The following is a 144,179-nucleotide window of genomic DNA, read 5'->3' on the forward strand; positions in this document are numbered from 1 at the left end:
CTACTCTAGGCACAAGTATTATAGAAACAATCTAAGTATCAACTGGAAATGATTACACACCCACCAAAAATACTAAGATAAAAAAGACAAACACAAATGTTGGAGAAAATGTGGAGTAACGGTAAGTCCCCATTGTTGAAGGAACGTAAAATGGTACAATCCTTTGGAAGAAAGGTCTGGCAGTTTTTTATGAAACTAAACATACACCTACCTTAGGACCCAATGATTCCACCCTTAGATGTTTACTCAAGAGGAATAAAGACATGTGTTCATAAAAAAAATTGTATAAGAATGTTCATAGCAGCTTTATTTATAACAGCAAAAAAAAAAAAGAAAGAAAAGTGGAAACAGCCCATGTGTCCATCAACAGGAAAATGGAAAAAAACAAACTGACATATTCATACAAGAGAATATTCAGCAATAAAAAGGAATGAACCACTGATACAGGCAACATGAATTAATCTCAATAACATGCTGAGTGAAAGAGGCATTATGCTTTGCATGATTTCATTTATATGAAGTTTTAGAATAGAAAAATTTAATCTGTGAGGCAAAATAATCAGAACAGTAGTTACATCTGAGAGTTGGGGTAGGGAATGACTGGGAAGGGACATGAGGAAACTTTCTGGCATAATTGCAATGTTCTAAATTTTGAAAAGGGTTTGGGTTACACAGGTGTATGGATTTGGGAAAAATTAGCAAATTTATACTTAACATTTGTGCATTACACTGCATGTGAATGTACCTTAAAAATGAAAAAAATGAAACCATACTAAACCCTACTTAATGATATGCCTTTTGAAGTATTAGGAGGATATATACTGATGTCTGCAATTTATTTTGAAAAGCATCATAAAAATAACATGGATGGATAAGTAATAAAACATGTAGAATAAAATGTAGAATCCATGTGGTTGGTATTTGGGTATTTACTGTAAAATTCTCTCAATTCTGCTGTATGTTTGAAAATTTTTATAATAAAACGATTAGGAAAAGCCAGTTGGTCTTATCTTTCTATTATCTATCCTTGGCCTGAAATAAATTATTCTTTCTATAGGATAGAGACTCTATAGAAACACAGGGACCGGAAATTAGCCCTGCATAATCCCTGGGATTCTAAAAGGTAAGTCATACATGTAAACATTGTAAGAAAGGTAAGAAAACATATTAATTATTGAAAAGAAAATCAAGTTACATTAAGAGTAATTACTAATACTGGTGTTTATTATCACCACAAACAAGATCAGAGTACCATTTTTTTGTATCTTTTTAAAAACTGACTTTTTTCAGCCATTGCATGAAGAGCCATCTTTTTTTTTTTTTTTTTTGCGGTACGCGGGCCTCTCACTGCTGTGGCCTCTCCCGCCGCGGAGAACAGGCTCTGGACGCGCAGGCTCAGCGGCCATGGCCCACGGGCCCAGCCACTCCGCGGCACGTGGGATCCTCCCGGACAGGGGCACAAACCCGTGTCCCCTGCACTGGCAGGCGGACTCTCAACCACTGCGCCACCAGGGAAGCCCAAGAGCCATCTTTTATATCAAGTTATATACATGAATAGGCCAATTGTGTCTCATCCAAAATTTGTCCAAAATTCGGATATCTAATCATTTTTTAAAAAGACTTTTAAGCATTTTCGTATATACCCAATGTTATCATTGTTAATATGCTACATATGGGATAAAATAACATCCTTTGCCTTTTGAGAGCTTTAGAGGAAATCTGGCATAAGTTTGTGTCAAACAAATCTGAATGTGTTTCCCATCTCTGCACTTATTAGTTGTAGGCCCTTGGGCAAATTAACTTCTGTAAGCCTCACTTTCCTCATTTTACAAATGAGGAAGAAAAATGGTAGTTCATACCTCATACGGTTATTTTGAATGTTAAGTGAGACAATTCATTTTACATGTATCACAGATAGATTGGCAGATAGAAAGCACTCAATAAATATGCTATCATTAAGAAAAAAGTGTGTACAAGAAACAAAACATTCAATTGATGGAAAAATGTGGAACAAAACCTTAGTTTATTTAAATAGAACAGTATCATCTCCTCACAAGGTAGTTCAAATAGCAACTACAATAGGATTTGTTTTGTTTTCTCTCTGAGTTGCGAGAAATGTTTTAGAAAGTCAAAGAACAATAATCTTGCTGCACTGATACTGTGAGAATTCAGACCCTTAGATCAAAGAGAGAAATGCAGAAATATACCTCTCATCAGCTTAATATCTGGACCATCTAAAAGAAGCTACCCTGTTTCACCCAATCTTGCATTAAACATTCAGAAATGTCACCCATATTGTTTTATGCCTGCCCCTAGCACCTGTTAAGTAGGCTGGCACATAGTTGAAGCCTCTAAAATAGTCAGATAGAGAGGAGGGTTAAGGAGGGGCAGGAGGATATTAACTACCACTTCCCTCTGCCCTCAGGAGAACAGCAGTCTCATGTCTGGCAGGCGGCGGAATGAGCAGCTGCTGCCACTGTAGGGAGCTGGGAAGCCAATAATTTTGGGGGAATCATGCTCTATTGTTTCCTGCTATGTCTGTTACCTGTGCATTTACCACATTCTTTGCTATCTTCTTTATCTTTTGGCACCCTTTTTATTAACCTTCTTGTTAACAATCATGCAGTCCACATTCCCACATGGTGTTACAACTGGCTGAAACTAAGCAGTAGCAGCTTAATTAAATTAAGCAGTAGCAGCTTGTCCCTTTAGTTGGGGCATAGCTCTCCTATGTTACACTGTCCACAACTCCCTATTGTCTTTCACACTAGGTGCATTTCCTGCCTGGCCCATATGGCATGTGGATCCAGGTCTAGTTTGATTTGGGCAGCAGTGAGACAATAGGCGTTTCTTAGTGCTCAGTTCCTGTCTTGACTGGAAGTATTCCACCCAACCCTGCCCCCACCAAAAAAGCAGCCAAGAATCTCAGATAGTTCTCAGATGCCTTTCTGAACAGATGAGTTCCTTCATAAAAAGAAGGCAATGACTTAGAGAAAGGTAAACTCAACAAGCCTGCTTTTTAAAAAAAAATCTGACAGAATTGAAGTCTTAAGACATCCTTTTCTGAAACACTTTTGGAAATGGAGAGCAGGCTTTCTGCCTTTACATAGCACTGCATTTGCTTTGAAACCCACCATACTGGTTTCTTTTCTTTTCTCTGATATTTATCTATTTCCTCTTATCGAACCTGTTTCAAGGTATAAATTCACTGGGCAGGACTATTTAGATATAGCTCATGTCTAGTTGGAAGTCTGGGGCAATATCTAGCACATCATAACTATTCAGCTATTCATAACTGTGCTTTGCAATCACAATCATGTCTCCAAAATACTCTGACTTCAAATATTATATTAAATAGTACTATTAAATATGCATAAAACGAGAATGGATTTTTCAACTTGTAGATATAAAAGTATTAGAATTTAATATATGAAGATAGTTTTATCATCTTGCTCATGAGGTAATCAATCACTTTTACTTTCCCAAGTGGTTATTATACATAAGTGCAGATTCAGAAAGATTTATTTTTAGCCAACATATAAATATTTTCCCTTATTCTAAAATGTTAGCAATCTTCTTTTCTATTGCACAAAAGACAGTTTTAGGCTTTATTTTTTTTTAATTTATGGACTCTGCTACTAATTTCTAGACTTTTGGAATAGCTAACGCCTTTCTCTCACCAGCCCTGTTGATCATAATTAGCCTGAAATTTATCTGCAAACTTCAAGGGCAGAACAGGGCAGAATTCACATTGTTCTTAACATGGCATAAGGCCAAAACTGAAGGAAAAACTGGAGGATTTTGATGTAAATCATCCAAGCTAATATCCCATATTTTAATTTTAAATTTGAATCAGCAATGATTTTTACTGCTGTCTCCTCCCCTTCTATTTTTACTAGTTATTCTTTTGAGCCTGAATCAGAGAAATGTGCTAAACATATGTATTGCAAGCAACTGGATTTTTCAAACAGGAACCACAAAGAAACATTTTCCTCCCTTTACTTGGGTTGCTTTTATTTAACATTCTGAAGAATGATTATCTGAGTTCAAGGATCATATTTTGATCAGTTCTAACAAAGAAGAAAAAATACTCATCTCACAGCTAAGATAGAGCCAAAACCTTTTTCTAGTTGCCAGTCAGTTTCCAAACTAGTAAGAACTCCTGGGACTTTATCTACTCTTCTACAGGGAGCAGAGCTGGTACAACCCAGGATACCTTTATCTTATTGCCTAGGTATGAAAATATTGCCTAAGCAGAACTGGAAGACTCACCAAATAAATAGAAGAGTGAAATGAATACAACATTCTTAGATGTATTAACAGCTAAACAGCCTACATATGAGAAAAAAAATTTCACTTACAGTTTGCTTGAAATCTTTTACATTAGCCTAATAGAAACACAAAAAACCAATGGGAACATCAAACCAAGAGAATAAAACCATGGAAGAAAAGATATTGGGGAACTACAGCCAATTCCTGATACTATATACAAACACAAAACATATATACATATACATTTTTTTTAAACTGTGATGACACATTTTTGGCTCAAAGTATTCTTTCATATTATAGATCTCATTTTCCATCCTTAAACAAAGTTTGGGTGAGAGGATACAGAATTTCTTGATTTCTTTCTGTATCTTTTGTATCTTTCTTTTTATCTCTCACCCTTAGTTTTACTAATCAAAATCCCAGGCCATCCTTTAACAACCACGTTAAACACCTACTCATCGATGACCCTCTCCCAATAATTAGAATTAACCTCTTTCTCTGCTCTTCAGTGTTTTATATTTGCATCACCACCCGCCTAAAAACTGCAAAATGTTAGACTTCTTGGGATGTCATTGTAAAAAATCTCTACATAAAATGAAGTACTCACCACCTTGTATGGCAAGAGTTTAAAAAAGAAGTCACAGTCATCTGAAGTCAACACAAGACCTTCTCTGGAAAATACTGGAGAATATGCTATGCAGATAATAAAAAGGAGGACTGGACATGGCTGCTGGGGTGTTTGGCTAGAAGTCTCAGAAGTTACATCTCAAAATTTAAAATTATTGCAATCTTTTTTACAACTTCTGTTTGTGGTTTCTTCTTCTTCCCCAGGGTCACATACCATCTGGTAAACATAGCAGCTGAAGACCCTGCTGGGTTTCTGTTCTATGTGTAGTACCAAGTCTCTGTCAAAGTAAACTTCGTGGCTATATGTCTGTAACGAAAACAAAGGCAAATGGAATCTCCTCTTCACATAATCATATTCACTGCTGAGTCATTAAAATGTCACAGCGTCTATGCTAGGGATGTTCAAATATATACTTGGAGGCAAAATAGCTGCCAGAAATAGTTTATTTTTCATTATTTGTGGATATGCAGACGACTTATGAGAAAAGCATTACACAAAATGTTGAGAATGAAAAGAACCCTGGACTTAGGAGTCTGAACACCCAGATTCTATTGCCAACATTGCCACTATTTCACTTGTGACCGTGGGCAAGTTGCTAAATCTTTCAGGTTCTCCATTGATAAAACAATGATTGGGTAAAGTAACATCTACTGTTCTTTATAACTTTTATATTCTATAATACTTAGAAGAGCAGACAAACGCTTCTAAGAGTGCTTGAAAACCCTACACGCTTAGATTTGTCTCTATTAAATAACTGTGGGGATTTGATACAGTATATTTTTATTTTTTAAAACATTACCAAACTTATAAAATAGGAGAAAACTAGACTATGGTAAGGAAATAGACAGCATGTCTCATGAAAAAAGCATAAAACTTTATCTTTAAAGCCATTGGTAAGGAGAAATTCTCATCCCTAGAGGAGAAAGTCTAAAGAAGTACTCATTTTGTCCTGCATGTAGGATGATAACCTCTTCCATGTGGTCACTGGTATAGGTGAACTTGGACTGACGTGAACACAGTAACATCTGTTCCAATAAATGTCACCTATAAAGGAAACTCTTACAACTTTGTATTCCATGGACTCTACTCACCACATCCCATGACTCCACGAGTGGAATGCTTTTAAGTAAAGTTCCATATTCATTACAGTGGAAATCCAGGTGAGCTTTTCCTTCAGCATCTATTTGAGTAACAGCTACCACAGAAAGCAAATCTAACTCATCTTCATAGTCCACAATTTTGAAAGTCTTGGGGAATAGATAAGGCAAAAGAAAAGAGGGGCAAAATCCAGTTAGGATTATTTCTACATTTGTGGCTTAACTACTATTTATAAAAATATGTAGAAAGAAAAATGAATCGGTGGGAGCATAGATAGAAATGTGTTTCCACTTATCTGCCTAGTAAAATATCAGTCTCAAGATTTTTAGGACTCAAGAAGTATCCTACAGATTTTGATGAACACAACCAAGTCTATGTAGATCTCAGCCAAAGTATAACTGAAATCCTCTATTATGACAGCAAGCCAGAGTGTCTCCAAATTTGAAAGAGGTATTCAACTGCTGACACTGATAGGTGTATTCACTGGTTTCCAGATAGGACTAAATATATAAAACTCAGTTCTGAAACTTGAAGACTTCCCCCTGTGCTCGGAAGGTTCTCATACCAGAAAAACACAAGTCATTTCAAGAAGAACTGATAGCCCATCATATACTATTTATGACCCTATTTGCCATCCTTTTTTAAAAAAAACCCTTTCTTAGGGAATTCCCTGGTGTTCCAGTGGTTAGGACTACAAGCTTTCCATCCCTGGTTGGGGAATTAAGATCCTGCAAGCAAAAATGGCTGCTTATACTTGAGGGAGAATATTAGGAACAGAAATCCAACCCACAGAACAGGACTGGGATAAGAGACGTTAGTTAGAAATGATTAATGATGGTAAAGACATTAAGAGAGAAAAATCTAACCCCAGAACTCTGTCTCAAGGACGAAAACTTGGGACTCCAACAGTCTCATGGGGAAGCAGATCTATGCTCACCCATCCAGGGATGGCACATCTTGACAGGCACAGCAAGTTTCTCTTAATCACCAAATACTAAACCTTCACTCACATTTGGTCAAACTGATTTTTAACCCATTTACATTTTCTGCCTTTACCACCTATGACATAAAAATTTACGTAGATTTATTACCAGTGATTCCTTTTAATTTACTTTTTTGCCGTAATCTTACCTTGGGCAAACTTCAAAAGGTGACTTCTTGCCTGAGTGTCAGTAATTTTATAGATTTTAGTCACAACCCCTTTCAACTTTTCCTTTACAGGTGAAAAGTTTTTGTTTTCTAATCTCACAATGCAGAGTATCTTTCTCTTTGCTACTACCTTCTCCCTTCTTAAGTATTCTTGCCACTTTTTGGTAACTTTGGCATGTTTTTTTTTGGTATTTTTTTTTGAATATAGTTTTACCTACAGGGTAGGAAGCTTTCTGCTTTGTTCTCGATGGTTCAAAAGAATAAATATATATTTGGTTCAAAAGAATATATATTTTTTCTTTTTTGAGAGTAGCCACATACTGTGCCACCTCCAACCTATTTTAAAAGATTTTCAAAAACTATCCTTAAAAAAAAAAAAAAAAAAAAAAAAACTATCCTTAGGGCTTCCCTGGTGGCGCAGTGGTTGAGAGTCCACCTGCCGATGCAGGGGACACGGGTTTGTGCCCCAGTCCAGGAAGATCCCACATGCTGCAGAGCGGCTAGGCCTGTGAGCCATAGCCACTGAGTCTGCACGTCCGGAGCCTGTGCTCCACAATGGGAGAAGCCACAACAGTGAGAAGCCCGCGTATTGCCAAAAAAAAAAAAAAAAAAAACTATCCTTAGAGATCTACTCAATATTTCTACCTAGAAATGGTCATATGAACTATATAGTTATAGAGTCTAAAGGGATTCAGTATTTACGCAAAGGCTATATATTTGAAGTATGAACACTTTCAGTTGATTCCAGTGCTTTTTTTTTTTTAAGAAAAGGATAAAAATGTATTAGCTTAGTGACTGGCAATGTCAAGTTGAGGCCAAAGGCTGAACTGATTTACCACACCCTTACACCCTCCTCCTCTGGCTCATGAATATTAACAAATACATCTATGTCTAGTAAGTGAAAAACAAGGCAAAAGCCATAGTCATCAAGATGTAACTCAATAATTTTCTATTAAGAGATTTCCCTAGGAAGTGTGCATATCAACAAAACAATAAGCTAATAATAGTGTTTTCAAATTATTTCGGTCCTATGAAATCTTCTGCAAACAAAATCTTAAGAATAATTCCAATATTAAAAGAGAGGAGACAGAGACACATCGGTTCAAATAGCACACACAATCCTACAGACTAAGGTTGCATGGAGCTCCCCAACCTCTACCCCAGGGCAAGTTCATACAAGCTTAGTTTATTATTTCTGGCTAAAGTAATACCTCTTGTTCTGGGTCATCATCCAGAAGGTTAAAGCTTTTTTTTACCACCCGTCCAGAAGCTGTAACAGTGGGTAAGTTTTCATTCTATCATATGGAGAGAAATAAAAATATATGACAAGTCCTATTATGTAGTCAATGGCAAAACTGTATTAACGAATTTGTTAACTAACCAACCCTTCTCTAACATCCACAATTCTTTCCTCAACTGAGAAAATTCTGAACCAGATTTTGGATCCTCCAATTAATAAAAATACTTTATTAAAGTTTTTAATGGATAAAATACCAAACTAGAAATACAAAGGTTACAGATTTGTTACTTCACCTGCCCTTCTGATTTTTGCCTTAGTATAGTACAGCAAATAAAGAGTCGATCTGCTTTTGGAAATTTCCCTCTGCATGATTTTCTTCAGGCTCTTAATTTATATGCTAAAGACAAAGAACCATTTGGAGTCAAAGAATGGTGTGTAATTTTTTAAAGTTTATATCTAACCTTTCTTACCCTAAGTGTGCACAATTAATTAAACCCAAAGGTTGATAATTCATCAATAAAAACTTAAAGAGAAACCCAGAAAGGAAACAGAAATAAGCAAAAGATAAAGTCAATATAATCAGCTCTCTTCAAATCTCATAGATATTATACATGGGGCTAAGACTAGCTACCCATGTAGACAAAATGAACAGACTTTTATAGAACTGTGCTTTTCTTTTCTGCCACACTAAAAGAGAAATACATTTGCATATTATATTCTTATATAGAAAGACAGTGATATACAAAGGATTTTAAAGTACTTCTGACTTACTTTATTCTTCTCCCTGTTGGCCAAAATGACAAAATCTTCAGAGATCTGATGCTGGGCACTATTATTTTCTACTTCACTTAGCTTTAAAACTCTGAAAAGGTAAAAAGGATTCTAAGAACCTAAGATCTTAACACACCATCAAAATGTCAAAGTTGAACTAATGAAAAGAAACTTAACAAATGAAAATTATGGTAACAACACTGAGTTTGTTCTCTTCTCCTCCTGATTAGTCCAAAATATTAATGTCTGATAACTTAAGTGTCCATAAATTTCTTCAAATTTAGAGATTCTGTTAAACAGAAAAACAGGATATGTGACAACAGGTGCTACTGAAGTAGGTAATGCAGCAGCTTGCTGAGGCTTACACTATCTTCCAAACTGGCTTAATGAAAGTTACTCTAAAGAACCTCCTCTCTACCATCCTGCAGCAGGTCTTCAACATTTCAGCTTTAACAATGGCATTATAGTAGATATTTACATTTTTATTTCTGAAGATAGAATGAGGTATCAATGAACAACACTCAGAGTTAAATATAATATAGACTGGATTGGCAACTAAGTTCTAAACCGAGAGTTTTCATAGTAGAGTAGTATTTTAAAACTGCAAATGACTTAATTCTTTTCTTTTTTCTTAAGGTTATATTTAAAGGTTTGAGTTTTCTGAGTGCAAATGACCTCACGATTCGAGCTTATTAAGCAAGTGAAAGTAAAAGAATATTCTCACCACCTACACAAATCTGTTCACAGCATTAACAAGCATCAAAAGCACAATGTCCTCAAAGCTTAAAGTCTCAAATGCAGGCAAAGAGAACAGCAGGGAGAAGCAGCCACTGTGGCCAGAGAGAGCTGGAGGCCTTAGAGTTTGCCAGAGACAAAGAAATCAGATTACATTTTAAATTCCTTAATTAGTTATCTTAATTAGTGCCAACATTTAAGAGTGCCTATCTTTTAAAACCTAGCAAAAGGGCACACACTCTTTGTGGACCTTATTTTCTTAAACTCAAACTAATATAAAAGATGTGTGGTAACAAACATTAAGAGTAAGGTTTATTGGGCTTCCCTGATGGCGCAGTGGTTGAGAGTCTGCCTGACGATGCAGGGGACACGGGTTCATGCCCCGATCCGGGAGGATCCTACATGCCACGGAGTGGCTGGGCCCATGAGCCATGGTCGCTGAGCCTGTGCGTCCGGAGCCTGTGCTCCGCAACAGGAGAGGCCCGCGTACCGCAAAAAAAAAAAAAAAGAGTAAGGTTTATTAAAGCTGACCATACTTTTAATGACTTTTTATAAAAGTTCATAATCTTTTTTCATTAAGTCCCTTCATCCTCCTTATAACTGATTCAGAGTAGACGAATTATCATGAAGCATACAAAATAAAGAATGCAGACACTACTCCTCTTATTCAACAAATACTTACTGAGCACCTACTCTGTATTAAGACCTATGCTCAGTGCCAGGGTTACAGGTGTCAACAAGATAGACTCTTTCCCTATCATGGAGCTCATGATTCCCAACCTAGATATTCAAACAGATAATCATACAAATAATTAATTTAAATTGCTGTAGGTGCTACAGAAGATTATATAGTGGGTAGAGTGAAAATATGATGGGGCAGCTAATCTAATGAAGGGTGCCAGGGAAGCACTCTTTGAAAAAGGGACATTTAAGGGGGCATAAAATATGAATAGAAATTAGGCAAAACAGGTAGGGGAAACAGACTTCAAATAGAGGGAACAGGTCCTTAGCTTTGTGAAAAGACAGCATGACTGAAGTAAACTGAGTGGGAAGAATCTTTTAGACCAGCTAAGTATGTTGGTCTTTATCTTAAGCGCAATAGGAGGTCATAAAAAGGTTAAAACAGAATTCACTTGGTTAGGTTTTTGTGTTTGTTAATGTTTCTAAAAATCACTCTAGCTGCTGAGAAGAAAACAGACTTAAAGAGTAAAAAGTAGATCCTTGGGAGTCCTGTAAGAAGGCAAATATTATAGTCTAGGCTAGTGATGACAATGATCTGACCAAGGTGGTGACAGTGGCCAAGGGCAGAAAGAGGCAGATTTAAGAAATGTTTAGTAGCAAAATAAACTGGATTGATGGGATATATGGTGCGTGTGTGTGTGTGTGTGTGTGTGTGTGTGTGTGTGTGTGTGTGTGTGAGAGAGAGAGAGAGAGAGAAAATGCAAGTGAGTGTTTAAGTACACGTATACTGATGAAAGACAAGAAGGTAAGAAAGTGTCAAGAATGATTCCAGACTTATGACATAAACTTAGATGAGAGGTTTGTGCTAAGAGAAATTTTGGAGTTTTGGTGTATACAGGATCTTTAAAGCCAAGGGAATAAACAGGAGTATCAAGCAGAAAGGGAACAAAGAGTGAGAAAAGAGGGTCTAAGTCCTGAGGACTTAAAGTCTGAGTAGAAGATAAAGAACGTGGGCTTCCCTGGTGGCGCAGTGGTTGAGAGTCCGCCTGCCGATGCAGGGGACGCAGGTTCGTGCCCCAGTCCGGGAAGATCCCACATGCCGCAGAGTGGCTGGGCCCGTGAGCCATGGCTGCTGAGCCTGCACGTCCGGAGCCTGTGCTCCACAACGGGAGAGGCCACAACAGTGAGAGGCCCGCGTACAGCAAAAAAAAAAAAAAAAAAAAAAAAAAAAAAAAAAAAGAAGATAAAGAACGTGAATGGATACTAAGAAAGACAGATCAGAGAGGGAAGAAAATATTCAGGAGCACTGTGGTGTCAGGGAAGCCAAATGAAGAGTGTTTCAAGGAAGGAGAGGTCAACTGTGTGGAAGATGTGGGTAAACTAAATACAACAAGATTTACTTCAAACAACCTGCTGCTTCTCCAGCAGTAAGGCTGTCTTTTAGAACAAAGATAAATCATCTCTCTCATTAATCCTGGAGAATGAATTAAGACCTGATGAGGATGAACCAATATGTAATCTTTTCCTCACACGTCATCTATCATCCAACAAAGAACTTACTCAAATGTAATATTTACAAACAGTAATGATGAGGTTGAAAGAATAAAGTCAGGTTTTCTAGATGCCATTCTCTGAGGAAGCACCCTACAAAAAGTTAATTATTTCCAAAATTTGCTCAGTAGTTAGCTGGCAAAAATAAAGATGCCAATAAATACTACCAAAGGCTACTTTTAACTTTAAAGTAACTAAGGAAAATACTCACTTGACCTGATTTGGGCCAACATGTATTATTCTACCAGAAGCATCAGGATGGAAATAGATCCAGTCAGATTCTAGAGAACAACACTCCATTTCTTGGACCCCGTTTTTTGCCTGAAATTGGAACAAAATATTGAAAATAAAAATTAAGGAAAAATAAAATAATTTTTCCAATCCAGCATCAGTGATAGATCAGTAAGTCAAAAGTAAAGGAAGAGAAAACATTAACCAGCTGAACTGGGATGTGTATTAGGGCTGAATTAGGACACTCAAACTTGAGAAATCCAGAACATTTAAATTCAGAAATTTCATAGATGCACCACGCACTATATATTATAGCTCACAAATAATAAGTTACCATATCTCAAGCACCTAATGTATGTCTGGCACTGCATTAGATGTTTTATACTCATTATTTCTTTTGATCTCAGCAATACTTGAAGCATATATTGCTATCCCCATTTTATGGATGAGGAAACTGATGCACAAAGAGGATAAATCATTTGCTTAGTATTCAGCACCTACTAAACAGCAGATTAGACTCCAAAGTCCATGGATTTTCCATTATTTAACTCTGCCATAATTATGTACATACAGTCCCCCACAACATCCTTCTCCCTTCCCTATCCTCAACAAACTGTCAATCAGAAGAGTAGATAGCACAAAAATAAACATGCAATCAAACAGGTCATACAATCTCCTTGCAAAAGTCAGATGTTAAACTCTAATGCTAAGGAAACAGTCTAATACTGCTTAGCACTTAAGGTAAGTAGAGAGATTGATTTCACAGTAGTATATTTAGACATTAAAATAAAGAAAAAGATACCTCCATATGTGATCACATATGTAATAAATGTTTTACCTTACACACAGGAGCACTGGGGACTAATACCAGCATGGATATATTAACTTCACTGGCTTTATCCAAGTCACTTAACTTAATTTTTCCAATGTAAAATGAAATGATGTCATCTTTCCTATTAGATACTCATAAAAGTTTCTGATATATAAAATTATTAATTCCATTAGCATATACTGACAGGACACAATGTTTAAGGTATCACACTAGGCACTAAACATAATCCTTGTCATCAAGAAGCTCATATTCAAGAAGGGAGATAGAAACAGAAATAGAATAAGGCGGTGTAGAAAACGAAGTGGTCAAGCTATGCACGGGATATTATCAAGCATCCAACCCAAGTAAGCAGAATTTCAGGAGCCTGAACTCTGCCTTGAAATGAGAATAAAGTGGCTAGAAAGAAGAGACAGCAAAATCAAAAGCACAGAAGTGTTGATCCATTTAGCATGTATATGCACAAACATGAGTAGCAGATAAAATTAAATTGAGAAGTAGAGTGTCCAGCCATGAGACTGGAGAGGTAGGCTGAGGTTACATCACAAGTGCTTTGTATGCCATGCTTTTTTAAAAACTGGAATTTAACACATTTAGGTATCAAATTAGCACATGCATTTTAATTTTTTAAGAATTTTTATAAGTATCCTAACGATTTCTAATAGAAATGGTGGTATTACTGCATTTTACATATAAGAAAATCAATACAATTAAACATCTTTGTTGCAACCACTAAAACAATGTACATTTTGGCATTAGCTCCAAATGCTCCTTTGTTTAATATGAAACTTTTTTTTTTTTTTTTTTTTGCAGTATGTGGGCCTCTCACTGTTGTGGCCTCTCCCGTTGCGGAGCACAGGCTCCGGACGCGCAGGCCCAGCGGCCATGGTTCACGGGCCTAGCCGCTCTGCGGCATGTGGAATATTCCCAGACTGGGGCATGAACCCGTGTCCCCTGCATTGGCAGGCAGACTCTCAACTACTGCGCCACCAGGGAAGCCCAATATAAAACTTTTTTATGCTGTGTGTGTATGTATGTGTGTGTGTGTATATATATATATATATATATATATATATATACACACACACACAAAAAAAAAACCCATATCTTTCTTTTTTTAGGAGACTATTCTCTTTATTATAATATCTAAATACAACATGCAAAAGAAACATTATCTCTGTGTTAAATACTAGGCAGCATTATTATCATCTTCTGTAGTTTTTATTATTTGCTCAAATGCTAGTTTAAAGCTCAGTTTAATAGAAAGCTATGAATCATTTTCTGAATTCTTCAGTTTGCCTACATGTATGCTTTTGGGTTATGTATTTTTCTGACTGACAGGTGGGGAGGTAATGCACATATGCATCATTAAGGTAATATCACCTCAACAAAGTTGTCCAGCAAAAGGACTGAAAACTCCCCTGGATTTAGCAATTATTTATGAATATGTTGAAATAAGATCTGACTAAATGTTATAATCAGTAATCATACAAGGAGAATACTTGACAGGCATGCTTGATGTAGATGTTGAAGGCCATTTTGTACACACACATAAAAGAATATGTATTATCAGTTCTTATATAAGAAGAATATGTACTAAATGTCTAGAATGTGAACTGTGCAGGGTTTGACTAGATAGAAAAGTTCAGCAAAAAAGAGATGTGACAGGTCCTGGTGGCTGAAGGATGTCCACTGCTGGGAGGTGAATAATCAAACCACAGACTTGTGGGAAACAGTCCGCATTTGTAAAAGAGGATGTCACCGGGCTGGGCCAAACAAGAGCTCTCACATGTGATAGGTTAATGAGAAAATGGAAGGGAAGAGTGCTCCTGCAAAAAGACAAACAAACAAACAAAAAACGAGAACACACTATACACCATGTTCCCTGGTGGCCATGACACCAAAGGAAATAGATAAATGGACCCAAGACTGTGTACGTCTTCGGTGTGGTGAAAGGTGACCTGTGACTCTCAAAGCCACTGGGTCCAACAGTGACTGATGGAAAAAGATTCTGGAAAAGAAGCATGTGGAATAAGCTGAGTCTGCCTCATAAAAAGTTCATTTGATGTATCAAGAGGCTCCAGAAATAAACTAAACTAAATCAGCAATATAAAACAAAGATAGAACCCCCCTCCTCTGTGCACTCACTCTTGTACTTATCTCAATCACTGTACTTAACGGACTGCATCTTATTTCCCTACACATTTGCTTTCTTTTGAGAGTGTAAGCAACTTGTGGGAAGAGAATGTGTCCCCAGCCAAGTCTGGCACACAGTAGGCCCTCAATAATGTTTATTAAATGATAAATCAATGCCTAAGTCATTTTTAAAAAGAAAAATTAACTCAAGGGGTAATTTTTTGTCTTGTCTTGCCATATACCCTTTCTTTCTATTCTGCCATATATAACTTTAAAATATCCTTGAAAACTCAAAGTGTTTCAGTGTTTATACCGTGACCAACGGAGTTCTATCTGGTTCTGCTCTAGAGAGCCAAGAACAACAAACCATGAAGAAGCAGAACCAACTACACATTCCACCAGTAATTTCAGAGGCAGCCTGAATACATTCCATCAACGATTCCCACTATGCAGCTTCAGAGATGTTTAAATGGGATCAAGGAGATGGTAAGGACAAAAAACCTAATAAATCTTTGGTGTCCTGAGAATTTTCAAATGTTAATGTTTCAAATTCTGGGTAGCACATACAAGTGTTTGCTATATTCTTTGTACTCTCCTGTACTTTACGTTGTTTACAAATTATTAATACAAACAAAAAAGTAATTCTTAGGATTGTGGACCTATTAGAGAAGTAGAGAATAAAGAATTTCTGATATAAATTTACTACTGAAGTCTGACCACCTTGATTTACCAAGGAATTGTCCTTTAGGGCACAAATATGGAAAACTCCTTTTTGTTTCTTCTTATTAGGTGTGATGATGTAGTGCCAAGGATGGCCTCCAATCTGAAAAGCATTCTCCAGGGAGGACACCTCAAAGAGCAGTGGTGGTGTATCTGCAGAGATAGACAAAAGGAATGTATTAGCTCCTTTATTCTGGTAGCCTTGGAACATTCATTAACTGAACTCAACCTCTGCACGCATCATCTATGAACTTCCACTAATGAAAAATTACTATGTTCAAGGAAAGAAAATACAATCAGGAAAGAGGCTTATTGCTTATTTCCATAGTCTTAAGAAAAGAAAAATCTGATAGGAAACAACTGTTAGGTTATGAGTCAACTTTCTAGACATCCGTTTTCAGGATATGTGTGACATGCAGCTGGATGGAGATAAAAAATGGGCTGAAGGTGCTTATGATGGCAAAAATGACAAAGTATACCTAACAAAAGCAGCTGCCATTTAATAAGCACCAGCTATCTACAAGGCTTGGTTAGATACTATTTCCATCTCTCGTAACAATCCAACAAGGTATTAGGTCTAATACTTCCTTCAAATGTGAGGAAGAGAACCTTCATATTCTAGACTAACAGGTTATATTTAGCAAACTTTACAAAAGAAGTGTTGCTTAAGATTTCCACTTCTGAAATAATGAAAAGTAACCACTTAGGATGGGTCCTGTTACCGTGGAAGCTTTATCAAAGGATAGCCACTACTACTAGTATAATCATTAGACAAGTTAATTTTAAGGTAGTTTAGATACATCCAGTCAGTCACTGTCTATTGGAGACTGACAACACAAAAGAACTATCTGTTAGTGCTTCCTAGTCTTCTTCTTTGATGACAATTAATTTTATATAGAGCATAACAGACTTACTTTTGGAGACATGTATAAATGGAAGGTAGTGCTGCTTATGAAGACCAGAATTCCTTTGGGGCAGCCCTACTGAAATACCACATGGTCTGTTTGTGAAGGTGACTAATCAGAGTCCTTTGTTTATGCCTCTAACTTGAGAGTTTAATCTTTGGCTTATGAGGCCACCACTGTCAGTAAAGGGACTTGTCTTAGGGAGACCATTCACTCAAAAAATCACATGTTACATATAGAAGTGTGTGCCTTATTAGGTTTCTTCATAAGGGCAATTTACTACTTAAAAGCTATACAAAGAGAAAAACAAATAATGAAAAGTGAGCTTACAAACTGACAATCTTAAGGAGAAAGAAGAGATAAGTATAAACATATCAACTATATTTAAAGTACCTTTTTTTTAAAACCTTTTAAGAGAAGGGTAATATTCTTAATATATAAAGAAATCTTTTTTAAGTAATAAGAAAATGATGGACACCCCAATAGAAAAATGGGCAAAGGACATCAGTCGGTAAATTGTGAAAGGTACATAAACATCATGTGTGATAATATGGTGGCTACCAAATGACGGTGGATGAGGAAAAGAAGAATTATAAAGAGAAAAAAATACAATTAGAGTTTGAATTTGGGGTTAAAAATTTAAGTAGGTATGTTGTAGAGAATATAAGGTAGGAATTCAAAATAGGAAAAAAAAAATCAATGCAAAAAGATGTATTTAAAAAGAAATACTTTTCCCAGCAGTTGCTAAAATTAGCCCAAAAGCACAGCAAGACTCTGCTCACCACAACCCTGGTGGGTCCCCATTAGCCCCAAGAGCCCCAATTTTGATCTCTAATACTATTCTCAATTGAAAGGGCCTAGGAGTTCTCAGAGAATGGCTGATTCCATGTCTTGTGATGAGGAAATTTTAGGATCATTAATAATTACAGGAACATTCTTATACTATTTATAATCACAGAAAATTAAAAACAACCTAAATGTCCATTGTAAACTGGTTAAATAAATTTACAGTTCATGCATTTAATGGTACATAAGTTGAGATCTTAAAACCTTGAGGAGCTTAGCGTGTGCACATATATACACAGGACCACTCTTTGGCAAAGGTAATATAAGTACTGCATTCAAAAAGCATCAGAAGAAATATAATGAAAACTAAGTTTTCCTTCCATCTGTATCCCTCAAAGATAACTACTATTTATCAGTTTTCTGTGTGCCCTTCCAGATATTTCAAGCAATCCTAAAGGCATATACTCATATATCTATACTTTTAATATATGCATATGAATACTTAACACAAATGAGGTTTTTTATATACATAGTTTTGCACTCCTTTTTTTACTTACTAATATATATTGGAAACTTCTCTATACCAGTGCAAAAAGAATTCCTGTTTCTTTTTAACAATTAAGTTTATGACATAGCCAAACAATCATAGAATACTAATGTCACCTATCAATGTATCAATATACATTGTTTCCAATCTTTTGCTGTTAGAAACAATGTTGTAACTGTACATTTGTCATTTTGTACACATGTGAATGTATCTGGGATAAATTCCTAAAAATGGAATTGCTCAAAGAATATATGCATTTAAAATTTTGAAACATACTGACAAATTGTCCTCCCCAAGGGACTCCAACAATAAATGAAAGTGCCTCTTCTATACTCTCACCAACCCTGTTACCTAACTTTTTGATATTTGAGAATCTGAAAAGAAGTATCTTATGATAGTGTTAACTTGCGCTTCTCTTATCAGTGACGTTGGGCTTTGTCCTCCCCAAATTAAAAGTCATTTATATTTCCTCTTCTTCTGAACAATATCCTTTGCTCATTTTGTTGTTGTAGTCACTTCTTCTTACTGGTCTGTAGAACTCATATATAAGGAGGAAATTACCCCTTTACAGTGTATGTTGCAAATATTTCCCGTTCGTTGTTTGATTTTTGAGTTGGTTTATGTGTGTGCTTTTGTTTTTTACCTTGCAGCACTTTATTTTTGTGTAGCCAAATTTATCAATCCCTTCTTTAATGGCTCTGCATTTGCGTCAGAAAGCTCTTCTCAACTCTGAGATAAAGATTCTCTAAGTTTTCTTATAGAACTTTAAATCTTTGATCCATCTATTATTTCTTTTGATGTAAAGAGATAGAACTCCGACTTTGTTTTCATAAGACCATCTATTAAATAATCTAGATGGAAATTAATATTTGTAATATATTAACATTTAAAAGTGGGTTAGGCTACAGATATATGCAATAATATGCAATGAATCTCAAAAATAATATGGTGAGTGAAAGAAGCCAGACAAAAAAGTACATATCATATGCTTCCATTTATATGAAACTCCAGAAAACTAGAGTGAAAGAAAGCAGGTTCATTGGTTGCCTAAGGCTGGGGATAGGGAGGGAATTGACTGGAAAGGGCACAGGGGAACATTTTGGAGTGATGAAAAGATTTTAAATCTTGATTGTAGTAGTGGTTTCATGGATATAAACATTTGGCAAAACTCAAATTGTACAGTTAAAATGAGGGCATTTAAGTGCATGTAAATTATACTTTGAGTTGTTTTTTTAAATTATTTTATTTTATTTTAATCATTTTATTATTTCTTTTCTTTTCTCTGTTTTTGGCTGCACCGTGTGGCTTGTGGGATTTTAGTTCCCTGACCAGGGATAGAACCTGGGAGCCCAGCAGTGGAAGCACGGAGTCCTAACCACTGGACCACCAAGGAATTGCCATTATTTAATTAATTAATTAATTATTTTTTTAAAAAGCAAGTTATGAAGGAGTATTCACAGTATGATTCTTTTTTGGTTTCAGACATATATACATTACAAGATTACCAAAAAAACACACTGAGGTGATAACAGTTAATTCCATGCAGGAGGACTATGAGTATTTTAAACTTTCTCTGTTTATCATTATTTCCTAATTCTTCTGTAATGAAAATGAATTGCTTTGCATTTTTAAAAAAAAGTTATTTACAGTTAAAAGGAATAATTTTGTACAGAGCTTAATGATCCTGAAAAACAAATCTGTAGAAATGAATAGGATTTCAGTCAATATAGTCTGAAAAAATACTCAAAGTTTCCAACATAGTATGCTACTTTTCTAAGCTAAATGTCCAACAATCGCTGTATTGTTTTACAATGGCATGTGATTTCACAGATATTTTCAAATGTTATTATTTTAAAGTTGATAAAAGTGAGGCCCAGAGAGGTTAAGTAATTTGCTCACTATCATAACCACCAGTTAGTAGTGGAATTTCACTCTTACTAGTAGCAGAACAAGATTGTGATCCCAAATCTAGTCTTCTCTCTACAAACAGGGACCAAAATCACAGCACAATCAAAGGTTCTATGAGCTTTCTTTATCACCCTGTTCTTTGCTTTATTTGCTTACTATCTGCATTTCAATGAGAACAATGTACCATTTGGGGAAACTCTCTTCAAAATAATACATTGTAGTTACTACTGGAGCCTGTAGTTTTAAAATTCTTAATAGATTCCTGCTAGCATATTTGTATCAAATATAGGAGGTATTGCTGAGGCTGAGTTATCACAGAACTGCCTAATTCAGCTTGTCCAAGACATCTAAAACCCCGAGTAATTTTTAGAATATTTATTTTGAGTTTCTTGAATAATGGCTATACTGGACTCTGTTTTTATAGTCTGTCATTTACTAATAAAAAGAACATCTCCTTTCTCACAATTAAATCTTTCATTTGTTTCTTGATCTGTTGATGATGTAATGTTAAATAGTAATAATAGAAAAAAATTACTGTCTTATTTTGACCCATGTTAGAAAAACCTTTGGAGTTTCACCTAAATATGTGATGTTTATTGGTTAGAAGTAAAAGGAAATATCCTCAATATGACAAAGAATGATTCTTTTTTAAAAAAATATTTATTTATTTAAATTTATTTGGTTGCCCCAGGTCTTAATTGCGGCAGGCGGGCTCCTTAGTTGTGGCATGTGGGCTCCTTAGTTGTGGTATGCAAACTCTTAGTTTCAGCATGCATGTGGGATCTAGTTCCCTGACCAGGGATCAAACCTGGGCTCCCTGCATTGGGAGCCTGGGGTCTTAACCACTGTGCCACCAGGGAAGTCCCAAGAATGATTCTTAATGAACCAAGACTAAAGATAAACAAATATTAGGATAACAAAATATATTATCTTTTTAAATTTATTCATATCAGTTTTATATCTGTCTGCATTAAATAATTCTTGTATTGCTGAGATGAACTCTGGTCAGTCATGGTTTATCTAACACACATTGCTCAATTTGAGTAGCAGTTCATTTCCTTTTAATAAACTGCTGAATTTGATAAGCTAATTAAATATAGAACATTTTTATTATATTTATAAAATTATGTATAATTTTTTTGTGCTTTGTTGATCTTTAAGTTGGGTAAATTTCACAGAATTGTAAAATTTTAAGTTATAAAGGAACTAAGATGGTATCATTTGCTACAACTTATTATTCTGCAGATAAGGAAATCACGACCAGAAAGGTAAAAGTAACTTGCCAAAGGCAACAGATCTCTGGCTAAGCAAGGTCCAGCATCCCCAGGCCTTTATCTAAATGAATAACAGATTTTTGTGAATGCCTATTCAAAAGCAAAGAATACTCTGCATAGGAATAAAATGAATTAATTTATAATTAAATCATGCAAAAAACATTTGGATGATTACAATTAATAACTATTAATATGACCACTTAATTTTTAAGGTGAAGAAAGTACTATATAGTAGCCATACCTGTGATTTTAATATTACAAGGAATGCCAAAAGGAGCCTCTCCTACAGTTCCAGTAGTCCCACCCCATCTGCATGCACACCCTAAGTCAAGTTTCTGTTGCATGAACTAAAAACAAAACAAAACAAAAATGGTGGCTTTAGCACCTACTTATTTGCTGTCTGGAGAGAGAAAAAAATCAAATTCACATGTATATGACAGAGGAAATGTCTTTATTTATTCAAGGGCCTTTCTGTTTATCTTCCCACCCCTCTTTTAAAGGTTACTTTGTCTTTCTGCATTTGTACAGTTTTGTAGAGTTGAAATCTACACAGTGCCTTATTTTAAAAACATCTCATTAAAAAATTCATACCTCAGTCCTATCAAGGGGGAAAAGTGGCGAGGGGGGTGGGGGTGGTGGTGTGATGAACTGGGAGATTGGGATTGACATGAATACACTAATATGTATTAAATGGATAACTAATAAGAACCTGCTGTATAAAAAAATAAATAAAATAAAATTCAAAAAAAAAAATTCATACCTCAGTCCAAATCTCAAGTTAATTTCAATATGGCAAATTTCAGTTTTCTCTACCTGTTCAGTGATGGCTTGGAAGCTATAAAGTCTGACCAGTCCCGAGCTGTACATCACAATCAGTATTCCATGAGACAAGGTGGCATCTGTTACGCTCCCGAAAATCTGAGGGGAAAGGCAGATATCACCTGAGAAAAGACCAGAAGGCCAATCCTCTGAGTTTCAGAGTGGTTTGTGCATCTGTTTAATATTCAGGCCACCACTACAACACTGTTGCCTAACATTATAACTTAATTATAATTTAGAAACTGGAAGCTAAGGTGTTATTAGGGCAGAGTGGTAAGCCACTGGGGTCTCAAACTGAAGCACTAATGGGAGTGTAAGACATACCCCTCAAAATGATGCAGCAGCATACATTTGCTTCACAGTCTTGTCAATATCTTTTAATAACAAATCCTCTTCCTCATGGACATAGGTGTAAACTGAGTCCATTTAATTCTACCATGCAGAATATGCACAGCAGAATAAATACAGGGACCTATTCTTCATAAAATGTTATTTATAAAGGGACATTTTTTAGCTGGAGGTGAAAAGATTGGGTCTAAGAAAGTAATTCTAGTAAAAAATAGCCTACTCGAGAATTTTATCATTACCTTGTTCTTTAAATATCTAATACTGTTAAAACCGAACATGTTAAAAACCAAATACATCCAGAAACATTTAGCCTAGCTGACCTTGAGGAGCTTTGGCTCATTGTTCCCTTTCTGTCTCTGTTCTATGTATTGGATCCTGTCATGATGTTCCATAGAGCTCTAAAAAGAACTTGATTCTGTGCCTATTTTAATATTTAACAAAAGCCAACTAACATAAACAAATATTCATAGCAATGAAAGAACAAGTACCCCTGCTCGCCACAACTAGAGAAAGCCTGCATGCAGCAACAAAGACTCAATGCAGCCAAAAATAAATAAATAAAAAAGAAAGAACAAGTAGAAATTCAGTGAAAATCTGTTTCTGTTTCTACTCAAGACAAATCATTTAGTAAAGATTTACTACCCCAACAAACAGCTTAAAGTACATTCTGAGCCTGGCCCATAGGTAGTCTTATTATGCATGGTAAGTGAAAGATATACGTCAATTTCAAATAACTGTAATCAAAATCAAATCCCTCAAATGATTATCTCGAACATGTAAGAATAAGTAGAAACAATTTATGACTTTGCTAAGTGTTCACTCCTATTGTAGACTGTAATAAGTATACACAATTACTTAATCCACAAGCACAAAGAGAACAATTACACTTAGGAGCTGTGTTTTTTGTCATCTCTTAAAAGGATAATCATGGTTTACTTTGCTCTTGACTAGCCTATGACTTTTTATTCCCTGATCCTCATTCCCCAATTTGAAAGGAGGATTTGTTTAATTCAAATGTATTTTCAAATGATGAGTGCTATAATAAAGTAGCCACTCTTATTTTAAAATTTGGTTTAAACTCTGGAGTCAAATCTAAGTTCAAATTCCAGCTTCTCCATTTACTACCTTTAGAATTTTGGTAGCTGCTTAACCTCCTAGTTGAATACTTTATATGTTACACTATTATTGTATGTCGTAAAATATTCAAAGTGCCTGATACAAAATGAACAATTAATAAATAATTAATTCTTTAGTCTTTATGCAGTTTAGTATATTATGCTTATATAAAACTTTTAAAATACATTCATCTTGTTTGCTTATAAGTATTAGTGGACCCTCAAGACCTGGCCTCAATAATGCTTCAGGTGCTTAATTAAAGACTAGTAGAATAGACCAATAAATAACTATTCACCCAAACTAAGTAACAATTTTTTTAAAGGAAACTAGCAAACTATTGATTCTTTTACTCAGAGGAAATATGTCCTTTCTTTCTTCCCAAATAACCACCCCACAAATCAAGAACAATGGCAACAACAATAAAACCCAACACTGGGCTTCCCTGGTGGCGCAGTGGTTGAGAGACCGCCTGCCGATGCAGGGGACATGGGTTCGTGCCCCGGTCCGCAAAGATCCCACATGCCACGGAGCGGCTAGGCCTGTGAGCCGTGGCCGCTGAGCCTGCGCGTCTGGAGCCTGTGCTCCGCAATGGGAGAGGCCACAACAGTGAGAGGCCCATGTACCGCAAAAAATAAAAACAAAACCCAACACTGAATGAGTTGAAGAACTTACATATTTAATTATAAGACTTGTTTATATACCATAAAACAAGTTTTAGATCTATACTTTGCAATTAAAATGAGGCACTTTGTTGCAGCTTTTTACCTTTATGATCATTTTTAACAAGCTTTGGAACATTCCCAATGAAAAAAATATTTTACTCATTTCATAATTTTATAGAACAGTGGTTTGTTAATGACTGGTACTCAACACTATCCACTTGAGAAGCATAAAAACATGCAGAAAGGGACTTCCTTGGTGGCGCAGTGGTTAAGAATCCTCCTGCCAATGCAGTGGACACAGGTTCGATCCTTGGTCCGGGAAGATCCCACGTGCCGTGAAGCAACTAAGCCCGTGCGCCACAGCTACTGAGCCTATGCTCTAGAGCCCACGTGCCAAAACAACTGAGCCCATGTGCCACAACTACTGAAGCCCACGTGCCTAGGCCCGTGCTCCACAACAAGATAAGCCACCGCAATGAGAAGCCCACACACTGCAATGAAGAGTAGCCCCCAACACAACTAGAGAAAGCCCATGCGCAGCGACGAAGACCCAAAGCAGCCAAGAATAACTAACTAAATAAATAAATAAACATGTAGAAAGATGAAGGGACTATTAGACTCTCGTCCCACATCGAATGTTCTCATGTATTTTGATATGAAATAAACTAAATCAGCAAGCTTTGTACAGTCAAGGGAACATTTCCAATCCAAACACCTAATAAACAAATAATTAAACAAAAAATTAGTATTACAATTAAATCAGAAATGAGTTCCTACCTTTTTGTTGATCTCCAGAATCCCTATGAGTGAAAAAGGTAGCACATGGAACACTGCAAGGTACAGCAAAACAGGTTGTTGAATGCCTGCCTAAAAGGAAAGACTAAAATCATAGGCAGCTCTCAAGAGTATTTTAAAACTGCTGTTTTCCTAGTGGTTACCAGTGGGGAAAGGGAAGTGGGGGAGGGGCAATATAGGGGTAGGGGATTACGAGGTACAAACTATTATGTATAAAACAAACTACAAGGATATATTGTACAACATGGGGAATAAAGCCAATATGTTATAAGAACTATAAATGGAGTATAACCTTTACAAATCATGAACCACTATATTGTACATCTATAACATATATCATACATCAACTATACTTCTATAAAAAGTTTTTTTAATTAAAAAAATAAAAACACTGTTTTCATGAATTAAAAACATTCCTCTATCTATATTGCAAAGTTACTTAAACAGGAAGGGCTGCATGTTCAAAATATGTCTACTAAGCCTTTAGCCCTTCAGATACTACAAACTGCATATACACACAAAAATCTATAGAAGTAAGTATAACAGTAAACGTTTCTTAACAACAAAATATATTTTACAAAAACATACTTTATATACTGTATAACAAAATATATTTATATACTATATAATAGATTATAATATAAATTAATATATTGTATTGTATTATTATACAACATAATTTATATTGTGAATTGGAATTCTAATAATCAAGGGCCTAATCAAAAGACACAGAGTTATCATGGTCATATCATTTAGCATTACAAAACAGTATTACACTAACATGAGAAAATAGAAATAGAAAAAAGTATCAACAATTAAAACTCGAGTGATTTCTCTGCTTGAAGAAGATATCTCCTTTACTCTGAAGAACAAGGTTCAAATTTCTTTCCGTTATGGAATATAAAATAATCTGTGGTATTTCCCCAGAGTGGCTTGAAGGGAATTGCCTAAATTTGTGGTAAACAACTTTTATAGCATGCTTCAGAAATCAAAGATAATTAGTTCTTTCATAACAAATTTTCAGACAAATTCCTCTGGAAACAAATTCTTTATTTTATTGAATGTTTAAAGATGTCTACCTGCTGGGCCAATGCTGAGCCTTTGCTCTGAGCTGACTTGACTGCAATGACTTCTTGAGGAGTGTCCCAGCTCAAGTATCTTTTAAAAGAATAAAAAGAAATTTATTCATTTGGGTCAATTTCCTTATACTTAAAATAAAAATATAATAGATATTTTAAAAGTGAACAGTTTTTCAGTTACTTAAATTATAAAAGCAAAGCAGTTTATTTTAAAAACAAGTAACTAACTAAAAGAATTCCCTTGGATCCTTATACGTATTTATTCCTATTTTTAAATATATATATAATTTTAATCCTTCTAGAGTCTCAGTGAATAAAAATTATATTTGATCTGTCAGTATTCAAAACTTAGAAAACAAAAAACCATTTCTGATTTAAAATGGAAGTTACAAAAAGCATTGAAAATGTTACATTCACATTTTGCATGCACATATTCATTCCAAAAATTTATATCTAATTTATAAAATTGCTAGTTAAAAATTAACAGTTCTTAGATTATATTATGTAGGTAATTTAACTGCAACAGACCAGCCTTCAGAAAAATCTACCATAAAATACATCCTACATATAAAATACTATTCGTAAAAAGTAAATTTTTTTAAGAAAGGGTATCTGCCAACTACTAGAGGTTAGTTACTTATGAGGAATACAAAGATAAATGATAAAGGGTCTCCATCCTCAGATCTTCAAAAGTAGTCATGAGGAGAGAAAAATAGAATAGGTTTTTAAACTGAGATCTATGTATACAATGGAAAACTTAAAAAAAAAAAATCTTGAAATATCCCAGGCCACAAGTCTCAATTTTTCATAATAAAATTTTAAATAACAAAGTCACACTTAATACCTGAATTTGCAATATGAAGCAAGATATATTTTCTCAAGGACTTTTCCTGTAGTTGCTGATACACGAAGTAGCCAGTTATGAGCAGTCAGTGCTATGAGTGAGGATTTATAATCTGATGTATTGGGAAGCATTTCTCCCTTAAAAAAAAATGAGGTATAAAACTGAAACTCCACGGTCATAAACAATCTGCAGTAATCCATATCCAAAGAAAACAGCTAAACACTTAAAGAAGTAGTCAAATAAGTAAATTAAAAAAGAACTATTAATGCACAAATAAAGAATTAAGACAAGGAAAGATTAAAATCGTTTATAATTATTTTCATCATTAATTTATTAAGTGAGTTTGTTCACATGGAGTGCTTCAACAGTACCTGAAATAACTGATTACTTATTAAGTATTAATCATTAAGTATTCAACAAATGTTAGCCAATCATTATCATCATAACAACAGTAATAGGAGTACTACTGATGCTGCTGTGATAACAATAGCAACAATAACAGTTCTTTTTTTTTTTTTTTTTTTTTTTTGCCGTACGCGAGCCTCTCACTGTTGCGGCCTCTCCCATTGCGGAGCACAGGCTCCGGACGCGCAGGCTCAGTGGCCATGGCTCACGGGCCTAGCCGCTCCGCAGCATGTGGGATCTTCCCGGACCAGGGCACGAACCCATGCCCCCCGCATCGGCAGGCGGACTCTCAACCACTGTGCCACCAGGGAAGCCCCAATAACAGTTCTTAAAACCATGTATAATACCATAAGCAATTAAGAGTCATCTGCTAGAATAGATGTTTCTTTATTCCAAGACTTGTTTTCCTTTTGATAAAAGTTAAAATGGCAAAAGAGCAAATTATCCCATTAGTCACTGTGGCTCTACTCTAACCTCAAATGAAAAGCTAAAATCCAGAAATCAAGGCAGCCAAAGAAGAAAAGAATCAGACCTAATTTTAAAGAGAACCTCTGTCTCCAATGGATTACCCCCAACAAAGGGAGAGGACAGCTGCTTGGGCGTACCTGCCACTGAGGAGTTGCCATAAGGTGGAAGACTAAGGCAGAAAGAGAAAGAGAAGCCAAGGGTTCTACTTTGATTTATAGAATAAAAAGGATGTTCTAAGGGGAAAGTTAAGAATAAGGAAGTTGAAATTACTCTTATATTGCTTGGGCTGAAGAGTGAATAGAAAAGAATGTAAGTGTAGTTATTTTATTTATACTCCTAAGGTTTGTCTCCCCTTTCAAATGTCAGGGAAAGAAACAAGGTTTTTTTGTTTGTTTCTTGGGGGGGTGTGTGTGTGTTTAAGCTTATTAGCTACTGAAGTCTTACACTAAAATCACAGGCAATGATGTAAATATTTTTATTCTTTGGTGTCTTACATAAGTATCACCTCATGGAGTTTTTAAAAATGTACCATTTATACCTTGCCTACTTAAAAAAACAAGGATTAAGTAGCATACATAATAGGTTCAAGCTATTTTCCTAAACTAAAAGTTGTATTTCACACATTATCTCAGAGAAGAAGGGTGCTAGTTTAAATGTAGTTTCACATCAGTATGTTAATACAATATGATTTGTAGTTTTTCTTAGTGGAAAATCTTGCTCCACTTCAAATAAGAATGAAATGTTTAAAGAGAATTGAGATTAGGAATTTGGTTACTAGAAACTTTATTTTTGCAGGATTGCTCTAAATTTTTGGTGTTCTGCACTGGTGTCTTCAAAATGTTTCTCAGTTAGGAAATCTGTCATCCTCTTCCCCTCACCAATGAGACTGGATTAAAAGGCTTTAGATGTGGGGACACAATAGTTATTTTTAACTTTCAATAAGGAGTTGGGGAAGAGAACGTAGATTTAAAGCTTCCTGATTTTTAAAAAGGAGACTTCTATGAAAAGCAAGCAACTGTCCAGGGAAAAAGAAAGCAGCAGCTCTGGAAAACTACAATTTTATGTAAAAACAACCGTTTAAAAAAAAAAAGGAATTTTAATAATAAATGCAAAGCATAGTCTCTTAACCTTTAAATATTATTTTTGGTCACATATTCTATTTTTCCTAAAAAACAAACAGCCAGATTCAGAGACCTGATTAGTTTGTTGTAGTACTTTTTTTCTTTCTTCTTTTTTTTTTTTTTGGCCACACTACACATCATGTGGTATCTTAGTTCCCTGACCAGGGGTCGAACCCGTGCCCCCTGCAGTAGAAGCGAGGAGTCTTAACCACTGGACCACCAGGGGAGCCCCTGTTGCAGTACTTTTTTTTTTTTTTAAACATCTTTATTGCAGTATAATTGCTTTACAATGGTGTGTTAGTTGCTGCTGTATAACCAAGTGAATCAGCTATATGTATACATATATCCCCATATCTCCTCCCTCTTGCGTCTCCCTCCCCACCCCTCTAGGTGGACACAAAGCACCGAGTTGATCTCCCTGTGCTATGCAGCTGCTTCCCGCTAGCTATCTGTTTTACATTTGGTAGTGTATATATGTCCATGCCACTCTCTCACTTCGTCCAGCTTACCCTTCCCCCTCCCCGTGTCCTCAAGTCCATTCTCTATGTCTGTGTCTTTATTCCTGTCCTGCCCCTAGGTTCATGAGAACCTTTTTTTTTTTTTTAAGATTCCATATATATGCATTAGCATACGGTATTTGTTTTTCTCTTTCTGATTTACTTCACCCTGTATGACAGTCTCTAGGTCCATCTACCTCACTACAAATAACTCAGTTTCGTTTCTTTTTATGGCTGAGTAATATTCCATTGTATATATGTGTTGCAGCACTTCTTAAGTGTTTCTTAGAACACTGATCCTATGGAAAATTAATATTTAAAAATATATCTCAAAATAGGAAGTTCTATGATCAAAAAAGCTGGGAAAACGGTTTGACAATCACCATGAACAGTAGTATTATTGTAAGTATTAATAGTATTAAAGGCTCTGAGAAGTAATTCTATAAATAAACTTGTTTAACCCTTTAAACAACCTAATTCTCCCAACTCCTCTAGCAATTATAAGATGTTAACATCTTATGAAAACGGTGTTCTGAAAAAATACACACTGGGGCAATGCTGATCTGATGGAATGAGCTTATCTATTATTTTATTATTTTTATTTTTATCTTATTATTTTCCTAAAAAGATTCATAGAGGAAACCCGTAAGAATCCACTTTCAAAGAGTCACATGGGCTTCCCTGGTGGCGCAGTGATTGAGGGTCCGCCTGCCGATGTAAGGGACACGGGTTCGTGCCCCGGTCCGGGAAGATCCCACATGCCGCGGAGCGGCTGGGCCCGTGAGCCATGGCTGCTGAGCCTGCACGTCCGGAGCCTGTGCTCCGCAATGGGAGAGGCCACAACAGTGAGAGGCCCGCGTACCGCAAAAAAAAAAGTCACATAACGTAACTGTTGCCCTAAATAAATATTTTATTGTCTCAATATATTAAGTAGAATAATCTCTTAAACGCTAAGAATAACTATAAACTAGCTTATATTGCTTATAAAACTTTTAATCAGTTCATAACTTTTTCTAGTTTTCAAGATTTACAAATGGTATTAAAAGTTAAAAATATATTCATAGTATTAATATATAATTTTTTAGGACAGGAATTACTTTGTGAGGAAAAATGATAATCAAAAGATATGCTCTCTTCTTGATTCCTTTCAAAGTTTAAGAATCACTATGATGCCTAAGTTTTATTTCTTTATGCAGTATATTAACAATAATCTGTTCTTCTAGGCTAAAAATGCTTTAGAAATAAGTGCTCTAAAAACAAATCTTACCACTGGGCATTCCCATAATAAAGCATCCTCTATTTTTTCTGATTTGGAACATTTTGGCATTTCATAAAGTTTTCTTGGCTCTGATGCAACACTGGGGAAAAAAAAAAGATTATTCTTCTTCATAAATGAGGTAGTGTTTGCTCAGATTTGAGGGTTTTGTTTTTTTTTTAATTCAGAGATTCGGAATACCAAAAATACAACTTGCTACTTTGTTTTCCTCTTCTTGATTAAATGTTAACATTTTTTTTTCTGATCACAAAATTCATAATACACATTCATAGAAAAAAAAATCTAAAATATATAATAAATTAAAATAAATTATAATAGTACAAAACTACCCAATATTAACATTTTGGCTCAGTATTAATATCTTGGTTCATTTCCCTCTAGCTTTTCTTTATATACACATACCCACCTGCTGATCACTTTCCAAAATTGGAGCATACTGAATTCTTTCTTTATCCTTTAACATTTAATATGAATATCTCTGTTGAATTCCACATTCATAAACTGTTATTCCAACATCATAAAATGAAAATTAATTAGATAAAGAGTTCCTTTATTTGCGATGCAAATTAGTATATAATAAAGGAAATACCCTTTAAGGCTTTTTTTTTACTCCCAAGTTGTGTTTCAGAAAGGTTGAATAAGCTTATACTTCTGCCAATATTGAACACTATATTTTTGATATGAAAAATAGTCTCTTACCTTTAATATATACTTCCCTGATTACTACTAAGAGGTGTACATAGATGTTTTCATTTTTTTTAAACTCATGAACTTTAAAATTAAACTACTATTTAGAAACAATTTTTAGGGTGACAATTTTATTCAACTTTGATGTACTCTCACTGACTCAAAGGTTTAAACCAAACAGAATTTCACAGGAATGAAAGCAACCTCATATATGATTCTAACCTATGGGTAAAACACCCCTGAATGGAATATTAAAGAACTCCAATGGTATTTACCACTGGATCACCAATCAATGCCACTTACCCTGATTTTTTAAAAATTTTCAATTAAAGCAGCTAACTCTAAATTGGAAAAGTTACAATACGGGCATTAAATGATACCAAAGAATTACTGTTAATTTTGCTGGGCATGATAATGACATTATGATGATATAAGAAGATGTCCAGATTTCCACTTCTAGCATGAGAGTATGAGGAGCTCTATGGACATGCTCCCCAGTAAAATGGTGAGAATTATAAAAGGACAACTAATTAAAGTCTCTGGAAGTGGTCCTAGAGGCATATAACAAATGAAAAAACATTTACTCAAAAAAATCTACTAGAACTCAGTAAGAACAGTAAGAGTCTATGGTGTTTGAAATAATATGTGCTCCCTCTCCACCATTCTTAGCTCAGCAAGATGAAAACTCTACTCCAGACTGGTACAGCCAAGAGCACAGGGCTCCCTCAACCCCCGGCTCCTAGAGGGTTACCTTCCCTCGAAGGGTAGAATGACAGCATTTTCCATCCAGCCTCCACCTCCTCGTTGCTGGGCCTGGGTCCTAGGTTAGTGCGGTCAAGAGGTGGGACTCCCTTCTGCCTAGCCCCTACTCATGGGACGGAGGCTCTACCTTGGCCCTGCCATGCCTAAGAATACTGGAGTTCTGATTACCCTTGTCCCACCTCATAAAGCAGTGGTTCCACATTGAGAGTGGCAAGAAAATCCGAGGCTAATGTCTGCCCCAACCCCATGTGCTCAGCTAGAGTAAGGGAGTCATTCAGAGGCAAAAGTGCCACTGACCCTCTCCCCCCACCAGCTTGAGAGCCTTGGCTTGAAGATTTTGCCTGGCGGAGAAGCAGGACATAAAGCAGATAGCTCCAAGTCTCTTCCCAGAGAAACTGACTTCATTTGTAACAGAGTGAGAAGTTCTAGCCTAAGAGCACTCTCACAACCAGTGGAGGCTGTGATGAAAGGCAAATGAGTAGAGATCTGTAGATTCACTGGCCATATAGGCTAAACTGTAGGCTGGTTAATTTGCTGGAGAGAACCAGAAAAAGATTGCTGGGAGGAGCCCTCCAGGGTCAGAACAAATCTCAAACACTACCTAAAAAACCATTGTCTCTAACTTCTGGTTTCTGGTCCATCAGTCATGTCCTCACAACAAGAAAATAGCTAAGCAAACCGAAAATCAACAACTCTTATTAGTTACATCAGATAATTGAGGTCAGAGGGCAAATTGCTGCCCCCAAAACTGGAGAGAGAGGTGGATACAAAGAATCACAGCTTACTAGAAGCAAAAACCCAGGAGCAAGCCGCTGGAGTCAGTACTGGGGAGACAAAAACAAGAACACCAGAGAAAATTTTAGGCTCTGACACCTACAGCGACAGCAAACAACAAACACAGCCTAACTCCTAGCCAGATAAATATTAATCTCACTCTAAAGACCTATTTACTACAATTCCTTTTACCCAATACATCATGTACAACTTTCAACAAAAAATTGCAAGGCATGCTAAAACGCAAAATACTAAGTTTAAAGAGACAAAGCAAGTGTGAGGACCAGACAAGTTATGGTGGAGGTTTCGGAATTATCAGATTGGGAACTTGAAATAAATATGATTAATATGCTAAGGACTCTAATGGAAAAAGTGGAGACATGGAGGAACAGATGGGTAATTAATCACAGAGAAAAAAATCCTAAGAAAAATCAAAAGGAAATGCTAGAAATCAAAAACACCATAATACAAATGAAGAATGTCTTTGATGGGCTTATCAGGAGACTGGACACAGTTGAGGAAAGAATCAGTGACCTTGAACATACGTCAACAGAAACTTCCCAAACTAGAAAGAAAAAAGAATGAAAAAAGCAGAACAGAACATCTAAGAACTGTGGGAAATTGGAAAATGTGTAATGTACACAAAATGGGAATACCAGAAGGAGAAGAAAGAGAACAAAACAGAAGAAATACTGAAATAATAATGGCTGAAAATTTTCCAAAATTAATGACAGACACCAAACCACATACATAGGAAGCTTACAGAACACCAAGCATGATAAGTACCAAAAAATCTATACCTAGGCATACCATATTCCAACTGTAGAAAATCAAAAACAAAGAGAACATCTTGAAAGACAGTAGAGGGAAAAAAATCACCTTACCTACAGATGAACAGGTTAAGAATTACACTGGACTTCTCTTCAGAAACCATGCAAGCAAGTAGAAAGTGGAGTGAAATATTTAAAGTGATGAAACAAAACAAACTCCCACCAACCTAGAATTCTGTATCCTGAGAGGTTATCCTTCAAAAGTTGAGGAGAAATAAGACTTTTTCAGACAAACAAAAATTGAGGGAATGTGTTGTCAGTGAACCTGCCTTATAAGAAAGTTCTGCCTTAAGAACTCAAAGAAGTTCTTCAGAGAGAAGAAAAATGATATAGGTCAGAAACTCAGATTTACATAAAGAAAAGAAGAATGTTAAAGAAGGAATAAATAAAGATAAAATAAAATCCATTGTTTTTCTTATACTTAATTGATTTAACTGATAAAAATGTGTTTATAATAATGTATTCAGCAACAAGGTATTCAATGATTATAGCTTATGGATAAGTAAAATGTATGACAGCAATATTATAAAAGACAGGAGGGAGGAATTAGAAACACTCTGTTATAAGGTAGCTGCACTACTCATGAAGAGAGTAGGAGAAAGTGACTTGAAAGTGACTTAGATTAGTTGTAAATGTATACTGCAAGTTCCAAGGCAACCACTAAAAAGTTTAAAGAAGAAATATAATTGATATGTTAAAGTGGAGAGAAAATGTAATCATACAGGATGCTCAGTTAAAACCAGAGAAGGCAGAAAAAGAATAAAAGACAAAGAAACAAAGAAAGCTGGAGTAGCCATATTAATTTCAGACACAGCAGACTTTGACAAGGAAGATTATCAGGGATAAAGAGTGGCATTAATGTGTATGCATCTAACAACAGAATGTCAAAATATGTGAGACGAAAACTTACAGAACACAAGGAGAAATAGACAAATCCACTAATATAGTTAGAGACTTCAAAATAACCTCTCAGTAACTGACAGATCCAACAAGCAGAGTCCATAAAGATATAGTTGAACTGAACAGTACCATCAATCAGCTGGGTCCAACTGACATCTTTAGAGTACTTCATCCAACAACAAGGGAATACACATTCTTCTCAAGCCCACGTGAAACATTCACCAAGATAGACCACACTCTGGGCCATAAAGTACACTTCAACAAATTAAAACAACTAGAAATAATACAAAATATGCTCTCAGAACACAGTGGAATTAGATTAGAGATCAATAACAGAAAGATAGCTGGAAAATCTCAAAATATTTGGAGATTAAATGACACATTTATAATTAACACAAGGATCAAAGAAGCTCTCAAATTTTAAAATGAATATACAGTGTATCAACATTTGTGGGATGCAGCAAAAACAGTCCTTAGAGGGAAATGTATGGCATTAAATATATATATTAGAAAAGGAGAGGTGTTTTTGGGTTGGTGAACACATGGAGATTCAGGAAGAGTGGCAGGCTCAGAGAGCATAGAAGCTCTGCGCTCCTTCCCATATACACTGCCCTATGCATCTCTTCCATCTGGCTGTTCCTGAGTTATAAACTTTTATAATAAACTGGTAATCTACTAAGAAGCCAGTCACACACAAAAACCCATATTATGTGATTCAATTTTTTGAAATGTCCAAAACAGATGAATCTATAGAGACAGAAAGTAGACTAGCAGGTGCATAGGGCTGAGGGTGATGAAGGTATCCTGGTGATAGCTAAAGGGTACAGTGTTTCTTTTTGAGGTAATGAAAATGTTCTAAAATTAACTGTAGTGATGTCTATATGAACCATCAGTGGTTCATCAAATTCATTTTCATTGAATTTCAAGGAAGTAAAAATCATTGCATCGTACACTTTAAAATGGTGAATTCTTTCTTAAAAAAGAAAAAGAAAATAGCCATATTTTTTTAGAGAAGCAAACTTAAGTATGGCATGATGTTTGGAATATGCTTTAAAATATTTAGCAAAGGAATAAAGGAAAAGGGGGTGGGAAAAGATAAGCAAATGGCAAAATCTTGATCCTTTTTGAATCTAGGTAATGAATATATGGGGTTCACTATGCTATTCTCTACTTGAGCAAGTTTGAAAATTTCCTTCTAAAACAAAGGCAAGTAGTTTCAAAACAAAACACAGAAAGTCTTCTCTAAAACATCATCTAATTAGTAGGTACCTGGATCTCTTGACTCTGGTATCTTTTAAGCAGAATAAAATACTACATTGTACTCAGCAAACTGTCATTTTGCCTGCAATATAAATTTGCTTTAAGTTGGTGTTTACAAGGATAAAACCTCAAACTTTAGATTTAACAAGATTTTAAAATTACATGCATTTTACCCCCTACCCTTATTTTGGACCGATTTCTCCATTCTCCTATTTCACTAAGCACTAATGTAGGCATGTGTTTCTATAAAAATTAGAGTTAAGATCAACAGTCAAATGAATTACAGCAAAAACTTTCACCAAAAAGATACCTGCTGACACATAACCGATAGTTGTCAAAATATATTCTTCCTCTCTCATAGGCTATAGGTGACTTAGAATGAGTTGTCCAAACATTCTTAAACTTAGTACTTTCCTGAAAGACACAAGGAATTTCGATTTAGCAAATAACTCCTAAGTTTCTACTGTGCACCAATTTTAAGTTGGATAGTTACATTTACAGTTTTCAAAGTAATTTCATTTACGTTCTTAAAAAAACATTATGTTCAATTCTTCCTCACTCTGCCTTCACGTTTTGGCTTAAGTGGGGTGACCAATTTTTAGGGAAAAAAACTGTCTGCAATAAGACATAAGAAAGTTAAAAGTAAAAGCATGTGCCGGTTCTACTAAAGGCTATTTACTAATCCTCCAGGTTCAAGGCCTGGATCACCCTGCCCATCAAGGGTGATCTTAAAACGGGGCTGTATTGCGTGAAAACTGCACCCCTGCCGGAAGCTTGACTCCCACCCCTAGCCCCACCCTCCGCCAATCGCCCCGCTGCCCTTGGTTCGGCTCCCGGCCGGCGGGCGGTCACCTGGCACACCAGCGCCCGCAGGATACCCAGGTTCGTCCTCTGCACCACGCCCGCGTCCCGACAGAAGAAGCCCAGCGCCCGGCGACTCAGCCTGCGGCACACGTTGGGCTTCTGGCTTGGGCCCATGGAGGTGCGGGCCGGTGGCGGAGTTGGCAGGGCCCAAGAGGGGTGCGCCCCTCACTCCGACGCCGGGCAGCAGCCGCTACCTCCGAACCTCCAGGCCCCAACTCCCCGAGGGGCCCAGGAAAAGCTGACACCCGGAGCCGGGCCGGGGGCGCACGGCAGTGACGCGAGGTGAGGCAGAGCCGGCGCCGCCCGAGACCGGGCAATTGGGAAGGAAAAGAAACTCCCTTCCTGGCTGGCCCCTCAAACGCTCTCCGGTTCCGGACCCGGCGGCCGGCACTGCGACGACCGTAACGCGCGGTCCGCCGGAGCCGTTCCCTCACTGGGAAATGTAGTTCCCAGTGCCCTCGGAGGCATCTTGACTTCTGTCCAGAACTACAACCCCCACAAGGCAGCGGGGAGCGAGCGCTTGCCCCGGCCCCGCCTCCAACCGGCCGCGGCCCCGCCCGGCCTTGCCTCCTCTGGCCCCGGCGGAGGCTGCGCCGTAGGGCTGGCGCGCCTTTCCGGCTCAGCACGCGGCGCCAAGGGAGAACCCTGGGGGCGCTGTGCTGCAGCCTCTTGGTCCCCGTTACCTGTTCAAGCCCTGCGTTCAGGGGTGCGTCCCTTGCCGCCCCGGTACCCTTACGTCTCTCAGCCCCCGACTTTTGCTCTGAGAGGCCCTGACCGGGCGCCGAGAGGGTGGCGGTGTCGTGTGCTACCGCCCCTCTCCCCCGAAGGCAGCGTCCAGTGCTAAAGAAAGGTACGCCCTCGGCTTTCCCTTCAGTCACGCGTTGGACATTGTGGATGAGGTGTACGGTTAAACCTTTTGGGTCCGTAAACACTATGCTTTTGTTATTATGAGTTAGTGGTGAAGGTGCTGGCGTTCCCACCAAACTAGAGTTGAATTATTTTCCCGGAGGCCCGCCCTTTTGTGGTCCGCAGAGACGCAGGCTGGTTTTGCGATAATTGCTGCATTGTCCTTACTCGCCTTTTTTTCCCCTCCTTATCGGGAATGAAATATGAAATATTTACATTGTTATTGAACTGCCTAGGGTACTCCACGTTGATTCCTCTAAGTAAAAGATAACTTTGTGACTAGCCCTGCCTGTAGGGTCAAGGTTCCTGTCATATCCTCAAGGGCTGGGTCATTGAGGATATGACATTCCTACCACACTAAGGTTTCAGTAATCATGCACCAGACGAGGGCCCTTGCTTTGCTTTTAAGTGCCTTGAGGGTGGTGTCTTTGCATCTCCCACGTGGCCTCTTGTTCAGACGTGGGCTAGGGAGTGATTGCATTTGACTGACAGAGCAAAAAGTACAATACTGGGTGAGTGCATTGGTTTTAAGTGTTTAGGAAAAATTTGTCATATCTCTTTTTAACTCTGCTGAATTTCCTTTAGGGCCTGGGCTTTTGCTGATTTTTTCATGACTTATTTACAGCATACTGTGGAGTGCTTTGTATATTTTTAGAGAGCGCTATAATAGTTAATTTGGTAATTCATGAATGCAGCTGTCACTGAGAAAACGAACCCAGAAAAGATAACTGGGTTTTCTTTGGCGAAAATGAAATTCAAATCATTGCTGAATTGAATTGATCACCTCTTTTTTTCTCCTTCCCCTTCACCCCAACTTGTTTGTCTTCCCGTGGTCTGTATCTCACCACCAAGTCACCCAAGGGACAGTCATCCTAGATGCCCTCTTTTCTGTCACCCTCAACCAAGTGCTTTTGATTCTGTTATCCATCTCCTCTTCATATCCCCCCCGGAGTAATTTAGGGCCTCACCATTTTATCACATTATTATGTTAAGTAGCCTCCTTTCTGCCTTACTTAAATACTTTCAATTCCAATCCTCCTCACTGCTGCCAGAGTGATTTTTCTAAAGCACAAATCTGTCATTTCCCTATTTAATCTTTCAGTGGCTCCCCGTCACCCAGAGCAGAATTTCTCAAACCTAAGTAGATACCTAGGATTCTCTATGGTGAGCTTAAAATATGTTCGGTATAAATGGTTGTACATTAAATGAAGCAAAACTATAAAACAAATAAATTCTGATGAATGCTTATTTATTGTTAACAATGAGACTGTTTTTGCTGGACCTATCATGCTCTAAAAAGTAAACCTTCACTGTCCTCCAGGGCATAAATTCCTTACAGAAAGGCCTGTCCGCATTGTCCTTGTGTTGACTCAGTGACTTCACCTCTTTTCTTTATTTAAACCAGTGTAAAAATCTTCCTTTGTTCATTGTGTCATGATTTCATTTGACCTTCACTTGACAAATATCATTTACGTAAAAGTCTCCGTGTCTCTCATTAAACCTGTGCCAATGATAAACCACTTGTTTGCCAGTGCAGTCCTAAACACAAACGTGTGAACTGAAATCTTGTGACAGTACTGTAATCAATTAAAAGGTAGTCATCCAGGTGATCCAGAGTATCCTTTTGTTCAAAAAATTTTCTTTATTTAGATTTTTAACAAATTAAAAATAAAACGTTTCTCTAGAGAAATCTCATAACCTCGAGGCTACATAATACGAATTTCTGGAGGTCAGTATAGGTGCCTTATAGGACAAAATCTGAATGCCTTAGTATAGTATACAGGGCACTTTACTATCTGCATCTTGCCCACATTTTCAGCTTCACCTTTGCCCGTCCTTCACATTTGCTGCTTTTTTTTTTTTTAGAGTCTGTACTTCTTAAAAAAAATTTATTAACTTATTTATTATTTTTGGCTGCATTGGGTCTTCATTGCTGCCTGCGGGATTTCTCTAGTTGCGGTGAGCGGGGACTTCTCTTCGTTGTGGTGCGTGGACTTCTCATTGTGATGTCTTCTCTTGTTGTGGAGCACGGGCTCTAGGTGTGTGGGCTTCATTAGTTGCAGCATGCAGGCTCAGTAGTTGTAGCGCACGGGCTTATTGCTCTGTGGCATGTGGGATCTTCCCGGACCAGGGCTCCAACCCGTGTCCCCTGCAATGGCAGATGGATTCTTAACCACTGCGCCACCAGGGAAGCCCCACATTTGTTCTTGTGCTTCTGACATGTTGCCTACTTGCTCAAGCCAGGGTGCCTTTACATTTAAAATTTTCTTTGTCTGGAGCACACTTCCTTTCCTCTTATCTGTTTATCTCAAGACTCATCCCAGGTATCACAGCTCCACTCACACACTTTTCCCGACCCCTCCATCTTCTAACATGTTAGAAGAGACAAGGCAAGTTATAGCCTTGCCTCTTCTATCACGTTACTCTGCATACACTGGTTGTGGCACTATATTAGAATTGTTGTTTGCCTGTCTTCCCAACGTTTGTGTTTAGAGAGGTCCATTCATTCATTCAACATACATATGCAGTAACCACATTTTAGGCAGTGTGCTAAGGATGCATATGTATGTTGAATGAATGGGCTATTCTAAAAACAATGTTGTACAGATTCTGTTGTCAGCAACTAAGTACTTTTAACATAGAATCAGATTTAGTCTTTATTCTTTAAATAAGTAGGAAACCACAATATTCATAAAAAGAAATAACTTTTTAAAAACTTTAATCCCTTGTTATAAAGCAGAAACTAACCATTGTAAAGCAATTATACTCCAATAAAGATGTTAAAAAATAAAATAAAAAATAAACCTATGGGAATCAATCAATCAATAAATAAAGATTCTTTTATTCACAAACAAACAACAAAAACTTTAATCCCTAACAGTTCTACCTATAAAGTAGATATTTTCTTGTTGAAGGTAAAATGTCATGAATCGATATCCCTAGGTTAAGATTTGGAAATGACTTCTCTTAATTTGGGGCATAAAACAAACATTAGTTCTTTTTTTTTTTTTTCATTCTGTGTCTGTGTGATGTTTAGAGAATACTTAACCATCCTTGCCATGATACTTTAAAGACAGAAAAGAGGACATGTGAGTTCAGAAGTTAATAAAATGCTTTTTGTTCACATACGTCATTTAAAGAGGCATAACAGAATAAATGTATAAAACACTCTGGTTATTAAACCTGAACATTTGTTCAGAGACAAAGAAATTTGAACCAAGGCCACAAGAGGTCATTCATTCAACATGTAATTATTTTCATCTACAATGTTCTGGCAGCTATTTCGGCATAGGGTATAACAATGAACAGGGAACAAGGTCCTCACGTGTTGGGAGAGATAGACAATACATAGATTTTAAAAATAAGATTTTCAGGTAGTGATAAAGTGCTGGGAAGAAGAGAAAACAGAGTGATGTGCTCGACAGTGAGTGGTTGAGAGCCCTACTGTACCCAGATGGTCAGGAAAGGCCTCTCTGAAGAGTGGAGTTTGAACTGAGCCCTGAATGATGAGGATGAGCCAATCTGCATGAACTAAGATTAGAGTAGTCTAGGCAGAGGGATGCTCCAATTCAGGGTCCCTAAGGCAATCACAACGTTGGATTATTCTAAAATTATGAGAAGGCTAGTGTGATTCTTTAGTGTGCATGAGGGAAGTGAACTTGCCAAGGTAGGCTGGGACCAAGTCACATCGGGTATAAGGAATTTTGGATTTTATTCTGTTGTGATGGGAAGCCATAGGACACTTTGAAGAAGGAGTGTAATGTGATCTAATTTGTTATAATAAGGTCATTGTGGCTATAGTGTACTGCAGTGGCACAAGAATGGAAACGAGGAGATGGTGGCTGTTGCATTGGTCCAGATAAGAGATGATAGATGGGGGCTTCCCTAGTGACGCAGTGGTTGAGAGTCCGCCTGCCAATGCAGGGGACGCGGATTTGTGCCCCGGTCCGTTAGGATCCCACATGCCGCGGAGCGTCTGGGCCCGTGAGCCATGGCCGCTGAGCCTGCGCGTCTGGAGCCTGTGCTCCGCAACGGGAGAGGCCACAACAGTAAGAGGCCCGCGTACCGCAAAAAAAAAAAAAAAAAAAAAGAGAGAGATGATAGATGGACTAGAGTGGTGGCAGGAGAGATGGAAAGAAGGGAACAGATTCAGGATATATTTATTTTGAAAGTAGAACTGACAGGACTTCTGATGTAGTAGATATTAAAGATGAAGGAAAGGGTCAAGTGAAATCATGATAAAGCAGAACCACAAATCAACATCCCCAAATTCCCCAGAACAAATGGAAAGCTGGGAAATACTCACGATGTGCTGTCAATGAAAGATGCCAAGATTTCATTAAATGTACACATTAGCATTATAGACATTAATGCTGGAGAATGTTAGGATTTGTTCTATGGCTGGGGCATGTGGGAAGAGAGGAATAAAATCAGGTCCCAGAAGTAGGCAGAGGTCAGAGCATGTGAGTCCATGGCAATGTGATGGGAAAAATCTCTGGAGTGATATTACATTCCCTTAAAGAGATAGTTAGGTACAGCATCAGGACAAGAGTGAAGTAGAGAGACCAGTTAGCAGGTAATTGTAGTAGTTCAGGTGAGAGTGAGTCACTTTTGGAAATTTATTTTGAAATTATTGAGGCTTTTAACCATAAATTTGGTTCTTTTATTTTTTCTCTGTATATTTTGATGATATATATCTGAACATGTAGTAGATTCATTCATATACAAAGTCCAGAAAGATTTAGGTTTAAAGGATTGATAGTAAAGTTTACAAACTATTCCTCTTATTTAAAAAAATATTTTATTTATTCAAAAGAATATGTATAGGTAACATAGCATAATATGTAAATAATAATTATAAAATGAATACCCAGATAGCTATCATCAACTTTAAAAAAACAGAACATTACCTAAAACTTTGACATCTCCTATGTGTCCATCGTTGTTCCTGGATCCCTCTTTCTTCTTTATATAAATAAAACATTAAGTTTTGAATGTTTTTGAACATCATATAAATTGAATCATACTGCATATATGTACTCGTCTACAAGTTGTCTATTTTTGCTTCAGCATTACACTTGACAGAGTACCTGTAGTTCATTTCATTTATTTTTACCAATATATAGTATTTCATTGTGTGAATTTACTACAATTTATTTATCCATTTTCTACTGGCTGGGCTTTTGTTTCTTTTGGGCTTTTTATTCCTAGAAAAGTGCTTCTATAGACCTTAAACCTGTGTTTTGGTACACACATTAAAAAAGGTGTTCTTTTTCTATTGCTGTGTAACAAATTACCCCAAACTAAGCACCTTAAACTAACACCCATTTATTGTCTCTCTTTTTTTTGTACACCGATGACTACTTGTCCCAGAGCCATTTATTGGAGGGGCCCTCATTTCTCCACAGATCTGTAGTGCTAACTCTGTTATATATTGAGTTTACATTCATAGTGTATTTCTAGGCTCTGTTTTCTGGTCTCTTCTATTTTTCTCTCCCTGGGTTAATGAATACCTGACCACTTTTATAATAAGCCTTTCCAGCTGGTACAGCAAGTCCTCTACCTTATTCCTTTTCTTCAGGAGGATCTTATTTCTTTTTTGCAATTGCACTTTCATATACATTTTTAAATCTGCTTAAGTTCTACAAAAACCTTACTGGAATTTTGATTGGGATGACATTAAATGTACCTATCAATTTGAAGAGAACTGACATCTTTACCATATCAAATTATCCTATCTCTGAAGACAGTATGTCTCTCCATTTATTTAGATCTTTTTAGTGTCTTTTAATGAAATTTTATAATCTTTTTATTAATGGATTGCATATTTTGCAACTTTCTAAGTACATTATATTTTTGGTCAGTGTTGTACATGGTATATGTATTTTTTTAATTAATTTTTTTGTGAGGGCTGCATTGGGTCTTCGTTGTGTGAATGGTATATTTTCAAATTAGGTCTTCTCACTATATTTTTGCTAGTATGCAAACATGCAGTTGTCTTTTTGTATATTGATCTTATGTTTAGCAACATTGTTTTTGTATATTGATCTTTTGTTTGCCAACATTTATCTTTAATAGCAATAATTGTCATTTGTAAGGTTTGGGGGATTTTTCTACATGGATAATCATGTCCTCTGGAAACTGTGACAGTTTTGTTACTTCCCTCTCAATTCTTTTACTTTTTTTCCTCTTTCTTTTCTTACTATGTTGGCCAGGATCAGTGCAGTGTTGAATAGAACCAGTGATAATGGACATCCTTGTCTTATTCATGTTTATAAATGGAATACTTCTAATATTTCACCATTAAGGATGACATTGTAGGTTTTTGGTAGCTACCTTTTATCAGGTTAATGAACTTCTCATCCATTCCATATTTGCTAAAAGTCTTGTTCATTTTATTTTTAGTCATGAATGGGTGTTGAATTTTATCAAAGACTTTGTCTGTAACTGCTGAGGTGATAATATAATTTTTTTCCTATAATCTGATAATGTGGTAATTACATAAATATATTTTCTAATGTTAAACCAAACTTGAGTTTAGATAAGTTTTGGTGATATGTTTTGTTTTTTAAACACTGTGGAATTTGGGCAACTGCTGGCTTCATTGCTCTCTCAGCTCTTTGGATCTTTGCTAGCTTTTGGTCTCTGAGGGTTTCTCTTTCTTTCTTGCTGGCTCACTGATGTATTGATATTTAACAAGATATATTTTTTAATGTATTTGTCCAGGCTTTTGGGAATATTTTATAGCAGAAAGGTTTTGGGGGTATCAGGCTCACCAAATTACCAGAACAAGAATTCTACTTTCTCATATTTTTAGTGTAAAAGCTTCCATTAATGTAAGATACGATCACTTAGCACCATTTCTGTCTTCTCTTCTTCTTGTCTGTGTGCACAACCATGCCTCTCCCTGCTGAAATCAAGGAAGTGGAGTTGTATGGTAGAAAGAGCATCACATCAGGAGTCACAAGGCACAAGTTGTAGCAGCATCACATAGTGAAATTTTGACTAAGCCATTTACTCTGTTTCCTTCAATCATCTGCTAAGTGGAAACGGGATTGAAGTGAATCACATGAATTTATAAACATGAACACACTGTTGTAGAGAGTTTGGGGAAGAGAGAAGGTTGATTAAGTAGCACAGAGCATTGTTTTTTTTTAGGGTAGAGAAATTTCGTATGATACTGTAATGGATACATAACACTGTGCATTTCTTTTCTTTTTTTTTTTTTTTTTTCTTTTCCTGTAGTGCCATGCACGGCATGCAGGATCTTAGATCCCCAACCAGGGATCAAACCCATGCCCCCTGCATTGGAAGCGTGGAGTCTTAATCATTGGAGTGCCAGGAAAGTCCCAGACTATGCATTTATTAAAACCCATATAGCTTTACAGCACAAAGAGTAAAACTTAATGTATGCAAAATTTAAAAAAGAAGGGGAAGGGGGGTTCCAGGATATAATGCAGACGGTGACAAAAGAATCTAACTGTATTACAAATGTATGCGGTGATCTCACTGAAAGGGGCAAGAGAAAAGGTGCTGACCTAAGTAACTTTGAAAATGAGACTGTAAGACTAAAAGCAGTAGGAACTATACATAAGCACTGTCCTCTAGTTGATAAAAGTTTCCCACAGAGGTATGGGTTAATAATTCTGAAACTACTACACATGAGTACTGGAATTAAACAATTAATAGCTGCATGGTGGATGATGGCAACCAGATTTCTTACTGTTGGAGTGGGAGGTTATAGACAACCAAGTGGGGAAGGCTAGAATGATCCATGTGGTAATGGATTAGAGTTGGAGACATTAGTATAAACTCTAGTTAGCGTACTATAGATACAGATGGATACATATGAAACATTTATAGATAAAGATATGTGTATATACATGGTTTAGTATACACACATATGTTTCCTTGCTTTGTCAGTTGAGAGGGCCTAGAAGCAAGGACAGCATAGTAGCAAAGAGCACACCCAGCACCCAGACCATTCTCCAATAAAAGGAACAAACACTCTATTTATTTAATAAATTATTTTATTTTATTTATTTTTGGCTGTGTTGGGTCTTCATTGCTGCACACGGGCTTTCTCTAGTTGCGGTGAGCGGGGGCTACTCTTCGTTGTGGTGCACGGCCTTCTCATTGCGGTGGCTTCTCTTTGTTGCAGAGCATGGGCTCTAGGTGTGCAGGCTTCCATAGTTGTAGCACGCAGGCTCAGTGGTTGTGGCTCGCGGGCTCTAGAGTGCAGGCTCAGTAGTTGTGGCGCACAGGTTTAGTTGCCCCGCGGCATGTGGGATCTTCCCAGACCAGGCATTGAACCCATGTCCACTGCATTGGCAGGCAGATTCTTAACCACTGCGCCACCAGGGAAGTCCCAACACTCTTTAGAGGAAATGGCTGATTCTAGGACTGGGTCAAGGAATATACAAGAGTCTGCAACATCTTGTAGTGCCAGGAAGTAAAGAAGTGCTCAAAAATACAATGATGGGAATGTGTCAAAAGGATATAGGAAACAACGGAAAGAGCTCTTTCTTTTTTTTTGCGGTACGCGGGCCTCTCACTGCAGTGGCCTCTCCCGTTGCGGAGCACAGGCTCTGGACACGCAGGCCCAGTGGCCATGGCTCACGGGCCCAGCTGCTCTGCGGCATGTGGGATCTTCCCAAACCGGGGCACGAACCCGTGTCCCCTGCATCGGCAGGCGGACTCTCAACCACTGCGCCACCAGGGAAGCCCCAGAAAGAGCTCTTAATTGGCAAAGCAGGAATAGTTTGAACAACAAAATAAAGTAGTATTGGGTTATAACCCAAAGTTTAAAATAAATATCTATGAGACTGTACTGATATAAACAAGTGATTGAACAAATAAATGGGGGAGAAGAAACAAATCTCCCTTGCAAAAACATTCCAAATAATTTATGTAGACACTTCACCCTTAAAAAGGTGGAGCATAACTCCCCTCTCCTTAAGTGTTGGCTGTGCATAGTGACTTCCTGCCAAAGCATATGGTATGGAAAAGAGGGGGGTTGGTAACTTTACAGTAGAAACCTGTCAGTCACTACCTCAGCCAATTTATCAAGGTTAACATCAACAGTGGTGAGTCATGTTCATACCACATACCCTTGATATGATGTGATAAGAATGGCACTTTACCTCTGTGGTTTTCCTCCCTAAAGCTCATAACCCCAGTCTAATCATGAGAAAAACATCTGATGAATATTTACTGAGAGGTATTCTAAAGATAACTGATCAGTACTCCTCAAAACTGTCAAGATCTTCAAAAACAAAGAAAGTTTGAGAAACTGTTAGAGCCAAAGAGGAGCCTAGGGAGACTTGATGGCGAAATGTAATGTGGTGTCCTGGAAGGAAGATGAGCTCAGGTACCAGCCTGCCTGGGTTCAGATCTCAGCCTCACTACTTATTAGTGTGTGAACCTGGTTACCCTAACTAGGATTACTTAACCTCTATGTGCCTCAATTTACTTATCTGTTAAATGGGTTCTTGGGGGGACTAAATGACTTAATATGTGTAAAGCACTTAGAGTAATGCCTGGCACATAGCCAGCACTATATAATTGTTTTTTTTTTTTTTAAACATCTTTATTGGAGTATAATTGCTTTACAATGGTATGTTACTTTCAGCTTCACAACAAATAATTGTTTGAGTCTATTATTTTTGCTTTGCTCTTTAGCTTTGGGGATCTCTGTGATTATAGCTGAATTTCAATGACTCTCCTTCAGCATACTGAGTTTTAGCTTGGCACTCTGACAAAACAGTATTCATAATGTTTTGCTTATAAGGGAAAAATTATCAAGATGGTAAACATTCAAGAGAAAGTAGGACCAGAACTTGAGGATTCCCAACCCCAGTTTCCTGCTACATATATATAGTATTGACTGAGTGAATGCAGAAGCCATGAAACCTGACAGGATACTTTTTATGGGCCTAGACATGCCAACATAGAGATTCTGAAGTTAACTTTGGTTTTCAGTAGATTCCTTATTAAAATATCCACTTCCCTTGTTAAACTGATGTTCTTTTAGGACAAAGCACTGCCTGCAGTGCAAACCCCTCAGATTTAGGGTTCAGCACCTAAAATTTTGGTGATATTTGAAACAAAATGGAATGAATGTATTATAGAAACATATGTTTTAGGCCTTTTACTTCTCTGCGTAGAATACATACCAACTCTTCAGAAAACCCCTTACAGATCAGCAGCTCAGGTAGAATAGAGCTCTGAGAAGAACGTAGAATTTGGAGTCAGGAGACCTGCTTGGAGTGTGGGTTCTTGTAGCTGTGTGATCAAGGCCACTCATTAACCCCTTTGAGCCTCAGCTCCCATCTGTAAAATGGTGATAACAGAAATGCTTGCCCTGCCTTCCTCCCTTGCTTATAGAGTTGTTGTAAGGATTAGGTGTGAAAATGAATGTGAGAGCTCTTTGTAAGTTGTAAAACCTGTACAAGTATTATTTGTTATGATAATCTCAGGTTTTCAACCAGAGTAAAATTCTCATGGAGCTTTATAGTCATATTAAGTGTTGCAGTCATCTGCACACCTTTACTTACTTATTATGTAATAAAATGAAGTCATTCGAATTTAAGATGCTTTAGATGGTATATCTTCTCATAGGACTTTAGTTGTTACGATGTTTTTCTTTGGTGTAACAAAGGAAGGCATTGTTTTAATCTGGAATTGTCTCTTTGAGGCGGCAGTTTCAGGAAATGTTTTCCAAACTCTTCACTGAAATTGGCTGTATAGAGAACACAAAAGTGTATTCCTGTCATTTAGAAGTTGTCTCCTACAGACACAGACCCTCTTGTCCTGGTGTGGAGCTGACCAGCAGAGGGTGCACAAGCTTTCCCAGCAGCTAGGCTGGGCAGACCTGACTGGTGCCATCTGTGTGTGCTGCCTGATGATTAACAAGTACTATAAATGAAAAGGTTCTAGCACATCGGAAACACAGTTACCAAATGGAAAGAGACAGCAGCCATAATGTCACACAGCAGTGTAGGAAGCACCTCCCTAGTTGGTGAATAGGAAGTTTCTGGATAACTGGAATTTGATATTCTAATGTGGTTTTATTTGTCTGTTTTACACCTTCTCCTGCTACTCTTTGCTTTTTCCAATTTCTTTCTCTTTCCAGCTTTTTTACCCCACCTTCTCAGCATCTGCAATTGTCTGCCTCACCTGGTCTAACAAATTGGGGTCTTTTAAAAGTAGCCTTTCTTTGGACTTCTTTGACCCTAAGGTATTTGGGTCCTGAATCCAGCCAACTACAGCATTCTGTCTGGGTCCCACTAACCAAACTCTTACAAACTCCATGGCATCTTTTCCTCCATGGAAATGGGTGACCATCAGAAAATTTTGTAACCTTTTAGTGTTACTGTCACTACTGCCCGTATCATCTTTTTTTCCCCCTTCCTTCCCAAGCGTGGATAGTATATAGAATGTATATAGTTACTGGTTTTTAAAATATTTTTATATTTTCTGATTATAAAAGTAATTTGAGTTTTCTCGAAAAGAACATTTTGAGACACATTAAGAAGAAAATATAAGGATCTCCTTGAGCCTTTCAGTCAAAGGGAACTACCATAAACTCTTCCAGACTTTCTCTATGCATACACATAGGTGTTGGTATGTGTATTAATTTTTTAAAATGAGATCATACCATAGGTACTCTTTTGTACCTTTTTTACTCTACCTAATAAATCATGGACTTCTTTCCATATCAACAACTTTAGGTTTTTAGCAACATTCTAAGTAACTACATAATTTTCCTTTATATAGGTGTACAATAATTTAGTCCTCTAAAGATGAATATTTGGATTGTTTGCAGTTTTTCAGTATAATGCTGTGACGAATCCTTAATATATTCTTCTGATTATATTCTTAGGATATATTTCTAGAAATGGAAATTTCCATCAGATTTCTTCTTTAAAAATGTTCATGTGTATTGCCAAAGTTCCCTCAGGAAAGGTCTCTTGGTACAATCTCCCTGGCAATGTGTGAGGATGCTTGTTCTTGCACACCACTGATCACAACATTTCACCTTTGCCAAAATGATGGTCAGTAACCCATTGCACCAATTTTTTTTTTAATTGGTGGACTTTCTGCTCTCCATGTCACCCCAGAAAATTAACCTATGGCAGCAGTTCTCAAGTTTTTTGGTCTCAGGACCACTTGACACTCTGAAAAATTATAGAGGCCCCCCCAAGAGCTTTTGTTTATATGGATCATAGTTATCATTATTTGCTGTATTAGAAATTAAACCTAAGAAAAAATTTAAATATTTATTTAAGTCCTTTTAAAACAATAATAAACCTATTGCATATTAGTATGAATACCCTTTTTATTAAAAGTATTTTCCAAAAGAAAAAAATTAGAAGAGTAGGATGGTTTTACATTTTTGCATATCTCCTTAATGTTTGGCCTAAAAGAAGATGGCTAGATTCTTATATTTGCTTTTGCACTGTCTATTATGATATGTTGTTCCAGTTGATATATATGAAGAAAATCTGATCTCACACAGATATATAAGTAGTTAGAAAGGGGCGGAGTACTTTAAAAGTCTATTCAGATGAGTGTGAAGAATCTCCTTTAATACTACACTAAATCCCAGTAAGTGGTAGCTTCTTTTTTTAATTTATTTATTTATTTATTTATTTTTGGTTGCGTCAGGTCTTCGTTGCTGCGCGCGAGCTTCCTCTAGTTGCAGCGAGCTGGGGCTTCTCATTGTGGTGGCTTCTCCTGTCGTGGCTCGCGGGCTCTAGGCTCATGGGCTTCAGTAGTTGTGGCACACAGGCTTAGTTGCTCCGCAGCACGTGGGATCTTCCTAGACCAGGGCTCGAACCTGTGTCCGCCTGCATGGGCAGGCGGATTCTTAACCACTGCACCACCAGGGAAGTCCATGTGTTAGTTTCTTAAAGGTTAATTGCAATATAATATTTGAAATCAAACCTGTGAACTTTTTCTACTCTGTTACATTAAGATCCATTGGTCTGTCTTGCACTTTGAGTGGATCTTTTACCCATGCATGATTTTGTGATATCATATGTTGGCCATCTGGAAAATATTGGTTCACTGAGTTGTGCACGTCTTCCAAATGTTGACACATTTCATTATACAATATCAAAAATACTTTATTCTCATCAGAACAGTGTTTAAGTGTCAGCAAGCTGTTAAGCTCACAGTGGTGGACACAGGGTTTCCAAAATTCTAATTTTTGCTTGAAAGCTTGAATTTTATCAGTGGCAACAAATGCTGTCAGTTGTTTTCTTGACAGGCTTACTTTGTTTTTGAGAAAATGCCAAAGTAAAAATGGGGTTCCATGAAAACAGTCTTCATTGCTTCATCAAGGATATGCTAAAGTGAAACTGGTTTTTTCTTTTTTTTCTTCAAATGCATGGTTGGTAAGGAAGGCATGACCTCTAGTATAGTTTGGTGCCACTGCCTTGATTCAGACCAAGGTCCCAGCAATTTTATCCACCATTGCCTGTACACCATCAGTGCAAATGTCACCACAGTAAAAAGACAAATAACATGTTGATGGTATTGTGAAAATAATTCTGACCTTTTGCAGACCCACTTAAAGTGTCTTGGGGGCCCCTAGGGATCTGTAGACCACACTTTGAGAACCTCAAAAGGTCTAAGGTAATCATAGGAACTCATTCTCTTACCAGAGACTGGTTTAGGAATAGTTTGTGACCCAGTTCTGGCCAGTGAAATCTGAGAGCAAGTCTGTTGAAGAACTTGTGAAAAAGTTTCCTCATCACTAAAAAGAGGCATAAGAAAGAGATGATCCTTTTCCTGCTCTGGATATTGCCATGCCAGTGTGATGCCTGGAACTGCTGCAGCTGTTTTGTAATTAACAAAGCGAACCAGCCTTAGAATGAAGGTGATGCTATTTAGAGCAAGATGGAGAAATGGCATGAACCTGGGTCCTTGATGACATTATAGAACTGAAACCATACCTGGAACTTGCCCAACCTCTGGACTTAGTTCTGAGAGATAACATGCTCTATTTATTTGAGCCAGTTTGAATAGTGTCTTCTGTTACTTGCAGTCATAAGCATCCCCCAAAGTTATTTATTATTAGTGTGATGAACATTTTTAAGTGTTTAGTGGCCATTTGCATTTCTTTTGTGAATGCTTATTGATGTATTAGCACATTTTCTACTGAGGTCATTTCTAATTATTTTCTAAACATTCCTTATATATTAATCATATTAACACATTCTAATATTTTGCATTTATTTCCATGAGTGTCTTTTATAGTATATCATCCTATACATTCCTATAGCAATCAAGTAGTCTTTTTCTTTTATATTTTATGGCTTTGGTATAATGTTTAAAAGAGTCTTTTCTACCCCACTTTTTAGTAAGTATTCACCTATATTTTTTCTAAGCCTATAAAAAGTATTTTTACATTAAAAACTTTAATTCATCTGGAATTTATTTGGTGTTAGATAGAATAGGGATATAACTTTATTTTTTCTGAATAGGTAGCCCCTTTTCTTAATACGCTTTTTTGAATAGGCCAGTCTTAACCTACTGATTTGAAATACTAGCTTTATTACAAATGGAATTCTTATATATAATTTGACTAGTTTCTGGACTTTTTATTCTGTTCTAGTGCTTTGACTGTATATCCTGGCACTATAGACATGGCCAGGATATATTTGCTTTCTAGAGTATTGTAATGTATGGAAGGGCAAGGACTACCCCAACACTCCTTAACCCTACGCCACCACAATCAACAGCACACATTTCCCCTGCAGTATTTTCTTGGTACTTTCTGCATGTTTATTCTTCCAGATGAACTTTAAAATTATTTGTTCAAGTTCCCCAAAGACATTTTTGGAACTTTGATTGGAATTACTTTAATTTTGGTGAGAATTTACATTTTTTGTTTGTTTTTTGTGGCACGAGGGGCTCTCACTGTTGTGGCCTCTCCTGTTGCGGAGCACAGGCTCCGGACACGCAGGCTCAGTGGCCATGGCTCACAGGCCCAGCCGCTCCGCGGCATGTGGGATCCTCCTGGACCGGGGCACGAACCCGTGTCCCCTGCATCGGCAGGCGGACTCTCAACCACTGCGCCACCAGGGAAGCCCTACATTTTTTTTACAATATTGAATCTTCAGCTCCAGAAACCCATGTACTGTCTTCCTATTTATTAAATTATCTTCCATGCTCCTCTGTAGAGTTGTATAGCTTTCTTAATATCAGTCCTGTACATTTCTGGCTAAATTTATTCCTAGGTATTTCAAATAATTTTTTTGTTGTAATTGTAAGAGGGCTCTTTCCCCCTGTATATTTTCTATTTTTGTTATCAATATTAAAAAAAAAAAACTTTAAAAAATCTCGCTCATATTTCCAGATAGTTTTGGCTTCTCAAAACAGAATAAGCACAATGGATACTATCATTTGTGGCAGTACAGTGTGTACTATGTGCACTTGATTTATGAGGTATGACTGTTTGAGACTGTTTAAGGAAACAGAACATACCAGAAGCTATATCTTAATGAATATGATCTTTCCAAGCTGGTTATGTTGAGAATATGTACATTTATGGCAACAAGAACAACTTAGTCTAAAAACAACAAAAGGTATATATCCTAAAGCAAAAATATTGCCACCACTGAGGATATGAAAAAGAATCAATTAGCTTGCTATGAGGACATTATCTGAAAATAATGTTTTCAAAGATGTTTTACTGTTATTGGAATAAATAGTAATCTCTTAAGGTGATTTATTTGAAAGGACAACATTTATTTTGATGTAAAGTTGTAATTTTTAGTTAAACAACATACCTTTATAGGCACACCTTATGTTATCAGGTGGCAACGAGATGGCCGACAGGTTTTTTGTGTTTGCTATTGTTGTTTTAAAAGAATCATTTAATCAGATTGTTTTTTGTATTAAATAAAATTCCAGTTGCCCCAGGCATTATGGATTGGCAGTGTTTCAGCTGTTTGGGAAAATGGAATTTGCCAGTTTTCTAAGATCATCTAAAATAAAGAAACAAATTTCTTTTCATCCACATTATGGATTTTGAAAGCATGTGTAGTCTAGGCTGGTATCTTAATCACCAATTAAAATGCTCCTGTGGAAAATGTGTTTCTGAGCTCTTAACAGCTGACTTACAAATGGTCTTAGAAATAAGACCTTTTATAGATTGAAGATTACTATGGTTTCTTTACATATTGTGGTCCTTGGAAGTTAAAACTATAATTAACATTCTCAATTATTCTCAAGCAACTTGCTGTGGCATTATTATTCACGGGCTATTTGTTTTAATCATTCTTAAATGTATTGGTATTTTAGTTTATGTAATTTCTGAATGAGTTTATTATATGTTAAGTAAAGAGTGCTTGAGTTTTTTTTTCTTTGGGTGAGGAGTCTGACTCTAGGTCAGAATCATATGTGTGATCTTTCAGGCCTGGCAGTTAGCAATTAAGACTTTTCCTGCAAGGCCTCATTGGGAGAAGCTGCCATCCGCACACCAGAATTGGTATACAGCCAGTGCACTGCAGTTTTCTGTAGGGATTCCAGTCAAGCCTTCCCCCACCCACCCCCCGCCCTGCCTCTCCCCACTCTGTGTGGCCATGCTTTTATGTATATCTGCATTCTGATAAAGTGAATGCATATGTGGGGACCCACAAAATGGATGTCACGCCAGTGGCCTAGTCAAGGTCACATTTCTAAACCTTAGTCAGCCTGCCCTTATGGGAAACACCTGTCAAGGAAACCTAACATACTACAATCGCAATCCTCCAACCTCATTTTAGCTAGCTCACCTTACCCTAGAAAACAGGACGTGCTAGCCTTATAAGGAAATCCCTGACCTTCTAGGCAATCATGCTGTTTCCACATTGCCTCTTCTAATGTACTATAAAGCTTGCTCTTGCCCAAAATCCCCTGGGAAGAGTGTTCCACTGCTAGTTTTTTCATTTGACAATTCCTAGACCAGATGCCTGCATTCAGAGGACTCCTTACTGGGGGCCTCTGCGGAGACCCTTTCTCCACTTTGGCTCAGTACCATTCCTCTCTTAGCTCTTCCCTTCCTCCTAAACCCCCCACTCTGCGCCGGTCCGTGCGCCCACAAAAAGGCATTAGCCTCTTTTTCAGGGGTCTGGGGCAGTGAGACAGTTTCCCCCATCTTTGTTGCATCCACTGGATCCTTGCCTGGTGTCATTCCACAGGGGAAAATGGAACAGTGGGGAGCCGGTGCCTCTTTTTGCCTCTTGTTTACACTGTTATGGTAAGTAAAAGGCTTGATTGCTACTTTCACAGTTTGCCTTTTTGCCGAATGGGCCACCTCAATACTTGATTGCTCAATAGAGGGAAGTGGGAATGGGGTTCCTAATTATTTGTGATTTTCTTTTTCCTTTTCAAGCTTTAAGGGGTGTCTTTTAGAAATGTTTCTGGAATTCACTGAATAATAGTTTGACTTTACATTTGTGAAACACTATGTCGTTTATAATGTTCTTTGTAAAAACTTTGTGACTTACGAATTATCTCCATTTAAGAAATGAGCCTTAGGCAAAGTAAGTGACTTTCCCAAAAATCATGATTAATGGATCGGCTGTACCATGACTTAAACTTGAGGCTTATTCTGTTCTCAGTTCAGCACTTTCTACTATACCACCCCACTTCATTGGTAAATCAGTCTTTCACTTTCTTGGGAAGTTGGGACTACTTTAGGGCTGAATAATAAGCATAGCACATCAAGTAGGAAGCTTGATCCTGTGGTATTAATGAAGCCCTAGGGAAATTGTAAGGAGAGCCAGACTAACGGTAACAACAGTAATATCAACTAAAGTTTACTGAGCACTTACCATGCACCTAGCACTATGCTACATTATGCTAGATAGATCACCTTCTATAACCCTCCCATATTTTGCAATAATCTTATTAGTCACATTTTATTGAGGAAATTGAGGTTAACAAAGTTAAGTATCATGTTAGAGGTTATATGGTAGTAAGTGGCAGATCCTGGATTCAACTTCATCCAAACCCTTTGCCTCTTCACCTGAAATTGTTTTCCAAGGAGAATTGAGGTGATTCTGCCCTACTTGGAGTATTTCTGCTGTTAAGGAAGAGTGGGAGAAGAATTCTCTGGAACAGAATCTTCTAATACTGTATTTCTCAATGTTGAAAAATATATAAACCTTCATTTAAAGGAAAAGAATTCTCAGACCCCTGAGTTGATATTTTACTATATTATTAACACAAATCTGGTTATAAGCTCCTTGTACATAGAGCTATTATTCAACTATAAAATCAAAATAAGCACAAATACAACCACAAAGCCAATAAAATTCAAATTAACAACATTATAACGTGACTGCTGATGTTTTACCAAAACTAAATTGCAGCTCTCATTATAAACAAGGTACTGACCACCACCACACAGGTTCTTTGGACTTCATCCCATCTGTACTGTGTGTGCTATGTGTCTTCTCAATTCCCTCACCACTTTTCTCAACTCAAAATACTGCAGAATCGGGCTTCCCTGGTGGCGCAGTGGTTGAGAGTCTGCCTGCCGATGCAGGGGACACGGGTTCGTGCCCCGGTCTGGGAAGATCCCACATGCTGCGGAGCGGCTGGGCCCATGAGCCATGGCCGCTGAGCCTGCACGTCCGGAACCTGTGCTCCGCAACGGGAGAGGCCACAACAGTGAGAGGCCTGCGTACCGCCAAAAAAAAAAAAAAAAATACTGCAGAATCTTTTTACAGTGTGCTGTGTACTCAGATGCATCATTTCTATCTTATATCTGTGCTACTTGTTGCAACAAGATCATAAATGCACATATAGGCACTGAAATCAAGTAGCAGTTATACATTTGCTCCTACTGATTTTATTTTTTAGATTATCATAATAAATATACAATTAAAAAAGTTGTCGTAGGATCTTAAATGTGTCCAGTGGGGGATTGATCCTGAGGAGCAAAGGATGGAGATTTATTATAATGACCTGCTGAAGATTAAAATGAGGTGGTAGTTGGGGGTCCATATTTCAGCTTTTTGTCCATGCTAAAATGTTTCTTTTTCCTAGGTGTTCATGGCCTTGTGGTTCTCCCACACTGTAAGCATCTCTCATTCAAATAGGATTTCCTTCTCCTTGTTACAGCATTACTGTTTTTGTTACTAGGTGACATAGGTTAAACTCAGAAGGCCTAATTACTAACCAGTACCTTCTGTCTGTCTTTTCTTCCCCTTGTTTCTGTTAAACCCAGACTTCAACCACATCAAGTCCATCAACCTTCCCCAATCCCTCCTTCTCCTCTCTCCTCTTTATTTTTAAATTTCTAGTCGTTTTGGGTTTTTATGGTCATTTGTTACATTCTCCCTCAATTCCACATCCTAAATCACCATTACTTTCTGTACTACAAACCTAGACAGGCCTAATCTAGGTAAAACCACATTATTTTCCTCTCAGACTGCCTGGTGGTAGAGGAAATCACATAACTGCTATATTATTTAGGTTACTTTTGGTTGGAGATAACAGAAAACTCAGACTGGCTTAAACAATTAAGGGAATATATTGGCTCAATAACTGAAAAAGCCAGGTGTGGGACTAGCTTCAAATGAAACTTAATCTAACTAATTAACAGTGGGACCTAACTTCTTTTTATTTTCCCAATTTTCCTTCTTCAGAGTTGGCTTCATCCTAAATGTGTACCGTGCCATCATCCTTAGGCCAGGTAGCTTCAAGATAGCTTTTGTCATGGACTGAATTGTGTCCCCTTCCCCCAAATTCATACGTTGAAGCCCCAAACCCCCGCCATGTGACTATATTTGGATAAGGCCTTTGTGGAGGAAATAAAAGTTAAGTGAGGTGATAAGGATGGAGCCCTAATGCAATAGAAATGTGTCCTCATACGAAGAGAAAGAGATACCCAAGATCTCTCTTTCCACAAGCATGCAAGATGGAAGGCCATGTGAGGACACAGCAAGAAAGTAGCAAGAAGGACCTCACCAGAAACCAACCCTGATGCCACCTTGATCTTCTTGGACTTCTTGGACTTCTAGCTTCCAGGACTTCTTGGACTTCTAGCTTCTAGCTTCTTGGACTTCTTGGACTTCTAGCTTCCAGAACTGTGAGAAAATAAATTTCTACTGTTTAAGCCACCCAGGCTGTGGTATTTTGTTAAGGCAGCCTGAGCTGACTAATACAGCTTTCAGTAGCTCCAGGGCTTCATGCTTCCTCTTTCACGTGTAACAGGTATGAAAAATCATCTTTGTCCCAAAATCTCTAGCACTAGACCTAAGAGATGCACTCTGTTGGCCAGATTTAGTCTGATGCTCACCTCTGAACCAGTCACGATGCCCACAGATTTGGAATGTACTGATTGGCTCAGTGTAGGTTATGCAGTCCATCTCTGGCTTCAGCCAGGTCCACTGTGGCTTCTCTGCAAACTCATAGATCCCAGGTCCATGAGCTATTGGAAGTGGGGAGTGAGTACTCAGGAGGCAGCTAATAAATGATCACTAATTTGAGTTGCAACTTCACGTGGGCCAATTATGTTGTTCACATTACTTTACTCAAATGTTGTTAGTTTCCTTTCTCATTTTTTTTTCCTGTTCCTTCTTTTCTCAGGTTCCCTACCTTGCAGCCTCTTACTTCACAAAGAAGAGAGCATTGGGAAGGGCTTCTCTTAACAATCTTCCCTTCCACTACAAGCACACCTGTTCTCACTCATCAGAGGATGAGATTGTTCTTGATGCCTTACATGGATAACATGTTTTCTGTGTACTTATTCCCCCTCCCTACCTCCCACTTCTGGAAACTTGTTTGTCAACAATCCATCTCTTTCCGCTATCTTCAGTCTATTTTGTTTCCGACACTGGGTTTTCTCTCATCCTACAAAGATACTTAGGATTCTTTGCATCTAAACAAATACTTCTTTGACCTAGGGAATCCCTTAAGATAAGGCCCAAGTTCTGTTTTTTTCTTCGCTACTGCTTATCAGAGTCCTCTACATTTACTACCTCCCCTACCCCAGTGTCCTACTTATTCCTAAAGTCTGCATTCTGCCAGCACAGCCAGGATTCAAATCACTTTGATAAAGGTCATAATCGATCTGTGCCTTCAAAACCAATTATTTATTTTTAACTTCTCCTTTTTTAATGTTCTTTAGTATTTGATCACATAAACTGGTTCCTCTTCCTCTACCTGACTCCTAAGTATTGTATTCCCTTGAATTCTATCTATCTCCTTTTTTTCTTGATCAATTCATCATGACTTCACCCACCAACCTGTAGACCAGGGACTTGTCTCTGAAATCTATATCTCTAATGCCTACTAATTACCTGAACTCATTTCCAACTATCTTTTGGGGATATTCATTTGAATGTATTGTGGGATCCTTAAAATTTGTCATGTGCAAAGTGACCTTATTCTCTTCCCTTCCCTACCCACATCCCACCATTATCCACCTTTTTTTTTTTTTTTTTTTTGCGGTACGCGGGCCTCTCAGTGTTGTGGCCTCTCCCGTTGCGGAGCACAGGCTCCGGACGCGCAGGCTCAGTGGCCATGGCTCACGGGCCCAGCCGCTCCGCGGTATGTGGGATCGTCCCAGACCGGGGCACGAACCCGTGTCCCCTGCATCGACAGGCGGACTCTCAACCACTGCACCACCAGGGAAGCCCATGCCACTATCTTTGGCTCTCATGATCTGTGACAAATTCTTCTTGAGTGTAGCCCTCATCTAATCAATTCTGTATAGGAGTGGTTTTAAGTCATTGATGTGCACCAGGATCATATGTGAAGATTTAAGAAGCTGTAGATGCCCCAGTCCCAGAGCTTTGATTTTTACTGCTCTCGTTTAGGGCGCAGTAACTGGCAGGATAAGACCATCATAACAATCTTTATAAAATACAATCTGATCATGTTGTTTACCTGTTTAGAACTTATCAGTTGTTGACAGTATCTATAAGAAAATATTCAAGCTGCTTAATTTGGTATATATAAAGATTCCTCATTATCTGGCCCCTGCCTAATTTTCCGGCCTTATAATCACTTCTCCACTCCAACCTCCATCTGTCCCTCACATCGTAGGCTCTAAGCATATAAAATTACTTTTAAAAAATAAACGTTTAATTTTAGAACAGTTTTAGATTTACAGAGAAATTGTGAGAATAGTATAGATAGTTACCATATACTCCATACCAGATTCACCTATTATTAACATCTTACATTAGTATCTATATTTGTCACAATTAATGAACCAATACTGATACATTATTGTTAACTAAAGTCCATGGTTTATTCAGATTAAAAAATTTTTTTTCACCTAATATCCTTTTTCTGTTACAGGATCGCATCCAAGGTACACTACATTTAGTTGTCGTGTCTCTTTAGGCTCATCTTGGCTCTGACAGTTTCTCGGATTTAACTTGTTTTCGATGACCTTGACAGTTTGGGGGAATACTGGTCAGGTATTTTGAAGAATGTTTCTCAGTTGGGGTTTGTCTGATGTTCTTCTCATGATTAGACTGGAGTTATGGGTTTGGGGGAGGAAGAAGAATACAGAGGCAAAGTGCCATTCTCATCATATCATATAAAGAATATATACTGTCAACCTGACTTATCGTTGTTGATGTTAACCTTGATCACCTGACTGAGGTAGTGTTTCTCAAGTTTCTCCACTGCAGAGTCACTCCCCCACATCCCACCCATACTGTACTCTTTAGAAGGAAGTAACTATGCGCAGCCCACATTTAAGGAATGAGGAGTTATGTTCCACCTCCTTGAGGGTGGAGTGTCTACATAAATTATTTGGAAGTCTTCTGCATGAGAGATTTGTCCCTTCTCACCCATTTATTTATTTGTTTATTCAATCAACCATTTCTATCAATATGAACACATGGATATTTATTTTATATTTTGGGTTATAAGCCAAAATTATTTTGTGGTTCAGAGTATCAGTATTTCAGCTTTGGCCATTGGGAGTGCTTTCAGTTGGCTTATGTGTCCCTTTGACATATCCTTATCATTGTGGGTTGTTTTTTTGTTTTTGTTTGAGCAGTTCCTTACTTTCTGGCACCATGCTACAGGCTCATTTTATATATTCCCTGCCCCAATCCTAGCATCAGCTATTTTTCCAAGGAGCTCTGATTCCTTTTATTGGAGAATAGTATTAGAAACCAAGATGGTCCCTGGTGTGCTTGTTGCTACAGGGGTATGTTTGCCTCTCAACTAACAGAATAAGGAAATATATGTGTGTATGCTAACCCATGTATATACACACATCTATAATTAGTTCTGTATGTAACATCTGTATTTATAAGCTAAATATGAGTTCATACTGATGACTCCAATTCTAATTCATTACCATATGAATTATTCTAGCCTTCTCCCCTCACTTATCCATAACCTTCCACTCCTGGTGAGAAACCTGATTCCCACCATCTGCTTCTTAATTGTTCAATTCCAGTGTATTTGTATAGTGACTTCAGAATGGTTAACCCTTTATCAACTAAAGCACAGTGCTTATTACAATTCTTACTGCCCTTAGTCTTACAGACTCTACTCATTTCCAAAGTTACTTAGCATCTTTCTTCAAATTACTTTTGCTTCCCTGAATATACCATATGTTTTCACACTTCTTTGTCTTTATTTGTGCTAGTCCCTCTGTCTGGGGTGCCCTGGTTTTTACCCTTATCTCCTTGGAATATTGCCACTCACTCTTCTAGACCCAGCACAGATGTTGCCTTCACCAGGAAGCTTTCCCTAGCCACAACCAAGAGACTTAATCACTAATGCCTCTGTACTTTAATAGCACTTTATTCCCACCTCTATTACACATTTATCAGGACTGTTTGCATCTCATTTTTCTTCACTTGGTGGTAAGTTTCTTCTTTTTTTTTTTTTTAATTTATTTCTTTTTGGCTGCATTGGGTCTTTGTTGCTGCATGTGGGCTTTTTCTAGTTGCGGTGAGCAGGGGCTACTCTTTGTTGCAGTGCGCGGGCTTCTCGTTGTGGTGGCTTCTCTTACTGCAGAGCATGGGCTCTAGGTGCGCGGGCTTCAGTAGCTGTGGCTCGCAGGCTCTAGAGCGCAGGCTCAGTAGTTGTGGCTCACAGGCTTAGTTGCTCCACAGCATGTGGAATCTTCGTGGACCAGCGCTTGAACGGATGTCCCCTGCATTGGCAGGCGGATTCTTAACCACTGCGTCACCAGGGAAGCCCTGGTGATAAGGTTCTTGAGGGCAGGAACCAAATAGATTTGTCCCTGGATTCCTAGGACTCAATAGTAATGGATGTTATGTTAGAATCCTCTTGGGTGAAAATTACAGAAAACCTAATAGTGGCTAAAATATATAAGGATTTATTTTTCTCATCTAGCAGGAAATCCAGAGGAAAGTGGTAACTATCATTGGTTTACCTGTTTAATGATACTGTCAAGAACCAGGCCCTTTCCCTCACCTGTACACAGCATCACTTTCCTTTATTCAGGAAAAAGGCAGAGTGAGGGTGTCAGCAAGCCATCCTCCAGCCCCTTTCCCTTCTGTATGGAGGCAAAGACTTTTGCCCGTTAACAGACTTCTGTCATCTAGAACATGGTCACATGGCTCCTCCAACTGCAAGAGAAGATGGGAAGGTGTATTTTTAGGAAGGCTGATCTTTTCAATAAGGCCAAGATGTTGGAATTAAGCTCTAAGTAATCACAAGGCCACAAGGAGGTCAGGAATCTGTTTCCTGTTGGATAAAAGGCCTGAGGGTAGACAGAAGACCAGGCCAAGAAGACTCTTTAAGACAAGAGGAGAAAAGGCTTGATCTCAGTGGGAGCAACATCTGTTATTGGTAGAAAGCACAAATGTACCTAATGAGGAATCTAACATACTCTGACTACCCACTCTATATTCCTAGCATTCTGTATTGCTCCCTGGAAACTTTCGACTTGTCTGTTTTCATGTGGAAATTGTATCATTCTTGTGAATTTTACTTTCCATTCTCTGGTGCCTTTTCTGTGTCATACCTCCTGTGATGTGACAGTCACATTTTTACCTGATAGACCATGGTGCAGTTTGCCTTGATTTTTTGCAAGTTATAACTAATTGTAGTTCTTTAAAATAGAATTTACACAGTTCTATAATTTCTGCCTACCTAAATCCCACATTCTTTTGAAATTATGGAAATACATTCATTTGGATGCTTTTATTCATTAATGTTCTGTTTCGCGTTTTTTTTAAAAAATTATTTTTATTTTTGGCTGCATTGGGTCTTCATTGCTGCGTGCGGGCTTTCTCTAGTTGCAGCGAGCGGGGGCTACTCTTCATTGCAGTGCATGGACTTCTCATTGTCGTGGCTTCTCTTGTTGTGGAGCACAGGCTCTAGGTGCACAGGCTTCAGTAGTTGTGGCATGCGGGCTCAGTAATTGTGGCTCGCAGGCTCTAGAGCACAGGCTCAGTAGTTGTGGTGCATGGGCTTAGTTGCTCCACGGCTTGTGGGATCTTCCCAGACCGGGGCTCAAACCTGTGTCCCCTGCATTGGCAGGCGGATTCCTTTTTTTTTTTTTTAATAAATTTGTTTATTTATTTATTTATGGCTGTGTTGGGTCTTCGTTGCTGCTCACGGGCTTTCTCTAGTTGCAGAGAGCGGGGGCTACTCTTCATTGCAGTGTGCAGGCTTCTCATTGCATGGCTTTTCTTGTTGCAGAGCACGGGCTCTAGACACACAGGCTTAAGTATCTATGGCATGTGGGCTCAGTAGCTGTGGCACGTGGGCTGTAGAGCGCAGGCTCAGTAGTTGTGGCTCACGGGCTTAGTTGCTCCGTGACGTGTGGGATCTTCCTGGACAGGGATCGAACCCGTGTCCCCTGCATAGGCAGGCGTATTCTTAACCACTGTGCCACCAGGGAAGTCCCCAAGTTTTTTTTTTTTTCTAAGATTTTTTAAATAATTTATTTATTTTATTTATTTATTTTTGGCTGTGTTGGGTCTTTGTTGCTGCGCGTGGGCTTTCTCTAGTTGTGGCGAGCGGGGGATACTCTTCGTTGAGGTACACAGGCTTCTCTTTGCAGTAGCTTCTCTTGTTGCAGAGCATGGACTCTAGGCGTGCGCGGGCTTCAGTAGTTGTGGCACATGGGCTCAGTAGTTGTGGCTCGCGGGCTCTAGAGTGCAGGCTCAGTAGTTGTGGCGCACAGGCTTAGTTGCTCCGCAGCATGTGGGATCTTCCCAGACCAGGGCCCGAACCTGTGTCCCCTGCATTGGCAGGCAGATTCTTAACCACTGCGCCACCAGGGAAGCCCCTCCAAGGTTTTTATATATAACATTCATTTATAACTTGAATTCTTTATAATATTCCATTTTGTGCCAGGACAGCCTTATTGATACATTAGTCCAAACATGACTGGGTAAATCCTGCATACAGGTGCAAGCATCTCCTGCCATCTAGAGTACCTAGGGTTAAGGCCATTTGCAATGAATCAGGAAGCAGAAGTCTCATTAAGTGTAGAACTCCATTAACTTCATTCATGAGAGTTTTTTACTAGAATTTGTAAGGACTGGTAACACATAAAGCATGCATGTAACTTAATACCTTTTCTCAGCCCACCAAATCTGATTACTACTTCTAGAAGTTACTGTAGTGCGCACAAATGTGAAATGGCAGGTGAATGAGTTAAAACAGATTTCATTCTGGTCCAGCGTGTTTTTGGAGACAACTTCCAGAGCAATTAGAATACCCTTCAGATATTCAGGTTTAAGGCAGCTTTGAGATGGGTTTACATGAAATCCTTCATATAACGTGTGAGTCCCAGTAACTTCTTTTGTGTGTGAGTGCATGGTGACACCTTTAAGGGTGGTCTTAGAGAGCAAACACAGCATGAGATTCCCATTTTGAAGCTGCAGAGTGACTGACATCATAGTGTGATCAAAGTGCTCTGCAAATACTTACTGTAATTATTGTTGTTGTTCTGTTCTTGCTAATAACCTTATTTATTCTCTGAAATTATAATCATCCAAAGAAAGATTAAAACAAGATGTACGAGTGGCCTGAGCTCTTTGCCTCACAGATGGTCACCCTCAGAGTTCTCTGAAATTGACAGAGTTAATTGAAGCTTCAGTTTTCACGCCTGTAGTTGATACTTAAGTGTTTCTTACCTGTGGCTTTCACTATTCAAAACACTACAACAATAGCACTTTAATTTGCTCTCATTAATGGTAGCCTCTCAGGTAATGTTAGTGCAGCTTTATCTAGATGTTGTTTGTTCCTCTGAATGAAACCTTTGTACCAGCTTCCCAGCCAGAGAAGGAAAGCTAAACAGTTACAAAGGTAAAAACATGAATGTCTCACTAATTTACTCATTTAAAGGATGCTCAGAACCCAGGAAACATCCAAGGGAAGTTAACTTTTAAGCAAAGGGCAGGCATTTAGTGTATGATTAATGGCAGTTTCTTTCTCTGAGATTTCAGTGAGCTGAGACAACTGGGAATCATTCTTAGGGAGGCAGCTCAGAGCCAGCGAAGTGCTCCAAGGATAATCATTACAGATTCACACAAACAACAGTACTATTTGCTCTAGTTCTTTGGTGCCCTTCCAATAGTATTGAGATGTGAGGAAGCAATCTTAGGCTCAAGCTTAAATAGTAAGGGAAAGAAGTCCTTCTTTGCCTCTACTCCTCAACTGAGTAAAAGTAAAAGACCAGTGAAAAGAACAGGGTGTTAAAATGTTATGTTATTTAGGTTATGCAAGAGCACTTTGCCTGTACCTTGAGATTTGAGTACTGAAAAAGAGAATGACTGTGCTGCCCTACATCTGGGGACTGGTGTCTCCCAGTGGCATTGCTTGCTGTTTGATTAAGGCCCAAGAGAAAAAAACAGAATTGAGAAAGATGAAGGGAGGGAAGAAATTCTGGGCTTCCTTAAATCAAATACAACAAATTAGCAACCCCAGTAAAGACTGGGGAGTCAATACTGTGATCCTTCTTGTATGTGTGGTGTACAAAGGTAGGGCGCAAATTGTATATCTGTGCATAACAAAGATGTTTTTAAAAAAAGGTAGAGCATAGGCTCTCCCGTTCAACTGCTTTGGGTCAAGTTGAAGCCCCATTAGTTATTGGTTGGGTAACTTTAAGCATGTTACTTTACTTCATTCTCTGTGAGGTTTTCCTATGTAATATGGGTATAAAAATAGGACCCCTTGGTAGGGAAATAGAGATTAAATAAGATAATACATGTAAAGTGCTTAGAACAGGGCCTCAAACATGGTAAATACTTAACTTTTTAAAATATTAATATTTATATGAAAAATAAATTGGGATTGGTGATTTACTTCCTCAAAGATTTTTTCAAATTGCAATGTATGGCATGCAGTATTTCCTTTTACTAAAATTCTCCCTTTTATTTAAGAAGTAGTTAAAACAATTACTCTACAAAAATAACATTTGCAGTTACTTAAAACATGAAATATCCTGTATACATCTTACCTGTTTCAGAAGAATATGATATAGTTTTGTTGGTATGGTATGGTAAGGGCTGTGAGTCATTGTGAAAAGGGCCACATTTTAGTGGAAAGCAAAGCATTTAGCCAAAATTTGGAGGTAGGGCAGAGATCTCTTCCCTAAAAGTCGTCCTTCTACACCAAGGCTACTGCTTTTGCTACAAGCATAATGTGGTGTTAGTGGTAAGCTCAGAAAACTTGTGAGTGTTAAAACCACCTTCTCCTTGGCTTGTCATACGATATATATGTGGAACCCAAGTCATTTTATACATTTGTTTGTTTCCTTGTATTCTAAAATGGGCGCACACTTACCTACATCTGAGAGCTGGCAGGAAGTCTGTCAGCTCTTCATGGCATACCAATGTAGTTATAGCATAATAAATGCTATTGATAATGAAATTCTCTCACTCTGATACCCATATGAGCTTCAGTTCCTTTCTGGATCTGTTCCTCAGTGATTGCTTTAGCCAACTGACTATTCATGACTGAGTCTTGGTGTTGAGGTATCAGAGGACCATGGCCCTAAAGCCATGCTCCTTCTTCATTCTGTTTCATTTTGACCTTGATAGGACTTGAGAGGAAGAACCACCATAGGATGGTGAGCTGAAAGTGAGAACCTATAGGCAAAGTAAGTAAAAGAAATACCACTTGATTATATGGACTAGAATTTGATATGGCAGAACCAGTTTGAGCTAAGTTAAGTGAAGCATCAGAACCACAAACCTTTTAAGGTGCTTCCAACTGTAAATTAAAACTCAAACACCTAACAAGGATTTGTGGAAATTCTTGTTGCCTTCGTATTTCTCTGCTCTGGACTGTTGTAACTCAAACTGCCTTAGCAATTAAAGCACACCAAGACATGCCTAGAAAACTCTTACCAGGCTTCCCTCTTTTGGATATCTGCAAGTTTTATTCCTGACAAACACCTGATAACTAGGAACTATAATGAGAAGCCCTAAGTCTGTGGGAAAACTGCATTGTAATAATGTGGCCAATATTCAGACCTTTATTTCATACAGTTGTACTACTTTTCCACGTTATGCTGGCCTCATAAAACAAATTGAGAAGTGTTCTCTCCCCTATTTTCTGAAAGAGTCTGTGTAAGATTGGTGTTATTTCCTCCTTAAACATTTGATAGTCACTAGTGAAGTCATCAGGGCCTCCAGTTTTCTTTGTAGGAAGGTTTTTTGGTTTGTTTTTTTATTGTGGTAAAATATACATAAAATTTACTTCCAGAAAATGACTATTACTAGAAATAAGGAGGGGCATTTATTAATGAGTCAATTCATCAAAAATATTAACATTTAATATTGCTGTTGTGGTCAGAAAACATACTCTGTATGATTTGAATACTTTGGAATTTATTAAGACTTGTCTTATAGCTCAGCATATGTGGTCTGCCTTGGCAAATGGTTCATGATCAGTTGAAGAAATGTGTATTGTGCTGTTATTAGGTATATTGTTCTTTCTATAAATGTCATTCAGGTCAAGTTGATAATGTTCAAAACTCCTGTGTCCTTATTGATTTTTTGATAGTTCATTTCTGAGTGTTGTTCTGTTTATTACTGAGAGAGGGCTATTAAAATCTCCAAGTATTGCCGTGAATTTGTTAATTTTTCCTTTTAAAAGATTCTATTTTTGCTTCGTGTATTTTGAAGCTCTGGTATTAGGTACATGTACATTTAGGATTTTTATGTCTTGATGAATTGGCTCATCATTATTAAATGTAATAGTCTTTTTAAAAGTCTATTTCGTCTATTATTATACCTCCATTAGTTTTTTTCATGCAGTGTTTGCATGGTATCTCTTTTTGTTTTCTTTTTTTTCAATGTACTACAGAGCCCAAGAAGACCCAGAAGATATAAAGTAGGATCGCCATTTATATAAGGTTCAAAAATAGGCAAAATTAAACAGTGTTGTTTAGGAATGCATCAGTAGATGGCAAAACTGGGGACACACAAGGAAGGAAATGAGCACCAGGCAGGGCGGGGGCTTTTGTCTGAGGTGGGAGCAGGGGCTGCTGAGCACAAGTACGCTGAAGGGCTGCTTCTTTTACGACTGTTTATTAAACATCTGTGTTTTATGCACTTGTCTGTATGTATGTCAGATTTCACAACTGAATATATGAATTATGAAAGACAAAAAAGTGGAGCTACTAAGTTGCTTCATTAAATAAGTGTAATTTCTGATTCCTAACCCTTTAACTCACTCCTATACCCTCAAATGCCAGCAGGTGTAAAGGGCAGCTTCCCAAGTTTATTGCTCCGTTGTATCTCCAGAGCAATTAAAACACTGGAGGTGAACTGGAAAGATCTGGAAAGACCTAGATCCCACCACCTCAGATAAGAAGAAATGTCAGCAGCAACCCCTGCTCACCGGAAGGAATCAAGAAAGGACTGCTTTCCTGCTCAAATATTTGTCCTGCTCTTTTACCATCCCAGTCATCATTGTGCAGAGTTTATGTTTAACACCAAATGCTTGTAGGGCTACCAGGTCCCATCTCTTTTTTAATTGTAATCTATTTGTATCTTTAAAGTGCTTCTCTTATAGACAATACAGGTATGCCCTGCTTTTTGAAAGTTTGCTTTACCTCCTTCACTTTGATGAAAGACCTACATTGGTCTAAATGAAAGAAATCTGAAGAGGATTTTCACTTCTACGAAAAAAGGTGAAAACCGAAAATAGCTTTCAGTGTTTGTTTTGCAGTGAGCTGTTATAGAGGCGGTGCAAACCCTGAGCATCAAGAGCGGCACCTCCAAGCTCCTTCCCTGGGAACTACACTCAGCATCCCAGCATTAAGCCGCCATAGCTTTGAGCATCTGTGCTTTATCTTGATTTATTTTGTTAACAAGATGTGTCCTAAGGTAATTGCTTTTTTGCTTTACGCCATTTTGGCTTACAAAAGGTTTCACAGGAATCCTCCACTTTTGGATAGTGGGGGAGAGACCTGTATATGGTTGAGTATTGCTTTTTCATACAAATTAGCAACCTGTGTCTTTTAACTGGAATCCATTTACACTTAATGTAATTACTGATATAGTTGGATTTAAATACGTCATCTTGGTATTTGTTTTCTAATGGTTCCATCTGATCTTTGGTTTCTCCTCCTTCCTTTCCTGCCTTCTTTTGGGTGAATAGAATATTTTTAGCTATGCTTCTTTGTGTTATTTCAAATAAAAGTACTAATCCATACAATTTCATTATGCAAATAATATCTTAATTAAACTTGTATTCAAATTAGGGTATGCCAAAGACCTAAATAGACATTTCTCCAAAGAAGATATACAGATTGCCAACAAACACATGAAAGGATGCTCAACATCACTAATCATTAGAGAAATGCAAATCAAAACTACAGTGAGGTATCACCTCACACCGGTCAGAATGGCCATCGCCAAGAAATCTAGAAACAATAAATGCTGGAGAGGGTGTGGAGGAAAGGGAACCCTCTTGCACTGTTGGTGGGAATGTAAACTGATACAGCCACTATGGAGAACAGTATGGAGGTTCCTTAAAAAACTAAAAATAGAATTACCATACGACCCAGCAATCCCACTACTGAGCATATACCCTGAGAAAACCATAATTCAAAAAGAGTCATGTACCACAATGTTCATTGCAGCTCTGTTTACAATAGCCAGGACATGGAAGCAACGTAAGTGTCCATCGACAGATGAATGGATAAAGAAGATGTGGCACATATATACAATGGAATATTCCTCAACCATAAGAAGAAACGAAATTGAGTTATTTGTAGTGAGGTGGATGGACCTAGAGTCTGTCACACAGAGTGAAGTAAGTCAGAAAGAGAAAAACAAATACCGTATGCTAACAGGTGTATATGGAATCTAAAAAAAAAAAGGTTCTGATGAACCTAGTGGCAGGACAGGAATAAAGACGCAGATGTAGAGAATGGACTTGACACGGGGAGGGTGAAGGGTAAGCTGGGATGAAGTGAGAGAGTGGCATGGACATATATACACTACCAAATGTAAAATAGATAGCTAGTGGGAAGCAGCCACATAGCACAGGGAGATCAGCTCGATGCTTTGTGACCACCTAGAGGGGTGGTATAGAGAGGGTGGGAGGGAGATGCAAGAGGGAGGAGATATGGGGATATATGTATATGCATAGCTGATTCACTCGGTTATAAAGCAGAAACCAACACACCATTGTAAAGCAGTTATACTCCAATAAAGATGTTTTAAATAAATAAACTTTGCACTCCAAAAAAACAAACAAATTAGGGTATGCCAAAAGAGAGTTAATAGAGGGTACCTAAAGAGAGTGGGACTCTCTGGTGGCAGAAACCAATTTTCTCTACCAGAATTCTTTTGGGAGCTGACCCTGCCCTTCTCTTTTTTTCTCATCACAAAATGGAAACATGACCTAGTAACCATTAAGCTAACATGATAGTCATAACATAAAGCACATATTTATTAATCGTTGCAGTGACTATAACTGGATAGCTGCCTGTATAGTGTCAACTCTTCGGTCACTTCCTTCTTCCACACTGCAGGGATCTAAGGAGCCACCTTGGGAAATATGAAGTACCTTCCTTCCAATTAAATTTATGTCAGACAAGTACCATTTTTGTGTAGTCAGTCAAACAATTAATTCACAAGCAGCTTGGTGCTGCCCTTAGAAGATTGCAATTTATTTGAGAAAGCATTTATGTTAAGTAGTTGTATTATGTATCTATATTATGTTTATTATACAGTTTACTATATATTTATATAATATAAAAGATAAAGAGCATTGCAAGGCTGTTGTAGATAATACATAAATGAAATAAAGATGTTTGTGTGGTTAATTAGAAAAAGCTGCCTAAGCTGGACAAATTGCCACATGTTTAGGCCCTGGCTATACCGTGTTTTTCTATGGGCTAGCGGTCTGCAAGGCACACACTTCTCTGACATTTTCCTGAATTGCCTAATATCCAATCTGGTTATGCCTTTTTGTCTCCAGCTGTCTGTAGATGTTCTTGGGCATTTATAGTGAGAGAAACATCTTCTTTTCCCTTCTCTTCCTCTTCTATATATAGATAGATATAGATAAGTATCACGTGATTATTTGAAGGATTGAAATTTCATTTTGATTTGGCTTTCCTGGGTGGAAAACATTTACATCATTTCATACTTTTGAGCATGAATTGCCTCTTTTTCTAGGTGTAATCCATTTCTACTCTTCAGCATACGGAAGATTTTATGAATAATGTTCAGTGCAGAAAGAGAGCTCTAAAAATAATTGTGCTAGTAGGGTTTTGTTAGTCTTATGTGGAACAGTGACAGGAGAAAAGAACAAAGGCACATCAGAGGAAAGGTAGTGGTAGGCAGAGCATTTGATTTCATTTGCCTCCACCAAAGAGCTTGCATTTAGTGGAGAAGGAAAAACAAATAAGAAACAGGAGATCTGCACTAGCTATTGAATGTTTCATTTCTCATCACTGTTAGTCACATTTGAATGGAATCATTGCAGTCTTTTTGGTGTGTATAACTAAGCCTTTTTTTCCCAAAAGGAAAATCTTGAATTTTATGTTTAAAAGCACAATGAGATGTTTTTGACATTCTGCAGTTTGTTTTGGAATTCATAGTCTTAAAACCCATTGACTTTCAGTAAGGTGGTAAAGGGTGTACAATACATGTCATTTTTATGCCTGATAGCACCTGGGATAGTCTCTAATGCATATTATATATACACACCTTTCATCATCCGTTTCTACCTGACAGCTTACAGTGTTAGGCTGAATGTTGCGATTAACAACTGAATGGGGGTGAAATGCCAAGCGGTATTACAATGGATTCTTATTGGAAAACATAAGCTCTTTAGAGCTTATTTTTTATACTTTTCCATGAAGATTTTAAGCCGACATATATGCCAGTACATAATTAAAATAACATACTCTTTAAATGTTTAAGTTATTCTCCAGAAATGGAGATAGATTTGGCTAATCAAATGATGATTCTCCTCGAGCTGGGATTTAAGCATGCGTTTTGTACAGGGAAATCTGTTTTGCAAATGCATTACTGATTATTCTTTAAAATGTATGTATACAGGGTTGTTAGAATTAAGAACTGTTGGGATCATATCTTAATATAGTTATTTTACCAAGATTCATATTATTCAGCCCAGCCCAGGGAATGAGATTTTTAAAATTTGTTTTCTTATTCTGCTCCTATACTTGAGTTTTTGGTCTAGTGGTCATCAAATATTCCCTAGAAATACATTTGCATAGAATTCCCAAAACAAAATAATAAAATCACTTAAAAAAACTTTTTAGTATGCAAAATCCAGATTCTGGGCTTACATGCTTTAGCCATGTGCTAAAAATTATATAAGCAAATACCAAAGAAAGCCAAGTTGGTCAAGGCTGTGACTTATAAAGAATGCCAGGCAATGTTGGACACTCCAGATATTCTTTTTCCTTCTCTTGGCCTGAAAAATACTTCAGGAAAGAAGCTACCATGCCCATCTTTCATTTCAAATTTTTTAGTTTTGATGTCCTTTCTCAGCTTGTAAACCTTTTAGGCCAGTTATTGGCTCTTAGATAAATAATATGTCGTTTAATCCATATTGACTAATTAACTGTTTGTAACTTTCCAGGTACTGATGAGGATGAATGTGATTTGGAGAAATTATTTTTCTCGTCTAAGGATAAGAAAGGTGCCTCACAGATACCGAAGTAGTTATCACCCAGTGGCCCCTCTGGGATCAAGGATTTTAACTGATCCAGCCAAAGTTTTTGAACACAACATGTGGTAAGTTATCTTTTTTGTGTGTGTGTGGTACACAGGCCTCTTACTGTTGTGGCCTCTCCTGTTGCGGAGCGCAGGCTCAGCGGCCATGACTCATGGGCCCAGCCGCTCTGTGGCATGTGGGATCTTCCCGGACCGGGGCATGAACCCGTGTCCCCTGCATCGGCAGGCGGACTCTTAACCACTGCGCCACCAGGGAAGCCCGGTAAGTTATCTTTTAAGTGTGATATAATGTATGTACATTAAGCATCACCAGTGTTATTTTCATTTAGTGCCAGAAAAGGATTTTTTAAATTGAGCACTTATGTTGTTGAAGTTAAAAGCAAGGGTAACTGATCCCAACTTAAATGTTGCCAATTCTGAATTTCTTTGCAAAGAGAATTAGAAAAGTGAAGTTTCCCAAGTGCTTTCCTCAGCTTTGGGTTCTTGCAGGCCCTCCCTGCTCACCTCTGATCCTGATTTGGCAGCATATCACTGAGGGGGCTTCTTTTCTAGGTAGAGCCCTCCATTTGCCTCTATTACAAGTACTTATCAATCAGCAAATGTGAACTCAGTACCTGCTGCTTACTGAGCACCAGGGAGAACACATTGGTTTGACCTTAATTCATGCTTTTAGGAAATCCACCCTTTATTTGTGAAGATAGATGGGTATTTATAGGAAAAACTGATAATTAGGAATACAAGGCAGCAAATTGTAAGGGCCCAGAGTGTTCTTATAAGGCATAGGTCTGTATAAGAACAACTCAAGGGCTTCCCTGGTGGCGCAGTGGTTGAGAGTCCACCTGCCGATGCAGGGGACACGGGTTCGTGCCCCGGTCCGGGAGGATCCCACATGCCGCAGAGCGGCTGGGCCCGAGAGCCATGGCCACTGGGCCTGCGCGTCCGGAGCCTGTGCTTCGCAACGGGAGAGGCCCGCGTACAGCAAAAAAAAAAAAAAAAAAAAAAAAAGAACAACTCAACAATGCAGGATCACTTCTATTTTGGCATAGTCAGGAAGATTTATTTTTCAGCTTTATTGAGTTATAATTGGCATATAAAGGAAGGTTTAAGTGGGGAAACTGAGATATTTATTCTTTCTCCAGTACCCAGTATGGTGCCTGACGCATAAATATTTGTGGAATAATAGATAGGTAAAGCTGGAGTAAGGGCATTCTAGGTGGGTAGACAGTCATATTCACCTAGATGAGAAAGTATAAGGCATATTCAGGAGAACAGGATAGTTTGCCAAAAATAAAGTCTCTTCTAGGAGATTGGTAAATGATAATGTTGGAATGGTAATAGACCAGGTGTGGGGTAGGAGCAAGATTGTGTGTGGTCTTAAATTCACACCTGAAGTGAAAGGTATTACAGAGCCACTAAAGAGAAATGGCATTCATTATACATGGTATATTAAGTATAAGTATTTGTATAACAGTATAAGGATAGATCAGCAGGTAGAACTAGAAGCAGAAAAGGGAAAATGAGAGAGAGATTGTAAGGGAAGAAAAATAGAACTTGGTGCTTTTGTAGAATAAAGGAAAAGGAAACATTTGACTCTGAAGGTTTGATCCTAGATGACTAATAGAAATAGGAAAATCAAGAGGTAAATTGATTTTTTTTTAAATATAATAGAAGAAAAACAGGTGGTTTATCTTCTTGTTTTGTTTGTTTGTTTTTTGTTTTTTTTTTTTTTTGCATTACGCGGGCCTCTCACTGTTGTGGCCTCTCCCGTTGCGGAGCACAGGCTCCGGACGTGCAGGCCCAGCAGCCATGGCTCATGGGCCCAGCTGCTCCGCGGCATGTGGGATCTTCCCAGACCGGGGCACGAACCCGTGTCCCCTGCATTGGCAGGCGGACTCTCAACCACTGCGCCACCAGGGAAGCCCTTTTTTTTTGTTTGTTTGTTTTGTTTTTATCTTCTTTTTTTAAATTGAAGTATAGTTGATGTACAATATTATATAAGTTACAGGTATAAAGTATAGTGATTCACAATTTTTAAAGGTTATACTCCATTCATAGTTACAAAATATTGGCTATATTCTCATCCTTGTAGCTTATTTTATACATAATAGTTTGTACCTCTTAATTCCCTACCCCTATATTGCCCCTCCCTCTTCTCTCTCCCCCTGGTAAAACCACTGGTTTGTTCTCTATGTCAAACAGGTGGTTTCTTATAAAGTTAAATATACACTTACCATATGACACAGCAATTCCACCCACTCCTAGGTATTTACCAGAATAAATGAAAATATATGTCCACATAAAGACTTGTATATGAGTGCTCATAACAGATACAGATATTAGACAAAATAAGAGGTAAATTGATTTTTTATTTTGGAATAAAGATAGTGCATTTAATTTTAGATATTTTGAATAGGTTTTCAGAGAGGGACATCCTGAGAAAAATGTCCAGAACATAGACTCCACTGCTAGGAAGAGAGAGCAGTCAGGGCTGAAGATGTGAGGTTGGGTATAATATCTGCAGACAAGATTGTTACTGACTAGCCTTGGGAGCAGGACCTCTAGGACTGGGAAAGTAATTCATGGACTTTCTATGTTTATATTGCAACAGAATATCAATTTTAAAAGTAAATAGATTGACTTTATTAATTAGTCCTGCACTATACAATATGGTGGCCCCTACCCACATATGGTTTTTGAGCACTTGAAACCTGGTTAGTCTGAATTCAGATGTGCTATAACATTTTGAAGATTTAATACAAGTAAAAGGTAAAGTATATCATTAATAATTTTTGTACTTAATTATTCAGTAAATGTTAAAATGATATTATTTTGGATATGTTGAATTACAGTATTTTATTAAAATTAATTTCCTTTTCACTTTTTTATCATGGCTACAAGAAAATTTTAAATTACATGTGTGGCCGACATTATACTTTCTTGGACAGTTACTAAGTTAAACCATTTTGACGATCATCACCAATTTGGACAGTTATAAGAGGCTGTGAGATAATTGTCAAACAGTTAAACCTCCAGAGGAACTTCTGGTCCTAGGCAGGCTCCTCATTTGCCAGGTTTTTTGTTTTGTTTTTTGTCAGTAGACTCTAGTGATTTAGTTGTCTACATTTCTTTTTCCATTTGCTATCACTAGCTTTTTTGCCCAAGATTCCTGCCCACCCATTTAAGTTCTGTTTTGTCATAGGCTCTCAGGGAAGCAAGGGTCATCTGGTTCAGTGCCTCTCAAACACTGTGGGCTAGCTTAGGGCTGCTGCACAAGAATCCCTTGAGGTATGGCCCAGGAATTTGTAATTTGAAAAAGTTCTTTTAGTAATTCTGTTGAGCTACGAGGTTTAGGAATCCTTGATGCAGTCCAATGGTTTCAAACTTTAGTAGAATTTTTTTTCCAAGTGAAGGCTTAACATAGAATCCCAATATTTAAAAGGTAAAAACAAACCTACTCTGAGTGAAGTGAAGTGGTCATAGAAGCTTGGGGCATTGACAGCTCCACTTCCCTTTTCCTCTCCCACCCCTCCCTCCCTCTAGCAGCCTAGAGGACCTTTAGGGTTCAGCTGACCAGAGTTTGAAAAACCTTGATCTGATCTCTACAGCCATCCTTCTCCATAGCATACCCCCAAAGAAGTTACCCTGCCTGTGCAGGATACCTCTAGTGAACTCTCTCCAAAGCAGATACATACTGTAATAATAAAAAAATAATAATTTTCTCCAAGGGAAGAGGAAAGCAGTTGCTTCACGTCACCTTCCCATGTCCCCCACCCCAGTTCCCCCCCTTTTTTTGCTTGAAGAGAAGTAAATTAAACTGAAAACCAGAAGACTGGTTTACTTTCTCCTTACTTCAAGTCCAAAGTTCTGTCTAAAAGTTCTCACTTCCTTCCTTATTTCCTCCTTTATATTTAAGAATAATGTCTCCTCATGCTGAATTTTGATTTTTAAGAAGTCTCTTAACAAGTACATGTCAGTTTTCTCTCAGAGATATTGATCAGAATTGTGTACAGTTCATTTTTCCCTTTAGCCTCTAGTTTAGTTAATAAGAACTATTTACTCTATACATGAACCTCTTGTTAAAAATTTTTTGAGAAAAAATAAAAATACCGTTTTTCTTCAGTTTCTATATCCTGAGTAATATTTGCCCTCCAGATTCTGGATATTACTAGTATTTACATCTGCCTATAGGCTCTTAATTCTTAATAGTTTAGTTAAGTGAATTTCACATAACATAAAATTAACCATTTTAGGTGAACAGTTCAGTGGCATTAATTACATTCACGATTTTGTGCAACCAGCATCGTTCCAAAACATTTCCATAACTCTAAAGTAAAATCCCTTATCCATTAGACCTCTTACACTCATGCTACAGTTCCCAGCCCCTGGCAGCCACCAATCTGTGTTCGTCTCTAGAGAATTACCTCTTCTGCATATTTTGTATAAATGAGATTATACAATATGTGATCTTCTGTGTCTGGCTTCTTTCCCTTAGCATAAAGTCTTGGAGATCCATCCATATTGTAGCATGTATCGGTACTTGATTCATTTTTATGACAGAATAGTATTCCATTGTATGTATATACCACAGTTGGTTTATCCACTCATTCGCTGATGGACATTTAAGCTATTTCCACCTTTTGGCTCTTGTGAACAGAGCTGCTGTGAACATGTGTGTACATGTACTTGTTTGAGTCACCTAGGAATGGAACTGTGGGGTCATGTGGTAATTCTACATTTAACTTTTTGCAGAACCGCCAAACTTTTCCACAGTGACTAAATCATTTTGTATTCCACTTATAGTCTTTTAGTTATACTTAGTACATTTATCAATTTGGGGGGCACTGACGTGAAACTATATTCAGAGTGCTTGTGAGACATGGCCCAGACATCTCTCTGTATTGAGCAAATTACACGGTTACTTGGAAGAATCATTCCTTATTCCACGCTGCTCCTGGTTTTCAGGGGACCCCCGAAATTTATAAGAAAGCAGTAAGCACTTGTATTATCATGTAACTAAATCAGCTAGGCCAGCAGCTTTCAAGCTTTTTGGCATGACCCACAGTAAGGAGAACAGTTTACATCATGGAACAGTACCTGTACGTATAACACATGCACATATATGAAACAGGAACAGAAGTTTCCTATGCAGTTTTACCATGTAAGACATGCACTCATAGTTTCCATTTGTTCTTTTCTGCTCCATTTTTGTTTTTTTCTCTTTTTAAATGTAGATGGACTAACTAAATTGATTTCATGACTCACTAAAAGTGTCATGACCTTTAGTTTAAAAACACTGAGCTAAGTGATTCTCTGTAGATCCAAGGCAAGACCTATATCCTGTAACATGACTTTCTATTACATAACCCATTTAAATAACTGACTGTTTCCAGCATCCCAATAGAGTTCAGGTATCAAGAATTCTTTCTTACTATATAGTCTGAATTTTCTTTATACAATAATTTGTCATGAGAGGCAATCTAGATGTTAAAAGGGGCAGTCTACATGTCTAACTTTAGGAAGTTACTTAATCTCTCTGTGCCTCAGTTTCCTCATCTCTAAAATGGGATAATAATAGTAATATTAACCTCATAGAGTTCTTGTAAGGGTTGAATTAGTATATATATATTATAATATAAATTGTATATACATGATAAATAAGCAACACATAAGAATTAGCTGTATTATTATTATTACCATTTCCTAACATGTACTTTAGTTACTTATGTGTCTGTTTTATCTTCATTATTAGATTGTATGACTCTTCAGAGAAGAACTTAGCTTATATCTGTTTCATTGCTATATTCTCTATATTATAGGCACCCAATAAGTTTGTTTGAATAAGTGAATCAATGTAGAGAAATAGGAGATCCAGTTCATGTCTACTTGAAATTTACAGCTAGACTGAGAGTTAATATCATAACTATAAAAAATAAAATTAAATAAAAAATAAATTTAAAAAATATCATAGCTAAACATGGGCTTCAGAACCCAAAAAATCTGAATTTAAGCCCTGACTCTACCCCTTTCCAGGGTTAGAATTTGAGGAATTTGAGCAAGTTTTTTTCATGAGGTGTTGTGAGTATTAAAGGAAATAAATATGTAAAACACTTAGTAGTAGTAAGCTCCCTAAAAGCCATCATTCTTGTTATTATTATAAGATGGAGAGTTGAGATATATACCAATGAATAAATAAACAGTATAGAGGACTATGCAGGGTCATACAGTGAAGACAGTGAAGACCATAGGAATAGTCTTCAGAATAGGAAGAGATTTTTGAGCTGGGGATGTAAGAAAGTCAATAAGATTTCATAGGGCAGGTAGGATTTAACCTGGGCTCTGAAGGATGAGGAGGATTTAAATAGTGAAAACCCTTTTGTTCTAGACATGAGCAAAGATCTGCATTGTACATGAGGTATATTTCGTGTACAAAAGCAAGCAAATAGACCAGCCCACTTGGAAGAGAGGTTTCACATTTTGAAACTGGGTAAATGGTGTGACAAAAGAAGTATTTTAGGAGAATTAATCAGGCTCTGTTGTCAGGACACGTAGAGTTAACCATTATAGAACATGAAATGATATCTTTTTTCCTTAGCATTTTTGTTATATTGACATGTACCCATCACTGGGCTAGGTTCAGAGCAGTACTCAAGAGAGGAACAGCAGATGATCACTGCTCTAAAGGAGCTCTAGTCTGTTTCACTAATAAGCTTGAGTCCTCCAGGTAAAGAAGATGGAATGAATCTGAAAAACAAAGTATTCCTCCTCCAACAAAATGAATAAGAAGTAGTAAAAGCAAGCAAAAACTATGCCAACAGCAACTACAAGAGTTCATACTGTTCATACATAGACAATTAGTGACCAAGGAAAGAAACTATAGATTCATGTGTGGCCCAGAGTGGCTCCTAACCCTATCTTTATCCCTCAGAAGCAGTACTAGGGAAAGGTCAGCTGACAAATCATTACTAATACTCATTAGGCAGCCCTGGCAAATGTTGAGAAAGAGCCCTTGAAAATAAATGTTCTTACCTATCACAGAAAAATTTGAGGTCTTAGTAGAGCAGGGAAAATCATGGGGCTCACCATTTTCCAGAGTTCCATGCTGAATTGAAACTATCCAAAGCCCAAGGGAAACCCCCTTAGGAATAGGACACATCCTAACTAGATAAGTGAAACCTAGCATAGATAGGACTTAATAAATCTCAAAAAAAAAGCAGACCCAGACTCTCATAAAATAAAGGCTGCCAGCTACCCAGTGGAGTTCCCCCTTCTCCCCCACCTCTGACACCCTCAGATTACAGAAAAGTGCAGAGGATACATAATACCCAGCCTTCAAACTAAGCTTGCAGAGAAAGATAAACCTGAGTAAGGTTTGGTGGCAAGAGAATTTGTCTGCCAACAAACCAGAGAGGAAAGAAGGAAGGAGGGGAGAAAGAACAGAGCATGCACTATGGATTAGTTTGCATTTTCCAATATTTTATGTAAAGGGAATCACAATATATACTCTTTTTTTTCTGGCCTCTTTTACTAAGGATCATTATTTTTAGGTTTATGCATGTTGTTGCATATATCAATATTTTGCTTATTTTTATGACTGATAAAAAATAAAATCAGAATACATAAAAAGCTCTCAAAATTCGATAAACAACCCAATAAAAATGGGCAAAATATTGAACAGACACTTCACCTAAGAAGATACACTGATAACAAGCATATGAAAAGATGCTCAAACATCAGTAGTCATTAGGGAAGTGCAAATTAAAGTCACAATAAAATACTACCAAACATTTATTAGAACAGCTAAAATTCAAAATACTGTACCAATGCTGTTGGTGAAGATGTAGAGGAACTGGAATTTTCATACACTGCTGGTGGGAATATAAAATGGTGCAACCACTTTGGAAAACAGCTTGGCAGTTTCTTAAAAAATTAAACATACAACCTCTATATGATTCAGCCATTCCATTCCTAGATATTTATCCAAGAGAAAAGAAAGCATACAAAGACTTTTGCATGATTGTTCATAGCTTTATGTGTAATAGTCAAATTTGGCAACAACCCAAATGTCCATCAACAAGTAAATGGATAAACAAATTGTGGTATATCTATATAATGAACACTACTAATAAAAAAGGAATGAAACTATTGATACACACAACAACATGAATGCATTTCAAAATAATTATGCTGAGTGAAAGAAGCTAGAAATAAAGAGTATGTACTTTACTTTTACTGTACTGGAAAATGCAAACTAATCTATAGAGGCCGACAACAGATCAGTGGTTGTTAGTGAAGCAGGAGCGGGGTGTGGCGAGAAGGGGAGGGGTGGAAGGGAGGGATTACAAAGGTGCACCAGAAAACTTGAGAGTAATGGATATATTCATTAACTTGGTTGTGGTGACGTTTTCACGCATATTACATTTGTCAAAATGTATCAAATCATATACTTTAAATATGTGCGGTATGTCAGTTATACCTCAATAAAGCCATTAAAAAATATGGTTACATCCATACGTTGGAAAACAATGTAGCAGTTAATAAAAATAAGAGAGATCCATGTGTATTGATATCAAGAGATGGCTATGGTATGTCATTAAACAGAAAGAGCAAGTTGCAGAAAAGTATCTCTAGTATGGCCTCATTTTTATTAAGGAATTTCTATACATGTGCTACAGTATATACATATCTTTGTTTTTATATACACAGAGAAATGTCTGGAAAGGTCCACATCATACTGATAACACTGTTTATCTCAGGGATGGACATGGGGATAAGAAGTAGGGTAGAGATGAAACTTCGTATTTTATAAGCATTAGTATTATTTGAATTTTGAGTTTTTTAGAAGAATGCCCCCCGTGTACATATTCTCATCTTACTGTCTATCTGATAAAGCCTTTGTTCTTTAATAATCAATTACAACTCCTCATCTTCCTAACAGTTTTGAGTTCTACCAAATCTTCTTCATTTTCGTGTCCCCGGTTCACAGCCCAGTGCCTAATAGTTATAGGTTGTCAATAAATGTCTAATGAGAGAAGTAAATATTGGGTTTTTTCCAGCAGCTGTGACCTCTATCTCTTGTATGCAGAAGTGGGAAGGCATTGGTTCTTTCTGTGTGTCTTTTGTATGTCATTCATTCCTAAGTAAGAAACTGATTTACTAATAAAAATAATCAACTGAAATATTTATTATGGCCAAAAAAGATAAGTGGAAAGCCAGGACTCAGAAATATAAATTAGTGTCTAATGGTAGAAAAGATTTAATTGAAGTTAGTTCTATTATTCTCTGATTTACCTGTAAGAACTATATTTTATCCATCTGAGACATTTTTTTTACCGATTAACATCTCTGTGAAGTCATGGCATTTCTTAAAATTGATGGCATCTTACAATTGTAATTGGAAGTGTTTTTTTCTTTCTTACTGGTACAGAAAATAATGGTATCTTAGATTTGATGAAATAGGATAATTATAATTTCAAAGTACATAGTCTTAATTGTACACTGTTTTGAGAACTATTATATTTATTTTACTAATACAAAAACTAAGAGACATAGAAAATATAAATTACTTTCCACTGCCATACATCAAGATTAACATTTGAATATTTGTTATATTGTTAGAAAAGCATGAAAACCTTTTGTTATATGGATAAATCGGCAACAGACATAAAAGATTGACCCAGAAGGAAGTACATGTGAACATATGGGAAAATATACAACAGTAAAAGAAATACAAATCAAAACAATTTGGTACCTTTTTAGAGCTACTAAAATAACACCAAAAAAGAAAGAAAAAGAGAGAGAGAAATTTAAGATAACACCGTATCCTGGTAGCAGTGTAAGTTAATACAATCTGGTTATATTTCTATTTATTTTTTGTCTCATCTGTTCTTTTATTTTTCTCTACTGGCTTTTTGGCTATACATCTTTTGATTATTTTTTGTATGTTATTTTAGAGCAATAGTTTCAAACATTTTGGTCTTAGAACCCCTGTACACTGTTAAATCATTGAGGACCCCAAAGACCTTTTATTTATGTGGATTATATCTATTGATATGTTCAACATTAGAGATTGAAACTGAACAGTAAAATATTAATTTTAAAACAATAATAAACATTACATGTTAACATAAATTACATATTTTCATGAAAATATCTATTTGCTCCCCAAAAATATAGTGCAAGGAGTGCATTGTTTTAAATGTTTGTAAGTCTCTCTAATGTCTGGCTTAATGGAAAAAGCTGGATTCTCACATGTGCTTCTTCATTTAATCTTTTGTGTAATGTTGTTTAGGTTGAATTATATGAAGGAAACTTGGCCTCACACAGATATGTACTTGTAAAAGAGAGGAGTGTTATAATAGCATCTTAAGATAATTTTAGATATTTTTCTTTTTTTTTTTAGCTGTGCCCCACATCTTGTGGGATCTTAGTTCCCTGACCCGGGATTGAACCCTGGCCCTCGGCAGTGAAAGCGCAGGAGTCCTAACCACTGGACCACCTGGGAATTCCCCATATTTTTCTTTCCTTTTTAAAAAATTTTTATTTCTTTATTTTTGGCTGTGTTGGGTCTTCGTTGCTGCACGCGGGCTTTCTCTAATTGCGGCAAGCAGGGGCTATTCTTCATTGTGGTGCATGGGGGTCTAATTGTGGTGGCTTCTCTTGTTGCAGAGCATGGGCTCTAGGTGTGCGGGCTTGCTTCACTAGTTGTGGCTCACAGGCTCTAGAGCGCAGTCTAAGTAGTTGTGGCGCATGGACTTAGTTGCTCCGCAGCATGTGGAATCTTCCCGGACCAGGGCCCGAACCTGTGTCCCCTGCACTGGCAGGTGGATTCTTAACCACTGTGCCACCAGGGAAGCCCCCCCATATTTTTCTTGATACTACATTAAATCTCAGCAGCAGCAGTTTCTTAGTTGCAATATGGAATATGAAACCATATCAATGAACTTTTGGTATTGTGCTATATTATAATCCATTGTTACACCTTATACTTTTTTTAAAAATAAATTTTATTTATTTTATTTATTTATTTTTGGCTGCGTTGGGTCTTCGTTGCTGTGCCCCGTTTTTCTCTAGTTGCGGTGAGTAGGGGCTACTCTTCGTTGCGTTGTGTGGGCTTCTCATGGCGGTGGCTTCTCTTGTTGCGGAGCACAGGCTCTAGGCGCGCAGGCTGCAGTAGTTGTGGCTCATGGGCTCTAGAGCGCAGGCTCAGTAGTTGTGGTGCACAGACTTAATTGCTCCGTGGCATGTGGGATCTTCCCAGACCAGGGCTCAAACCTGTGCCCCCTGAATTGACAGGCAGATTCTTAACCACTGCGCCACCAGGGAAGCCCACACCTTATATTTTGAATTTTTTTTTTTTTACCTATGCATCATTTTATGTCATCATGTATGGATAATTTGGAAAGTTTAGTTCCCTGTTTTATGTAGATTCAGATGACACATTTCATTATACAATATTCAAAAATCACATTTGTTAATACACCATTATTCCCATCAGGAAAAATCTCTTAAGTATTGGGCGCTATCAAACTCGTGGTGGAAACAACCTTTCCAAAATCCTAATTTTTGCTTGAAAGCACAAAATTTATCTTTGACAGCAAATACTTTTTCTTTTCTTAAAGTGATAGGCTGATTTTGTTTACTTTTAAGATGCCGAATACTCAAGTCTGAATAGCTATAGTTTGTCTACAGTTGCTCTTTCAAGTAAAAATAGAATTCCATGAGAAAAGCATATAATTTAGTTCACAATGCAAACAATCATACAAGTATTTTTCTACAAGTCATTCATCAGACTTCAGTGTGCAGCTTTTTGCATGCCTCCCATTTTGTCACATAAAATATTAAAAATATATTTACCGAAGGGTAATATATTATCCTCCTCCTTCACATGCTAAAAGTTTTGATTATCTGGTGGACATTATGGATGATATCTTATGTGGAATCTGGATTGTGTTGTTTTCCTTTAAAGGTGTTGAGGTTTTTTTCCTGGCAAGTGGTTAAATTATTGCCAAATCTTCTTGGTCAAGTCAGATTTAATTTTAGGTTCTGTTCAGGTGAAATTATTTTGATATTTTTCTGAATCTAGCGTAATTCTTATTCCTATAGCATGGCATTTCTGGGGTCTTAACTGAATGCCTGAAGTGTTCAGAGAGGTCTCTCCACTCTGGCTTAGCCAGAACTCCAGTATCTCCAAGCACTGCACTGCACTGCCTATGCAGACTTCAGGGACCCTCCCCTTTGTCCAACCCCCTCTTGTTCAGTATTCTGCTGCACAAAGTCTTACCATCTCAGCAGCTCTGAACCTTGATTTCTGCCTTCTCAACTCACAAAACTACCGCTCAGTGAGTCAGCCAGGCTCTGCTTGGGCTTTACCTCTGCACCACAGTCTAGAACATGTCCCAGACAGAAAGCCCAGGGTAAATGTGGGAGTTGACCTTTTGTGTTTCTCTTCTTTTAGGGATCACAGTCCTGTGCTGTCTGAAGTGTAGTCCAGTGCCTAAAAGCAATTGCTTTATATACTATTTTATCCAGTTTTATTATTGTTTATAGCAGAAGGATAAGCCTATTTCTAGGTACTCTGTCATGGCACAAATCACAAATCCTATACAGCAGTTTTACGCCATAATTATGAATATTTTGTAGCTATGTAGAAGAGTGTGTGTGTGTATCCACAAATACAGGAAGGGAACTTGAAAAAATAAGAACTGTTAATTGATTAGGATATTTAAACGAAAGGTAAGACTTTTCCTCTTTAAATTTTTCTATTAATATAATTGTAACTATGTAATAAAATGACTTTGTTATGGAATTAAAGATTACTGAAATAGTTTTAAGGTGAAACTAATAAACTTTATTTCTTCCTTTTACCTAACAATATTTTATTTCTAATTCACTAGGCACCTAATACATTTGTTAAATTTGTCTTTAAATTTTCTTCTATAATGACACTTTTTCATACACAGTAAATGACCAAGACAGAAAAACATTTTATCTGCATAGCTTACACTGGGTACTTTGGTTTATATCTGATTGTTAAAAATTATAATAGGAAGTGACACCACATTCAGCAGTTTTCTATAAGTAGGAACCTCAGAAACATTAGTACCCAAGCTAAATGATTGGGGAGGGAGTGTGTGTGTTTTAACTTTTCAAAACCAAACCAAATGCATGATTATTTAGACTGTTATTGCTATCAACTTAAAGCTAAAGCAAGGAATCATCATTCAATTGCACTATACATATAGAAGGAATATGAAATCACACACACACGCACACATATGAACTGAAGTCATAGGACTCATGGCCACTCCAAAATTACGAATTAATTCTACTAGCCTTGGTGTGAAAATTTCTTTTTTTTTTTAAACATCTTTATTGGAGTATAATTGCTTTACAATGGTGTGTTAGTTTCTGCTTTATAACAAAGTGAATCAGTTATACATATACATATGTTCCCATATCTCTTCCCTCTTGCATCTCCATCCCAACCCTCTAGGTGGTCACAGAGCACCGAGTTGATCTCCCTGTGCTATGCGGCTGCTTCCCGCTATCTATCTATTTTATGTTTGGTAGTGTATATATGTCCATGCCACTCTCTCACTTTGTCACAGCTTACCCTTCCCCCTCCCCATATCCTCAAGTCCATTCTCTAGTAGGTCTGTGTCTTTATTACCGTCTTGCCCCTAGGTTCTTCATGACCTTTTTTTTTTTTCTTAGATTCCATATATATGTGTTAGCATACGGTATTTGTTTTTCTCTTTCTGACTTACTTCACTCTGTATGACAGACTCTAGGTCCATCCACCTCACTACAAATAACTCAATTCCGTTTCTTTTTATGGCTGAGTAATATTCCATTGTATATATGTGCCACATCTTCTTTATCCATTCATCTGTCGATGGACACTTAGGTTGCTTCCATGTCCTGGCTATTGTAAATAGAGCTGCAATGAACATTGTGGTACATGACTCTTTTTGAATTATGGTTTTCTCAGGGTATATGCCCAGTAGTGGGATTGCTGTGTCGTATGGTAGTTCTATTTTTAGTTTTTTAAGGAACCTCCATACTGTTCTCCATAGTGGCTGTATCAGTTTACATTCCCACCAACAATGCAAGAGGATTCCCTTTCCTCCACACCCTCTCCAGCATTTATTGTTTCTAGATTTTTTGATGATGGCCATTCTGACTGGTGTGAGATGATATCTCATTGTAGTTTTGATTTGCATTTCTCTAATGATTAGTGATGTTGAGCATCCTTTCATGTGTTTGTTGGCAATCTGTATATCTTCTTTGGAGAAATGTCTATTTAGGTCTTCTGCCCATTTTTGGATTGGGTTGTATGTTTTTTTGATATTGAGCTGCATGAGCTGCTTGTTAATTTTGGAGATTAATCCTTTGTCAGTTGCTTCATTTGCAAATATTTTCTCCCATTCTGAGGGTTGTCTTTTGGTCTCGTTTATGGTTTCCTTTGCTGTGCAAAAGCTTTTAAGTTTCATTAGGTCCCATTTGTTTATTTTTGTTTTTATTTCCATTTCTGTAGGAGGTGGGTCAAAAAGGATCTTGCTGTGATGTATGTCATAGAGTGTTCTTCCTATGTTTTCCTCTAAGAGTTTGATAGTGTCTGGCCTTACATTTAGGTCTTTAATCCATTTTGAGTTTATTTTTGTGTATGGTGTTAGAGAGTGTTCTAATTTCATACTTTTACATGTACCTGTCCAGTTTTACCAGCACCACTTATTGAAGAGGCTGTCTTTTCTCCAGTGTATATTCTTGCCTCCTTTATCAAAGATAAGGTGACAATATGTGCGTGGGTTTATCTCTGTACTTTCTATCCTGTTCCATTGATCTATATTTCTGTTTTTATGCTTGTACCATACTGTCTTGATTACTGTAGCTTTGTAGTATACTAAAAATCCTATCTTTTATTTTTAAGATTTCTTTTTCTCAAATTCAAGTTTTCAGGAAAAATATTCAGCATATTTTATATTTTCTTCTCAATTCTCTCTCTTTTTTTTTTTTTTTGTGGTATGCGGGCCTCTCACTGTTGTGGCCTCTCCTGTTGCAGAGCACAGGCTCCAGACGCGCAGGCTCAGTGGCCATGGCTCACGGGCCCAGCTGCTCCATAGCATGTGGGATCTTCCCGGACCGGGGCATGAACCTGCGTCCCCTGCATCGGCAGGTGGACTCTCAACCACTGCGCCACCAGGGAAGCCCTCAATTCTCTTTTTTTAAGAAAACATATATTCTTTTTTATTATAAAGATTGCTGGGTTTTCCCCCAAGAAGGATAGCATAAAGTTTTAATGACCATTGTTATATGTCTTAAACATGCAGTATAGTTTCTTTATAAATATGGTTTTTAAAAGGATTATCTCTAGTTGAAGTAGCTTTACAATATTAAGGAAATTTTAAGGCAGTTACTCTTTATTCCACTATTCTACTATAATTGTTTTTATTTCACCCAGTGTGTATATTATTTTATATAGTTGTGATTATAATACATATACAGTTTGGGGATCTGTTGTTTTAACCTCATGCTTTTTCATATATACTTTTCCATGTTGTTGCATAAACTTCATATCTATCATTTTAAATGTCTGTATAATATTCCTTTGAGTTACCATACTTTTTCTATTATCCTATAAGTGAGGTTGTTTCCAGTTTTATGCTATTATATTTGGTATTCCAGTAAATACTGTTGTACAGATACTTCTCTGTACAGAACTTCTGTGGGTTTTTTTTAGTGGCTTCGTTACAATAAATTCCCAGAGTATAATTTGCAAGTCAAACAGTATGAACCATTTTCTTCCTTCAGTAGTGGTGGTGGTGGTGGTGGTGGTGGTGGTTGTGGTGGTTGTTAAATACCTGATTATTTTCAGTTTGTTTGTTAGTTGTCTCTATACTTAAATTCTATTGTAATTGTATTTGTTACTTATAAACCTTAATGATTCTTATTGCTGTCTGTTGGGTTTGGATATACATGAATCAGACTCTTCTAATATAAGAACCTCCATAAAGCAGCTGGTCTGGAGGAAGTCCCCATAAATACAGTAGAAACATTTTATAGGTTTCTATGGGGATTCTGTAACTATATAGTGGAAAATCTGTTCTCTTGGGGCTAAGGGTATAATATCCCCCTCACCTAGCAGTTAAGAAAATGAAGCAACGTAAAAAACAGTATAAGGAAGTTAGAGCAATTTAAGAAATAACTAAATCTATTAAATACTCAGGAAGAAGCAAGTTAAACTAACAGTTTAAAACAAATGCGTACGGGTGAAAACCATATACGCTCTCATCTCAGAGCTTGATTTTTTTACAGGGAAACGGACTGTTCTATTTTCCTTATTATATTTTTTAGAAATTCATAGATGAGAAACTTGTCCCCAGCCTTAGTAATACTATTTTTTCAATAAGTGATTTATTGCCTTTAACGTCATAACTGTCATATAATAATATTCTCTATATATTTATAGGTACAGAATATAAAATGTAGTTACCAGCTCCAAGTTATATATGCGATTGCTCACATATATTAAAATAAGTCAAAGCAAAAATTTGTTCTGATCTCATTCATTAAAGCAAGTGATAAAGCTGTTTAGTGATTATTTGGGTTGTAAATGATTGGGTTTTATTTGAAATAACAGTGGTTAAATTTTCATCTGTGAAACTCTGATTTTTACATTATCATATACTTTTCCTGGGAACTTCAGTATACCAGTTTTGATCCTTCTTAAATGTAATTTCTCACCTTTCAGTGGTGTATTTATAGCCAGGTCACTGGAATATACCCTCTCATATCTGATTGCATAAACATGACTTAAAATAGTACTGAGCTTATCATCATTCCACCCAAAGCAACTCCTTATTCTGTCACTGTTGCCCCCACTTTCATCAGTACTCAGTTTTAATACCTTGGAATCATTCCTGACTCTCATTCTTCTCCCTTCAATATCTAGTTAATCTCCAGATCATAACTATAGTTTTCTTTCATAGTGTCTCCCCCTCTACTCTGCCTTTCTGTTTCCCATTGCCACCACCTTAGTGCTGGACCTCATTACTCCTAGACTACTGCAACAGACTTGAATTTGGGGTATGTGATTTCTTTATTGTTAAGAAAAACGGTTTATTCCAGGAAACTACATCACCTACTTACAGTTTTACCTATTGCAAAAAAAGAAACATAGACTTTGTAAGAACAAAACAAAACAAAAAAATCACCTTTTTTCTATAAAGATGTTGCTTCTATTCCAAGAAAGATATTTTGGTGGCAGGAAATAATATTCTCTCATATGGAGTAAATTCTGAAACTGAAAATACTTATAGAAAGTGCCAGGTCTTAGAAAGATGACCTTCTTATATGCTATATCAAGTAGTCTATCATTTAAACATAAATGAATCCATATACAGAAATTAAGGCAGCTAATAAGAATAGTGCAAAAGGAGTATGAAAAAACTATTAAAGAATTCCCTGTTCATAAATTAACAGAAAAGCAAATAAATTTAGCCTTAGAATGAAACACAGCAAACCATACCAGCGCCCAGATAAACATGCGCCATGGTGCTCCTGGGACACCACTTCAGCAGTTATCTCCAGAAGGTGGCTGGGGCTTGCAACACACCCAGAGTTAGAAGAACCGGAGGCGCTCCAGGGTTGCACCGGCGCTGTCACAAGGAACATCTGACACAATGTATTCATTTGCCTTGGAATTTGTTTGTGTCATTTGCCTTTGACTAACCTAGAATGAAAGAGGTATCCCTTGTCACTCTTTTTCTGCCTTCTTCAATTATAAAGCATGTTTTATAATCTTCATTTTTTGAAAGGGATCACATGCAGTGGTCAAAAGAAGAAGAAGAAGCAGCCAGAAAAAAAGTAGAAGAAAACTCAGCTGTGCGAGTCCTTCTGGAAGAGCAAGGTAAAGCAACTACGTGTTGTGTCTCCTGGAGCCTGGCTTTCCTGTGTGCCCTTCCACTGATTCAATTCACACCTCAGTCTCTTTTCCTCCTAATTGTGCCACTACTTTAGAGAGTTCTTAGCTTCTACCTTTGCTAATCTACTTGTTCCTTTGGGAGAATTCCCAGTTATTCCAGTGTAGCGGAACCAAAGTTAAAGAAATAAATTATGTATTCACCCTATAAGTATAATCTCTTTCTATAGTCATATTATTGCTTTCTCTGGGAGATACATAAGGGTGTCATTTCAAACAGGATATGAGAACATAATTTAAATTTTTTCCTTTAGTTATGCATCTTTTAGTATGCTGTTGTGCACTTGACCTGCTAGGAATATTCAACAGATTCAAAAACTTTGAGCGAAGAAGGTAGAGTCATATCAAAATGTTTCTGGTCTTTTATTGAACATAAAGTTTCAGTAAGGATTTGAGGTACTTTTCTTGGAGGCCTTTGATATTTAGAGTTTAATTTAGGTAACGCCTTGCCAACCTTAAAAATGGCTTCTAAAGTATTGGCCTATGCTACAATCACAAAACCAGAAAATAACAAGTGTGGGTGAAGATGCATAGAAATGAAGCCCTTATATGCCCTGTTAGAGTAATTATAAAATGGTACAACCTCTACTGAAAACAGTATGGAAGTTCCTCCAAAAATTAAAAATGGAACTACCATATCATCTAGCAGTCCCACCTCTGGATATATAGCCAGAAGAATTGAAAGGGTCTTGAAGAAATATTTTCACACCCATTTTCATAGCAACACAATTCACCATAGCAAAAGGTAGAAGCAACCCAAATGTCCAACAGATAAATTGATAAACAAAATGTGGTCTCTTCATATGGAATATTATTCAGCCATAAAAAGAAATGGAATCCCTGTCACATGCTATCATCTGGATGAACCTTGAGGACATTATGTTAAATGAAATAAGCCGGTCACAAAAAGACAAATACTATATGATTCCACTTATATGAGGTACCTAAAGTAGTCAGATTCATAGAAACAGAAATTAGAATGGTGGTTAGCAAGGGCTTAGGGGAGGGGGTGAAACACAGAGTTGTTGTTTAATGGGTATAGGGTTCCAGATTTGCAGGATGAAAAAGTTCTGGACATCTGTTTCACAACAATGTAAATATACTTAACACTACCGGGCTCTTCACTTAAAAATGGTTAAGATGGTAAATGTTACGTGTTTTTTACCACAAATTTTTGTTTAAAAAGCACACTAAAAAAAATTTGGCCTCTGTCCTTCTCAGTGCATAGCTGGGAACCGACAGGCAGTTGGCCCAACACTTACACTCCCTAGAGAGAATTTTCCTACCTTTTTTTCCTTAAATGATTTCTCCTTTAAAACAGGTTGATTTTTTTTCTTTAAAAAAAACAAAAACAGCTTATTGAAGTACCAGATACCCATAGAAATTAACACAATTCATAAATTTTCATAAAGTTTTCATAAAACTCAGTGAATTTTCCCAACACCCACTTTAAGAAACAGAATATTACCAGTAACCCAGAAACTTCCTCATGCCCTGTCCCAATTACTTTCCCAAACCCCTAAGACTCTACAAACAGCAACCACTATTCTGGCTTCTAATACCATAGGTTAGTTTTGCCAGAACAACTTGGTTCTGGTCATCATCATTTCTCAGTCACTCATGTAGCACTGTCAGTGTACCTGTTAGATAGAATGAGAGGCAGTAAACTATGGCCAGGGGCCAAATCCAGCCCACTGTCTATTTTTATAAAGAAAGATTTATTGGAACTCATTTGTTAACATTGTCCATGGCTGCTTTTGAGCTACATCTACAGAGTTGAGTAGTTGCAACAGGGACCTTATGTAGTCCACACAGACTACGTACCGTCTGGCCGTTTACAGAAGAAGTTTGCCAACCCCTGAGATAGAATTTTGTTTCCAGATTGATCAGCTGTCCTGAAACTCCCCAGAGAAAGATGTTTGCATTCCTCTGTGCAAGCCAAGCGTAGTGAAAAGCACTAATCCCACTGGTAGTTAGCTATTGTTGTGACTTTAGTCTACACTTGAGGCTAAAGTTTGAAGCAAAGGTAGCTGTTGAAACTTAAGCTAATGCGACAGCCCTCATGAGCTGCCCTTTGCCAGTGAAGGGGGCAGTGTGGCCCTGTCTTATCCTCTGGCATCATTTGTTATCCCTCAGAGCTAGTTTTCCTTCCTTACTGTAAGCATGAATATGTCCTGGAGGATAGACAAGAAAGAAGAGCACCTGATCCACAGTAGAACCATTCTATTTTTATGAACTCCAGCCATGCAGTCCCAGAGTGGGATGTGGCCAGGGAGTGTTGGGGCTGGATTTTAGAGTGCATACCGGTGGCAGTTCTGCTCACAGATCAGCCCGTACTGCATTCCTTTGCAGGAACTCTGTCACACTGTTTCTGAGGAAGTATAATTTTGCTTCTTTGCCAGCAGCTGCACAGGCATATTTTCCACATTACTCAAGCTTCTGCTAGTGGCCACCTGGATGTGACAGAGAGAGTCAAGCCTAAACAGAATTAAAAGATATCAGTCATCTTAATTCTTTTCCAGGAAGTTAAAAATTATCCACAGTATATTTCCTGAGAATACGAAAAACCAAGGATTTTTTTTTTCATGCTCTTTTGAGTATTTCTGTTTAGAACATAAATAGATGAGCAGTGCTGATAATGTTCCCTTAAAGGGCTCTGTACGTGGCTGCCTATTTTGGCCTATTTATGTTAACAATGAACTTGAGTGAAGCTAATGAGAAGGTTATTTTCAGGCCTTGGAAACCACAGTAAAGGAAAATGACAGTTCCCACAGAACCATAATGTGACTGAAATAGAAAGGTGGTGACTGGCCTTCCTCTATAGAAGCAGGAAAAGCAGACTGGAGAGGGCTGATGATACTGCTTTGAAGCATTTGGTTTGCTTATTAGCATGTGCAGTCTGTTTCTGAGCAAGTTTTCTGGCCGCCATGGAGACACAAAAGAGTTCATTTTAAAATGACTCAAAGTGATGAAGGCTTCTGCTGGGTCCCCTCTGCGTCCTCCCTTCCTACCTCCCCCCACCCCCCCATAACACCACTCAGTGCAGTGGACTTCACACATGTCAGAGAACTGCTACAAGGAGAGGAACACACACATTGAGGGTGACCCTTACATCACACTTAAGCAAGGTTGCACAGAGCAGCAGTTGAGGGTGGCAAAGAAAGAAAACTTCTGTCCTGAGGAACTATATTGAGTGATGGGACATTACAGTGAGAGTAAATACCTACCCAGCCACCCAGTCCAGTCTCCACCAGGAATCATCGACCTGCTAGTCTGCAGCAGCCTAGGTGAGGCTTCTAATTGGATATCTAATGTCTCTGATGAATGTGGGTCAAGGTGAATAGATCCGTTTAAAAGCTCTATTCCCAAATGTTGTGAAAACCCAAAGGAAGCTGTGACCCGGTTCTTCTCCCACTGCCCCTGTTAATCACCATCTCTTCTTATCCAGGAGGGTCCTAAGTCTTTGAAAGAGCCAGTTTTCTCCCATCATAAAGTATTCCATTTGCAGAATAGTATACGGCATGAGCACTGTCTACTGATTTTATCTTACTTATTTTAATGCCACTGGGAGGAAATACTGGTTGTTCTCCCATGCTGGCCAACTCTCTGGCAAGTTTCTTTTGGTCTCTGTGTGTCAGTCTCTCCTGTCACTCCCATTTCCCATTTGTCACCTATTGTCTCAGCCTTTGGTGAGAACTGAAGTCCGGAAACACCCCCACAATTCTGAAAATAAGAATTTATACATCACAAATAAGACAGTCTTTTGCTGTACAGTGGTTGACATATTCATTCCTGTGATTAAAATGTAAAGCATCCGGCCTCTCATTAGCATTATTTCTTTCAATTAGATGCCCAGATTAATGATTTTTTTTTTTTTGCGGTACGCGGGCCTCTCACTGTTGTGGCGTCTCCCGTTGCGGAGCGCAGGCTCCGGACGTGCAGGCTCAGCGGCCATGGCTCACGGGCCCAGCCGCTCCGCGGCATGTGGGATCTTCCCGGACCGGGGCACGAACCCGTGTCCCCTGCATCGGCAGGCAGACTCTCAACCACTGCACCACCAGGGAAGCCCTGGTAATTTATTTTAAATTTTATAATAGCTCAGATTTCTTTTTAAAGCAGGTTAATTCAGAGAAATGAGAAAGATACATTTGGCAGTTTTTGAGTTAACATGATTATAATTTCCTGAAAACATCTCTAGTGTGTTATATCTCAGCTGGTAATTTAGCAAATGTAATGGGTTTTTAAAAGTTAATAACAAATGCAGCTGCTATTTTTACTTTAAAATACCATTGTAAATAACTGTCTACCTAGGATGAGTTATCTATGTCGAGGAAAATAGTAAGAGAATTCCACTATACCTTCCTTTGTGAATACCTTACCACTTGAGAGTGTCCTATGTGAGAAAAAAAAATAGAGTAGCTAAAAGTTTTGTGTGCTGATAAATTTAGGATACTTGTTTGTAGGTCAGCTTTGGTTGTTAATTTCATACAGTGCTCTTAGAAGTATACTTTAAATTTCATAACTTTAAGAGTTTTCCTTTATTAGACAATTAACTTTATCAGTGACATGTGGAAATTTCCAACTTCGAGAGCTCAGGTGTTCGTGTAATTGCTGTGCAAAAATAGCTTTAAATTGCCTTTTGTATAGGGAGGGTGGGAGGGAGGGAGACGCAAGAGGGAAGAGATATGGGAACATATGTGTATGTATAACTGATTCACTTTGTTATAAAGCAGAAACTAACACACATTGTAAAGCAATTATACTCCAATAAAGATGTTAAAAAATAAAATAAATAAAATTAAAAAAAAATAAATTGCCTTTTGTTACATTGCAACTTAGAATAAATTTTCATAATACATATTAATCATATCGTATATGTCAGATACATATAAATGGTTTAATTCAATTTCTTAGTTGTTATATTCAGTGTGATTCAGGGTGAATTCTGAATATTTAAGTATGGTTAGTGTGTCATAGTCCTTCTTCCCCTCAGCAGTATTGAATTTAATAAATGAATAATTGAGAAGTTGCTTCATCTGGCTGTGGTTAAACAGATCACTACATCCCTTTTACGGCCGTTGGCAGAGAGCAATTAACTCTGAATTGGCAGCCTTGGAGAGTAAAGGGAAAATTTTCTCCTCCAAGAAAAATTGATCATTAATATACCTGTTTAGAAAATCAGTTGGACAAGATGAAGATAGGGCAGATTTCTCTACACTATATTCTTTTATCATTATTGGCCTGAACTTGAGTTGAGTGAACAGCAGGATTAAGCTAAATTTTTCACTCATGGTCAGAAAAGTTGCTCTTCCAATTCCCCTGTTATCACAGATACTCTTGCAGTTCAGGAAATTAAATTATATGCTGGAGGTGTTTCCTTGTCTCATAGCCATAATTATGAGTTTGACTGAGCTTCCGTGGGGTCTCAGAGGCTGTTATACATTACTGGGAACTGTGGAGTTGCCAGCATTGATTGAAGGTACTGCTAAAAGCACAACTTTAAAAAGCAAAAAAAAAAGTTCCAGCTCATTAGCCTTTATCCCAGACTATCCTGTTTTGTTTCTGTTCTGTTGCTGTCCCACAAACCCATCTATTCTTATAGAGCATTTTATGTTCCTGTTGCTCATCATAATTTCATCATACAACCTTGCATAGTTTATTTTTTATATAATTCAAATGGGGTTTAATTAAGTCTGTTTTTCTGATCTGTCTTTATGTAGGTTCACTTCAATCAGCATTATTTTTACTATTTGGTTATACTGATTATAAGTCATACTGAGGTTTTAATTTCAGCTTGATGCTTCATAATGAGAGGAAAGTACAAAATCAGAAAAACAGATTATTTTCAGAGATATTTTGGAGGGGGTTAATCTTGATTTTGTGTTAGGAAGGCAGTATGTATAATGATTGAGCATAAAGTCTGATAGAATTGGTTCAGGTCCTGGCTCTGCTGGGTGACTCTGGGCAAATTTTTTTATCCCCTCTGACCTTGAACTTCTTTGTCTGTAAATTGGAATAACATGTCTATCTGAGAGGTATTATTAGGATTAAATGGGAAAAAAATCCAAGTAACATTTGACATAGTGCCTGGCACAAAATAAACACTTAGTATGTACTATTGTGCTGCTGTTATTGGTACAATGATTTATGTGATGTTTGTTTTTTTCCTCCTAATTCCTGAGTGGGAAATACTTGAAAAAGGCTTGAAAGCGTACCTTGACCATCATCTTTTAATAGTAATCAGATCCTTTTTAAAGATTGGATAAGCTAGGGTTGAATTTAGGTGCTTGATATATTTGGTACCTGCACCAGATTCTAGTCACCTCACTGCAAATTCATTTTCTTTATAAACTGTAGAAATTAAACAGTAGTACAGGCTCATATTTATGACAGCAATCTGATCCAAGATTTTGCAGTTTGTAGAACTGAATGTTTAATGTTCTCCATAAATTCATGGGATTTAATAGGAAAGTACATAGACTTTTTAGAGCTTAACCATAGAGATACTGTAATTCAGGGGTCCGGCCAGTGGCCTGTTAGGAACCAGGCCGCACAGCAGGAGGTGAGCAGCAGGTGAGTGAGTGAAGCTTCATCTGCCGCTCCCCATCGCTCCCCATCGCTCGCATTACCTCCTGAACCATCACCCCCCCACCCCCCACCTCCGTGGAAAAATTGTCTTCCACGAAACTGGTCCCTGGTGCCAAAAAGGTTGGGGGCCGCTGCTCTAATTCAACCCCTCATCAAATGAGGAAACTCTTCGGGCAAGTAGAATGAAGAATTCAACCAAGATTCCTTATCTTCATGTAAGATGTAGATAAAACTTTGCAAAAGAAAGAACTACCTAATAATCGTTAAATTGTTACCAGCACTCCAAATTTCCATCTGATGGTTATAAATGAATATAAAATAAATTTTAGAGTTGCAGTCAGTGTACAGACCATTCTGTGTGAATATTTTCTCTTAATATTATTATCCTTTAAATTTTAATTGCTACATAAGTTTACTCTGTTTTGACATGCATGGTTTGCTTGGTCATTCCTATGTTGCTGGCTGTTTGAGTTATTTCCACTTTTTCTTATTATAAATAGCACTGCTGTGAACATCTTTTCTTTCAAGTTACTCCACTGCTGTCTATCTCTTCCCCTGCCAATTAATTCCGAGGGGGATATTCCCACAAATTAATCACTTATATTACATTCTAGTTACTTATAGTTAGGTTCAAACTCACTTCACAAGTAACTTGGTATTGGAAACTCAAATGCTAGAGATTTGACTAAATATAGGTCTTCTTAGGTGGGTCACCTTTTATTAAGCAGAAAAATCTTTTACCAGCATAGAGTGAGTTACAAAGAGAGTTCTTAAGGTAAAAGGAAGAAGAGAAGGTGCGAGAAGACCCTGGGGAAATTTGACGGTTTCCTAATTCCTCCTGAGTCTGATTTTCGGAATGTTGTTTTGTTTTCTTACACAGTATATCAGGTACACTCCAATTTCTAAAAGTAGAGATAGAACTATTTTAAAGATATACAGCATTTTTAGATTAGTGATAAATAGGCTTCCTCCCATTAGTGCAGATGAGAGCATGTTTTGGACTTCAACATCACATAATTCTTTTGTTACAGAGATCTACTTTCATTTCTCAGACCTTAAATACAGATGGGAGTTTCTGTCTTTCTAGCAGTCCTGCTGCCAGATACAATTCAGCCCTGATGGGAAGGAAGTCTTGTGGCCAGATGGGTGGGGATCCATGGTACAAGGCCATAAAGATAAAAGTGGAAAGAAAAGAAAAATATAAGGGCTTCAGGACAGGGTTCTGTAACAGAGACAAACCTGACTATAGGCAACTGCTTGTTCTAAGGGTAAGGGCTTCTTTAAAATTCTCAAAGAAATGAGTCTGTTGTTTTTAGTTTTAGTTTATTTTTGGAATAGATTATAATTTCACATGGATCAAAATTCAAATGAGAATTCTTCCTCAAACCCTGGTCCCCAGCCACTCAGTTCCACTCTTTAGAGGCAACCAGTACTACTAATTATGTGATTATCCTTCCAGAAGTATTCTGCCCATACGGCAGTAAGTATGTGTATATACATACATGACTGTTTTTCTGTGTATGTACACACATGTATTTTTTTCTTCTTTTGTTTCTAATAAATAGTTGCATCCTATACTTATTGTTCTACATTTTGCTTTCTCACCTAACATTAAGTCTTGAAAATTATTCTATATTAATGGAAGGTTTTTTAAATTTTTTGAAGGCACTTTAGAAATGTCACGTGTCTACACTGGGCGAAAGTAGTTCCTAACCCAGGGATTAGGTCTGGTATGTAATAGTATCCAAGAAATGTTTCTTGAGTGAGTGATTGAGAAAGTGAGTGAATTAATGATTATACTAATTTAAGCTGCAGATAGAAAGAGGCAGAAAGCTAAGAATTGCCTGAAGGTCTGAGACTGTTGACCTAACCCTGATGCTGAGACCCAGGGTAATCGAAGGGATGACATCACAAAATGCATATCTCTTTTTAAATTGTATCAGAAATTCTCTTTAAGGCTTCATATTAGGAGATGTTAATAAGAAGAGGTGCCTCTGGAGGTGGGTGAAGAATGGAGTTACGGGATGGCCCCTAGACCCCAGGAGTTAGATCATACGGTCCTGCTTCTGCTGTGACCGGGCTCCAGGACCCATACAAGTGGGTTCATTTCTCTGTGTGTCCTTTCTTCAAACGTGAAACAAGGGGGTTGGAGTAGATTATTGCAATGGACCGTTCTAGCCCTAAGATTATGTCATTTATTATTCCACAATTTCCTGTTTGATTACCAGTTTGCACAGACATTTGTCGTGTTGAAGCTGCATTTACAGAGACATAAAAAATGAGGTATCATTTCTCTAAGATAATAAAGAGCCTTACAGGTTATTGGTAAAAATGTGATCATTAAGATTTCAAGATTAGACTGTAGAAAGCAGTATGCAATGATTATATTCCTCACAAAAATTTATTGGCTAAACTATTGAGACAGAAGCAGACTTACCAGGGTAAGCCCACACATTGACACATTTTGTGAGGATTAATACTCTGTAGTTTTAACCTTTAAAAGGTTAAAAAAGGGCTTCCCTTATAGCAGAAACTAACACACCATTGTAAAGCAATTATACTCCAATAAAGATGTTAAAAAAAAAAAAAAAAAGGGCTTCCCTGGTGGCTTAGTGGTTGAGAGTCCGCCTGCCGATGCAGGGGACACGGGTTCGTGCCCCGATCTGGGAGGATCCCACATGCCACGGAGCGGCTGGGCCCGTGAGCCATGGCCGCTGAGCCTGCGCGTCTGGAGCCTGTGCTCCGCAACGGGAGAGGCCACAGCAGTGAGAGGCCCACGTACCGCAAAAAAAAAAAAAAAAAAATGTTAAAAAAAAATCAGATAAATAAAAATTATTATAACATTAAAGTTATTCAATAGTAAATATAATTGTTATAAGTGAATAGTATATGTAATGTATTTAACAGTATTTAATTATTAAATATATTTAGTTATTAAAATAGTAACTAATGATAAATATAATTCATAGTAAAATAAATCCTTTTTCTTCTCTTTATTTTAGTGAAGTATGAGAGTGAAGCTAGTAAATATTGGGACACATTTTATAAGATACATAAGAATAAGTTTTTCAAAGATCGTAATTGGCTGTTGAGGGAATTTCCTGAAATTCTTCCAGTTGGTCAAAAAACTGAAGAGAAGGTAAAAGAATTATCATGGAATCATGTAAAAGTTCATGCTGCAAACTGTTTCTCAAGAATGCACTGCCCTACTATGCCTGAAGAAAAAAATCATGATAGAGAAAGTTCTGGCTCATCAGATGGTCAAAACAAAGCAGGATCTGATTTTTCCAACCTAGACTCCAAAGAACACAGAAAAGGACCTCTGAAGACTGAATTGTTTCCTGGTAGCAATGCCACTTTCAGAATCCTAGAGGTATGGTACTGCAGGGGCAAAAATTTTTCAATGTACATTCCATATTACTTTAATAACGATCCAGATTTTTTAGGGGGGAAATGATCAAATCTAACTATTAAATAAGTGTTCATATACTTTTGTGCATAAAAATTATTTAAGGGACTCATATCTTTAATTAGTCAGGTTTTAAGTTTGTGATTTAAATTTTTTTTAATTTGTCTACTTTAATTTCTAACTTGAAGGAAGTTTTAAATACCAATAAAGTTTTGGCCTTAATTTCTATCTTTCTGTTATTACCCACTTTTAGGTGAAATAGAAATAAGTGAAGTATGTAATTTGCTATAATCTGGTGTAGACCTTGATTTTCTGTTTTAAAAAATAAACCTTTTCCTTCTGATTGTAAAGATAATATATACTGCTTACAGAGAATTTGCTAAAGAGAAAGAATAAAATAATCTACAGTCCCATAAACAAGGGATTTAATTTAACCACTATTAACATTTAACTGACTTTTTTCTCCTTTCGTTTATATTGTTTTGTATAGTTGAGCTATACTCTACCTGCATTTTGGGGGTTTGCTTTGTTTGTATTGAACATTATAATATAAACAGTTTTCCCTATCTTTAAAAATTCTCTATAAACATTTTCATGGCTGCAAAATACTTTACTATGTGGAATACTATGATTCTACTTACCTGTTTTCACTTGACTGGGCATTTAAATTGTTTTCAGGTTTTCAACAGCAAACATCTTTGGGTATAGACTTTTCTGCATTTTCTTTTATTATTTGGGTTCAATTTACTAGTTCATAATTTATTTAAAAATTTTAGTACTATTAAAATATATTGCCAAATTGCTTTCTAAGAAGTTGTACTAATACCAATTCACTGCAGTGTAGGTCTGTTTCATCACACCCTTACTGATTGGAATATTCTTATTTTAGTGCTTTCTGCTTTGTTAGACAAAAATTATACCTTATTTTGATTTGCATTCCTTTGATTGTTAAATAGGTCATATAGTTCTTTAAACGTTTAGAAGTCATTTGTACTTCTTTTGTGTTCTGTTTATTTCCTTTATTTATCAGATGCTTTTTAAAAAATGAGCTCTGCCCTTTATCATATTTAATGCAAATGTTTTTTTCACAGTATGTTTGTCACCTTTTAATTTGGTTTATTTTGGGTTTTGGTATGTAAAAATTTTAGATGTTTCCATAAGTCAGATTTCTCAGTGCATATTATTCTTGTGATTTACTTCATTGCTTTTGAGTTTAGAAAACTCTCCTATACCCAGAGATCCAGTAAATTTCTTTTAGTTTTTTTTTTAATAAAAAAATCTGACATTGGTGAGGAAAATTTAACTTTATTTTCATAATATTTGTTTATTCTTTGATTTTAGGTTGGCTGTGGTGCTGGGAATAGTGTTTTTCCAATTCTGAACACTTTGCAGTGAGTTTTAGAGTTTTCTCCTACAAAATTCTACATACATATGGGAGGTTGAGAAATTCTGGGAAAAAGTTGTCATGTATATGCCAGTAGTGTTCTTGTTCCTGTATAAACAATGACTAAAGGAAATTTCAAAAGAAGTGTCTTGGCTGAGTGTCTAATTTCATGTGAACTGAGAATTACTCTGAAAATAATGTTTCACAGGCATGGGTTGTCCACCATGAGTTGAAGTAATTTTTTAAGCTTGTGTTTATGTGGATGAGGGAATAAGAAGAGAGTAAGAGGTTGGATCCTTCTGCTAAGCTGGGAATTGCTGAACTTTAGAGATTTATTTACCCCTCCAGGTTATTTAGGTGTCATTTTACACATAGAGAATAGAGTTTAAAGCTTACACAAAATAAAGTGTAAGCTTTAAACTCATTTTTTTGTCATCACTTCTGGAGCCACACCCAGTATAAAACCTTCTCAAATGACTGTATCTAGACTTGAAATTGTTTGGAGTTATAGCACCTAACCCTAAGATTCAAAAAGGCAGAAGTAGGGGATAGGAGCAAAGATGTTCTCCTGAGTTGCCCTTCCCGTTCACCACCTCACCTATGTGTTTTAGTAGGTGATGAAGAAGATACACCTTACAAAACTTTAACACCTTTTACCTATGGCTGGTCTGTCAAGTCCCTATTTTTTTTTAAGTTTACATGATAGCTTTCCCATTATTTTTCCATTATAAAATCAACATAAGCACATTTGTAGAACGTTCCCATTAGAGGAAAATGGGTTGGGGGAATCACCCATTATTCCCACCACCATTAGCATAGCTGCTGACAGAATTTTTGTTATAATTCCTTTCAGTCTTTTCACTATGCCTATTTTTAAATTTAAGAAAGTCTTTTTTTTTTTAACTTTCCATTGTGAATATGTAAAAGCATTCAGAAAAACTGAGTAATACAGTGTATTCTCATACACCCACCACCTTGTTTCAACAGTTATTAACATAAGGCCAACATCATGACACTTTAAGTACTTATGATGGATCTCCAAAAAGCAGGACATACTTCATTACTATTATAAACCTAACATAATAAAAATTAAGTAATTCCCTAATATCATCAAATTACCAGTTAAAGTGTCCAGCCAGAAGTGGTGCTGGCCAATTTGCAGTTCTGAATGTTCTTCCTCTTTCGGGACTTATTTTCTTTGTTTTCCCTTTTCCAATTTCTGGGCCAAAATTTCCTGTACTTTTATACCACGTAGCCAGATTCCTTCACCCCCGTGATCTCTGAACTTGTAATACACATAAATCTACTACACTGGCAGTTGATTGTGTGTTACTTTATGACTTACCTCAAGTTATTATTTAGCATATCGTTTCTCTATGTCTTATTTCTTCAACTACTATTCATATATTCCTTGAGGTAAAGAGCATATTTTACTCTAATCTGATTTTTCAGGTAGCCTAACAATACAATATAGATAGAGCTTGGTACACACTGACTGATTAATACCTCTGGCTCCCCACTTGTTAGTTGTATTTTTCCCTCTTCTACTTCTCCCTCCAACTAATAATTGCAAGCTCTTGCCTCTCACCCCCTGACTCTTTCTTTGTGGATATGTCTTTTTGGTTTTTTTTTTTTGCCTCATATTCATATTTTAGAAATCACTGTAGCTCAATAACCTGAGATAATTAATTCATCTTTAAAAGGCAACCAGTGATTAGCCTTCCAAAGGGAGGATTAGACTTTTTTTTTCCCACCACAGAAATTGTGTTTTATTACTTTTGGAGAGTATAAGATTAATGTTTTACATTTTTAGAATATTTTACCATAATTAGACCTCTGGAATTGAGAGGTCATATCATTCTCCAAGGATCATTTAATTCTTAAACCCCTTGCCAAGAGAGTGCTTGGTGGTGTGGTGGTAGTGGTGATATTTACACCTGTTTGCTGGGAGAAGGGCCAAGGCAGTCAGCCGATTTTACTGAAAAGCTCTGGAAAGTCATTGGGTGATCACAAGACCAACTTGGGTTGCTGATGCAGTGGGAATTCAGTTTCAGAGGTCAAGCTGCCGTCTGGTAGGACACATGGCAAATGGCACAGGCCTTCCTTTAGCTTACTAGACTGTTCTGTATCTTGTGAGTGTTTAGTAACTACTACCCAAAGATAGACTGCATACCTTTCATAAAAGCTAGATGTGCCAGTGTCCAGAGAAGCATTTTGAGCTATATGGAAGTATTTATAGAACCATGTTAATTTCTTAAGTTTTTAAGTTCCTGGAAGGCAGAGGCAGATCTTCCTTTAATGATGATAACAATGATGATAATGATGATGGTGATGATGATAGCAACAATAATAAGAATGACTAACATTTATTAGGTGCTTACTCTTGAGTCAGGCACCTTTCTAGAAACTCTACATATATGAGTCCATTCAATCCTTACAACCAACTTAGATGCCATATTTATCTCTTAGGAGTTTGGGATTGACATACACACACTACTACTATATTTAAAATAGATAACTAACAAGGACCTACTGTATAGCACAAGGAACTCTGCTCAATATTCTGTAATAACCTAAATGGGAAAAGAATTTGAAAAAGAATAGATACATGTATATGTGTAACTGAATCACCTTGCTGTACACCTGAAACTAACACAACATTGTTAATCAACTATACTCCAATATAAAAGAATTAATTTTAAAAAATAAAGATGAAGAAACCAATTACAGAGAGATTAGATGACTCTTCCATGGTCACCCAACTAAGTGGTAGAGCCAGGATTCAACCCTTGGCAGTCTTGTTTCAGAGCCCTTGCCCTTAGCCATCATACCACATAGTACTATATGTATCTGAGTGTTTTTTGAGACATTTCAAACATGTGTGACCAACCAACAATTACAAGTCACAAATATATGGATTTCATAGGAAACAATAAGGGTATATATGCTGCAATAAAGCACAATTTTTATATGGGATGGATGAGAAAATATAAGCAGCACAAGTTTTAACTTTGATTCAGTACTGGTTAACTTTTCATAACCATATCCTATTCATGATACATTAATTTATTTGGACAGATCTTAATTTGAATACAAACCCCTAGTGCCACAGAATGGCACTATATATGAATACTATACTATATATGAATATTATACATGAATGTAGTATTCATCAATGAGTAGCATTTGAGAGTAATGCAAGCCTGGGTGAGATTTTGCTAAATGCATATTTGTGCTTATATTCCGTGTTTATTTAGAAGTCCTCCTTGCTTAAAATGCCTCCTGAATCAAACTGGAAGTTCTAATTATGTGCTTCAAAGCCCATATATCCTGTCACACACTGGGCTCTCAGGATCCACTCTGCTTCTCATCCCTAGCATGTGACTCCCACTTCTAAACCCTTTCCCCTTCTTCCCACTTAGTAATGCCATCCCCCTCCTTCAAAATTCTTAAGACTTTCACCTGAGGGTGCCTGCCTTATGCACACTTCTATAGAAATTGTATATGTCCCCAACTAGGCTATAAAATCCACAAGAGCCAGGACCATACCTATAATTACTGTTTAGGACATACTGATCTCTTTCTGTGATTCAGACACACTACTAAGCAAGATGATGCAAGGATCCTTTGCTAATAGCATACAAGGTATGATTAGGAAGGGTACTGACCCACAAAATTCAAAGTACAGTTGACCCTTGAACAATGTGGGGGGTTAGTCCACGAATAATTTACAGTCGACCCTTCGTATTTGTGGTTCCTTCTGTATCCGCAGATTCCATCAACCACGGACCATATAGCACTTAGTATTTACTATTGAAAAATATCCATGTGTAAGTGGACCTGCGAAGTTCAAACCTGTATTGTTCAAGGAACAGCTGTATGTGCCTGCCCATTAGTAACCATGGCTCAGCCATTGTTACTGAATTTCAGGTAAAGACCAAATAGAACTTGTCTAAGTTCAGTGGAGGCCAATTAAAATTAGTCAGGATTTTCATATGGGTAAACATCACCCCCCCAAAAAAAAACCCCTGAATTTGCTTACTTTATTTACGTATTGTAGGTAAAGCAACTGAGTCTCGGAGAAGTTAAGTCAAATTCAGTGTTAATAACTGGCAAATCCAGGATTTAAACACAGGTGTAATTGGCTCCCAAATCCCATACTCTTACTAGACAGTTTTATTAGACAGTTTCATTTACTACTTTGTATTCTAATGCTTGGTCCATGTATAAGGCTCAATAAAAGTTTGAAAATCGGGCTTCCCTGGTGGCGCAGTGGTTGAGAGTCTGCCTGCCGATGCAGGAGACACGGGTTCGTGCCCCGGTCTGGGAAGATCCCACATGCCGCGGAGCGGCTGGGGCCGTGAGCCATGGCCGCTGAGCCTGCGTGTCCGGAGCCTGTGCTCCGCAACGGCAGAGGAAAGAAAAGTTTGACAATCACTTGAAACGATAAGAATATATTAGTGTTTTATTATTTTTAGAAGTTGTATTTACATGCTGTTAATATAAACATATTAATATTATATTTAACAGCACGTAAATGCAACTGGGGGTTGAGGGTCCTTGGAGAGGATAGAACTTGGCTAAGCTAAGAGGAGTTACAGGCCACGCTGGCTGGAGGCAGACAAGAAAGAGTGCCTGTGAGGGGTAGGAGGAAGATTGAGCAATGCTGATGGATGGCTTTGGAGGTTTCCCTTGGGAGAGTATGATGGGATATAGAGCAAGTAGGCCCACATAATGGAGGGCCTTAAAATCAGGGCAGGAATTTGAAAGTCACCCTGTAATTGATAAGTGTTTGAGATAATGTTGGTTCAGAAACAACATGAAGGCATCCACACACCACTGCAGAGAACAGTGTCTAAAAAGAAGAAACAACAAGCCAAGTGTCATCCAAAATTCTGTTAAAGGAATACTAACAAATTCAAACCTACACTTTCCTTTCTTCTGTAGCTTCAGCATATCTGGGCTCTAGATTTAAATATTTCTTTCATTTTCATAGGAATGCTCCAGAGTTCTTTCTTTATTGTTGTGATTTTGCTTCTGGAGCTGTGGAGCTGGTAAAGGTATGCCTTATATTTTCTTTAAAGAGAGCTATATTAAAAATCTAATTTTTTGCTGTTGAAGTGATTTTTTTTTAATGTAACTGCATCAGATGTAATCTGTGACCATTTTTAACTGAGCTTTTACAGTTTTGCAAATCATATCATCAACTGATGCCTAAGATGTTACCCTAAAACAATAGAAGTTGTTTGGGATTTAATATAGAGTTCAAGAGAGTGGTTCCTACAAGGTGGTATTTATATTTATGTCCCTAGAGCTTTACACACAGTTTGGCACATAGTAGGCACTCATTAAATTAAAAATTTTGGAAAAAAAAAGGTCTGAAAAGGCATATATTACAAATCTAAAATGTCTCAACTGTAAGGAAAACAGTGGTGGGAACCGGGCCTTATTTGACCAATTCCCAAATGCTAGTAAGCATTATCATAGCAAAAAGAGGTAATTTTAGGAAATGGAAAAGGAATGGAAATTCTAACAAAAATGTATAGTAAACACATGGAACATAATTTCTGGTAATAAGAGTTAATAGTTTTTCATTGTAGACATTTTCTAAAATACTGAAAAGCCTAAAGGGGAAGATAAAATTTACCTATAATATGCTTTTTTAGAGTCCTAGAGTGAATCACTGTTAGTATTTTGCTATATATCCTTCTAGCGTTGTTTTTATAGGCAAATTGTGTGTGGATGTGGTTTTTTAAAATAGCATCTTTATTGAGGTATAGTTCACATAAATTTCATAAATTTCACCATTTTAAAGTATACAAACCTGTGATTTTTAGTATATTTAGAGTTGTACAGCCATCACCATTACCTAATGTTGATTATGTACTATAGGATATTTATATATTAATGCCAAAGGAGGCATGGAATAAGCAGTGAGAGAGAGAACCGAGGACCATCTCAGTGCCTCTGAAGTAACACAGGGTGGGCTTCCAGCAACACTGCCTACTGACTCAGAAAGACTGCCCTACTCCACTTTTCAAGAAAGGAGGGATTGCAAAAGAATATTTGTTATCAAGTCCAAGTGCTAGACTTAATTTTTAATGACAGCTTGAAATAACCTAACAGAATACCTAATCCAAAAATCAAATTTATAGAAGAAAGGCACTTGAGAGAAGTTAAATTGACGTTTTTAATTTGAGAAAAATACTAGAAGTCTGCTAACAACTGTTTTTGTCTTTTCATTCCTTTATCATGACAGTCGCACACGTCATACAGAGCAGCCCAGTGCTGTGCCTTTGTTCATGACGTGTGTGACGATGGCCTACCCTACCCTTTTCCAGATGGGATCCTGGATGTCATTCTCCTCGTCTTTGTGCTCTCTTCCATTCATCCTGACAGGTAAATGAAGACTAAAGGGCAGAGCAAATGTGTACAGCCCCTTTATCAGGAGTGGCTTTCAAAACTATCAAAGCAAAAATGACAATTCTTGAATTTATTATTTAATGAACTACATTATGTATAATATGCAGCCTTTTAAATGTAGTTTTTCCTTTCTTCAGACTTTCAGAAAGAAACTGGTGACACTACTTCTTTAGTGAGCTTTCTGTCACTGTCAGAATGAAGTAAGCATCTTCTGGCAAGACACATACCTATTAAAAGTGACAGAGCTTCAAGGAAATTACAAATTCAGAACAGCCTAATAGACTCCCGAGAGGGAAATTGTACATTGGTGATCAGAAACAAACATCTTTGATTTAGCATCTTGCTGAATGTTCATGAAGAGGTGGGCTGTAAATCTGTTTGGCTTCACACTGGTCTATCGATGGGCTTTAAAATATTTGTTTTAAAGAAGCCCACTAGGGAATTAGGGGTTATCAAAATTTGCCAGATTAACCTCGGACCTTTATAATCTAAGATTGGCCTAGTGCCATCATTTAAATATTCATGACTTAAATATTTTTGTTCACATAAGGTTTTGAAATAATAAATACAGCTTTTCTCTAAAGAGGAAGCACAAAGAGATATTACCAGCAATTAAAATGATCACTTTTCTTAAAATTTTGCCACCTTGTATGTATTAAGACACATGTGGTAAGTGTCAGGGGTTGTGCCTTCATAATGTTTCTTAAAATTGGGTTTTCGTGATCTTCTGGTAATAGATACGGACTTGGCATCAACCGCTTTTTGTTTGGTGAGTGTGACTCTTTCCCAAAGAAATCGAGTATTGTGTCCTTCCTTCTTTGCTATTATAAGGTCACTAGGACCCTTTACAGTCCTTTCACTTCTCATTCAGAGATGTGCACTTTGATTACTTGTGGAAAAGCAAATTAGATTTCCAAATAACGAATGAAATATATAATTGCACCTGGTGAGATATATCAAGTTCCATGAAGTTACTTCCTCCCAGTTTCTATAACCTATTTCTTTCTGCTAATCTGTTTATACTGTTGGCATTATTCAGGTACTGGTAGAAGGATGTCACCTATGTATTTTGTTTCACAGTTAAAAGGATGAATAGTAAAAAGGATAGAGTAGGTGGATAGTGAACAAGATTTTCTGACACCTATAACAGGAAATGTTTAAATTCAAAATGAGACCTCAAAGTCTACTTCAATTAGTTTAGATAATGTATTTTTGTCGTGAGTTGAATTGAATGTTAAAGAGAAGGGGAAGCAGATATCTTGGAAAGATTGTTTTTATAGTACATATATTCATTCTATTTATTTATTATAAAATAAGTTCAGATGTATCATGTCAGTAGCTACTTTCTTACCTACATGGAAATGATCTAAAAATGAGGTGAATGAGTAGAAGTTGGGTAATAGTAAGTGAAAAGTAAGGCAGTATCTTTAGGGTCATCTAGCACTGTGGTAGTAGATTCAGCCCCAGGAAGATTCTAGAAAAATGGCTTATTGCCAGCTTGGAAGTTCAGCTAGACCTTGAGTCTTGGGGTCCCAGCTTAAATGGGAGTAAACCATAGAAGGCTACAAAAAAAATAGGTAGCTGTCCTTCCTGTTATTGAAATAAAAGTATAATATGTTTTCTAAAGATCTAAGCATCGAATAGTCAATAAACACTCTTTTTTTTTTAATCCCTTTTTTTCCTTCTCCTCTCCCTCCATCCAGCGATAGGTGAGGATAGCAGAGTTGGCCCAAGTCAGATGAAAAAAGAAAAGGGGCTTTCCCCCATTCTTGTCCATCTCACCTGCAGGCCACTCCCACCTGCATTTCTCAGGAACTGGCTCTGGAATTGCATTATGACCCAAGATGGGCTGATAAGAGAAGCAGCTCCCCACCTCTTGCCTTCACCTGCAACGCAGACTTTAAAGGATAGTTGGAAGGAGAGGATTTGCAGAAGGAGGCTACATTTTGAACTATTTGGCTGTTTGTTTTTTTGTGTTTTCGTTTCATGCTTGTTTTGCTAATAATTGCAGAAAGAGATTTTTTTTCTCTGTACGTAAAACATTTATCCGGAAAGTGAATATTTTAAGGTTTAGATATGGTTTTCTTTAATTGTCAAATTCTAAGGATATAAGCGCAGTGTGAAAATAACCTGTAATAAAATAAACAAGGAAAAATACTATTCTTTTTCTCTTTCATGTACTTAGGTTCCAGGTTTTTTAAAGAGCTTTTTTTCTAATCATGGCACCTTTTTCTATCATTTCTCTCTTGTTTTCATAGTTACTTTCATTTTCTTACTACTTATTTCTTTCATAACCTGACATACTGTTTCACCCCGTTATTTCACTTAACAGTGTTTTAAATTTTTATTTTTTTTCAATTTTTAAAAATTTTTGGCTGCATTGGGTCTTCATTGCTGCATGCCGGCTTTGTCTAGTTGCGGGGAGCAGGGTCTACTCTTCGTCGCGGTGCGTGGGCTTCTCGTTGTGGTGGCTTCTCTTGTTTCGGAGCACAGGTTCTAAGGTACGGGCTTCAGTAGTTGTGGCACACAGGCTCAGTAGTTTTGGCGCATGGGCTTAGTTGCTCCGCGGCATGTGGGATCTTCCCAGACCAGGGCTCGAACCTGTGTCCCCTGCATTGGCAGGCGGATTCTTAACCACTGTGCCACCAGGGAAGTCCCTGAACAGTGTTTTAATTGGAAGGAATTTACAGATTATCTGATCAAAACCCCTAATTTTTAAAATAAGGTATGCTCAGAAGCTTTAAGAAGCTTGGATAAAGCAGAGACAGCAAGGACTTAGTACACAGGCTGCCATTTACCATTCTCTGCCCAGGGCAGACATTGATAATTGATTTTGTAGATTGTCATTCCCTGTGAGTCTTAAGAGTCCTTTGCAGTAGAGCTCCGTCGGCAGCCAATGTCAGTCACTTGGCTTGATATGAGATCTGAAATCTTTGTCATCTCTGTACCATAATCACATATAAGGCCTTGAACACTTAACCAAAAACATTAAATCAAAAGCAGTCACAGGCTTCCCTGGTGGCACATTGGTCGAGAATCCGCCTGCCAATGCTGGGGACACGGGTTCGATCCCTGGTCTAGGAAGATCCCACATGCCTCGCAGCAACTAAGCCCGTGAGCCACAACTACTGAGCCTGCATGCCACAACTACTGAAGCCCACACGCCTAGAGCCTGTGCTCCACAATGAGAAGCCACCGCAGTGAGAAGCCCGCACACTGCAACAAAGAGTGGCCCCTGCTTGCCACAACTAGAGAAAGCCCACACGCAGCAGCGAAGACCCAACACAGCCAAAAATAAATTAAAAAAAAAAAAAAACCAGTCACAAGGGGTCATGTTTGGGAACCAGATGGGTAGAATAAGCAGTAAAAGAAAGAAAGTAATAAGAGCTTCCCAGTATTGAGCTGGGGCTTAGAGTGTGAATAGAATTTAAATAGGCAAAGAGTAAGGAGGAGAGAATTCTTTGAGGGGAAACCACATGAGCAAAGGCATGGACTGCTCAGAGCCAAGCATGTAACAGTTTGGCTAAAGATGCTTCAGATTAGGAAGTAGTGGGAAAGATGTTGGAAAGATTGAGGTCAGTTGTAGGTGATCTTAAGGGCTCAAATAAGAAACTAAGATTTTATCCTGTGGATTAATAAAATCATGAAAATTTGAGCAAAGGGATGATTTGACAAAACCATCATTTTAAGCATACTAATTCATCAATAATATGCAGGAAGGATTGGCAGGGATAATAATAACACCTGTTAAGAAGCAATTCTGTTTCCAGCCTGAGGATGTTCGAGTTTGTATACTAAGGGAGTACCAGTGGGATACGAGAGAGAGAAACGATCAAATATGTAGTTTTTTTTTTTTTTTTTTACTGTACGCGGGCCTCTCACTGTTGGGGCCTCTCCCGTTGCAGAGCACAGGCTCCGGACGCGCAGGCTCAGCGGCCATGGCTCACGGGCCCAGCCGCTCCGCGGCACGTGGGATCCTCCAGGACCGGGGCACGAACCCGTATCCCCTGCATCGGCAGGCGGACTCTCAACCAGTGCGCCACCAGGGAAGCCCAAATATGTAGTTTTTTTAAAAAGACATACAATTTGATGACCAAATGGTTGTGCTGAGGATAGTGGAAGAAGAGAAAAATAAAAGGAGTCAAAGATTTCTCTGAGGTGTTACACTTCGGTGAATTTAGTACCTTTGAACTAAATAAAGAAGTCAGGAGGAAAAGCAGCTAGTTTTGGAGGAAAGGTGATCCCCGTTTAGGTATGTCTGATTGGGACAGTTCTGGCATATTTTTTATCTTGCAAGGAAAATGAAACGACTTCATTTTTTTCTGCCTTGGAACTACCTTAATTTGCTGTTAATATCAGGAATGTCTATGTGGTTTTGCAGTTCAGCATTGACATTACACATCAAGCTCTGTGAAGTTACCGCTCTGGTCATTTGGGTGATTTCTTGATATTCTAGGCTTTTTGAATCTGATTATTTAGCAAGTTGGTGTCCTTTTTTCTTTCTATACAAAATATTTTTGGTTTTGTTCCCCTTATATTTGTGGCTTACATTTCTTTGGCCTCATTGAGCTGTGCTTATTTTATCATTAAGGAGGTTAAATGTGACGTATAAAACAAGACTTCCACAGAGTCTCTTGCTTTGTTTTCAAAGGATGCAAGGCGTTGTAAACCGACTGTCCAAGTTACTGAAACCTGGGGGAATGCTGTTATTTCGGGACTATGGAAGATACGATAAGACTCAGCTTCGTTTTAAAAGGGGTAATGGTATATTCAGTTTGGAGTTATTTTCTTGTGTTTTAAAGAATGCTGTGTTTACATTTCATGTCAATTTTGTTGTTAGTGGTGGTGGTGGTTTTCTTAAGGAATACTAAGTTTCTCTTGTCACACTTCTTTTTTTTTTTTAGGGCATTGTTTATCTGAAAACTTTTATGTTCGAGGCGATGGTACCAGAGCATATTTCTTTACAAAAGGTATGTTTATCTATAAGAGGAAATAATTAGCTGTAAAAACTTTCCTTGGGTATTATTTGCAGGGAGAAACTTAAAAGCTCTAAAAATGAGGCTTCAAGAGTTGAATAAACATTAGATGTCTTTACACCTTAGTGATTATAACTGTTCTATGTAAAAGCTTGGAAGTGGCCTTTTTGCCTTTTAATCTTTTTCCAATTTAAAGAATCACTTGTTTCATCCTCATACCCTAACGAAGTTTCCATTTCAGAGGTACTGTTAGCCCAGATATGAAAAAATTGATGACGTGCCACAGCCAAAAGAGGGAATGTGATTTTAAGAGTCCATAGAAAATTACTTATCTCTTGTCAATTTCTCATTTTAAAAAAGCATTTAAAATGAATCCTTCATTCAAGGACTTTGCCCAAACTTATGTGAGTACTTTTACAATGTGCCATTTGGGGTCTCTGCAAACCAACAAAAACTCAGATCTGGGCACCTTTCAAAATATTGAAAGCTGCAACCGATAGTGTTGTATATCTGTTAACACCTGCTGTGTTCAACTGTTTATACTTGGTATGTTTGTGTGAAATAGAAGAAAACCACTTGGTGTCATGGGTTTCCTTCACCAATTTGTACTAGAAAATGTTTCTTGGTATAAATGAAAATTCAGATGGTTATTCATTCCATTAATGTTCCATTGTTCCTGACTGCCCCTCCCCCCAAGTCACATATCATACATTTGACTGCCATTCTTGTCTCACAGGGGAAGTCCACGATATGTTCTGCAAGGCTGGGTTAAATGAGAAGCAAAATCTGGTCGATCGTCGCTTACAAGTTAATAGGAAAAAAAAAGTGAAAATGCACCGAGTTTGGGTTCAAGGAAAATTCCAGAAACCATTACCCTTCACTCAAAAAAGCTCCAAATTGGTATTTTCACTCTTTTCTCATGGCTGAACTATGTATCATGTTAAGGTACAAACCAGAGGATTACACTATTCAAAGCCTTCTGTAAATCTTTCATTTTTGAAAAGACAGAAGAAGAGAATTTGTATATCCTGCTGTTTACCGTGGGTGGGCTCTTTTGTGCATTTTAAGCACATGTAAGTGATTTGGAAGAGAGCACAGTATTCTGTGTTTTCAAAACGTAATATGCTAAAGCTTGTTTGGATTTATTACATCTTAACCATTTTGTTTGTTGTTTGAGTTTTATAAGCATTCAGTTAAATTACCAATATAAGTCAGATGATTCTGAGAAGCGGAAACCTGCCATTTTTTAGAAGTGAAAAAAACCCATCTACTTTATTTATACATTAGTTGAACACAGTTGAACTCTCCTCCACTGTTAACTGATAGCAGAGAGGCAGCTCACCTTGTTTCCAAGGAAAGTCACAAGACCAAGACAAAAGTATATATTTTTTTGTTTTGTCGTTGTTCGTCCCAAAACTTTCTTTTTCTTTAATTCACAGACTAATGTCTGAAACAGAATTTTAGTTTCTCTTTCCTTTCCTAAAATTGGGGAAGTATGACCAATGCTAATATTATTTTCAGGCTATTCTTAGGTGTACAAGTTGGAAGCCTTCTTTAAGACAACTGTCATACCCAAGAAAATTCTTAAATCGTAGCAATTAAAAATTTATTTACCACCTTGCCTCAAAAAAGACATAAATTGGCTTGCAAATTGTACTTGGTAAAAATGGAGTTTCTAAAACTGGTCTGTCATTCATTATACAACATATACTGAGTACTTACATTGTGCTGAATTATATGGAATAATACAATAAAGACCCAGCTCTGTCTTCTGAGAGCATAAATAGACTCTAGCTGGCAAAGCAAACTGTGCATCCCAAGCCTCTAAATCATGATCTAAGATAACATGTGAGCAAGTACTCAAATACGGAGCTTATCAGCTAGCTGGTATGCTTGACTGATTATGAGCCACAGAAACCTGGAAGACATGGACAATCTCTTGAAAGGACCACCATCAGAATGATCAGTTCCAACTATTTTTCCGTTTTGAACTCACTTAAAATTCAACTTCCTGGAAGCATATGATTGGTCCAATTTGGATCATGGATTTATCTTTTTTTTTTTTTTTTTTTTTTTTTTTGCGGTACGTGGTCCTCTCACTGTTGTGGCCTCTCCCGTTGCGGAGCAGAGACTCCGGATGCGCAGGCTCAGCGGCCATGGCTCACGGGCCCAGCCGCTCCGCGGCATGTGGGATCTTCCCGGGCCGGGGCACGAACCCGTGTCCCCTGCATCGGCAGGCGGACTCTCAACCAGTGCGCCACCAGGGAAGCCCCATGGATTCATCTTTTGACAGACTGGGGCAGGACAGGTTATTTGATGGCACCACCAGACTATATGGAATGGAGGCAAGTTCCTCGAAGGAAAATCAAGACACTGTTATCAAAAAGAGGGGAGGGTTGCTGCCCAGTCACAGACATCGTGTGGTGGTAGCAGTAGTAATAATGGTTCTGAAGAGAGAGAAAGATAAGCTGTGGGATGGAAGGGAAAGAATCAGGGTTCTGGGAGGAGGTAGGTCTCAGGCTAGTCCTAGAACATATGCTCTCAGAAGATGGTGAGAAGACAGGTATGTTTGGTGGGGATATGGATATTCATGATTCGGAATAGTGGAGAAAAGATGGGGAGGGCATCTATAGACAGCCTTGAATAGAGGGTGCATTGGGTTCTGGTCTCTGGACTAGAGCCATCCGAGGTTGGTTTATTTCTGTTTTATCCTAGCCATGGTGTGTTATAAATATATTTAGAGAGATTGATTGAGGAGTCGTCAACAGAATGGAATGCAGTGAGGTCAGAGATCAGGGCAAGGAGAACCACGGAAGGTTTTGCATACATTTTCCTTGATAACAAGTCCTCAGAAGTACAATATCAAGGTTTCTGTTTAAACATGCAGTAAATGTAAAAGTCAAAATTTGCCTGGGACTCTTAACTCAGTTGTTTTCCTAATTAAAGTGTATATTTAAAAGCCAAACTAGTAACGAAGGTATTACGTACAGCAAGGGCAGTTAGATAAGTTAATGTTGCTATGGGAACCCCAGCAGATCTTCTTGTGTCTCAATTTAAAACTCATGGCCCAAGGTGGTTTTAAAAACAACAGAAGGTAAAATTATTCCCACATTCTCATACATGTAAATCGTACTGTCTCTCTCTGTCCTAAATAGCAGATTCAAGCCAGCTTCTTGACTGGCACAGTAAAATGCTGCTCCGTGTCTTTCTATAATGTATTACAGCATGTAGTTAACCTTTAGAAACTTCAAAAATACATCCACCAAATTTGGACTGTGAGACACAAACTGGGCTCTTTTGGGCTCTGTCTAGCATAGACCTCCTATTCCACATGGCTGCTCAATGGGCCATTTCTATCAGTGTCTTCTGCTTGTCTGGTCAGTCTTTCTCTCCCTTAGCCTACCTGAATCAACCCCCTACTTAGAGTTTGCTGCCAGACAAAATGTAGATGTTTTTTGGCAGAGGAAAAATAAGAGAAAGACCTGATTTGGAATATTGCCTATAGATATTAAGAAATCATGAAATGTTGCAAATGTATCTGCTTGGGTATTAGTTTAAAATATTTGATAACTTCATGAAATTCTCATCTTTTCCCTCACATCTATGGAGCTAGGACTAGTCAGTTAGGCAGAGTTTGATATTTAAAACTTCATCTGCTGAGGGAGCTGAATTTCAAAAGGACTATTTTATTTCTAACAGAAAAAGATGTGTTCCTTCATTTTATAATACAGAAACAATGAAAGATGCTATATTAAAAATGCACCCTCTGTTTTCCTCCATTTATAAAAATTCACTTTTGAGCATTTTCCAAATGTAAAAATTCTCACACACATGAAGTACTGTTTCATAAGGTTGTGAGAAAGCCAAGGTAGCGGTTTCTATTATTAAAAGTTTTGCATTTCGGTATGACACATTTGTCGTATTGAAACACCCAGTTAATGTTGACTTCTGAGAACTTATTTGCTTTGCTTGTCTCAGTTCCATATGCGTTGTCTCTAAATTTTGAATACATCGAGGTTTCTACCATCATGCAGTCTAAATCGTTGCTATACATATTTGTACGTGAAAATTATTCACCCGTATGCGAAGAGCTGCCCTCCGGGGCATCAGGACCATGTAAACCGTTCAACATCAGGTGACTTAAATTCTTGCCCCCAGACTCCTATGCTGTATTCCTCTGGTTTTCCAACTCATCAAAGCCAATTTCTGAAGCCAGAATATATCACGCATTATTACTTCTAATTGGTTTTAATGTTTGTTATGCTCCTCACAAGTGCAGATAACTTCACATTTGCATCATTAATAGGCCTTTTTCTGAGCCTCTGCTTCTGCTTTCTGCCTCTGTTAGTCATCAGTAGACGTGTTGGTGTGGGTATTCACCTCCCTTCCTTGTGAAAAGTGCCTTGTAAAATCTAAAGCACTGAATATATGTGAGGTATTGTTATTAATAACAGTATTTACAGTCTACAAGGCAGCATACAGAGTACTCCAGCAACAGAAACTTTTTCAGTGGTTTTATGAGACCTTGTGAGAAAGACAGTAAAATGCATGGAAAAATATTGCCTGCAAGTCAGACAGGAAGCATGGGTCCTAGTTCCTGTTGAACCGCTTAGCTGCTCTTAATTTACCTCTGAGTGCTAAGTCTTTTATACACTACACTTTTATATACCACATTATTCCTTCATTTAATCCTCAGACTCCTATGAATTAGTTTTTACTGTAACCATTTAACAGATAAGACTGGAGCTCTGAGGTATTGGGTAATTTGCCTAGGATATCACCGCAAGTCAGTGGCAGAAACACAATTTGGGCCCAGAAGTGTCTGATTCCAAAACCTCTAGTCTCATCAGTACACTTTTAATTGATAGACTCAAATGCTGTTTGGGAAAGCTGCTGGAGAAGAAAAAGAGCTCCTGAATCAAGCAGAGAATTATAGCAATGGGTGGGAGTTTGGATCAGACGATCTTCAAGGAGACAGCTCATTCTAGATCCAGTGATTCTATGAAATAGGTAGGTAGTACTTATCCACAGTTACAAACTGGGAAGGAAGAGAAGGAAAGGAACGAAGAGGAATGACAAAGCAAAAGCTTGCAGTCAACTCTTTTCAGCGTTCTGCATATGTTTACTTCTGCTCTCGCCCCACCCCCCTTCGGGCTTCAGCCTTCCACTTGGCTCCCCTGCGAGCACACAGAGCACCCATCACTTGCATACTCCTCACTTAAAGAAAATAAATCAGTCTGTACTGCAAGGGGGTAGGGGGAACCCTCAAAGGGATCAGCTCCTGCATAATCTAAAATATGTGATCAGGGAGTGTCAATAATAAAATGAGTGAAAACATCTTTGTTTAAAACATTGTATGTACAATAATGCCAATTCAAGCCTGACATGTTGAGCATTCCGTGGAATATGGCTTGGGATTTGAGAGGCCCAAAGTTACCTGCAGGTTGGCTTTGGTGTAGTTATAAATATAAATAGAAGTAAAATAACAGTTGCATCTTCATTTATAATGAATATATACTGTGGCCTCAAAGCTGCAGAGGAGAGTGGATGCCAAAATCTATCTTTCATTAACATATGCCTTAAATGACAGGGAAGAGGTGTTAAGACAAAATTACTTTTTCCTCTGCGTATGAGTCAGCAACATGCAAGTAATAATAGTTCTGCGTGTGAGTCCCTACAGAGGGTAAGAAAAACAGCATCAAATTGAAAATGCAAGTCCACCTGCCGGAGGGGCCCAGGTGGCGGTAGAGCACAGCTCCCTTGAGCACCATCTTGAAGTGTCTCAGGGCACAGTGACCCCAACTCTGGCAAGCCAGGTTGGCATGATCTGCATGGAGGGCATTAAAACCTCCAGGTAGTCAAAGACAGCTCACCCTCAGCTGCTCCTGGACCTCATCAAAAGCAAGCTACAAGGCACCACCACTGTCCAAGAGTTTAAAACAGCTGCTTTGGATTCTACGGTGCATGTGGTTTCACAACCACTTAACCTTTAGTCAGGAACAGCTAGAGGCAGGTGAATGGATAAATACATGTTAACATTACATAAGGAGAAAAAAATAATATTTAGGAGCACATGGACTTCAAGTAGTCACAAATAGCATTTAGTTAGCTGTGTCCTTGGCATCCCAGTGATTTATGTCTTTATCTTTGATTTTCTCCAGCAGATAGGCACTAAGTAGAGCCTGGACTCCAGAAAAGATATGCTTTTCTATCAGGTGTTAGCTGCTAAATTAGGTGAGCTGTTCATTGCCTCCTAAAAAGCCCCAAACATCTCTCCTACTTGGGCTGGTGTCCAGGAAAACTATGAGTTTTGTTATCCTTACACAAATTTTTTGGCAGTGTTTTCAACCCATTGCTCCTTTATGTGACACTTCCTAGTTCATTGCAGAAAAAGAAATTAGTTTTTTTCTTACTTAATCTTTATATATCAGTTGTTGGTTGTTTCAAAAAACTTTGGGGAAGGGCAGTCACCCTTCAAGTCTAAGCCTTTCTCATTGAGAAAAAGCTCTAAAACTGTGTAACTTCCTAAAATTAATGATGAGATGCTGTTGAGTCTCTTGCATTAGTTTGTTGATGGTTTTGTTTTTTTTTTTAATGCTGTGTACTTAACACAAGGAACACTATGCAGTTGCTGCCTCATTTCTCTCACCTCCTGCCTTTTGAGAGTAACGTCTTTCTCCTGAGGCTGTCCTGCTGAACAGACGTGATAGCTGTCCATACATTTTTAGTTACGCCGCACTCCCTCAGGTGAGCTGGAACAGCGTCCCCTTAAGCAGCATTTGGAACTTGCACTGAAAGAGAATGGCTGAAATTGCCCGTGTCACATGCCGCATTGAAGCAAGGAAATTTCTGCCGCTAAGGATAATAGCTTTTCTCCTTGCTCATACATCTTCCTTCACAGCCCTCATTTATTTTAATGTATATATTCCACTTTGACTCTCTGGAAGATATTTTTAAAGGATTTTTTAAAAAATCCAAATGAAAGATGAAATTCAGGATCCAGAAAAGCATTTACTCTGTTTATCCTCTCCATGAATGTATTCTTAATCAACCAGTCTTTCTGAGCATCTCTTCATTTGCTGCTTTGTTTCGTAATAGAATACTTGGGCTCTGGAGATTAGTGAGACAAAGACAAAGCTTCATTATAACCATCCTTGTTTTACTCCCTTGTCTTATAGGCTTTCTCTTCCTAACTCACTCTCCAGGTGCTTCTTTCTCTTGCCAAATAGCGCAAGGAAATACTTTTGCAGATCTTTTGTTTACTTTAGAAAAAACACTGATCCAGCCTTTCCCATTCGGGAGTGCTGCTCATTTCCTGACTGGCCTTTAAAGTTTGGCTCGGTAGCAACTTGGGGATTTGTTTTCTACCCAGAGTGAAAGGAGCTGGGTGCCTAGCAGCCCCATGCTGGAATGAGAATTAAATTCTGCTCATTCCCTGGATAAGCAAGCTGATGCTTTCCTTGTAAGTCCCCCCCCCCCCATTCCTCAAAGCTTTAATGTTTAGTCATTTAGCTTTAGCTTTTTAAAAGACATTTTAATAGGGTTGTCTCTCCTCCAAGTGCATGCAGGAGCTGATCATGGGCACAGGGAAACTCTTAAGAATAAAGAATTCCCTGTTTGCTGGTTTTTACCTACAATGAAAACGATGTACAACACATGCAGTGCTTACCCCTACTGCAGTTCCATTGCCAGTTGCCTGGCCTGGGACAGGAGGAACTGTAACACCCAAGGAATTTGGCTTGAGCTACCTCACTTTCTAAGTCCCCAAGACTGCCAAGTTAATGAAGCTTTGGTTATTACTCAGTTGAACATTTTCTGACTGCATGTAAGCTTTATAAATCTCGTGCTTTCTTCTCTTTGGCACGTTTACATTAAATTTTATTCTAGTTATGTAACTTTGTACTATAGTTATGTTTATATATGAATGTAAGTTACTCTTGATTCATCCTGCCTTGGGGTATTTATTATAGTTTGTTATGAAGTGTCAGTAACTTTCCAAAGAGAGTGGCTTTCTAAACCTGGAGCCTATATTTTTATATATTAATGCATTCTTTACATGAAAAGATTTTTATTTATTTATTTATTTTTGCGGTATGCGGGCCTCTCACTGTTGTGGCCTCTCCCGTTGCGGAACACAGATTCTGGACGCACAGGCTCAGCGGCCATGGCTCACAGGCCCAGCCGCTCCGCGGCATGTGGGATCTTCCCGGACCGGGGCATGAACCCATGTCCCCTGCATCGGCAGGCGGACTCTCAACCGCTGCGCCACCAGGGAAGCCCTAAAAGATGTTTAATGTAAAAGGTTAGTTAAATGATAAAATAGAAAACCTTGACTGACAAATGTCTTAACTACATCGGGGTGGGCGTTGTCTTTAAGGACTTAATCTATAATATAAAATAATATGGCAAATAAAATACCATATGGGGGGGAGTTACAGACAAAGTTATTGGCATAGACAAGGTCCGTTTGAGGAAGCGTACCATGTCAATATGATGACAGCGGAATCTAGGGTCAGTCATTCCTCTAAAGCTCAGCCAGACACATAGAAACAGTCACCATTAGGAAAGGCTACCAGCAGAAGCGTCTGGCACACTGGCCTAGAGAAAGTGAGCAGTGTTCACAGGCAGAATAGCCAAATACTGTTCCAGTGACCCAAAGAAAAATGCGAGGTCAGAGAAGTTTGTAGCAAGAGTGACTTGAAACTGAACCCCAGAGAACTAGACTGTAAGCTTAAATGCCTCCTAGCCTGGCTCAGGAAGAACCAAAGAAAGACTTCACTGAGCCTTGGGAATAGGAAGGCTGCAGAGGCCATGAGCTCTTTTTCTGTTTACCTGAATTATATCACAGAAATAGCCATTAAGACATTTTGTTCTTGATACTTTTTTTTTGGTACTTTTTATTTTATTTTATTTTTTTATCTTTGGCTGTGTTGGGTCTTCGTTGCTGCACACAGGCTTTGTCTGGTTGCGGCGAGCGGGAGCTACTCTTGGTTGCAGACACGGGCTTCTCATTGCGGTGGCTTCTCTTGTTGTGGAGCACAGGCTCTAGGTGTGCAGACTTCAGTAGTTGTGGCACACAAGCTCAGTAGTTGTGGCGCACGGGCTCTAGAGCACAGACTCAGTAGTTATGGCACACGGGCTTAGTTGCTCTGCGGCATGTGGGATCTTCCCGGACCAGGGCTCGAACCCGTGTCCCCTGCATTGGCAGGCGGATTATTAACCACTGCCCCACCAGGGAAGCCCCTTTGATACTTTTTAGAAGAGCAAAGACTTGCCTTTATCTGATTCTTACTTTTGATTCCAGAGCCCTTGTATTGTTTTCCATCACGGCATGTCACAAAGTATGAGTTTATTGATGTTCATAAACCTGGAAAGATGGGGTACAGCTTTAGGATAAACACGCCCAGAGAGGTGCAGGCAGCAGGGGACACTGGCCAAGCCAGAAGATCGTCCTCATTCCCCAGTGTGACAGAGAAAGGTCTAGCTCCTACTTTGCACAAGGGAACAGATTAGGTATCAATGTAATAGAGTCACCAAGTGATTAAGATCTGCTGACCCTCTGCAAGGAAGTAAATGGAGGGCAAGTAAAGAATACAGGCCAGAATAGCCTATGAGACAATACCATGATATGCAGTCACCACCACCTGGTGAGGTTTGAGAAGCCCCCCAAAGCACTATTCCTGTGTTCCCTGCCCACATTTTAAACCAACTGAGAGACTGAGGTGCCAACAGATGAAGATTAAAACATGAGCTTAATTACTGATGTAGCTGGTACAGTAGAGAATGGCTCAGGGTGCATGGAAACAGTTGCCCCCCAGTACTGAACCCCAGAATCAAGACCCACAGCTGGACAGCCACGAGACTCTACCCATGGGGGGTCTGCCCCTGTAGAGCCTTTTACAGAGCAGCTGGCTTCCAAGAGAGAGTGAAAAAGGACTAGTCTAAACATGCCTAATTCATTTCCCAAATTCACTTTTTAGCCAAGTCACTTCACCTCTCCCAGGAATGAGGAAGACAGGACTGAAGAGACCAGTTGCTGTCCCTCCACATGGTGAGAAACAACAGGAGTGGGAATTACTTAAACGTTTTGTAAGTGCTGGGTAAAGCATACCCCACATCTACCGAGACTCGAGCAATGTGGAGTGGACTCTATTTTGTCCTTTTGTCACTTGCTGAGTCATCTGCCCAGCATTTACCTGTAAGCCTGTGGCAGCTTACCTGGTCTGTAAGCATCTGCCTTAGTGATGTGTGGAATCCGCAGGGTAGGCACTGACACTTGTATGTGGTTAGAATACCGGGGACTGCAAACAGAATGAATTTCCAAAGTTATAACCAGTGACTTATTCTAGGAACCCTACTACACTTAAACCTTTACTAGATTGCTAAATAAATGGCCAGGAGGTCTAGCAACTTTGCCAAGCACCGCTTCTACATTGACTCACTGTACACCAGCACTTCTCAAACTATCCGAGGCAAAGGACCAGTAGTTGCTTTTTGTTTTGTTTTGCCCGTTTCCAACCTGTCACAGACCAGTACTTTTGTAAAACACGATAAAGATGAATTAGTAGGAAAAAAAAAAAAGATATACTCCAGTTTCTGGCATTGTTTCCTGGTCTCTGCCCTCTCCCCACAATCTCTCCATATTACTGCGCTGTCAGCCAGTGCTTACCAGCTACATGTCAGGCATTGCTCTAGGTTTTGGGAATGAAGGGTTGAACAGGAAAAAGGAAAGAGACAAGCCCAAGATTTTTACTAGATTCATCAGTTATAACCTTACTCGGTCTCTCTGCTCACCCTGTCACAGACTGGGAATGCAACAGTTCCCAGACCAGCACCCAGTCACAACCCATCCCTTGAGCTGCACTGCTCTAAACCACAGGGAGACTAAAAATCCATGTCACAGTATTTGTTCAGCTTTGCCTCCTGAGCCCTGTTGTCTCTCTTCACCTCAGAGTGTACAATGCCAGGGCCTGGGCTCTTACACCTAGAAATGCTTGGTCCAGGTGCTCAGTGCTTTTCGCTGCTATCCTTTTCACATAGTTGTCTGTGTTAAGTACACAAAACCACACCTCACCACCCAGCTGTCACCAGGATTCCTGGTGGTTATTGTTCCTTTTATCTGTTCACTTTTTAAAATTTTGACTTTTTGTGAATATGTGAATCAGTGCAAAATAGTTTCTATGCCAATGTAAAATGGAAAGGGAGATGATTCAGTTCTTTTGTTGAAGTCAAAACTTGTAATTTTTTCCCCCACTCAGTAGTGTTTAAATGCTAGATTGATGCCAAACTCAAAGAACATGGAGAACTTGGGGAAAGGCCAGAGACAGATAAACGATTAGTAATAGTTTGTTACAAGGGCCATGATTAGAGGCTGAAGAAAATGTGTTTATTAACCCTAGAAGAAGAGCATGCTACAGGATGAGAATGATAGCTCCCAGGTAGAAACAGGTAAAAAGGGTTCTCAGAGAAGAGAAGAAACATGGGGCCCATTTGGTTATAAATCCTAGCTTCGCTCCTGCTGGCTGTGTAACCTTAAACAAGACACGTAACATCTCTGAGCCTCAGTAATTGGAGATGATATTGCTTACCTGAAGATTGTTGTAAGGACTAAATATAATGCACATCAAGTGCAAGACATGATGCCTGGAGATAACTGGTGCTTAATAAGTGGTAATTAATAGTTTTTTTTAAACAAAGGATGGTGATCAAGTCATCTTTTTTTAAGGGAGGAGAAATGCACTCTTCCTATAATATACATATTTTAAATTAGCCATAAGAAATTTTCCTAACTATGAAGAGTTAAGTTTCCTTACTTCAAATTATTGCTGTTTTCTTGACTTACATCCAATTCAGTTCAAACATATATTAAGCATCCATCCACTGTGTGCCAGATATTGCCAGACACAATGCTGGAATGAATAAGACTCGGCCCTTGCTCTTCGGATGCCCACAACTTAGGATGGATGACCATTTGTCTGAGATGTGGTATCTCCTACTTAAATCTCTTGGCTTCAGCTGGCCACTGCCATTCGACCCCCATGGTCTACCCAACCCCAGCATATTAATTTGCATCCTAGTTTTTGAGACCCTTTTCAAAGCCCCCTGTGAATAGATCTAGTCACGTACTACCCAGCAAAAGCCAAACAAATCGTGTGAAACAAGGTGTAGCCCCTGTGTCACAGACCCTCTTGTGTGTAAGTTCCCTTTTAATAATTCTGCCCATACTTCTACATAGATCACCTCCTGCCACAGCATTTAGGGCTTCCACTTATAATACCACTCAGCACCATTCTGCATTACCACAACCCATCCAACCTGTCACAATTGGGATGAGGTCTGAGCTGCCTTCAAGAGAGCTGCAAACTCCTGCTATCAGTGCTACAAAGCCCCACCCCACACACTGTTCACCTGATCTGGTCATACAAGCAAGAAACCTGGCTCATGTCTTGCCACGGTCATCACCTGATCACATAAATTCAAAAACTAGCCCCTGTGGAGCCCAGAAATAAACCTCTGCATACGTCCTCAAATGATTTTTGCAAAGGGTGGCAAGACCATTCAATGAGGCAAGGACAGTCTTTCCAACAAATTACATTGGGAAAACTGAATTTCCACATGCAAAAGAATTAAGTTGCGGACTTCCCTGGTGGCACAGTGGTTGAGAATCCGCCTGCCAATGCAGGGGACACAGGTTCGAACCCTGGTCCGGGAAGATCCCGCGTGCCGCAGAGCAGCTAAGCCCATGAGCCACAACTACTGAGCCTGTGCTCTAGAGCCCATGCTCCGCAGCAAGAGAAGCCACCACAATGAGAAGCTGGCGTAGCACAACGAAGAGTAGCCCCTGCTCACCACAACCAGAGAAAGCCGGCACGCAGCAACGAAGACCCAACGCAGCCAAAAATATATGTATTAATTAATTAATTAATTAATTAATTTAAAAGAATTAAGTTGGACCCTAACTTTATACCACATAGAAAAATTAATTCAAAATGGATAAAAACCTAAATGTAAGACCTAAAACTAAAATTCTTAGAGGAAAACATAAGGGAAAAGCTTCATGACATTGGATTTAGCAATGATTTCTTGGAATAAGAAAGCACAGGCAGCAACACAGGCAGCACAGGCAACAACAACAAAAAGGTAAATTGGAATACATTAAAATGTAAAACTTTTGTACATCAAAAGATAATCAGCAGGGGCTTCCCTGGTGGCGCAGTGGTTGAGAATCTGCCTGCTAATGCAGGGGACACGGGTTCAAGCCCTGGTCTGGGAGGATCCCACATGCCACGGAGCAACTAGGCCCTTGAGCCACAACTACTGAGCCTGCGCGTCTGGAGCCTGTGCTTTGCAACAGGAGAGGCGGCGATAGTGAGAGGCCCGTGCACTGCGATGAAGAGTGGCCCCCGCTTGCCACAACTAGAGAGAGCCCTCACACAGAAACGAAGAACCAACACAGCAAAAATAAATAAATAAATAAATGAACTCCTACCCCCCCCCCAAAATAAAAAGAATCAGCAGAGTGAAAAGGCAACCCACAGAACAGGAGAAAATATATGCAAATCATATATTTGATAAGGGGTTAATGGCCAGAATATATGAAGAACTCCTACAGCTCAACAACAAAAAAATCGATTAAAAAATGAGCCAAGGGTATTCCCTGGTGGTGCAGTGGTTGAGAGTCCGCCTACCGATGCAGGGGACACGGGTTCGTGCCCCGGTCCGGGAAGATCTCACATGCCGTGGAGCGGCTGGGCCCGTGAGCCATGGCCGCTGGGCCTGCGCGTCCAGAACCTGTGCTCCGCAACGGGAGAGGCCACAGCAGTGAGAGGCACGCGTACCGAAAAAAAAAAAAAAAAAGAGCCAAGGACTTAAACAGATGTTTCTCTAAAGAAGATATTACAAATGGCCAGTAAGCACATGAAAAGATGTTCAGCATCACTAATTGAAACCACAGTTGCAAAGCACCTCACACCTATTAGGATGGCACTATCAAAAAACAGAAAATAACTGTTGGCAAGAATGTGGAGAAATTGGAACCCTTGTGCCCTGTTGGTAGGAATGTAAAATGGTGCAGTGCCTATGGGAAACAGTATGGTGGTTCCTCAAAAAATTAAAAGTAGAATTACCATGTAACCCAACAATCCCACTTCTATATATATATCCAAAAGAGTTAAAAAGTGGGGACCCAAAGAGGTATTTGTACATATACGTTTATAGCAGCATTCATAATAACCAAAAGGTAGAAGCGACCCAAGTGTTCATCAGCACACGAATGGGTAAGCAAAACATGGTATATACATACAAAGTGATATTATTCAGTCTTTAAAAGGAAGGAAATTCTGACACATGCTATAACAACATAGATGAACCTTGAGGACATTATGGTAGTCGAAATAAGCTAGTCACAAAAGGACAAGGTATGATTCCACTTACAGGTACATGTAATTCATAGAGACAGAAAAGCTTCATGACATTGAATTTAGCAATGATTTCTTGGAATGTGACAACGTATGCAGATTCATAGAGACAGAAAGTAGACTGGGGTTGCCAGGGTTTTAGTTTTACAAGATGAAAAGAGTTGTGTGGATGGATGGTGGTGATGGTAACACAGTGTGAATGTATTTAGTGCCACTGAGCTGTACACTAAAAAAGGTTAAGATGGTAAGTTTTGTGTTATGTGTATTTTTACCACAGTTAAAAAACAAAAACTAGCCCTGGTGTTCAGCCTGGCCTTCCCAAATCATGAACTTGCTGCCTTCTGTCTCTAGCTCTCAGCCCTTCCCGTCTACTTTCCATACACACCACCCTGCCTTCCACCAGTCTTCACTATGCCCAGCCCACTTGGCCTCAGCCTGGCATTTTGCATACACTCTCATTGCCCACTCCCAGGAGAGAGGGCTTAAGTACAAGAGATCCTGGGCTCCCACCACCATAGTACCTTCTCATAACACCCACCACTAAGAATGTACCATCAAACCCTTCACCAAGCAGACGTGGAAAAGTTTCAGACCTTCCACCAACCCTTGTGCTTGGGAGTGATGGGTAAATGGAGAGGACCTAAAGCAAATGTGTTACATTTGACTCTCCCCACACAGTGTGCTGGCGCAACAGAAAAAAACCACCCCAGCATTTGTTGAGGGTCTTAGTTGGAATTCTAGGCACTGCATTTACTCCAGCTCTCTGCCTCCTGCCTTTGGACAAAAAAGTTCATTTCCCTTTTTCTGATTCTTACATCTCCCTTCAGAGTTCATGCTCATCTTCTTACCTATTACCTTGGCTTCCCTGCTATTTCAATCCAAATATCCCTTCCAACTGTGGTCCCTAAGGCTTGGTCTTAAGGGGTGTCACAAATATGACACACATGGCAAACCTGGGAGGTAGGAGGCAATATAGAAAGGTCCGTGCTACCAATTTCAATATTTCCTTGACTTTAGAGACTATCTAGATTCTTTAGAATCTGTGACCAAGTTAAAAGTTTCGGTCATATAAAATGAGGCTATACACACTTTCTGTTTTGCTCTTTTTTATTTAAAAAGTTTATTATTTTGTTAGTTGCTTATCTCTGCCCACTCTATTCTGGACCTAATTATCCTAGATCCTTTCTGTACTCAAAGGTGGTTTGCAGCATCAGCATCACCAGGGAGGTTGTTAGAAATTCAGCTCAGTCCCCATCCCAGACGTTTTAAATCAGGATCTGCATTTTAACAAGATCCCCCGGTAATTCATATGCATATTGAAACTAGAATTGTTCTAGAAAGCTTCTAACTCCCGTTGGAGCAATGGATCTCACGACCTTGGCTGTTCATTAGAAGCACCTGGAAGCTCTTAACACGTTTTGATGCTTCAGGTCCCACCACCTGATTCTGATTTTATCCGTCCACGGGGGCCCTGGGAATTGGTGTTTGTTTGTGATTCTCTCAGAGACTTTGATACTTAGCCAGGGTGGAGGACCATTGAGGGTATGACTTAAAGGAAACTATCACGTAGAATTCCATGGATTTTGAACTGATTTGGAGTTGTAAAAAAGTAGAGTCAGATAGTTAAATCTGAATAGGTTTTGAACCTACATATATGAATATTAACTTGAAACTACAGATTATATACTCAGGAAAGGTCTTCTTAGTATATCAAATCTCTTAACTTCCTGGGACAAAAAAAGAAATATAGTGAGGGGAGAGAGAGGCATGGAGGAGGAGAGAGAGAGAACGAGAGATTAATAAAATACATATCAGAAAACAAAAAAAACCTATTGATTGTATGTATAAGCAGTTTCTACTTAAAAGTCTTCCTCTCTTATTCCTTATCTGTGTCTTATTATCTTTTTCCTCAGTCCTTAGAGTGTCTCAACAGCTCTCTTCTATCAAATGGCGTCCAGGGCTTTCCACCCAGCCCATGCTCCTGTCCCAGCGCCCAAAGCTGGTGCTGCTTCCTGCTGCTGCCGAGGGCTCAGGTACAGGGTACTGGTGGGAGCAGCTGTTACTATCACTTTGGCTGGGCTTCCCTGGTGGCGCAGTGGTTGAGAGTTCGCCTGCCGATGCAGGGGACGCGGGTTTCTGCCCCGGTCCGGGAAGATCCCACATGCCGCGGAGCGGCTGGGCCCGTGAGCCATGGCCGCTGAGCCTGCGCGTCCGGAGCCTGTGCTCCACAACGGGAGAGGCCACAACAGTGAGAGGCCCGCGTACCGCAAAACAAAAACAAAAACTATCACTTTGGCTGCTGGTGCTATTTGGTTGATGCCCCAGGAAACTCACTGTACTAGTGCACTCTGCCCAGGCATGCTAGAATCCCAGCAGTGAGGACCTCAAGTTGTCCTTATACACACTTCTTGCAAATCAGCCATGGGGGCATGACGTAACGGCCCCAACACACATGCACTAGAACAACTTTAGTATCACCACACCAATCTGCAACTTCCAAAATTTCTTTAGCCTCTTCCCGTGTTTTTTCTTTTTCATTTGTCCTTTCAGAGGAGCCCAGCCAGAATTGATCATAATCTAAATGGGTTTACGAGTAGAGAACTTCACCTGCCAAGTGGGTCTTACTTTTCCTGAAGACATGTTTTTTCTTTTGTGATCATGCGTGAGTAGATGGGAGCCTCTTTACAAGGCCTGTGTAAACATTTATATATTCACCTATATTCTTCATTTTTATCCCAGAAATTAGTGGGGTTTTTTTTTTTTTTCCTGGCTACGTTGGGTGTTCATTGCTGCATGTGGGCTTTCTCTAGTTGCGGCGAGCAGGGGCTACTCTTCGTTGCGGTGCGCGGGTTTCCCATTGTGGTGGCTTCTCTTCGTTGTGGAGCACAGGCTCTAGGCGCGCGGGTTTCAGTAGTTGTGGCACGCGGGCTCAGTAGTTGTGGCTCGTGGGCTCTAGAGCACAGCCTCAGTACTTGGGGCGCGTGGGCTTAGTTGCTCTGCGGCATGTGGGATCTTCCAAGACCAGGGCTTGAACCTGTGTCCCCTGCATTGGCAGGTGGATTCTTAACCACTGTGCCACCAGGGAAGCCCCTATCCCAAAAATTAGTTTTTAAGAGGTTTAAATAGATTTTTAGTCAGTGTTAGAAAACATTTTTTAAAATACTTTAAAGTGAAATTCAATTTGTTTTATCAAATCTTAATTGAATTCCTGCTGTTACCATCAGAGGAAAATGACTAGCAGCTTCCGTATTGTTATTGAAATACTCATCTTCTTGATAAATATTTTGACATTCTTTGAAATGCCAAAAATATGTATGATGTGTACCATACAGTCAAGAATTAGAGCTCTTGCTTTGGCATAAAGCTTATTTCAGGTGCGAAAGGAGGCAGTTGATAATGCAGATAAGAAAGTAGAATTAGTAAAATAGTCATTTTTATGGATATAATATATTTCAAGATAGGGTCCTAATAACTTAATTTCTCTGCAACAAATGTACCCTAAATGATTGTGAGTCATTTTGGGTTTGTAATTTCTAGCTCCTAATTAAATATGAGCAATTGAGCAAGTCAATCTTTTTCTGCCTCAGAGTATTTATTTGTAAAATCAGGGAGTTGAACAAAGAGTCCGATAAGGTCCCTTTCAGCTCTAAAAGTCAATGATTCTATAAATTCTCAGCTAAATTATATATTATCAAAAGGCAAAGACAGCATCTTCTATTCTGTCCCAACTCCTGGTTTTGCCATCATATGGGAAATAACAGAAATAAAGACAATTAAAAATAGGAAAAAAAAATTTTGCCATCCTAACATTTGCAAGTGTTTTCATTTTATGTTCCATTCTGGTCCTTGAGCATATGTATACATAATTTTATATAATTACAAATAGGTCAAATTTTATATTTGACTCACCTTACTTAACATTATCTAACGTTTTTATATTATCATTATCACTCATAATTATAGTTTAAATGGCTACATAATATTCCATTTCATTGATGTACCATAGCTTACTTAAGTATTTCTGTATTTATAAATTTAGATTGCTTTTAATATTTGATAATATAAAAATGCTGCAGCAAACTTTATTCATATGAGTCTTCTTTTGAATAACTTTCAAAGAATAAATTCTAGGGATGTGATTACTGAGTTCAAGAGAGTCTCTTTACAGTTGTTTATAAGTACTGACAAACGGATTTCCTAAAAACTTACAATGATTTACATTGTTTTCACTATATCTGAGAGTGACAGTTTAACCACAGCCTCATCAAAGGTGTAGTATGAAAGGATACTTACTGTCAATGTACATTTCTTTGATTACTGGCAATCTTGAACATTTTTCCATTTGTGATTGCATTTTATCTTCTGTGAATTTTCTCATTGTCCCTTTTTCCATTTATCTGGCTGTGCAACCGTGGATGAGTCACCTAACCTCTCTGTGACTCTCTGTTTTCTCATTTGTAAACAGACTAATAATAGTGCCTATCTATAGAGTTATTGTTGGATTAAATGAATTTCTAAATGTAAAGCATATAGAAGAGTACCTGACACATGGAGGGCCTTCAAAAAAAAGTTAGAATTAGAGCTAGTAGTAGCACTGGTATTAGTTACCTAATAATATATTAGTGATTTTCTTTATAATTTATATGATTTTTTCTAGTTCTTGTATAAATGCATACCTATCTTTGATTAACTTATAGAAGACCTTTTTATATAATATAGATGTAAGTCCTTCAGTCTACTGGGTTTGGTAAGGTAGCTTCCCATTTCTTGTTTTAATTTCTGTATTTTGCATGTGTATGTGTACACACACACAAGCATATGAGTCCATACTTTCTCACAAATCCAGAAACACAGTGTCTATGCAAAAGGGGTAGCTCATAAAAATGTTTATTGCAGACAGTGCCTAGAATGGCACGCCCAGCTCACTTGAAGAACTGTTCAACCAAGTCATTTAGAAAAATAACAAATAAACAAAACCAGAAGCAAAACCAAACCACATACATACACTCACTTATAAAACCAAAACCAAAAACAAACCATGTAAATACATGCACATTGCAAATAAACAAAACTGTGGAGGTTTTAAGCCAGAGAGATGAAAGATAGCCAGATGTAAGCCATGGAAATTTCTCTTTAAGAGTAATTGACTCTTTGTGTGCAGTCGTTGCCTGATTTCTGGCACACTGAGATCTGACCTAGACCACTCAGGAAAAACAAAAAGGTGGCATCGATAAATAAATTGCCTTTGGGAGTAAGAGAACTCAGAGTCCACATCAGCATGGATGGAAGAAATCCTTAGGGGGGGTATTCAGAAGGGATATAGGGAGCTCAGAGAGCAAAGTTAGCCATGTTCAAGACCCAAGTTAATCGTCTATACAGTGAATGAATTGAAAGAAAAGGATAAAGAGAAATTTAAAAATAGTAATATGAGTAGTGGGAGGAACTGAAAAAGCCCGCTGCCCAGATGAGGATTGGAAACTATTTAAACTGGATAATACAGTATGTGTTTTGGCTCTGAGAAAACAGAAGTTGAACTTTTGAGTAGTAATCAGGACTTGGTCTCAAAGTATTTGCAAATAGTGCTGATATGAAGAACAGATGCTGACATTATTGCCAGTGGAATCGCAACGTGATAGTTGGAGTGTGAGACCGAAAGAAACCACAGGGAATTTTTGTGGAAAGCTCGGCATCGAAAATGATTTATGGCTGACTTAAGAAGGAGACAAGGAAAATAAGGCTGCAGTGTATATACCATCTGACGGCTGCAGACAAAGGATGTAAACAGCCATAGCTCTCCAACCTCTTGGAAATCAGAGCTCTGCTCATACAGAAAGGCTCCAGAATGTTTGTCTGAGTTAAGCACATACTTCTTTTTTAGTATCTAAGAATAGTTATCCTCCTTTCCTCTCTCATTACTGTTTGGGTATCCTTAAAAATCCTCACCAGCCATTAAGCACTGTGAAATTACCCAAAGAGATCTGCAGCGTACTTTATGACCTTCTAAACAGGATCAGAGGAACCTCGCACAAGGCCCTAGGCTTGAAAGGTGAGCAGCTCTATTTTGTTATTGTTATATGTGTGAAGTACTTTTTTTTTTTTTTAAAGAAGATGTTGGGGGTAGGAGTTTATTAATTAATTAATTTATTTTTGCTGTGTCGGGTCTTCGTTTCTATGCGAGGGCTTTCTCTAGTTGTGGCAAGCGGGGGCCACTCGTCATCGCTGTGCGTGGGCCTCTCACTATCGCGGCCTCTCTTGTTGCGGAACACAGGCTCCAGACGCGCAGGCTCAGCGGCCATGGCTCATGGGCCTCGCTGCTCCGCGGCATGTGGGATCCTCCCAGACCAGGGCACAAACCCGTGTCCCCTGCATTAGCAGGCAGATTCTCAACCACTGCGCCACCAGGGAAGCCCTGTGTGAAGTACTTTTATTCTAGAAAACAAGTTGGGGGATTCAGGAGAGTCAGGTGAGTCTTCCAGAAACATCTGATGAAGTATGCTGCGAAGGTGAATTGAGGCAGAAAAGATGTGACCATTCCTTATTGTCACTTAAGTTATATCCTCTCTTCAAAGGGCAGAGAACCAGCAGCGCCTCTCAGATAGGAAGTAGGAACTTTTTGAGCTGCCCTAAAGGGAGTCTGCATTTGAAATGGGAAAAGACAGATATATTTGGCTAAAGGCAGTAGGGTTTTCATATGAGACACAGACTTTGGGGGTGTTGATGTTGAGCCTTAAGTCCTCAGAACCGCTGAAGAAATGAGGCTCATATAAGGAGAATAAATGAACAACAAACAACAACAAAGAAGCATCTCCAAAAGATAGGAACAGTGAGTTTTAATATCTGTCCAGTGACAACACTTATAGAATAGCAAGGGCAACAGATGAGATAAGGAAAATAAAACTGGGCTCTGTGCCCAGGAACCTGAACCAACTAAGCCAATCAGTGGCCAGATTTTCGTTACCTTGGAAAATGGATCCAGGTTCTCTCAGTGTGTCTGTTTATAGGCATTCTCACACACATATCTCACCAGCACCCTCCCCATTATCGCCTAGTTGAGTTTCCTTTGAAAACTTTTCATCCCAAAGCCTAAGACTACAGAGATCTATCCAAATTTGTACCAGAATAACTAGGAAGATTCAACTGTACTCTAAGTGGTCAGGATGTCCATTTCAGATGTAGTCCAAAAGGCCTGACGTAGCTAGGGCAGATGGAAAGGTGAGGACTCTCTATCCGCTTGCATTGCTCTCTCCACTCTCCTTTCCTTGGCGGAATCCTAATCAGTGTTCAGGACCCACTCAGGTGTTCCCTATTATCTTCTCTCCCTAAACCCCACAGGTAGAGAGAGCTCTGCTTCCATAGCATCTTACGCATGGCACTGATTATGCATTTACTACATTATTTTGTAATGGTCTGCTTGTCCATATTTTTTACTGGAGCATCCACTCCATGATGGGAGAGATAAGATCTTTCCTCTCTGTATCTCCAGCCCCAACACAGTATCTAGAACTGCACTATCCTGTAAGGTAGCCACCAGCCACATGTGGCTATTGAGCATTTGAAATGTGGCTAGTTCAAATTGAGACATGTAAAATACACATCGGGTTTTGTCATATGAATAAGAGAATGTAAAATATCTCCTAAGTTTTTATATTGATTACACATTAAAATGATAATGTTTTGAATATGAGTTAAAATATATTATTAAAATTAATTGTATCTGTTTCTTTTTACTAGTAAAAAGCTTAAAATTATATTTCAATTGGACAGGACTGGTCTAGAACATAGCAGAGGCTTGTTCAAGTCAGAGTCTTAGCAGGAAAAAGAAGATATACTCAGTTTAGATTTTGAAGAGATGTTAATGAAGGGACAATTCACAGAAGTGTGGTTAAAGAAATCCACAAAGGAAGCTGAAGCACCAAGACACTAGCAACAGAGGGGAGCAGTTAACAGTCTAAAAAAGAAGGGGAGGAAATGATGTTACTAGAGTTGATGAGCACTGGAGGTGCCGTAGAGGATCACCTAGCAGCAGTTCTAGTTACAGAGGGACCCAGTCACTGCCAGAACCAGGAACCAAGCAGGGAGAGAACTCACCTTTGATCTCTGCTCTGCCCCCACCAGCTGTAGGGAACCAAAAGTCTAAGGGCAAGGGACCCTGATTGATGTGCCTCCCAGGGCCCTAAGCAGTGCAGAGTAAAGTGGAGAATAAATAGATTAGAGCAGGAGGGGGCAGAAGTTGAAGAATAACTAGCACAGAGCTCAATAAATATGTTAACTGAATGAATGAAATAAAAGTAGCCAATGGGGAGAGAATGGAGGACAGCGATAAATTAATTTTTTCCCACCTGGGATATTTTTGCAACAGTATTTTTCAAACTGTCTGTGACACTGAGTTTAGTGAAATTAGGAGTTCCATAGACATTTCTTCCTTTGTTTTAAATATATATATTTCCTAACTATTTAAAAGACTCTGCTAAAACACAACATGCACACACACACACACACACACACACACACACGTGTTCCATATCAAAATTGTGACCACACTGGAAACAAGTCATCATCAACTTGTGCTTCCAGGTGAATTTGTTTTTGTGCAAGCCTAAAAATAAGAATCCTCCTGCCTCTTCTGTACTTTTATTTGAATGTCTTAAATGATCATGAATTAAGAAGGCTTAGGTCTGCATTAATCTCTTATAAAAATTCAGATCTACGTGCATAGCTCAAGGAAGTAACACAAGTGCATAGCTCAAGGAAGTGCCCAGCAAGGATCAGGCATGTGAATTTGGCACATGTCCTCATGTCTCATCATGTTACATCATTTTACAGCATGCTTCTGATATAAACAAGATACATAGACATGATATGTTAAGGAATGTGACGATTGCCGATATTGTTAGGAATTCAATTTGAAATACACTTCTGGCCTTTGCTTCTTCTGTTCCCTATGCCTAAGAGGCTTTTCCTTCAGTTCTTGGCAAGGTTGAGATTAGAATGTTCCTCAGTCCTTTCCTCCTTTAACTGTCAGCTCAAATGTTTACTCCTCAGGAAGGGCTTCCCTGACCATTTGATAGCTTAATTAGGTGTCCCTCCCCATTCTCTATTTCAGCCTTATTTTACTGCCTTCATAGCACTTACCACAATTTGTAACTTTTAATTGTCTCTTTATTGGTTTTTGTCTGTTGCCTTAATAAAAATTTAAGTCTCATCATTGCAGGGACTGGCTACTTAGCATGGGAAGGGCACTACTGTAAGAGCTTTGCCTATATTAATTCATCTACTCAGAATAACCTTGTGCAGGTCTTTTTGACCCCGCTTTTAGAAATGAGGACACTGAGGCACAGAAAGGTTAAGTAATCTGATAAAGGTCAAATAGCTATTATGTGGGAGAGCAGGGATTCAAACTCAGGAAGGATGGCTCCAGTTCCTTTATTCAGGGGGGCACACATACAGCAGCATATTTGATATTGAAAGCTTCAGACTCCAGGCCCCAAAGTGCTAACAGTAATACCTGCTAACATTTATTGAAAGCTTCCTATGGTGCTGTGTTTTATGTGATTATTATTATTACTACAATAACCTTATGGGATAGGTACTATTATTATCCCCATTTTACAAAGGAGGAAATTGAAACCTAGAGAAATTAACACCTTTCCCAAGATCATACAGCCAAAAACATGGCAGAATAGGAATTTGAACCTAAGCTCCTAACCATGATGCTCTATGGCCTGCCTAGAATCCTGATTGTGCTGTGTGCCACGCCTTTCCGTGTCTGGGATCATGTGTGATTGGACATATATTTCATCTATATTTTGGAAGAATATTCACTTGCTGAACACATCTGTGTTCTCTGGGTGGAGAGCTGAAGGGCAGGTTTATATCGATAAGTTCATCCTGAGCAGAGGTTACCAGGAAATCTCGTGCTTTTTCTAATCTGTACACTCATGTCCTCTCCAAATGGTGTTCTTCTTGGGCCTCCCAGACTAGGGCAGTTTACAGTATCATTTTCCTATGGAAAAATCTGGGAAACTCACACGTATGTGGAAATTAAACAGTATGCACCTACATAATCAGTGGGTCAAAGAAGGAATCAGAAACTACTTTGAGATGGATGAAAATGAAGATACAACTTACCAAAACTTATAGGATGCAGCTAAAGCCTCCTGTGCACAGAATACGTATGCATGTTGAACTTATTTCTGTCCTCTCCTTCACTTGATTCATTTTCTTATCTACTTAACCAGCACTTACTGAAGGCCAACTCTGGGCCAGGCACCCTGCTGAGATTTAGAGATACGGATGACCAGAACGTAGTCACAGCCCCCTAGGGATTAGCTAGGCAGATGGAGCACATAAACTGATTACTTGGTTAAGTGCTTACACCAGGATTCTAGTCAGCAAGGCTGGAAGAAGAGTGCTGTTCTTTTGGTCTGTTACTATCTGACTTTGTCTTTTATTTTACTCTCCTCCAGCTTGCCTTTTCTCTTAAGGACTTCCTTTCCTGGCTACCTCATGTCCCCTTTCTTTCCCTACCATCCCCAATTCCAGATGATCTCTTTTGTGAGTTTTGTACAATTAAAGTTTGAAACCCGACTACTGGAATCTGGATTTAATCTTTGACACCAACCTCCCATCCCCACCCTGTCCCCAGCTGATGAATGCTCAGGGAACAGAGATTAGTGATAACATGAGCCTAAGGAAAATTGAATTAGACAGTCATTAGTTCGTCACCACTTCCTATTTCCCTGCTTTCCACAAAAGTTAGGATCTCTTCCAAAGCCACATAGGAATGATTTTTTTTTTTTTAATTTTCTGAATTCTCTTCTCCACCTCCACTGGCACAATATTACAAATAGATGTCTTCTGACTTGTCATCTGCTGTCCCTAGAATTGTGGAATGTTGTTTTGAAATTCTTCTTTCGATTTTTGTATCCAAATTTATATCCCCAATTCCTAGCATACTGCCTGCCACATAATAGATGTCCAATAAATACATGTGAAAATAAATCCAAAGTAAAAAGAGGGGAAAAAAATCAGCAGATCATTTTTGCATGAACGAATTTGCTATATTTAAATTTAGGAGGTTATGTGGCAGTTTCATCCCTGAATTATGTGGTCCTCAAGGCCAGGAACTAGTCTTCATTCTTCTATGTATCCTCCCCTACCCTGTACCTAACACAATACCTGGTGCAGAACAGAATCTTAATCCATATTTGTTGAATAAAGAATGAATAATTATCATTAAATAAATATTAGTAAATATCTGTGTTTGATGTGGATTTATATCAATAACGTTACCGTAAATATTTTCTGGAATAAGGTATAAATAACTTAGGTACATAAACTATAAATAGTATTAGAAGAATGTCTGTGGAGAAGAAGGGACTACACTGGTGTCCTGCTCTGGGAACCCACCCTTTAAAATGGGTGTGTCTACTTCTGTCTTATTCTCCTCCAGAAAAACTGGAGCCAAACTTTGGAGATGGCTTTGCACATGAAATGGGAGTACAAGCGTGTGAACATGTGGCTGTGGGATTTTTGTTAATGTAGTCATTTCTTTCCAAACACTTGAAAAATATTTTTCTTTTATATTTTCCATTCTATTGCCATTGCCTCTCTGCTTTCTCCTCATTTCACATTTAAATTCTATAAATCGTCCAGTTAATGTGGACATGCATAATAAGTGGGCCCAGATCTTATTCTAAATGGAAGCCAGAGCCAGTGTCCAGCCACTAGGATTGCATAATTACCCGGAGAACAGTGTTGTGTTTTCTGTAAGGGCTTTTATCAGCATCTGTGAAGCCCCAGATGTATGTTTCGGCATTAGACAAGGAAAAAGATTTATGAAACACATATCTCCTCTTTCCTGGGGAAAAAAGAAAATCTTTTCTTTTGCAAGAAGACTTAGTGTGTGAGTACATCCCAGCCCTTAAGGGAAAGAAAGAAAATTATATCAGAAATCTATGCATACTAAAATAATATTCGCTCAAAATGGGGAATGATTGATTCTTTCCATATGTTCTTATCCTATTTCAATTTAAATTAATTTTGCAGGAGTCATTAGCCATCTCCACAAAATTTGCTGGGTTTGCTCCTAACGCTGGCTTTGGCACACCTGCAGCCAATGCATGTCTTTATGGTTAATCTGTAGGAACCAAAATTAATTTCAGTAAAACAGGCAAATGGTCCTCAGGAGCCCTTACTCATATGTCTGGTTAGCATTCACCAGGGGCAGAAAACAGCCTGACAAGGGTGATAGAAACATTGCAAGGGATCTTTTCTAAGTTCTCTCACTTATCTTTTTTTTTTTTTTAATTTGCAGGTACAAAAATTCCATTTGTAATTCTTTAATTCCAAGGGCAATGGGTGTCTTGGGGTCTCAGAATTCAGAACAGGTGGCCAGCGGGGACATGATATTATGCTTGCGAGTCATGGCAGGTGCAGAAGGAGGGCAAGCAGTTAAAAGTTTGGCCAGCTCTCCTTTTCTCGCTTTCTGTGCTTCCTTTTGCTCTTCTAGATGAGTATACAGTTACACGAGCTGAATTCGTTATCTCCCAAAGCTGTGAGGTTGTACATCCAGGAAAAAGACTTGATTACTCAACCCATGTTTCCAGGAGCCTTATTTGGGTTCTTTTGTGCAGCAGAAGCAAAAGTGCTGAGTGTACCCTCTATTTGTTTTGCGATTTGCCGACACATTACTTGCTATCACTCTGGTTTCAATAGACGATCTTTCCACTGAGGTTTTAGCAAGTCTATATTTAGAAAACAATAAAAGATGTATACGATAGAAAAACTAAGGGGGAGCAAAAGTGCACTGAGGAGGAGAGAGAAGGGCAAGAGACAGTCACGAATCCCTTCCAGTGACAGCAGCTGTCCCTGGCTTCCAGGCTTGATTTCTTTCTTACCTTGCCAAGGATTTCACTGTACAATGTGGAGTTATTAAATGTGGAGATGAGGGAAGGAACTATTGTTCCTTTCCTGTAGGAAAACATGGCTCCAGTTCTCCACGGTGTCCTCAGAGTGAGCTTTGCCAGGGCATACAGTAGACACAGTGTGAGAATCCGGGGACTGATGTGTCAGCTGCAAAAGGCATATCCATGTGGCTGTTATGACCACGTATAATCTCCTTTGTCGGGGCTTTGTCAGCACAGGAGCTGCTAGTAGGTCGATGACTTCTTTCCCCACCAGGAGTAGTTTGTATGGCTCTTCTGCAAGCTGTTGCCAGATACTTAGGTTTGGGGATTTCTGAGGTGGATGTAACCAGAATAGGCTCTGGTTTGTCTCCACTGATTTTGATGCTTTGAAAAGAAAAACAGAGAAAATACTCAGAAGTTTTTTTGTTGTTGATTTTTAATAAAAAAGAAGGAGGAAGGATAGCCTGAAAGTAAAAAAGGAATGGCAGTTGAGATGGGCTAGTTCCTTGACCTATATAGCTATAAATATTTCATTGTCCATTATATCAGATAATAATAGGTTTATTTGATTGTCTGTGGGTTTGGTATAAGTTTATCTACTTTTACATGGCCTCTTTAATGCTGTATGGAATATTGTAAACTTTTAACTTATGTACACATATATTTACTTACTTGTCTTACACTATACCTAGCATAGGGACACTGTGTTAAGTTGGGTACTTAACAAATCGATATAGGAGTTGCCATAGCTACTAACTTATAATAACTGTAGGATATACATAGACATTTTCTTTGGTATTAAAAATAAAATGAAAAAAGAGAAGAAAAAAGTCTTTGGCAAAAAAAAGTATATATATATGATGTCTGTATAACCTTAAGATGTTTAATTGAATACATATCTCTTCCTTGAAAAATTAAAGGCCCATGACCATTTGAAGTAATATGATTAGGAGAAAAAAACAATTGTGTGATGAAGTAGCTTCTGTCAGGTAGCTGCTGCCTGGTTAGACATCACCACATGACTAGCCCTATCTCAAAACATCAAATTCTGGTGTAATAAGAAGGTAACCCTAAATGTCCACTCATCTATTGGGGGACATAATTTTCTTCCAGCATCAGGTTGCCTTTTGCTTTCTGGGCAGAAAGTCTTGGATGTAACTTTTTTTTTTAATTGAAGTATAGTGTTATACAAGATTGTGTTAGTTTCAGGTGTACAGCAAAGTGATTCAGTTTTATATATTTTTTCTAATTCTTTTCCATTATAGATTGTTACAAGACATTGAATATAGTTCCCTGTGCTATACAGTAAATCCTTGTTGTTTATCTATTTTATATATGTTAGTGTGTATCTGTTAATCCCGTACTCCTAATTTATCCCTCCCTCGTCCAAACTCTTTGTTAACTGTTTCTCTTCAGGCCAGACTCCGTGGATTTTCTCGGAGAAAGAAAGTGGGCTATAGCTTGTGTCTGCCTCGTGGCCTCCGTGCAGACTAGCCAACAAAAAATACTGCTAGGAGTCTGGAACCTTGAGTTCCAGTCCTGGCCCAGCTATCCTTGTTAGCTCTAGGCAAATTAACTTCATCTCCTAGAACCTCAGTTTCTCATGGGTGTAAAGAGGGTACTACTTCTGGATGCTTCAAAAGACCATTTGACAAAGTAGCAGGTGACATTACAGTAAGAGCTAAGGCTTTGGAGTCAGCCAACAAGGTTAATTCTTCAGCAAATATTTATTTAGCATCTGCTATATGCCAGGTACTGTTCTAGGTGCTAGAGATGCTGCCCTCATGAACCTCACATTTTAATGGTGGGGAAGGTAATCAATATTGGTCTGTGACCTTGGGCAAATCATCTAGCCTGTCTAAGCTTGTTTTTTCCAACTATAAAATGAGCACTGTCATAACGTTTCAAGATTTGTTGTCAGGATTAGACACAATGGTATTTAAATCACCTATTATACAGTAAGGGTTCAATTAATGCTATGTAACTAATACTATACAACATGTGGGGGAAATGCTTTTACAATTGTGTAATGCTATCCAGATATGTGAATTATTAGTTTTTCATCTCTCCTCTGTACTGTTTGCCTTTAAAGCCACAGACTGTCACAAAATTACACTGTAGAGTTCATCACTTTCCTTCTCTTTATCTCCTTAAAAGGGATTTTATTTAGTAAAGAAACACTTTTTTTGAGTACCTATGAGGCTGGCATGGGGATATGGAAATAAATGAGATTTTAGGATCAAAACAGTTAACACTTGGATTTCATCAGGGTTCTCACTTTGGAGGGCTTATCCTTCTTTAGTTTATATTTGTTCTTAACTGTTTAGAAAGAAAGAAAGGAAAACAGCCCTCTCCTTGGCAAGTGAGTTAAATTGAGTTTTGCTAACAAGATTGAAAGCTTTGTCTATAAGACCCCAGGCAATCTCACTTACTCAAGGTGAAACAGATGATAGAAAATATATTTCCTGTAGCTGTCCTAGAGGTAAATGTTCAATCTATCAATACCCTTTGCAAGAAGAGAAAGTCCGTCATGTACTGTGCCCAGTCATGTGATCACTATTGTTACAGATGTTTCAGAAGATGTACATAAAAGGAAGAAGATATTCCAGGAGATATAGATCAGTATAAGATGTGACGCCTGCCCTGGGGGCAGGAGGTGGAATGCACTTGTTAATTTACTCATTCATTTATTCTAGAAAAATGTGTTTAGTAACCGTGGCCTTGAAGGAATTGCTCTGGGTACTGGGTCTACAAGTGAGAGAACCAACAAAGTGGGAGAACATTTACTGAATACCTATTGTGTACCAGGCACTGTCTATCACTTTACTTACATCATCTCAACTTATTCTCCCATCAACCTTAAAAAAAAAGTTGTAGTCTTTGACCTCAGAGAGTTAACTGGGGTTGTGACAGGACAGAGAACAATACACAGTGGGAGAAGCACTGCTGTGAAGGAACAGGCCCAGAGCTGATGAGCTCAGTAGGGAGGAAATAATTCGCTGCCCCCAGAGAGTAGGGGCAGGCTTCACAGAGGTGGTGGTATTCTAGTTTTTAAGCAGGAGCGAGACATGTGAAAGAGATCACT

The 144,179-nt window shown here is 38.1% G+C and overlaps 2 protein-coding genes across 5 annotated transcripts; one reads left to right on the top strand and one right to left on the bottom strand.

The window, feature by feature from the left end:
* Positions 1-2,052: 2,052 nt before the first annotated feature.
* On the bottom strand, positions 2,053-37,223 carry DCAF17 (DDB1 and CUL4 associated factor 17). 2 transcript variants are annotated; one of them, XM_082658380.1, is made up of 14 exons: positions 36,957-37,109; positions 36,415-36,518; positions 30,883-30,973; positions 27,125-27,261; positions 26,281-26,359; positions 25,184-25,273; positions 22,275-22,379; positions 21,703-21,808; positions 16,052-16,194; positions 12,337-12,446; positions 9,159-9,249; positions 8,359-8,442; positions 5,992-6,147; positions 2,053-5,206 (listed from the first exon to the last, which is right to left on the bottom strand). In XM_082658380.1, exons 1-14 carry the CDS (start codon positions 37,080-37,082, stop codon positions 5,039-5,041), a joined length of 1,590 nt encoding a protein of 529 aa, XP_082514506.1. In that variant the 5' UTR covers positions 37,083-37,109; the 3' UTR covers positions 2,053-5,038. The 2 variants fall into 2 exon arrangements, with proteins under 2 accessions (XP_082514506.1, XP_082514505.1); XM_082658379.1 differs by lacking the exons at positions 2,053-5,206; positions 5,992-6,147; positions 8,359-8,442; positions 9,159-9,249; positions 21,703-21,808 and having other exon boundaries at positions 36,957-37,223.
* A 425-nt stretch (positions 37,224-37,648) lies between these two features.
* Positions 37,649-115,771, top strand: METTL8 (methyltransferase 8, tRNA N3-cytidine). Of its 3 annotated transcripts, none has more exons than XM_082658377.1 (10): positions 37,649-37,818; positions 72,915-73,069; positions 90,826-90,917; positions 100,580-100,950; positions 102,328-102,377; positions 107,367-107,430; positions 108,630-108,769; positions 113,445-113,551; positions 113,698-113,763; positions 114,506-115,771. In XM_082658377.1, the coding sequence occupies exons 2-10, from the start codon at positions 72,921-72,923 to the stop codon at positions 114,694-114,696; spliced, it is 1,230 nt and encodes a 409-aa protein (XP_082514503.1). In that variant the 5' UTR covers positions 37,649-37,818; positions 72,915-72,920; the 3' UTR covers positions 114,697-115,771. The 3 variants fall into 3 exon arrangements, with proteins under 3 accessions (XP_082514503.1, XP_082514502.1, XP_082514504.1); XM_082658376.1 differs by lacking the exon at positions 37,649-37,818 and adding an exon at positions 70,064-70,106; XM_082658378.1 differs by lacking the exons at positions 37,649-37,818; positions 72,915-73,069 and adding an exon at positions 90,007-90,094.
* Positions 115,772-144,179: the final 28,408 nt, after the last annotated feature.

This window comes from Grampus griseus (genome assembly GCF_964374135.1).
Source record: "Grampus griseus genome assembly, chromosome: 7".
Classification (NCBI taxonomy): domain Eukaryota; kingdom Metazoa; phylum Chordata; class Mammalia; order Artiodactyla; family Delphinidae; genus Grampus; species Grampus griseus.

Bases quoted from the DNA above. Each gene is read 5' to 3' on its own strand.
- DCAF17 (XM_082658380.1), bottom strand. From the start codon at position 37,082: ATGGGCCCAAGCCAGAAGCCCAACGTGTGCCGCAGGCTGAGTCGCCGG. The intron at 36,519-36,956 runs GTGACCGCCCGC...TGTGTCTTTCAG, and splicing joins TGCGGGCGCTGGTGTGCCAG to GAAAGTACTAAGTTTAAGAA. The intron at 8,443-9,158 runs GTAAGTCAGAAG...TCCATATGATAG, and splicing joins CCAACAGGGAGAAGAATAAA to AATGAAAACTTACCCACTGT.
- METTL8 (XM_082658376.1), top strand. From the start codon at position 70,077: ATGGACCTAGAGTCTGTCACACAGAGTGAA. The intron at 90,918-100,579 runs GTAAAGCAACTA...TCTTTATTTTAG, and splicing joins AGTCCTTCTGGAAGAGCAAG to TGAAGTATGAGAGTGAAGCT. The intron at 113,764-114,505 runs GTATGTTTATCT...CTTGTCTCACAG, and splicing joins AGCATATTTCTTTACAAAAG to GGGAAGTCCACGATATGTTC.